Source organism: Heteronotia binoei, chromosome 10 (assembly GCF_032191835.1).
Source record: "Heteronotia binoei isolate CCM8104 ecotype False Entrance Well chromosome 10, APGP_CSIRO_Hbin_v1, whole genome shotgun sequence".
NCBI lineage: Eukaryota > Metazoa > Chordata > Lepidosauria > Squamata > Gekkonidae > Heteronotia > Heteronotia binoei.
In genome coordinates, this window is record NC_083232.1 from 89,118,150 (window position 1) to 89,227,662 (window position 109,513).

At 44.6% G+C, this 109,513-nt stretch overlaps 3 protein-coding genes and 2 non-coding genes across 5 annotated transcripts; 3 read left to right on the forward strand and 2 right to left on the reverse strand.

The window, feature by feature from the left end:
• Positions 1–645: 645 nt before the first annotated feature.
• Positions 646–23,263, reverse strand: PDIA4 (protein disulfide isomerase family A member 4). Its single transcript, XM_060247760.1, has 10 exons — positions 22,700–23,263; positions 16,613–16,775; positions 13,662–13,867; positions 10,318–10,456; positions 8,183–8,388; positions 7,294–7,452; positions 4,845–4,996; positions 3,284–3,440; positions 2,961–3,194; positions 646–1,295 (listed from the first exon to the last, which is right to left on the reverse strand). The coding sequence occupies exons 1-10, from the start codon at positions 22,794–22,796 to the stop codon at positions 880–882; spliced, it is 1,929 nt and encodes a 642-aa protein (XP_060103743.1). The 5' UTR covers positions 22,797–23,263; the 3' UTR covers positions 646–879.
• A 13,583-nt stretch (positions 23,264–36,846) lies between these two features.
• On the forward strand, positions 36,847–66,037 carry RAB12 (RAB12, member RAS oncogene family). Its single transcript, XM_060247761.1, has 6 exons — positions 36,847–37,090; positions 51,676–51,736; positions 57,119–57,257; positions 61,198–61,287; positions 62,015–62,119; positions 64,000–66,037. Exons 1-6 carry the CDS (start codon positions 36,862–36,864, stop codon positions 64,111–64,113), a joined length of 738 nt encoding a protein of 245 aa, XP_060103744.1. The 5' UTR covers positions 36,847–36,861; the 3' UTR covers positions 64,114–66,037.
• A 5,295-nt stretch (positions 66,038–71,332) lies between these two features.
• TRNAA-CGC (transfer RNA alanine (anticodon CGC)) lies at positions 71,333–71,404 on the forward strand. The gene has a single exon. It is a non-coding gene; the product is annotated as a tRNA-Ala (tRNA).
• Positions 71,405–81,049: 9,645 nt separating this feature from the next.
• On the reverse strand, positions 81,050–81,120 carry TRNAG-GCC (transfer RNA glycine (anticodon GCC)). The gene has a single exon. It is a non-coding gene; the product is annotated as a tRNA-Gly (tRNA).
• A 6,991-nt stretch (positions 81,121–88,111) lies between these two features.
• On the forward strand, positions 88,112–98,033 carry LOC132577971 (UPF0690 protein C1orf52 homolog). The gene is made up of 3 exons (XM_060247762.1): positions 88,112–88,483; positions 95,509–95,716; positions 97,345–98,033. The coding sequence occupies exons 1-3, from the start codon at positions 88,217–88,219 to the stop codon at positions 97,422–97,424; spliced, it is 555 nt and encodes a 184-aa protein (XP_060103745.1). The 5' UTR covers positions 88,112–88,216; the 3' UTR covers positions 97,425–98,033.
• Positions 98,034–109,513: the final 11,480 nt, after the last annotated feature.

A 109,513-nucleotide genomic window follows, 5' to 3' on the forward strand; every position in this document is an offset into this window, starting at 1 on the left:
ACACAACTGGTGCTTTAAACCAGGGGTCCCCAACCCCTGGGCCGTGGACTGGTACCGGTCCGTGGCCTGTTAGCAACTGGGCCATGAGTTGTATAATTATTTCATTATATATTACAAGGTAGTAGTAGTAGTAATAATAAGACATTGGATTAATATCCTGCCCTCCATTCCGAATCTCAGAGTGGCTCACAATCTCCTTTATCTTCCTCCCCCACAACAGACACCCTGTGAGGTAGGTGAGGCTGAGAGAGCTCTCACAGAAGCTGCCCTTTCAAGGACAGCTCTGCAAGAGCTATGGCTGACCCAAGGCCGTTCCAGCAGCTGTAAGTGGAGGAGTAGGAAATCAGACCTGGTTCTTCCAGATAAGAGACCACACTTCACCACCACACCAAAATAGTGCACAATTGTATCATCCCGAAACCATTCCCACCCCCCACCCCAGTCCGTGGAAAAACCATCTTCCACAAAACTGGTCCCTGGTGTCAAAAAGGTTGGGGACCACTGCTTTAAGCCAAGTCTAAGACAGGTGCTCCTCCCTTACAGGCAGAGACAATCCTTTTTGGCTAAGCTTGATCGGACAGATGTTTCAGACAGATCCTTAAAACTCTGTTTGGAGTAGGGAATAAAATATCACAAGAACCACGCTTCAGTTAGTCACAAAAAATAATGTATTTTTCTCATGAGATAAAGAACTGTTTAATGAAAAAAAAATCACATCAGAAAAGTTCAGTGTCCATATTTCTTGTGTAATAAAGTTTCCAACTGCATTGTTTTGTTATCCCCCCTGAACTCCCAGTGCTCCAGATGCTGAGCGGTTCCTGTGAATCTCTCTAACTTTGCATCAACTCCTCCCTTCCCATTGGACGATCTATGCGCCACTCAAAGTTCTTCTTTTGTTCTGCTCAGTTTGGTGGCATGTTCTTCTACAAATTTGCTCAAGTGTTCCAGATCTCTCTCTCCGCCTTCAAACTTAATTGGATTATTCTTATTGTTGCTGGGCGCAAAATAGAGGGTGGGGAATCCTTCGGCTTTGTAGCTGTCGTTGGCAATGTCGTTGGCGGTAGCATCCATCTTGGCAATGACCAGGTTCTTCTGATTCTTGTATTTTTTACCCAACTCTAGATAGATAGGCTCAAGTTTCTTGCAGTGCCCACACCAGGGGGCGTACAGTTCTATGAGGACATCAGAGTTAGGATCCAGTACTATGGAATCAAACGTTTTACCAACCACAATCTTCACGGGGCCCTTGTTATTTTTGGGTATTGGCTGGGATTTCACAATGGGTTTTAGTTTACCTAGGAGAGAAAAATGAAAGAACAGCTGTCATATAAGTTATTTGCTACAGTGGTACCCTTGAAAAATGGCAGTTCGACTAGCTCACTTACGACTGCACTAGTAACCGGAGATGCCCTCAAGAAGGGAAAAAAATCCCAACTCAGGTTTGATGAGAAGTTTTCCTAAGTGGCTGCACAGACGTGAGTCTCCCTGGCTACAGGGACTCTGCAAGAGCCTAGCCGCAGCTCATCTTCAGCGTGGTGACAACTATCGTCGCACCATTTTGTCAAAGCTGTCAAAATACTGTGTTGGGTCAGATACAATGCTTCTATGGCAGCGACAGTCCATGCACGAGCGGAAGTGCTACGATTTTTCCATTCTTGCCTACTTTCAATGGAAAGTACTATTCTTCCACATGTGCAAGTCATTTCCTTTAATACAATTTCAAAAGCTAATCCAATAAAGTCCTGTAAACCATCTGTTGTATAGTTTATTTATCCACAGGTAAAAACATATGAAGACTTCTACTGGATCAGACCAGTAGTCCATCTAGTCCAGCATCCTGTCTCACACAGTGGCCGACCAGTTCCTCAAGATGGCTAACAACAGAGCACAGAGGCCAAGACCTTGCCTAATGCTGTCCCCTGGCTCTGGGATTCAGAGGATTTGCGCCTGTGAAGGTGGAGGTTCACCTCAATCACCATAGCTGGTAGCCACTGACAGAATCTATCTAGTCCTCTTTTAAAGCTGGCTGCTTCTGTGGCCCGGGGAAGGCAATGGCAAACCAACCCGTAAAAATGTCGTCCAAGAAAACATTGTGATGTGACATCACTACCCCATGGGTTGGTAATGACTTGGTGCTTGCACAAGGGCCTATCTTTACCTTTATTCCCAGGGGCATCACTACATCATCTGGCAGCCAATTCCACATTTTAATCATTCTCTGTGTAAAGTAGTATTTCCTTTTGTCTGTCCTGAACCCAGGGCTTTTTCCATAACAGAAATGCCTTTGCACATTAGGCCACACACTCCTGATGTAGCCAATCCTCCAGGTTCTTACAGGGCTCTTAGAACTGGGCCTACTGTAAGCTCCAGGAGGATTGGCTACATCAGGGAGGTGTGGCCTAATATGCAAAGGAGTTCCTGCTACAGAAAAAGCCCTGCCTGAACCTACCACTCATCAATTACTTCAGATGCACTCAAGTTCTAATACTTTAGGAGAGGGAGAAAGATTTCTTTGTCAACTCTGTCCCTACCCATGCATAATTTTATAAACCTCTATCATGTCCCCTCTCGTCTAAACTGTCAGACTCTTCAGCCTTTCATAAGGATTGTGTTCCCCAAAAACACTATTTCTGCATTAAAAAATAAGAATGCTAAGCTTCAGCCACAGCATCTGCTCTGGTAAAACTGCACTTAAATACATTTTCCCTTTAGCTCATGCATTGCTAGATCCAACCCATTCTCATTAAGCATGCAAAGGACGGGACTGAATATTTAAGAAGAGATCCATTCTACATCTATTCATTTGAACACCTGAAGGCTCAGAGCTACTTTCTTGCAAATGTCTATCCAGTCTCTTAGTGAGTCCACCTGTCCTAAGGAAATGCAAGATGCAAAGAGAGCCACCCCACAGCTAAACTGGGAGGTCTCACACGTCAGTTCCAAACCCAGCCATCACACACCTTTCTTGAATGCCAAGACAAATTCTCGTAGCACATCTGAGTCAAACTCTTCTGGTTCCATGGCATATTTCTTGCCCCCTTCATCAAAGATGGCCGCATTGACATCTTCTCCGCTGTCAATCAGCCCCAGGTCCTTGATCTCAGTGGAATAGTCTTCTTCATCAGCAATGGCAAATGTATATTCTGGAAAGTCCTTCGCCACCTCCAAAACTTTGCTCCGCCAGTACTGAGTAGCTAGAAATCACCACAAAAGTTAAAGAGAAATTTCTAATGTTGCTGTGCCCTAGTTCTTGCAAAGCAGCCCTTTGTGAAGGCATACCTACCCACACGATAGTCAAAACCGAAGTCGACCATGTAATATACAACCACAAGAGGTTTCTTTCCATATCTCTTTGCGTCATTGGAACTCTTGCGATGACCAACCAGAGGCAACGCGTTTTTCACCACATGCTCTTTAACTGCAGCAGCATCGGTGGACTCCTGTTTACAGTTTCAAAAATAGGGTGCAATATTAGAAAGAGCCAACATTTATCTACTTACTCACTTGCTAACTACATTTTTTACCCTGCCCTCGCTCCCAAAAGCTCAGGGAGACAAAGTCCAACCTCCCCTTTTCCATTAGTCTCAGACTGTGTGACTAGCCCCTCAACCCAGCAAGCAGTGGGTATTCGCACCTGGGTCTCTCAGATCCTAGCCCATTGCACTAAACACAATATTTATGCAGATGTTAAAAATCCCACACAAAACTTTGAACCTAGGGATACACTTTTACCACCCAGACTCAGGAAATCTTAAAGAGTACAGAAACATTGAGGCTTATTCAGTGTTTCTTATTATGTAGGACACACTTCTGTCCATTTTTCACACAGTAGATATTATTTACTCATGACATAGGCACAAACAGTCAACGGTGATGGTGAGAAGATCTACTCCATGATGACTTCATGTATCCTTCCTTACTAAGGACATTACATTTCTTCTCCCAAGATGCTGACTGGAACTATTTCCCGATCTCCTCAACTTTCCTATTTTCCTCATTTCCTATTTTCTCCAATATACTATTTTCTGGCATGCCCTTCCCCAGACCCATCACAGCTCAGACTGTATCCTCCCCTTCACCTTGGTGTCCTTCAGACTTGGCCTTCTTCAATCTTGCCTAGTCGCTAAAGTGTCAGACTAGGATCTGAGAGACCCAGATGCTAATCCCTACTCTCCCATGAAAGTTCATTCAGTGACCTTGGGCCAGTCGCACACTCTCAGCAGTGTTCCCTCTAAGCTGAATTAGTGTGAGCTAGCTCACAGTTTTTTAGCCTCTGGCTCACACACTTTTCTCAGGAAAAAATGGCCTCAGAGCAAACTAATTCATGCAGTCATTCACCACTTTAACGCCAGTAGCTCACGAAGTAGAATTTTTGCTCACAAGACTTCAAAGCTTCGAAGGAATATTGACACACAGCCTAATCTACCTCACAGGTCTCTTTTGCGAGGATAAAACGGTGAAGAGGGACAACAAAGTAAGCTGTTCTGGGTTGTCACCGGGGAGAAAGGGGAAGTATAAATGAAGTGAGTATATAAACATGTAAGTCCAATAATTACCACAGTTTTGGCCTCGGTTTGCCCTTAAGGGGAAAAAACATTTCACAGTTTGTGGAACGGAGGGAACCGTTTCGGCCTTTACGAGCATTGTTTTACAGAGCTTGGCAAGCACAAAAGATGAATTCCATTGCCCTCTACAGCTAAGGGCCGGAGTCAAAGCCCAATATAAAGGGACTCCTATACTGAAGAGAATTAATCAGCTCAAAGGCAGTGCGCAGAGCACCTGAAGATCAGAACTAACAAATGTGACAGGGTCCACTTTATTCTTCCGCTGACATCGGTACTTACTTTAATGTCCAAGATATGCATTTTGGGCTCATATTTTGACTGAAATTTTTCGGGCTGCATCACCACCAGTTTCCCAGGATCCACTTTCAAGAAGTTTGAGATTTCACTGCTGAAGGTGTGACGGAACTTGAAATCTTCCCTTAGACTGTTAGCTTAGGAAAAGGAAATAAAAACCAAATCAGAAAAACAACAACAAGAAGCTGCTGAAGCATAAATGCCAACACAGTTGACCCAAACGGTTTACAAAGGATTGCCTTCCTTAAAACTGTAGCACAGTACAACACAAACTTTCTCAGACGACAAATAAAAATACAAGTTTTAAAAATACAAGAAGCTGCCTCTTAAAGTCTCATCATGCTGCTGGATAAGAACATAACAAAAGCCCTGCTGTAGTCCATCACCCTGTCTCATACCAGTGGTCCATTGTCCTGTCTTACACAATGGCCAACTAATTGCTACAGAGGACACAGAAGCCAAAGTCTGGCATAACACCGGGATTCAGAGGTTTACTGCCTCTGAACGTGGAGACTCCCACTAGCAGCCACTGGCAGACCTGTCCTCCACCAATCTGTGCTCACGACAGGATATTAAGGCATTCTCTGGTGTCTTAACGAAATGACTAATTAAAAGCATATGGCCTCTTACACCGACGAGGCTCCATCCAGCTTAACTGCTGAAAGACCTACTGTCGACAAAGCCCTTCAGATGGTTTCTTTAAAAAAAAAAATTAATCTAGCCACCATCAGTACTACAGTTAATTCTGCTAAATGGATGATACAATCTGCGCGGTAGAACTTGCTTCTTGTCTGTCCTGAACTTGGTGCCAGCCAGTTCCATTAGGAGATTCTCAAATTGCAGCATACTTCGGAAAGGTTAACCTTCATCCTCATTTCCCCTTGGTCATCTTTTGTGTTCTGTTTTTCTGACTGCTTTAGATTCACTGCATGGCTAAGGTGTCCCAACCTCTTGCTCATTTTAGTTGCTTTCCGGCACCCTTCCTAGTTCTTACATATTTTTCCCGAGGACCAGTCCCACTGTAGTCACTTTAAAATCTTTTAAGATTTTGCACTCTGGAAGAGACCCCTCCTGTCATCAGAAAACAGATCGATACTCCTGTTGGGGATTCGACTCCAGAACGCAGCCTGCAAGCATTCATTTTCCATTTCCCCCCAATACACCCTTCTCTGGCAGGTATGTGGATTCTCCCATCCATGGCAGAAACCAGCAGATAGCCAGTGGTCCCTCTACTCCCACCCCATGTGAAAAATTCAGGGAGAATAACCAGTAAACACTGAGGGCGGTGGCTCTACGATAACAGATGCTGGAGCAGATATGTCAGACTTTAAACCATAACTACTAGGTATCCATCAGCCAAAGTAAACTCTGCTCCTCTGTACATTCACAAGGACTTATATACCATTCTCATTACACAGCACCATACTCAGATAAGCAACCACAGTGTTGCTGTGGCCGAGGACCTGCCTACCTCAGGGACCGCCTCTCTCCATATGTTCCCCAGAGAGCACTGCGTTCCAGCTCACAAAATCTTTTGGAAATCCCTGGGCCCAAGGAGGCCAAACTTAAAACAACTAGGGAGCAGGCCTTCTCTATAAAAGCGCCCCAATGATGGAATCAGCTGCTGGAGAAGGCGCGGGCCCTACGGGATCTCAACCAGTTCCGTAGGGCCTGCGAAACTGCCCTCTTCTGAGAAGCCTTTAAGATGTAACCAGAATGAATATTACGCTGCCTGGATAAATAGAGACTGTAGCACCACTGTATTGTTTTAGCTTATTCTTAAAATTAATTTATATTTTGTATTTATATTGTTGATTGATTTTATCTGTTATTGTCATACCATGATACTGTATCATGCTCTGTAAGCTGCCCTGAGCCTGCCTCGGCGGGGAGGGTGGGGTATAAATAAAAACTTATTATATTATATAGTGTATCCATAGCAAGAATGACTCAAGAGATCTTCCGGCTAATACCCTCCTCCGCTCCTCTCTCACAATGATTTCCAGGTTTAGAATTCACGTCTAACACCACAGCTAGGTGCAGACTGCTGCACACTGCCTACAAATCAGGTTTAAACCAGGGGAGGGACGGTGGCTTAGTGGTAGAGCATCTGCTTGGGAAGCAGAAGGTCCCAGGTTCAATCCCTGGCATCTCCCAAAAAGGGTCCAGGCAAATAGGTGTGGAAAACCTCAGCTTGAGACCCTGGAGAGCCGCTGCCAGTCTGAGAAGGCAATACTGACTTTGATGGACCGAGGGTCTGATTCAGTATAAGGCAGCTTCATATGTTCATATATATGTTCAACCTGTTTAGTGCACAGGACAGAGCATCTTTGTGGCTCTCACCATGAACAAACTGGGCTGTTTGTGACATAAGGACGCAACCCAGGCGTCGGATGTTTTATAAAATGACTCCTCTAGCACAGAAAAGGCTTACCAGCATCTTGATACAGCTGGTAGGCTGGGTCCCGATCTCCTCTGAACACCCCGATGATGATGACGTCGTCTCCATCTTTCATAAATTCTTGCACCTGTTTGACAGCCTGGATCTGTTTCGAAGGGGGGCCAGCCTGCTCTATCATGTAATCCACAATTCCTTCATTCAACAGTGAAGAAAAAAAAAAAAAGAAACAAGGTGTTATTGCTTGGCTTTAAAACACAACCCATCAGCAACACTTTACTGCATAAAAATTCAATTAGCTGCCTAGATCAGGGGGAAGAGCCCTGTGGCACAGAAGAAGACGACGACAACGACATTGGATTTATATTCCGCCCTCCACTCAAGAGTCTCAGAGCAGCTCACAATCTCCTTTATCTTCCTCCCCCACAAAAGACACCCTGTGAGGTGGGTGGGACTGGAGAGGGCTCTCACAGCAGCTGCTCTTTCAAGGACAACTGCTACGCGAGCTATGGCTGACCCAAGGCCATTCCAGCAGCTGCAAGTGGAGGAGTGGGGAATCAAACCCGGTTCTCCCGGATAAGAGTCCGCACACTTCACCACTACACCAAACTGGCAGAGTGGTAAAGCTGCAGTACTGCAGTCCTAAGCTCTGCTCACAATCTGAGTTCGATCCTGGTGGAAGCTGGGTTCAGGCAGCCAGCTTGAGGTTGACTCAGCCTTCCATCCTTCCAAGGTCAGTAAAATGAGTACCCAGTTCGCTGGGGGGGAAAGTGTAGATGACTGGGGAAGGCAATGGCAAAGCACCCTGTAAAAAGTTGTGAAAACAACGTCACCCCAGAGTTGGATACGACTGGTGCTCACACAGGGGACTACCTTTACCTTTTGATGTGAGACCACCGGAGGAGACAATAACAACACAACATACCGTATTTTTCTCTTGGACCATTGTAGTCAAATGCTTTGCCCTTGCGGAAGATCTTGAGCGTTGGGTATCCAGACACATCGAATCTCTTGGCGAGATCTGTTTCAGCAGTAGCATCCACTTTGGCCAGGGAAATAGGGGGAATTCGTTTGCTGAGTTCTTTGGCCGCCTTCTCATATTCTGGAGCCAGCTGCTTACAGTGTCCACACCTATAGGAAAAGAAACCATTTCATGGGCAAAAGTTCTCAAGGAGCTCTTTCATTTAAAAAAAAAGAGAGAGAGAATGGAAAGAAATTTACTATAAATGAAAGAGAAAGGAACAAGAATGAGAAAACAATTTTGTGTTTCCTAACATTTTAACAGTATCAGTGTTGGAGATTTTTTCCCCCTTAGATTTACAAATGATAAAGTGGGGAGGGACGGTGGCTCAGTGGTAGAGCCTCTGCTTGGTAAGCAGAAGGTCCCAGGTTCAATCCCTGGCATCTCCAAAAAGGGTCTAGGAAAGTAGGTGTGAAAAACCTCAGCTTGAGACCCTGGGGAGCCATGAATGGGGCTGTGGCTCAGTGGTAGAGTATCTGCTTGGTAAGCAGAAGGTCCCAGGTTCAATCCCCAGCATCTCCAACTATAAAGGGTCCAGGCAGGTAGGCGTGAAAAACCTCAGCTTGAGACCTTGGAGAGCCATGAATGGGGCTATGGCTCAGTGGTAGAGCATCTGCTTGGTAAGCAGAAGGTCCCAGGTTCAATCCCCAGCATCTCCAATTAAAAGGGTCCAGGCAAATAGGCGTAAAAAACCTCAGCTTGAGACCCTGGAGAGCCGCTGCCAGTCTGAGTAGACAATACTGACTTTGATGGACCGAGGGTCTGATTCAGTATAAGGCAACTTCATATGTTCATATGTACTTTGGATTGGGTGAGATGAATTGCAACAGTTACCTCCATATACTGATTCAGATGCAAACACTTCAAATGCATTTTTTAAAAAGTGTCTTGGACAAGAATACTAAGCAGAGTTCCAACGGGATGTACATGTTCATACACAACAGTGGGGAACTGCGAACAACAGATCACCTTTACACTTTAAAATTCAGATTATAACAACGGCTTTTCACTAGAGAACATGATACAATTTCAAAATAATGGATGATACCTTGCAAAAGGCTGCTGCTTTCTTTTACTGAAGCATGCATGTGCAAAGATTGGCCCAAAGCCAATGGTTAGCTACTGATATGTGTACTACAAGCAAAAACAGCTGCAGTTTGTAACACCCCAAAGCTGCACACTGGAAATCACAGCTGTCAAAAAACAGGTGAATGCACTCTGACACAACCATACAGATTATCACTTCCCCTTTTCAGGAGATCAACTATTCTAAATAAAACTTTGTTGGTCTTAAAAGTGTGAATAGACTCGGACTTTGTTCAACAAGTCTGAAAGGAATCCAGCAGCATGCAGAACTTCTACAAACTGGCAAGAGCCAGTTTGGTGTGGTGGTTAAGTGTGTGGACTCTTTATCTGGAAGAACTGGGTTTGATTCCCCACTCCTCCACTTACAGCTGCTGGAATGGCCTTGGGTTAGCCATAGCTATCTCAGGAGTTGTCCTTGAAAGGGCAGCTGCTGTGAGAGCCCTCTCAGCCCCACCCACTTCACAGGGTGTCTGTTGTGGGGGAAGAAAATATAAGAGATTGTAAGCTGCTCCCTGATTCAGAGAGAAGGGTGGGGTATAAATTTGTGGTCATCGTCTTCTTCTCTGGTTCAACACAGAAGTCACAAGCAGACACCCAACCAGTGGAAGCAGTGGGACAAGCAACCAGGGTTTCCTCTTACCTTGCTGGTGGAACCAGCTGCCGGAGGAGGTGAGGGCCCTGCGGTACCTTGGCCAGTTCCGCAGGGCCTGTAAGACAGCCCTTTTCCAGCTGGCCTATAACTAACTGGCATTAGAAACTCTATAGAAGATTTCAGTGTAGCAGTCTGATTGATCGCCTGTTTTTATGTTCTACCATTTTACTGTTTTAACGGTGTAATTTGCTGTATTTTAAATCAAAAACCTATGTTAGTTTTTATGTGTTGTAAGCCGCCCTGAGCCACTTTGGTGGGAAGGGAGGGATATAAATTGAAATAAACTGAAACTGAAACTTACCATGGCGCATAGAATTCAACCAAGATAATGTCAGCCTCATTCACGGTTTCATCAAAGTTATCTTTTGTCAGCACCAAGGTGGCTTCGGGTGGAGGGGTCCAATCAGGCTGTGAAACCTCTTTCACTTTTGCTACAATTTCTTTTTTTTATTATTTAAAAAGAGAGAGAGAGAGAGACACAAGACATGGTGAACTGAAGACACAAAAGCCAGCTTTTGTATATTGCAAAGCTCCTTGGCGAAAGCACAGTGTGTCCCATCTCCGCCAAATCCCTTCGCTAGGGGGAACCAGTTCCCCCACCCCCCACGAGTCAGGGCAGGCTTTGTCCTGCTCACAGCAGCATCCCCGCATACGGCACTTCTCAATCCTATGTGCAAGACCCTGGCGACAAAACACTGGTGTGGGGAGAAATGAAGAGAATGGGCTTGAGGATATTAAAGGGTAGGGGCAACAAGTCCCTAGTCCTTGCTGTTGTTCAGTTGCACAGTCGAGTCTGACTGTTCACAACCCCATGGACCAAGTCACACCAGGCCCTCCTGTCTTCCACCATCCTCTGAAGTCTGCTCAAATTCATGTTAGTTACATCAGTAACGCTGTCCAGCCATCTCCTCTTTTGCCGCCCCCCTTCTTCTTTTGCCTTGTCTTTCCCAGCGTCAGGGTCTTAGTCCTTAGGAACGGTTTAAACCAGGTGTGTCAAACTCATTTGTTATGAGGGACGGATCTGACATAAATGGAACTTTGTGGGGCTGGGCCATGCGTGTCATAAAATGTAATGCCAGGCAGTGGAGATATAAACTTTATAAAGGGCACAGACAAACACGATTAAAGATTTTTTTAAAAAAAAATTAAAACAAAACATGCTTAAAACACCAGCACTCGTTAGTTTTAAAGGTGCTTCTCCCATGGGATCCAGGGAACAGGGCAACAGAAGCTCTGGCCCTTTCCTTCCTTCCCCAGGGGACCAAGAGGGGAAGGAGCCTCAGCCAATAGAAGGAAGAGAGGCTTGGCTCAGTAGCTCTGCTGTGCGATTGAGAGAGCCTGGCAAATCAAGCTCTCCCCCCCTCCACCCCAAGGGAGGAGCCTCAGCCAATGGAGAAAATAGACTTTGCTCTGTAGCTCATGTGCAATTGAGCAAGCCTGGCAAAGCAAGCTATGATGCAGAAGGATGAGAGTGGGAGAAGGAAGCAGATGATACTCAGTTGCTTGGGGGCCTGATTCGGCCTTTGGGCCACATGTTTGACACCCTCGGTTTAAATTTATCAGTGTAGAGCTGCCTTGTGTCTGTTTTTATTACATGTACGCATAGACGTTTCCCCCCATTGTGGGACCCCCAGTAATGTTCTCCTGACGTGCACACGGCATGATCTGTTGTCCTGCAACCTGTTGGTCTAAGAAGCTGATAGATGAGGCCTAAACCAGCAATATGCTGCCTTAAAGAATGCCCTTATTCCTAGCTGGGAGAGAAGACTACAGCTACAGGAGGGCGTGAAGGGGAAGCTTACTGCCATCAGTATTTCTGGTGAAAAACCCATTTTCTCACTTACTGTGCAATCCTAAGGAAGCTTTCCTGAGAGCGAACCCCGCTAAATAGACCTGAGAAGGATTCTAATTAGACTTTGCTTAGGATTGCTCTCTTAGTCTTGGACACCAGAAAATTCTTCAGTGAATTTCTTTGGATATGGAGATGTAGCACTGTGAGGAACTAATTTTAAAAGACCCTTTTTGTAAAATTGATTTTTGGTGCAAGACGTTTGGGTTTAAAGAACTTTTGGGACCCCACACATATCCTCTCAAGGCTTCTTTCAGGTTTCTAAAGGAGGAAGCTGAAGAACTTGGTGCTTTGTGGGGGGACAACAGTGGGAGGGCTTCTAGTGTCCTGGTCCCATGGATGGACCTCCTGATGGCTCCTGGTTTTTTAGCCAGTGTGTGACACAGATTGTTGGACTGGATGGGCCATTGGCCTGATCCAACAGGGCTTCTCTTATGTTCTTCTGTGACACAGAGTGCTGGACTGGATGGGCCATTGGCCTGATCCAACAGGGCTTCTCTTATGTTCTTCTGTGACACAGAGTGTTGGACTGGATGGGCCATTGGCCTGATCCAACATGGCTTCTCTTATGTTCTTATGTGACACAGTGTTGGACTGGATGGGCCATTGGCGTGATCCAACATGGCTTCTCTTATGTTCTTATGTGACACGGAGTATTGGACTGGATGGGCCACTGGCCTAATCCAACACGGCTTCTCTTATGTTCTTAACTCCTGAGACAGGTGCACCTTGTGTTTCTTAGTGTGTGTGTGGGGGGGGGGGAATATGGAAATTTCCCCTTTACATAATACACCCAGAAGGCTACCAAGTCACTCCTTGATACATTTCAAATTTATTTATACTTATACTTTACTTGATTTATATCCCGCCCTCCCTGCCGAAGCAGGCTCAGGGCGGCTCACAACATAAAACCGTAACAGACAATTAAAATGCACAACAATATGATAAAGTTAACGTTCGATAACTAAAACAATCAAAAACAATTTGGTGCTAGCATCCTTGATGTTATATAGCTTCAGTGGCAACAGTATCTCTTAAATTCTCCCTACAGTACAAAGGCTCAGCGTCAGTTAAGGTCCCGCAAGGTCCTCACTTCCTCTGGCAGTTGGTTCCACCAGTAGGGGGTTGCTATCAAGAAGGCTCTCTCTCTGGTGGTCTTTAGTTTGGCCTCCCCTGGCCCAGGGATTGCTAATAGGTTTTGGAATCCAGATCTATGTAGCCTCTGGGGAACGTGTGGGGAGAGACGGTCCCTATGGTACGCAGGTCCTAGGCCATATAGGGCTTTAAAGGTAATAACCAGCACCTTGTAGCGAATCCGGTATACTATTGGCAGCCAGTGCAGTTCCCGCAGCCCCGACTGTATGTGCTCCCACCTGGGAAGCCCCAATAGCAGCCTGGCTGCCGCGTTCTGCACTAGCTGCAGTTTCCAGATTCAAGACAGGGGCAGCCCCAAGCAGAGGGCATTTATTTAGACGTTATATATTCTTTTCTCCTAGATGAAACCAAAGTGGCTTACCTTATTCCCTCCCCTCAATCTATTTTATCCTACCACCACCCCTGTGAGGTAGGCTAGACTGCAGGAGCATGACAGCCCCAAGATCAGCCCAAAGTGCTTCCATGGAAGAGTGGGGCTTTCAACTTTAGGCCCTCCAACCCTACACGGACACTTACCGTCATGTGAAACAGCCCTTAGTCCTCCTTTTATTTCACAAGCCATGAATGGAGGAGGAAATGGTATATTGGAAACAGGTAACTAGCTATGCGTTGCAACCTACACTTGGCATGGTGCTATTTACCTGCTTCTGTCCTTGAGCCGTCATAATCCACTGGCTGCCCCTTCTTCAGAATTTTGATGGTTGGGTAGCCGCCAACATCAAAACGACTTGACACGGCGGAGGCTGCCGTGGCATCTATTTTGGCAACCGGGATAGGAGGATCATTTTCCCTCAGTGTTTTGGCGATCTTCTCATATTCTGGAGCAAACTGCTTGCAATGTCCACACCTGAAAAAGAAAAGGGGTGGGGGAGTGTAAGATTTTGAGCTCTCCTTCTCAATTTCTGTGGAAGGCTTGATGACCACCTGAGCACAGAAAGAGATTGTTTTATTTCTGTATCAAGCCTGGATGGATGTTATAGCCATAACTAATTCCGCTAACTTCACTTTCATAACTAACTGCACTAACTTTCACTTTCGAGCTGTGGTGCTGGAGAAGACTCTTGAGAGTCCCTTGGACTGCAAGAAGATCAAATAAGTCAGTCCTAAGGGAAATCAACCCAGACTGTTCCCTGGAAGGTCAGATGCTGAAGCTGAAGCTCAAATACTTTGGCCGTCATAGGAGAAGGGAGCACTCACTGGAGAAGATCCTGATGCTAGGAAAGACAGAAGGCAAAAGAAGAAGGGAACAGCAAAAGATGAGATGGCTGGACAGCGTTACTGATGTAACCAACATGAATCTGAGCAGACTTTGGAGGATGGTGGAAGACAGGAGGGCCTGGCATGACTTGGTCCACGGGGTTGCAGGGAGTCGGACTCGACTGTGCGACTGAACAACAAAAACTCCATTCTTATTGTATGACGTCACAGTAATTAAGTACGGCAACAAAACAAAACCTCAAGCTGACTACAGGGAGGAAGAGACAGGCTCTAAAACAGGGGTGTCAAACGTGCGACCCAGGGGCCAGATCAGGCTCCCAGGGGGTTCCTATCAGACCCGTGAGCAAGTCTGCTTTCTTCTCCCTCTCTCTTGCTTCCTTCTGAGTCACAGCATGCTTTGCCAGGCTTGCTCAGTTGCACAGGAGCTACAGAGGAAACATTTTTCCCATTGGCTGAGGCTCCTCCTTTGGGGAGGAAAAGGAGGAGGGAGAGCTTGCTTTGCCAGGCTCTCTCAATAGCACAGCAGAGCTACTGAGCCAAGCCTCTTTTCCTTCTACCGGCTGAGGCTCTGCCTCCTCCTCATCCCCTGGGAACAGGTTACTGGTGATGAGTTGCAATACACACTTACCCTTTCCAAGGTATTCCTAGAAGTCTCTGTCTCCTGGTTCAGTATTTCTGGCTGCGAGGGGGAGGGGCAGTGAAGTCACGCTTCCGTGAGTTACAGAAGCCTTGGCTTCCTTTGCCCAGTTCCCTCAATCACACGGGAGAGATCAGCCTAACAATGTCTCATTGATGTCAGATCCAGCCCTCATAACAAATGAGTTTGACACCCCTCGCCTAACCTATATCACAAGGATAAAAGTGAAGGTGAAAGTGGAGAGTAACGTGTTAGGTATGTGTACCTATTTAAGATTAGGTAGCAGAGATATAAACTTTATAAAGGACACAGACAATCATAATTAAAAAAATTTTTAAAACCCTTAAAATAAAACATGCTTAAAACATTAGCAATCGTTGGACTTAAGGGTGTTTTCTGTGTATCTCTCCTATGAGATCCAGGGAACTGGGCAAAGGAAGCTCTGGCTCTTTCCCTCCCCCCACAGAGGACCAGGAGGGGGAGGAGCTCAACCAATGGAGAAGATCGAGGTTTTGCTCTGTGGCTCCTGTGCAATTGAGAGAGGCTGGAAAAGTACGCTTTCCCTCCCCGCTTCCTCCCCAAAGGAGGAGCCTCAGCCAGTGGAGAAAATAGAGGCTTTGCTCTGTAGCTCCAGTGTGACTGAGCAAGCCTTGCAAAGCAAGCTGTGATGCAGAAGGAGGAAGCAGATAACAGCCAGTTGATCGGGGGTCTGATAGGAGCCCTCCAAGGGCCTGATTCAGCCCCTAGGCCACGTTTGACAGCCCTGGGTTAGGCTGAGAGAGCGTGACTGGACCCAGCTCATCCAGTGAGCTTCTATGGCACACAGGTGGTTATTCAAACCTGGGTCTCCTAGAACAACCGTCGCCAACCTTTTTAGAACCAGGGACCGGTTCTGTGGAAGACAATTTTTCCAGGGATGGGGGTGGGGCAGAGAGAAATGATTTTGGGATGATGCAACTGTGCACTTTATTTTTATTAGTTTGGCATGGTGGTTAAGTGTGGAGACTTATCTGGGAGAACTGGGTTTGATTTCCCACTCCTCCACTTGCAGCTGCTGTAATGGCCTTGGGTCAGCCATCGTTCTTGCAGAGTGGTCCTTGAAAGGGCAGCTTCTGGGAGAGCTCTCTCAGCCCCACCCACCTCACAGGGTGTCTGTTGTGGGAGAGGAAGGTAAAGGAGATTGTGAGCTGCTCTGAGACTCTGAAATTCAGAGTGGAGGGCAGGATATAGATCCAATGTCTTCTTGTTTTTATTATTACTACACTGTAATATATAATGAAATAATTATAATAATAATAATAAATTTATTTTTATATCCCGCCCTCCCCCGCCAAAGGCAGGCTCAGGGCAGCTAACACGACATGATTACAATAAGATACAATCATTACAACAAAACAATTAAATAGATAAAATTACATTCATAAATTAAGTTAAAATTGGAAAGACAGTTAAACCATTATAAATTATAGATTTCGGTGCAACTCATACAACTCACGGCCCGATTGCTAACAGGTCATGAACCAGGATCGGTCCATGGACCGGGGGTCGGGGACCCCTGTCCTACAATTTAGTCCGATGCTCTTAACCAGTATATCATGCTGGTTAAAATGCACAAAAAACAGCCATTAACGCTGTAGGCAAGAGGGTGAGAACATTTTATACCTGCGGACAGCATATACACGGCAGACAACCACCATACACTCTTGCTTTAAAAAATAATGCAAGTGCCAAGCTTACCAGGGGGCATAGAATTCTAAAAGCACCGTATCTTGGCCTTCAACAAACGTATCGAAGTTTGCATCGTTGAGCACTAGCACGCCATTTTCTTCTTTCACTTCTGAATCATCAACTTCATCTTCGTCGTCCTCATCCTCCACCTCCTCCTCTTCGGCAAGAGATTCTGATTTAATAGAGCAAAATAAATTATCATTGCAATGCATGCGTTCTCTATCAATACAGGCCCACTTCTCTAAGAATGAAAGGTACAGAATGCAACGCTTTGGTGCTCACAAATGGATTCCCAGAACACTGGAAATCTGTGTTGGTGCAACCACGGTAATTAATGAATGATGGCATCTAGGACAAGGGACGGATGCTAATGTGAGAAGGCAAAAATCTTACTGACAAGTCTGGTAGGAAAACCACTGTACACCAAGCAAGAGCACTGGTTCATCTAGCCTTGCACTGTTTAATCTGACTCTGTCCTCTAAGTTATTGGGCAGCCCGGCTACCAGAGACCTTTGATTCTGGAGATGTTGGAAATTGAACCCAGAACCTTATATGCCCATGAAGCACATGTTAAGCATAGAACTAAGGGCCCTTCCTCAAACTACAAGGAAAATTCTCAGCCGGGGCAGAAAAGTCATCATTGTTTCATTCATTTAAAAAGACGCATCTATTTATCCAATTTGGGGAAGGCAATGGCAAACCACCCTATTAAAAGTCTGCCATGAAAACGTTGTGATGCGACGTCACCCCAGAGTCGGAAACGACTGGCACTTGTACAGGAAACTACCTTGGCCTTTTCCTTTATCCAATTAATTTTTCCCAAGTACATTCAAATCCAGCTTTAAGCATCTGCCAAAATATCACACGCAGGAGAGAAAAAGCAGAAACTCCTGAGAATCCTTTGCAAGAAGTGGTTTCCAAAATTCTGGAAGGTAACTGGTTTTACCGCCCTCTCCGCAACAAAGATGTGGAAAGATCAGATTAAGGCCTTCCAGCCGAACAGAGAAAATGAGAATAGCTCAGGTTTCCCTTCCTTATTCCCTGGTGAGTTCAACTACCTCAGAAAACATTTTAGAACTGTCGTTCAAGTCTGTATGGGAAACAAAACTCCTTCATTTATCCGTGGCGACTGGCCAAGTCGCCAAGGCTCGCTCACACTTCCTTCATATCTCGGCTTCCTTCTTGCCCCATTTCAAACCTCAATTGTATTACTGATAATATAACATGCCCAAATCACACACAGCTCTTTGGACGACTCAGGCTGCGATCACACACACTAAACAATGCACTTTCAATCTACTTTCGGTGCACTTTCCAACTGAATCTTGCCAATTCACACAGTAAAATCCAGGTGGAAAGTGCATTATTTAGTGTGTGTGATGGCAGCCTCAATAAACTTTTGGCTGCTTGCTGTCTGCCTTTTCTCGCATTCAGAAGGGCTCCTTTTCTGCATGGGTAGTATAAGGAAATGGTTCAGAACAGGCCTCATTTTGGGCAGGAGCTCACAGGAGCCGAGTTCTGGAACCTCTACATTTTATTGTGCTCTTTCTTTCTCTCCCCCCACCTAAAATACGTGCTTCTGGGCTCCATTGTTGAAACCCCCTGTGAGAATGTTGCTGAACTCTTAAGATTTGACAAATGTTTTAATATTTCCCCCCACAAAAAATGGGAAAATAACCACAACATATAAAGCAGACAGATGGAAATCTTCATCACGCCACTGTGGCTGCATAGGAGAATGTAATTTAAAAAATATGATGGGAATAAGGTTTGATTATGACCATTCTAATTCAAGAAGCATTTTAAGGTAGATGCTGAGCTGATATAATTTAGTATACCTTCCGGTGATGTCGGGTGTGTGGCATATGCAAATGAGTTGTGCTAAGGAGCTCCGACAGCTGTTTTTCTACAAAATGACTCCTGGTTCAGAAAGACACTTTGTTAAAAGGACAGAGACTGTACACTATACTGCTGTGTACCGTCTATGTTGCAAGTATGCTTCTATGCATCGTTTAACACCGTTAACATTGTTTAAATCAAGGGTGTCAAACATGTGGCCCAGGGGCCGAATCAGACCCCCAGAGAGCTCCTATCAGGCCCCCAAGCAACTCACTATCATCTGCTTCCTTCTCCCTCTCTTGCTTCCTTCTGCATCACAGCTTACTTTGCCAGGCTTGCTCAATCGCACAGGAGCTACAGAGCAAAGCTTCGCCCTTGGGGAAGAAGTGGTGGAAGGAGAGCTAGCTTTGCGAGGCTCTCTCAATTGCACAGTAGAGCTACAGAGCCAAGCCTCTCTTCCTTCTGTTGTCTGAGACTCAACAAGCCAGTGAGATGGGTTAGGCTGAGTGGGTGTGTATGTCTGGGTCCTTTATAAAGTTTATATCTCCCTGACCTGGCATTACATTTTATAACATACGTGCCCCAGCCCGATGAGGTCAAGATCTGGCCCTCATGGCAAATGAGTTCAACACCCCTGGTTTAAATGATTATGCTTCATTTCAGCTGTGTATTCAGAGTTCTGCTTGTTTTTTAATTTTGGCAATCCAAACCCTACTGCGTGGTTTACTGGATGCCTTTGCTGTTGACTTATACTGTGAAGTCTGCTGAGAGTATCAGAGAAAAAGACACATTTATAAATAACAAATCTTTTTTAAAAAAGCTTGGCTCAGTGAGCCATGCAGATTTTGACAAGCCAAAAACTGTGCAGGTCTGTTCTAGTATGAAGCTGATGATAAACACTACGAACTGCAAAGGCCTTCTGGTGCATAGATGGCGCCTGAACAGCTGTGGGTGAGCAGTGGAAATTAACTGTGCAATAAAGGATGCTATTATTCAGTTGAAACGTCGGCTCATGTTCTTATTGGGTTAAATGTAAAATAAATTTCAAAAATCAATTGCCTTGGAAGCAAAGAAGCTTTTTTGAATTATCCCTCACCCTCCATGTTTCCACGTTAAGGGGTATATGCTGCTCTAAAAAATTACAAAGGTGATCTGACTCCCATGGTCACAAGGGAAAGAAATTTTACTTACAAAAGTAAAGGCACATCTAACATGACATATTCATGCAGGTACATTTAACTTAACGTGCACAGATTAACTTCACAAAAGTTTACTTGCTAGAGCTCGAAGCCCAGGTAAGAGCGAGAAGAGGAAGAGGTTCTATTACAAAATGAAACAGGAGGCAAGCAATGGCCAAAGAGGCTCAACAGCTAACCGATGAGAAGGTGAGACAACTGCCAAGTGTACTCAAGTGGGAGAATTCTCTTAACCATTTCCCTCCCAGATCTTCTTGCATGCAGAGTTACAATATCCAATAACTCTAGACCAGGAAACTAGTCAGTGACATATGTTTAGTGTGACACAGGGGTGGAATTCTAACAGGAGCTCCTTTGCATATTAGACCGCAACCCCTGATGCAGCCAATCCTCCAAGAGCTTACAAAAAGGGGTGTGTGGCATAATAGGCAAAGGAGCTCCTGCTAGAATTCCACCCCTGGTGTGACAGAAATATACTTATTTCTCCATCGTTGGCATGAAACCCAAACAGAACAGAGGTTTCATTGACCATTACCTAATGCGCTGGGATGGGGAGAAAGTTAAAAGTCCAGAGGCAACTGTTTTATTTTGTTACGATAGACTAATTCCTTTGCAATCATCATGGGAGACAGGTAAGCCAAGAAGGACATTTATTTGACTGCAGCCTTCTGTTGAGAGGTTTTAGCAGAGGTATGTTTTTCCAAACTGTTACGACAATTCATATGCAATTCCAGGTACTGGGCAAGGACAAATTAGCAAACCCAGAATAACATATCTTCTACCTTCAGTGGAACGCAACTGAATACTAGAAGAACCTCTGAATTATTTGATGGAAGAGTCATTCTTGTTTTTAAGAGCAGGTACAAGTAATTCTCAGTTTCATTTCTGGCTTTGAGCCCAACATGCGTTTGGGAGCTGAACTGATTATACGCTTTCGGCTGATTTAATTATGTGTGTTTAAAACCTGTACAGTTACAAAACTGTACACAGAATCTCCCAAGAGAACTCACTTGCGTCGCAGACCAAACAGCATGTATGCACACGCCAGCATAAACGTCCTTGGATAAATCCTGTGCACAGGATCTGTGCAAGATCACAATGCTGCTTTTAGACTTTGAAGAAGGCCCAGTGAACGACAATCAGAAAATTATACACAGACAGCAAAGGCCGGCCAAGCATTAGTTCTCCGGGCACAGGACAAGCAGGTAAAACAGGCGTGTCTCCACAATCCTATCCTCTACACATGTCATAAAATTAATTTCTTTCCAAAAATGACACAGATGGATTACGTATATTATGGTGGTCTGGCAGTACCCCCTGCAAAGTCCACTTATCCTCAGGTCCCAAACATATCAGATGATCAGAAAATCTAGCAATTGCTAAGATCTCGATGCATGGCAATTATTATTTCAGTGCATGTTTGGAGGAAAAGGAAATTAATGAAGCTGTGATGGCAATGTTTAGCCATCAGTAAACCAGTCAGTCTTTCAAATGCCCGCAAAAGACTAAGAACAGCTACCTGAGTAGACTTTATACTGTAATATTTCAAAGTGAGTCGCATTTCTGTTTTCCTCTTGAAGTTTTGGGTGTTACTTAAAGGCGTGGTGAAAATCAATGTCAAAGTAAAAAAAATAATTTACAGAATTACTATTTGGGGGGGTCACGCACATTGGGCCACAAAAGGCACTGAAACTATGTGTGTGTATATAAATGTTTCAGCACCTTGCCAAGCATAATCTTCAAGCCAACCTCTAAAATAATGCAACTGAGTCTTTAACACCTATTGGAAATGTGAAAGACACAAGACACTTGGCACTAAGTACTTTGGATCTCCACTAAAAAAAACAAACACCTGTGAGTGTTGTTTATTTGTGCATCCAGAAAATATCTGGAAAAATCAACATCATGAACATTTTTGCAAAAAGAGCTTTAATTCTCAGCCCTGAGGTCATACAATCAACACAACTGAGCTCAGAATTTTAGGCTGCTTCCAAAATAGAAGTTTATTGAAAAACTCACTGGTGGCACACAGGTACAAAGAAAGACCAGGTCCTTAGATAAAATGGCCATGCAAGGCCATTTTATCTAAGATCCTGGAGATCAATTATAAAAGCAGGATCAAACACCTCACCACGGCTTCCTCTCCAAGGTTATATAAACATTAGAATTACCTTGTCCTATCCTGACCAAAGATCCTCCAAAGACGGTGCTCTGTTTCCACTGTGGCTAGCAGGATGCCTTTGGTGGGCAGGGGTATACTGCCATTATCATGGAGGTTCCATCAGTTCTTACAAAACTCCTTTTACTTTTGATATAACTTCTGACAAAGGGCAGCCTTCGAAGTCCAGCAACACTTACAGTGCAACCGCTAGCAACATCAACAGGCCTTACTTCGGCATTTTACCCAAGATCTTGCAGACTGGAGGTAGGCCCAATATCCAACACCTCACCACCGATTCACGTTTCTCTACGCCGCCTTGCAAACTGTGAGCTCGAGGCGCCTTTGACTACTTGGCTGCGATCACACACCCTAAATAATGCACTTTCAAACCATTTTGAATTCACTTTCCAACTATGTTTTGACAGTTCACTCGGTAAAATACAGTTGGGAAAGTGCACCGAAAGTGGGTTGAAAATGCATTATTTAGCGTGTGTGATTGCAGTCCTTGGACGAAGAACACCCAACCACGCAAGGAGGGGCCTACGCGACCGAATAACGCCAACTGAAGGAGAGCAAGGAATTTATCCGCGTATGAAAAATTAATAAAACAAGGGTGCACAGACGCATGCAAAAAATGCTCTACGCACAGGATGTGCAGAGAACAGCCAGATCTAACCTGTCTGCAGCTAAACACCCTGATCTCTCTTTATTCTAGGAACTCCCATTCAAGATCCTCCAGTCTCCTTTATACGTTAAAGGAGGTGAACCACCCCCTCCTCCTTTTGCTTCCCCCTACTCGATCCCCAGCCTCCTCTCTTCCCTGATCTCCTCCCCCCCAAGACCAGGTCGGACCTGAACCTCTCTGCCTCCCACTGGGCATCGCTCCTCCGCCCCACTTACCTGCCCCTGGCTCCTCTTCTTGGCCCCTGGCGAGGAGGGCGATCTGGGCTAGGGCCAGAAGGAGGGTCAGCAGGCAGACTCGGCGCGCCTTCCCCATCTTCGCCTGGGCCTCCACGGCGGCGTCTCCCGGAGGGATCTCTTTTTCCCAGCAGGAGAGCCCTTTTCTCCGATTGGCTGGGGGAGGCAAAGGAACCACTGGCGCGTCCAGCCAATCAGCGGGGCCCGGGTGCAAATCCTGCTTCCTGGGAGCTGTCTTTAAGTTCTATGCAAAAAAAAAAAAATGCTAAAAAAACTTGCAAAAAAAATTTTATATATATATTTTAAAAATCCACAGCGTCTTTTTTTTTTTTTGCAATGCCGAGCAGCCGCGAGGGCGCTTGCGCGGATCAATTAACCAGCACACCTCCCACTCGCCCAGCTCCAAGGCATGCCCATGAAGGATTGTGCAAGCGAAGGGGTGTGCGCGCCCACCGTGCGCGGGGTTTTAAAAAACGCCGAGCTTGCTTCTGAGGTGCCCCTCTCTGATTGGCTCGCCCGCGCCCCGCCAATCAGGGCTTGCCACTCCGCGGCCCATGCAAACAAATCCCGGGAGGAGAAAAAAGGACAAAAGGGAGAGGGGGAGGGAAGAGAAGGTTGGGGGAGTCAGAGGGCAGGGCCAATCACGCCGAGAAGCCACATTGCGCTTTGGGATTGGGTGGGCGGCGATGAGGTCACGGGACAGGGGCGTGGTCTGGGGGGGAGTCACTTGGGTGGGAGCTGCTGACTTTATTCCACGTCGGTGCAAGGAGACTTAGGGGAAGTGAGCTGAGCAGGTCCGGGGGAGCTTATCCTAAAGGGAGGCATGCCCTGGCTCCATCTGAAAAAACTGCAGAACTTTCACAGTTATGAACCGAAACACAGGTCCTCTAAGGTCGTTGATGGCAGTGGACCTAAAAGTGTAACTTGGTTTAAAACTGGCCTGAAGCTGCAGAACGAAGTTGGAGTCCAGTGGCGCCTTTATGACCAGCAAACAAAGTTCATTAGATCCAAGTAGGCAGCCGTGTTGGTCTGAAGTAGTAGAACAAAACAGGCGTCGATTGCAACTTTAAGACCAACTTAGTTTTATTCAGAAGGTAAGCTTTCGTGTGCTCTCTAAGCACACTTCATCAGACGAGCAGAGTGAGCGGAGCCATACAGAGCTGGTAGGAAGTGGCCCAGAATGCAAAATGGTACAGATTTAAGAACCAATGACAGAGCCAGTTTGGCGTAGTTGTTAAGTGTGCAGACTCTTACCTGGGAGAACCGGGTTTGATTCCTCCACTTGCACCTGTTGGAATGGCCTTGGGTCAGCCATAGCTCTGGCAGAGGTTGTCCTTGAAAGGGCAGCTGCTATGAGAGCCCTCTCCAGCCCCACCCACCTCACAGGGTGTCTGTTGTGAGGGAGGAAGATAAAAGAGATTGTGAGCTGCTCTGAGACTCCTTGGAGTGGAGGGCAGGATATAAACCCAATATCTTTATCTACCTCACAGAGTGTCTGTTGTGGGGGAGGAAGGTAAAGGAGATTGTGAGCCGCTCTGAGACTCTTCGGAGTGGAGGGCGGGATATAAATCCAATATCTTCATCTATTTCACAGGGTGTTTGTTGTGGGGGAGGAAGGTAAAGGAGATTGTGAGCCGCTCTGAGACTCTTCGGAGTGGAGGGCGGGATATAAATCCAATATCTTCTTCTTGAAGTAAAATTATCTGGTAGGCAGTGATCTAGAATAGTAACATTAACAAATTGAGCAAACCTTTGATCTGAGTAGCATGAGCATGCGAAAGCAACAAAACAGTAATTTGTCAAAATGCGAGTGTCTGTCAATGACTCTGTTGCTATGATCCTGGGCCATTTCCTTCCTTTTGGCCCAGGTTCGTAGCAATAGAGTAATTGACAGACACTCACATTTTGACATACTACTGTTTTGTTGCTTTCGCATGCTCATGCTACTCAGATCAAAGGTTTGCTCAATTTGTTAATACTATTCTAAATCACTGCCTTCTAGATAATTTTACTTCACTGTCATTGGTTCTTAAATCTGTACCATTTTGCATTCTGGGCCGCTGCCTACCAGCTATGTATGGCTCTGCTCACTGTGCCGGATTCCTCGTCTGATGAAGTGTGCTTAGCACACGAAAGCTTACGTTCTGAATAAAACAAAGTTCAATTCAGGGTATAAGCTTTCACATGCATGTACACTTCTTGATTTTCAAAGTTTTATTAGGTTTCATAAAGGGAAAATTTGGGGTTGGGGAAGGGATGAAGGGAAATATACAAAAGGGGAAAGAGAGAAAGATTACATTTGTTTCTACTTTAAGAGAAAGAGAAAAAATCTACTTCCTTGTACCTGCAAGTATTCAGAGTTATTTTGGGGAGGGACAGTGGCTCAGTGGCAGAGCATCTGCTTGGTAAGCAGAAGGTCCCAAGTTCAATCCCCAGCATCTGCAACTAAAAAGGGTCCGGGCAAGTATGCATGAAAAATCTCAGTTTGAGACCCTGGAGAGCCACTGCCAGTCTGAGTAGACAATACTGACTTTGATGGACTGAGGGTCTGATTCAGTATAAAGCAGCTTCATATGTTCATAGACACTGCCCTTGAGCTCTATAGACATTCTGTGACCTTTTGATAGTTTTATATAATCCTACTGCTTTGTAGCCCCGTGGCGCAGAGTGGTAAAGCTGCAGTACTGCAGTGGGAGCCCTCTGCTCACGACCTGAGTTAGATCCCAGTGGGACCAGGTTCAGGTAGCTGGCTCAGGTTGACTCAGCCTTCCATTCTTCCGAGGTCGGTAAAATGAGGACCCAGCTTGCTGGGGGGAAAGTGTAGATGACTGGGGAAGGCAATGGCAAACCACCTCGTAAAAAAGTCTGCCGTGAAACATTGTGAAAGCAACGTCACCCCAGAGTCGAAAACGACTGGTGCTTGCACAGAGGACTACCTTTAACTTTTTACCACTTTGTAAAATATTTAATAACAAACTCTAAATCTCATATAGGTCAGATTGCAAAGGCAAATTCATACATCTTTAACTTCTAAAAAAAAAAGAAAGGAAGGAAGAGAGAAAAAAGTTCTGGTTTTCATCCTAGAGTTACATATAACATCTAAATATATATTATGATAACATTGTTATAAAAGTCTTTTATAATTAGTATTTTAACAATACAATTTCCATAAAAAAGAGTTAATCTGTATCTCCATATACTGTATCATTATAGTTATCCACAGTCTCAAAGTAATGATACCCTGCTATTAATATAGTTTTCCCTAACCAATAATATAATATTACAGATTTTGATACTTATTGATGGTGCCAATAAAAAGTCCAAGAAAATTTGAGCTGAAGCTTATACTTTGAATAAAACTTTGTTGGTCTTAAAGGTGCCACTGGATCCAACTTTGTTTTGTTTAAGACTGCTTTTATCATAGTTTTTTTTAAAAAAAAGAAAAACTCTGTTACTGAAGACTGGACATGGCAAATAAAAGAAACAGGAGCCTTGTGGTGCCTTAAAGAATGACCAGATTTTAGTCCACTTCTAGAGTGGGGTGGCCAAACTTACTTAATATAAGAGTCACATAAAATAAACATCAGATGTTTGAGAGCTGCAAGGCAGGAAGGAGAGAGAGGGAGGTGGAAAGAAAACAACTTGGAGAAGTTATTTAAAGTGACAAATGCCTTCTCCAAGCCAGTCAACGGTAGTGTTGCCAACCCCCAGGTGGGGGCAGGGGATCCCCCGGTTTTGAGGCCCTCCTCCTGCTTCAGGGTCGTCAGAAAGCGGGGGGAGGGAAGGGAAATGTCTGCTGGGAACCCCATTAAACCCTATGGAGATTTATTCCCATAGAGAATAATGGAGAATTGATCCACGGGTATCTGGGGCTCTGGGAGAGCTGTTTTTTGAGGTAGAGGCACCAGATTTTCAGTATAGCATCTAGTGCCTCTCCCCAAAGTACCCTCCAAGTTTCAAAAAGATTGGACCAGGGCGTCCAATTCTATGAGCCCCCAAAGAAGGTGCCCCTATCTTTCATGATTTCCTATGGAAGGAAGGCATTTCAAAGGTGCGCGGTCCCTTTCAATGTGATGGCCAGAACTCCCTTTGGAGTTCAATTATGCTTGTCTCAACCTTGCTCCTGGCTCCACCTCCGAAGTCTCCTGGCTCAACCCCCAAAGTCCCCAGATATTTCTTGAATTGGACTTGCCAACCCTAGTCAATGGTGTGGTGGAGGCTTCGGGAGCCACACAATATGTGTGAAAGAGCCACATATGGTTCCCAAGCCACAGTTTGGCCATCTTTGACCTACAGTAAGATAAAAATCTCAGGTCTTTGCTGCGTCTTAGTGGAACGCAGGGGCACAGACACTTTAATTTCCTGGGGGGGGGGGGGGGGGGTAAAGTACTGAACTTGTCCCAGACCTATACTTAGAAGTCTGTATGAAATATATTTTGATAAAAATATGTTTCCAAAAACCGCCTGCCGTCAATAATTCATCATCAGGTTTATTTTTCCACTCTGAATCTCAAAAGAAAGAGGACTGTGAGATGAGGAGACAGATGTTATGGATTCTTTTACTGAGACAATCACAGCAAATACCTCATTTGTGTACGGCTGGCACAAGGTCACATACTGAGCTTCGTGGTTAAGTGGGAATCTGGTATCCCAATCTTAGACTAGCACTCTTAACAATTACACTCCTCGCATTCTGGATATGCAATTATGAATCTCCCCATGAATTTTACAATCTAGATTAGATGCCGGATTCTCATATAAACTAACCTGAAAATAGAGAAAGAGGGTCAAGGACCAGAAAATCACTGAATTTTCCAAATCTGGGGAATCTGCTTTAGGTCTCCCCATCACCACGTACAGATGCACAGAGACAAACAGAAATGTCCAAATGCAGAAATATTTCCATCACCTCCATTTCCTTCTCTCTAAAGCAGGTTCCAGAATCCCAAAATCAACTAAACTTCCACCGTTTGGGCTGCACATCTCTTCTCCCCCCTTCCCCCCAACTTCCAATATTTGGGCAACAGTAGGGGTCATTTTGTAGAAAAATAGGGGGTAGAGCTCATCCAGAGATTGTCCTGCAGCTGCACCTATTCAATGGACAAGGAGGCGGAACTCTCAGAAGAGGAGGTGGAACGCTCAGAAGGAGGAGGTGGAACGCTCAGAAAGGTTCAGCAGGCTGTGCTCCTGTGAGCACCCACTGAATCTGAGGCCTGAGCAACAGTGCTTTTCAGTATCCCCAGAGACACTGGGCTAAATATAACAAGGAGATGGACGTATTTCTTTATTTAAAGGATGGCCAAAGTAGTCAAATAACTTTGCCGTCTTTGGGGGACCCGTGTGTGTAAAGTGCTGTTGAAGCGCAGTTGAGCTGACTTATGGCAATGCCAATGGTCAACTGGTGGGGAGTGAGGGGGGCGGGTGTTAAAGCAAGAAATGTTCAGAGGGGGTTTGCCATGGCCTGCCCCTGCGTCGAACACAGGGTTTCCAATCCCCAGGAAATCCTCTGGTAAGGAGGCCTTTCCCCCACTTCAGGGTTGTCAGAAAGCAGGGCAGGGGAAGGGAAATGTCTGATGGGCACTCCATTATTTTCTATGGAGACCGATTCTCATAGGGAATAATGGAGAATTGATCCACGGGTATCTGGGGCTCAGGGGCTGTTTTTTGAGGTAGACACACCAAATTTGCAGCATAGCATCCAGTACCTCTCTCTAGAATACCCTCCAAGTTTCAAAAGGATTGGACTAGGGGATCCAATTCTATGAGCCCTCAAAGAAGGTGCCTCTATCCATTATTTCTAATGGAGAGAAGGCATTTAAAAGGTGTGCAGTCCCTTTCAGTGTAATGGCCTTGGGAGTTCAATTATGCTTGTCACAACCTTGTTCTTGGCTCCACCCCCAAAGTCTCCTGGCTCCACCCCCAAAGTCCTCAGATATTTTTCAAATTGGACTTGGCAACCCTAATCGCACATGGTATTCTTTGGAGACCTCCCATCCAAATACTAGCCTTGGCCAACCCTACTTAGCTTCCGGATCTGACAATATTGGACTAATTTGAGCTATCCTGGTCCGGGATCAAAGGAATGAGCGTCAAGTGACTTGGGGAAAGTATTAATAACAATGAGAGGCACGAGGTTGGGTTAAAGCATTCTTGCTAGAACTAGGACAAGATATTCTTAAGAGCAACAATAGTCTTTTAAATAATTGTGCCGGATTTAGCCATCCTTATTGCAAAACAAAGTTTTAGTTCAGTAGCACATTTTAGGCCAGGGGTGGCCAAACTGTGGCTCAGGAGCCACATGTGGCTCTTTTGCACATATTGTGTGGCTCTTGAAGCCCCCCCCCATCATTTATTTATTACATTAAGCTTATATCCCGCCCTCTCCGCAAGCGGACTCAGGGCGGCTCACAACATTACATTACTACCATTAAAACCAATAAAACATAATTACATATTTAAATTATTTAAAATCATTTCATGGTGCTGTATTAACACAGTACAATATAGGCGGTTCTGGAAATTCGGTGGTGACCACCAGTACTCTACTTGGTGCTCTATATGATGTCCAGTAGCAGCTCTCTCTCAGATAGATATCGAAGGCCTGTCGAAACAATTCGGTCTTACAGGCCCTGCTGAGAAGGCATTGGCTTGGAGAAGGCATTTCTTCACCAAATTATTTTAAGCTGTTTAATGCTTTGAATGTAAATGTTTTTATTGTAAGCTATGTGTTGTGAGCCACCCTGAGCCTGCTTCGGCGGGGAGGGTGGAATATAAATCCAATAAATAAATAGATGTGTCTCTTTAAATCACTTTGCCAAGGCAAGCCAGCTGGCAGGTTGGAGAATGCATTTAAAGTTGCTTTTTTCCCTCCCTCTTCCCTCCCCATCTATTTCCTCCCTCCCTCTCTCCTTCCCTCATGGCTCTCAAACATCTAATGTTCATGTCTTGTGGCTCTCGAACATCTGATGTTTATTCTATGTGGCTCTTACGGTAAGCAAGTTTGGCCACCCCTGTTTTAGACCAACAAAGTTTAATTCTGGGTATAAGCTTTCAGGTGTGTGCACACTTCTTCAGATACATTGAAATAGAATTAGCAGCAAAAGCAAATGCTCCTCGGATAGCTTTTTCCTTTTTTTAGGGACACAGACAAAGGAAAGGTGACATTCTCCAGGATCTGAGATTATATGAGGAAATAGTGATGTGTTCAAAGAAAAGTCTTTCTCAACATTTACTGTATAATCCCGGAACTGTAAAGTGTAAAACACCAAATATCACTGTAAAAAGGGGTTTTAAACTGACACAATCCTTTTAAAAGAAGTGTTAAACAGTTAATTGTTCTCAACTAGCATTAAGATTAGAATTGTCTAAAAATACCAGCATGATGGGATTTAACCATTTTTAATAATAGCAAAGCTGTCAAGTTTTGTGCAGTTCTCATTAACTCAACCTCTTTGATATAAGTCATATTAGGCTTTATTAAAAGAGTAGCAGATTCACAGGCAAGATGAATTTTGTTAGAACTGGCCTTCACAGGTCATGCTATACCTTTATACCTTACTATAACCATTATCTACGTGAGCATTAAAGTGCTAAAATTTGGGCATGAAAGAATGAGGTGCCAGTACAATTTAAAAACATACTTTTCTCTCCCCCCCCCCACTAGTTTAAGCTGCTTTCCACAGAAATTAAACTTAACAGACTCTGGCTGAACAAATAACAGATGACCAGGGGTGATCAGACTGTGGCTCAGGAACCACTAGTGTTCCCTCTAAGTTGCGTGTGATCTGATTCACATTTTTTTAGCCTCTGGCTCACACCTGGGGCTCTTACCTCAGGAAGGATGGCCCCACATCAAAGTAATTTATGTAGTCAACAAATTGCTCGCTCACAGCTTTAATGCCAGTAGCTCATGAAGCAGAACGTTTACTCCACACTTAGGAGAATTGCCCACCACTCCCGTCTTGGAGAAGGCATTTATCTCTTTAAATCATTTATCCAAGCCAAGCCAGCCAGCAGCCTGGAGAAGGCATTTAAAGTTGCTTTCTTTCCACCTCCCACCCATCTATTTTCCTTCCTTTCCTCAAACATTTGATGTTCATGTCTTGCAGTTCTCAAACATCTGACGTTTATTCTATGTGGCTCTTACGTTAAACAAGTTTGGCCACTTCTGACAGATGACCTTCACAGCTCTTGCAAGGAATGTAACATAACTCACAGACAAACCTTATTGCAGCCAAGGCAGAAAATACTTATAACATTGTTACAAAGACATGAGAATACAGATGGTGCATAAGCAGAAAGCGGTGCAAAAGTCTTATATGAAATAGCTGTCAGTCTGCATAGCACATGGCAAGAACCAGTTCTTGACAGCTGTTTCATCTTGTGATATGGTCTGGAAGGCTATTTCAAAAATATTCAGAATTCATTTAATAAAACCTGAGTCTCCTGATAACACAGAAGTCCCAGACTGTAATTAATGTCAAGACTTGTGTTTGCAAAATAGCTGAAGGTACAGACAAATCCATTAACCAATGTTTATAGTATCCCTGTTTCAAGGCAAGATTACAACCAGGAAATAGTTTGAGGGGATAACTAACGTCATTGGTCTGCAGTAGAACTGGATTCATGTCTAGTAGCACCCTAGAGACCAACAAGATTTTGGGGATTATAAACTTTTTGAAAGTATAATCTTTGTATCTGACAAAGGGAGTTCTGACTCTTGAAAGCTCTTACCTGGAAATTTTTGTTGATCTTTATGCTGACAGGGCCGGATCAATGGGGGGGGGGGCAGAGGGGGGGTGCTTGCCCTGGGGACTGATGGAGGGGGGGGGGGGCGCCAAATTGGGTATGGAGTTCATTGTATTCTATGGGACCATAAGACAGAATGGCCGATAAGGGGGTGCCATTTTTAAATTTTGCCCCCTCTCAAAAACCACGTAGATCCGGTCCTGGCTACTGGACTCAACTCCAATCGGCAAATAAAGGGCAATGTTTAGTTTGCATTAAAATTGCTTGAGCTGGCTCGCAAAGTGCGTCAAAATCCTCGTAAAATTAAACCGTGGAAGTCCCCTGAAGGTTTTTATTTTCTTTGCCCATATCCCATTCTGTAGCTAAGCTCCCTCTAGTGGCCACATCTGGCAGTTCTTGCATTTCTCACATCAATATTAATGAGCCTGGGGGCACCTTTAAGACCGACCAAGTTTAATTCTTTGATGGTCTTGAGGGCACCGCTGGACTAAAGCTTTGTTCTAATGTAAAGCTCTTATTAGCATCTCGCCCTCCAGACCCGAGGCCACAATCCACATTTCTTAAGCAGTCACACTGAAGTTAGCAGAGCTACATCTAAGTATGCAAGTGCAGAAAAATGTCTATTACGCTTTTATTAGGATTAGCCAACCAAAATATCACAAAACAGCGTGCAACGGAGTTCTCCAGAATGAGGGTAGCCAAACTCCAGGTAGCGGCTGGAGATCTTCCACTATTACAGCTGAGATGGAGATCAGATCACTAGGAGAAAATGGTCGCTTTGGAAGGTGGACTGTATGGCATTATACTCCATTGAAGATATTGGATTTGATATTGGATTTATATCCTGCCCCATACTCTGAATCTTGGAGTCTCAGAGCAGCTTACAATCTCCTTTACCTTCCTCCCCTCCACAACAGACACCCTGTGAGGTGGGTGGGGCTGGAGAGGGCTCTCACAGCAGCTGCCCTTTCAAGGACAACCTTTGCCAGAGCGATGGCTGACCCAAGGCCATTCCAGCAGCTGCAAGTGGAGGAGTGGGGAATCAAACCCGGTTCTCCCAGATAAGAGTCCACACACTTAACTACTACACCAAACTGGCTCCCCTCCCCTCCCCAAACCTTGCCCTCCTCAGCCTCCACCCTCAAAATCTCCTGTGTTGAAACTTAAGCCTTTTTAAAAAAAAGACACAAGCTCATATTTATGCTGGCTCAATTTCAATATTGTATTTCACCGTATTTCTGTGGACTCTTGAAGGCTTGATTTGTATCTGCCTTGTGAGAGCTTTGGTTGTTAGATTCTGTATCTTGCTGATTGGCTTGGCATTTGAAATATTCAGAAGTTCTCATTCTGTTCTTTCATAGTTGCAGACATTTGGGCAGTTCCTGTCTTTGTCAACATCATATGTTTGTTTGTCACAAAAACAGCACCTGCTTATTCGACAACATATTTACAAATCTAATCCAGACTTCCTCTCTTCCAGGCCAGTTCTCTGGGTTTGCATGAGAAATTCCATGGAGGAAGAAGCTGGCATAGAGCTGCCAACCTCCAGGGGGCTGCTGGAGAGATCTCCCACTATTACAACTGATCTCCAAGTGACAAGAGATCTGGAAAAAAAAAAGAGGCAGCTTTGGAAGTTGGACTCTATAGCATTATACCCCAAACCCTGCCTTGAGTCTTTTGGAGTTTAGTGCCATTATGAAATCTTACTGGAGACTTTCCGTCCCATTTGTCCATTGGGAACTCTATGTGCAGTCTTTGGACGCACTGAAAAAAGAATCTTGTGGGGTTTGCAGCTTTTTGCAACTTATCGATGCATCAGAAACACTTTGATATTTTTTTCTGAGCTTTTGCCTTTGGTTGATTCAAAGCAGAAATAATCCAGTCGACCTCCTGTTCATTGGGACTCCTTTGATGGAACTGTGAAACTTCTGGGGAATTGTTATTGCTATTTAGTCTTCTATTGGACATATTTGTATGATTTTTTTCTCAATACATTCTTAGTTATTGGGTCACTATAACTTTTGGTTGTGCTGTCTTTAGCCTCCAGGTGAAGCCTGGACATCCTGGAATTACAACTGACCTCCAGGCATCGGGAATCAGTTCCCCTGGAGAAAATGGCTGCTTTGGAGGGTGAACTCTATGACATGATGCCCTGCTGAGACACTGCTCCTCCCCAGACTCTGTCCTCTGCAGGCTCCAACCCCCCAAACCTCCAGGAATTTCCCAAGTCAGAAATGGCAACCCCATGGTCTGAGGGCCCTGGAGGGTGCTCTCTGCAAAGGCGCATTATGTGCTACCTCCGACCCCACTGGTCTGTCAGGCTTGGTGTCTCTGGGTTTTAACAGGTCATAGGTTGAAGCCCTGAGGTGCCTTGGAAAGCCACTAGCCTGACAACCTTATTTTATTTATTAATTGAAAAACACACCCGGCCTTTTCTGGTGGCTCAGGGCACCTTACAACGATACACAGGATTACCACTTGCCCTCTTTTTAAAGGATGCGTTCTCTTTTTTTGGCGTCTGTGCTCTTTGGGGCTCTTTAAAAAACCCCCCAAATTGATGAAAATGTCCTCTTTTGGAGTTGGAAAGCTGGCATCATTCTTAGTAGCAGTGATCCCAGCTTCAATAGTAAGGGGTATTTAAAATGAGATCTGTCATCATGAACTCTTCTTTGAAGTAGTCCGTCGGGAAATATCTCCTCTTGTTTTTGCTTTTCAGCTTTTGTTGTTGTTCGGTCACACGGTCAAGTCCGACTCTTTGCGACTTCATGGACCAAGTCACGCCAGGCCCGCCTGTCTTCCACCATCTTCTGAAGTCTGCTCAAATTTGTGTTAGTTACATCAGTAACACTGTCCAGCCATCTCATCTTTTGCTGTCCCCTTCTTCTGTTGCTTTCTGTCTTTCCCAGAATCAGGATCTTTTCCAATGAGTACTCCCTTCTCATTGGGTGGCCAAAGTATTTGAGTTTCAGCTTCAGCATCTGACCTTCCAGGGAACAGTCAGGGTTGATTTCCCTTAGGACTGACTGATTTGATCTTCTTGCAGTCCAAGGGACTCTCAAGAGTCTTCTCCAGCACCATAGCTTGAAAGCATCTATTCTTCTGCGCTCGGCCTTCCTTTTCAGCATAAGGTAACCCTAAATTATTAAAACATTCCCGCCTTTGGCTCCCGTCTTTCCTCATGGCTCAAGGCAGCTTACAATAATACATAGGGTACCATGACCAGTGTTCCCTCTAAGCTGTGTGAGCTAGCTCACAGTTTTTTAGCCTCCAGCTCACACATTTTTGTCTTAGCTGAGGAAAGATGACCCCAGAGCACACTAATTTATGCGGCAGCTCACAACTTTAACGCCAGTAGCTTTCAAAGAAGAGTTTTTGCTCACAACACTCTGCAGCTTAGAGGGAACATTGGTTACCAGATGTCCTCCTCCTTTTTTTTTGTAGTGTCTGTGCTCTTTAAAAATGTCCTCTTTGGGGAGTTGGAAGGTTAGCAAATTCCTAGTTAGTAATAGCTATCCCAGCTTCAGTAGTAGGGGGCATATAAAATGAGATTTGTGTCATCGCGATCCCTTGTTTGAAGTAGTTGGTTGGGAAATGTCTCCTTTTTTCCCCCCCTTTTCGAACGACTGTAACCCTAACCAATGTTCCCTCTAAGCTGCAGAGTCTTATGAGCAAAAATTCTACATTGTGGGGTACTGGTATTAAAGTTGTGAGCTACTGCCTTTAAAGCTGTGAGCTGCTGCATAAATTATTGTGCTCAGTGGGGCCATTCTTCCTGAGCTAAGACAAAAAGGTGTGAGCTGGAGGCTAAAAATCTGTGTGCTAGAGCACGCTAACTCAGCTTAGAGGGAACCCCTACTTTGTGGGGTACTGGCATTAAAGTTGTGAGTTACTGCATCAATTATTGTGCTCTGGGGCCAAACTTCCTGAGCTAAGACAAAAAGGTGTGAGCTGGAGGCTAAAAATCTGTGAGCTAGTGCACACTAATTCAGCTTAGAGGGAACCCCTACTTTGTGGGGTACTGGTATAAAAGCTGTGAGCTACTGCATAAATTATTGTGCTCTGGGGCCATCCTTCCTGAGCTAAGACAAAAAGGTGTGAGCTGGAGGCTAAAAATTTGTGAGCTAGCGCACGCTAACTAAGCTTAGAGGGAACCCCTACTTTGTGGGGTGCTGGTATTAGAGTTGTGAGCTACTGGCATTAAAGCTGTGAGCTACTGCATCAATTAATATGCTCTGGGGCCATCTTTCCTGAGCTAAGACAAAAAGGTGTGAGCTGGAGGCTAAAAAAATGTGATCTAGCGCACACTAACTCAGCATAGAAGGAACCCCACTTTGTGGGGTACTGGTATTAAAGCTGTGAGCTACTGCATCAATCATTGTGCTCTGGGGCCATCTTTCCTGAGCTAAGACAAAAAGGTGTGAGCTGGAGGCTAAAAAAATGTGATCTAGCGCACACTAACTCAGCTTAGAAGGAACCCCACTTTGTGGGGTACTGGTATTAAAGCTGTGAGGTACTGCATAAATTAATGTGCTCTGGGGCCATCCTTCCTGAGCTAAGGCAAAAAGGTGCGAGCTGGAGGCTAAAAATCCGTGAGCTAGCACACACTTACTCAGCTTAGAGGGAACCCCTACATTGTGGGGTACTGGCATTAAAGTTGTGAGTCACTGCCTCAATTATTGTGCTCTGGGGCCATCCTTCCTGAGCTAAGACAAAAAGGTGCGAGCTGGAGGCTAAAAATCTGTGAGCTAGCTCACACTAACTCAGCTTAGAGGGAACCCCTACTCTGTGAGGTGCTGGTATTAGAGTTGTGAGCTACTGGCATTAAAGCTGTGAGCTACTGCATCAGTTAATGTGCTCTGGGGCCATCCTTCCTGAGCTAAGGCAAAAAGTTGCGAGCTGGAGGCTAAAAATCCGTGAGCTAGCGCACGCTAACTCAGCTTAGAGGGAACACTGACCCTAACTTACGAGACCATTTCCATCCCGCCTTTCCTCGCGGCTCAAGGCGGCTGACAGTAACACAGCAACCCCCCCCCCCCCCCCGCGTCCTTCGCTTACTTTTCTGTCACCTCACGCTGAGGTGACGCCGCCCCTTTTCGGCCCCTGCCAAGGCCAGGCCTCAGGCTGAGGTGACGGAAAAGCGAGCGTAGGCCCGGCCGTCGCCCTTTTCCCGCCTTTCGCGGCTCGGCCGAGTCCTCCCACGGCTTAGAGGGCGCTGCGGGGCCCCGGGCGGCGGCCTGGCTCTGGCCCTGCCTCTCGCTCGTCATCCGGACGGGCGCCCGCTTCCCTTCTCGCTCAGGCCGGCGGGGCCAGCGGCGGAGGGAGAGGCAGGCGCGGGCTGGGGCCGGGCCCTGGGCGAGGTGGCGGGCAGGGGGGCACGCGAGCCGCCGCATGTGTGGATGGAGCCGGGCTCCGGGTTGCAGCGGCGGGGGCTCGGCGGTGGGCTGGGCTCGGCCGGGGGCTCCCCGGGTCTCTCGGGGCCTCAGGGCCGCCGGAGGAAGCAGCCGCCGCGGCCGGCCGACTTCAAGCTGCAGGTGATCATCATCGGCTCGCGGGGCGTCGGCAAGACCAGCCTCATGGAGCGCTTCACCGACGACACTTTCTGCGAGGCCTGCAAGTCCACCGTAGGTAGGGCAGCGTCTTCCTCCGCCTCGGGATCACCCGCGGCCCGTCGGAGAGCTCCTGCCCCCGAAATCCCCCCGGAGTGTAACTTGGGAGTTGCTAAACCTAACTTGGGACTAGTGTTCCCTCTAAGCCGGGGGTGTCAGACATGCGGGCCAGGGGCCGAATCGGGCCCTCAGAGGGCTCCCATCGGACCCCTGAGCAACGGGCTGTCATCTGCCTCCTTCTCCCTCTCTCTTGCTTCCTTCTGCATAACAGCTTGCTGTGCCGGGCTTGCTCAATTGCACAGGAGCTACAGAGCAAAACCTCTGTTTTCTCCATTGACTGAGGCTCCTCACTTTGGGAAGGAATAGAGGAGGAATAGCTTGCTTTGCCGGGCTTGCTCAATTGCACAGGAGCTACAGGGCAAAACCTCTGTTTTCTCTATTGACTGAGGCTCATCACTTGGGGAGGAATAGCTTGCTGTGCCGGGCTTGCTCAATTGCACAGGAGCTACAGAGCAAAACCTCTGTTTTCTCCATTGACTGAGGCTCCCCACTTGGGGAGGAATAGAGGAGGAATAGCTTGCTTTGCCAGGCTTGCTCAATTGCACAGGAGCTACAGAGCAAAACCTCTGTTTTCTCCATTGACTGAGGCTCCCCACTTGGGGAGGAATAGAGGAGGAATAGCTTGCTTTGCCGGGCTTGCTCAATTGCACAGGAGCTACAGAGCAAAACCTCTGTTTTCTCCATTGACTGAGGTTCCTCACTTTGGGAAGGAATAGAGGAGGAATAGCTTGCTTTGCCGGGCTTGCTCAGTTGCACAGGAGCTACAGAGCAAAACCTCTGTTTTCTCCATTGACTGAGGTTCCTCACTTTAGGGAGGAATAGAGGAGGAATAGCTTGCTTTGCCAGGCTTGCTCAATTGCACAGGAGCTACAGAGCAAAACCTCTGTTTTCTCCATTGACTGAGGTTGCTCACTTTGGGAAGGAATAGAGGAGGAATAGCTTGCTTTGCCAGGCTTGCTCAATTGCACAGGAGCTACAGAGCAAAACCTCTGTTTTCTCCATTGACTGAGGCTCCTCACTTGGGGAGGAATAGAGGAGGAATAGCTTGCTTTGCCAGGCTTGCTCAATTGCACAGGAGCTACAAAGCAAAACCTCTGTTTTCTCCATCGACTGAGGCTCCTCACTTGGGGAGGAATAGAGGAGGAATAGCTTGCGTTGCCAGGCTCTTTCAATTGCACAGCAGAGCTACTGAGCCAAGCCTCTCTTCCTTCTATTGGCTGAGGCACCTTCCCCTCCTAGTCCCCTGGGGAAGGAAGGAAAGAGCCAGGGCTTCCTTTGCCCAGTTCCTTGGATCCCATGAGAGAAATACAAAGAAAGCATCTTTAAGACCAATGAGTATTAACATTTTAAGCATGTTTTAAGCTTTTAAAGATATATATATATATATATATTTGTATTTGAGCTCTTTATAAAATGTAGATCTCTGGTACTTAATCTTATGGACATATAAAGCTGCCTTATACTGAATCAGACCCTTGGTCCATCAAAGTCAGTATTGTCTACTCAGACTGGCAGTTGCTCTCCAGGGTCTCAAGCTGAGGGTTTTCACACCTATTTGCCTGGGTCCTTTTTTTGGAGATGCCAGGGATTGAACCTGGGACCTTCCGCTTCCCAAGCAGATGCTCTACCACTGAGCCACCGTCCCTCCCCCAAAGAGGTTCACACATGGCCCAGCCTGACATGGCCCTGCCCAAGAAGGTCTCATTTATGCCAGATCCAGCCCTCATAACAAATGAGTTCGACACCCCTGCTCTAAGCTGTGGAGTCTTGTGAGCAAAAATTCTACTTTGTGAGCTGCTAGCATTAAAGTTGTCACTTGTTGCATCAATGAGTGTGCTCTGGGGTCATCCTTCCCGAGCGAAGACAAAAAGGTGTGAGCTGAAGGCGAAAAAAAACCTTGTAAGCTAGCTCACACTAACTCAGCTTAGAGGGAACATTGCTTAGGAGCTCTTAACTACCTTGGTTGGAAAACATTGTTTGTCTGTGGTTGCAAAAGTGCAGATAACTGAGGCAGGGCCATAGCTAGGATTTCATGTTTGGTGGGGCCAAACAGCAGGATTTGTTGTTTGGGGGTGCTACCCAGTTTGGTTGCCCCGGGCTCGGCACTGTAAGCTGTCTTGAGTTTCACAAGCTAACCCCCGTTTCTCCTGGGCAGTCACAGCAGCTCTGCTCCCCCACCCCTTTCTTATGTGCCCCTCTGAGAGAGACAGAGACCTCTTGATTTCCCCCCCTCCACTCTGTACACTGTGTTAGGGAAGGGGAGAGAAAAAAAAGTGAAAAGACCAGCAGCGATGCTATGACTTGTTCAGAGTGATGGTGAGCAAAGGGGACAGACTGGGGAACCTCCAATGGAGGGACCATACAGTTGAAAGGGGAGTTTGAAATGATGGACCTGCCCCCCCCCCCCACTCCTACTGTGGCTATTGGCTAGTAACTGAACAGTCTTTCATTTCAGATAAGCTTTCACAAGTGAGAGATTCCCCACTACCAGATACCTTGAGCGTACAACCCTTGGGCCTGATTTTATTGACAGGATGGGCCTGATTTTATTGGCAGGGTGGGTATCGCAACCTGGGGAGAGTGAAAAACAAGACGCAGTGGGATGACTCATCATTGGAGTGGAGCAGGTGTGACACACCTGTCTAGCTGCCGCCCTGCCCAGACTTTCTGTCCAGCTTTTTCCAAAGGCTGGGCCAGTGAGCTCAAGTTGGCTATGTCTTCTGCATTTATCTTCACGGTTTTTGCAAAAGGTGTGCCAGTGATCTCAGGTTGGTGCACGAGGCTTTGCCTTTTTCATTTATCTTCACCATGACCCTGTGTGGTATGTTAGGCAGAGAGAGAGGAAGAGTGTGAATGGCCCAAATAACCTGCATGACAGAACTAGGATTTGAACCTGGGCAGGGCGGGCCCTTGACTGTCTGGCACCCTAAGAAAGCTAACTTTTGGCACCCCCCCCCCCGCACTGATAATGTCACCGAGTCACATGGGGGTGCCCAGTTTGGTGCCCCCAGAAGGCTGGCGCCCTAGGCAATCACCTAATTTGCCTAATGGTCTCCCAGATATTTGTTAAAGATTGTAACCCTCATGACCCAATCTGACACTCAGTTCCCCCCAGTACAATAAATTGAGAAGTGTAAAGCTACAACTCAGGTGAAACATCTTTTTTTATTCCTTACTGATTACTCTTCTGTTAAAGAGAGGAATATTTATTTCTCTTCTTTACTGGAAGGGTGTCCAAACTCCATATTACACTTGTAGGCAAGTGTACACCCATGTTGACATGAGCAGATAATCTGGTTTTGCCGTTTCACAATTGCAGTCGGTTTTTTGCATAGTTGGTGGATGGTTCCAAATCATCTCTTCATTTTATTTTGTGCTCAGAGCTACAGTTGGCATTGGGGGTAAACTGGTGAAAACAAAACTGGAACTCAGCGGCACTTTAAAAGTGAACAGTTTATTCCAGCATAAATGTTGGTGAAAGCTCAAAGTGGGTAGCCATGTTAGTTTGTCCGTAGCAGTAGAAAAAAGCGAGAGTCCAGTAGCACCTTAAAAGACTGAGGAGCTACTCTTCCTCTTTTCTACGGTGAGAGCTCAGGTGCACAAAGCGCACTTCCATTAGGAAGATGTGTTTAAAGCTGCAAGCAGCTGAAAAGCAGGATTGTACAAAGAGTGCCCCGTTTAATGTAAGATCTGGTCTAAAGAGTTATCAAACCCATTCAGTCGGAGAGGATTGTTCATTTCCATTGATTTATACCCCTTCCCTCCTGCGAACAGCTCCCAGATTGCTCCCCGATGGGGAAAGTGGGGTTAACATAGAATCGGATCTAATCAAGGAAAGCGCAAGGTGAAACATGAGGAGATCCACTTGGAAAAGTACAGAGACTGTGTAGAGGTATGGCTGAAGTAATTTTGTCAAGGGTGAATGATCCTGGGATACAGGCTCCTGTAATAACAGAGCGAGAGATCCTAAATCTTTGTTCACCCTTGTGTGGTGGCCGTGGGAATAATATTGAGAATTATTACAGTGGCCAGCCGCTCTTCCTGTGTCAGCTTGTTTGCTGAGGCACTCCAAGCATCCGTGGGCTGCAGAGTACGTATTTGGCCGGGTTTTTCTGGGGTACACGCTTAGTTCATGGTATTGACCAACTTTGTTCATCCTTGCCACTGCTGTATGAACAAGGAATGAAGAAGAAGAAGATGATGATATTGGATTTATATCCTGCCCTCCACTCCAAAGAGTCTCAGAGCGGCTCACAATCTCCTTTACCTTCCTCCCCCACAACAGACATCCTGTGAGGTGGGTGGGGCCGGAGAGGGCTCTCACAGCAGCTGCCCTTTCAAGGACAACCTCTGCCAGAGCTATGGCTGACCCAAGGCCATTCCAGCAGGTGCAAGTGGAGGAGTGGGGAATCAAAACCGGTTCTCCCAGATAAGAGTCCGCACACTTAACCACTACACCAAACTGGCTCTCCACACCAAACTGTATCCCAGAACATGCCCCCTATGTGCTGTGTATTGCCAGAGATGACCTAGTAGTAGTTTTGCGGTTACGGAGTTCTTCAGGAAACCCTTGATAAGATTTGAACATCACCGTCCTAAAGTATCATTTGGACTGTAAATAAGCACTCTTATGTTTTAAGATGCCATGGCACTTTTTAATTGTATCTTTCTGATTTTATTATAAGCGTTTGTGGACAAATGAAGATGTTTGATTTCTCTGGTTAGACATAATGTTGCATTTCCCATAATGTTAGAAAAATGTTTGTGGAATATAAAATGCCTGTGTAGGCTTGAGTGAGTGAGACTTCCATGGCAGAATTTGAACCTGGGTCTCCGGGACCTTGTTCTGAAGGCTAACCGTTATGGCCAAACTGATTATCTTATTATATCGTGTTCATCAGACGATCAAGCATACAGCTTAGTGGTTAATGGGGTTTTTGTGTGCAATAATAAACTGCTTCATTGCTTATAATAGTATCTTACTAGCCATCATATGTGTGCTAATTTTAGAAACTGGAAGCAGGGATTGCAGAAGTGAGTACATACTGACCGGTTATCACAAAGCTGGATCTGGGATTCTGGTTTTTGACTTCTTTACATACTTAGAATTTCTAATTCAGCTCTGAAAAGTTAACTGCTCTTTAAACTGAAACAGGAGGAATGCCCAAAACAAAATCTTACTTTGTTTTGGCTACGATGAAGTATGAATATCTTTGGATACTAAAATCTGGTGGCTGGAGCTGTGAACAGGCAAGACAGATCTTTCTGTAAGCCTGAAAAGTGGCCTACCTTTTCAGAAAAATGTGAAATCTAAAACAATATATAGGGCAGTTTAAGAAATCTGAAAATTATAAAAGGAGCCACCTGTAGCTTTAAGCAACAGATTCCCTCAGTGGCTGTTGCTAGGCAACCACAGTATTTCAGGCTCAGATTTTTCTGAGTAAAAAGGCAGAAGAGGGGACAGGACCTTTTCCAGGCCTATTTTGTCTTTTGAGGGAGAATTCATTGGGGTTAGGCCTGGCTAAAGTTTCCAGCTCCAGATTGGAACGTTTCACTTCACACCTGAAGGTTGCCAACTCTTGGCCTGGAAGCAAGTGGGTGACTTAATACCACCTGACTTGCATGAATCAACTAGGCCTAGCTGTCTGCAGCCACCCTATGAAAGCCAGACCGCTTTCCCACTCACCTTACACCGCTCTCACGTTCCTCTTCTCAGCGGGGCTTCCTTCTGATTTCACACTATCTGCCCCGAGGCTGCAGCTAGTGTTGGCTTTTTTCGCACTGCAAACAGAAACCTCTAAAAACCAGTTTCTCTTTGTGGCACAGAAAAGCCAACACTAGCTGCAGCCCCGGGGGCAGATAGTGTGAAATTGGAAGGAAGCCACGCTGAGAAGAGGAACATGAGAACGGCGTGAGGTGAGTGGGAAATCGGTCCCAGTGTGTTGTAGCAGTTACAGCTTCAGGGGAGAGTCTGGGAGACCCAGGTTCTAATTCCTGTCTTGCTGTGGAAGATGACTGCGTGATTTTGTACCAGTCTCACACTTCCAGTTTAGCATACCTCACAAGGTTGTTGTGTGGATAAAAAGCAGACGAGACTAATTTAAACTGCTTTCGTCCCCACTGTGGAGAAAAAGGGGGTATGAATGAAGTAAATAAAGAATAAATATAGCTGAAGATGGGAGGTAGATAAAAGGTAGGTTGGTGAATGGCTGAGAAGGCGAGAATGAGGCAGGAAAGAAGAGGTTATGGGGGTTGTGTGGGGGAGGGAAAGAAGAAATGGTGTGGGGAGGGGATACAGGAAAAATTGAGGTGCCACCACAGAAGTCCCTGAGAGTTCCTACCATGAAAGCGGGCCTAGACCAGTGACTGGCACCACATAACTTGGGGCAGTTTTTCTAAGTAGAAGCTGCTGGGAGAGGGGGAAGCTTAAGACAGAAGAGCTGTTGGGTAGGAAGGAGATGGGGTTGCCAACTCTAGGTTAGGACATTCCTAGAGATTTGTAGGGTGGAGTCTGGGGAGGGAAGGGACCTCAGAGTGGTATAATGACATAGACTCCACCATCCAAAGCAGTCATTTCCTCCAGGGGAACTTGGGTTGCCAGCTTCTGGGGGCGGGGGTGCTGGAGAGCACACAGAATTGCAGGTGCTCTCCAAATTAAACAGACCAGTTCCCCTGGATAAAATGCTGTTTTGCAGGCTGGATTCTGCTGCATCCCCACATTTCTCCCAAGGCTCTTCCTCCAGATCTCCAGGAATTTCCCAACCTGGTGATGACATCCCTAATAGATGACATCCCTAATAGAGGAACTGATCTCTAGTTGGGAGATCAGTTGTGATTCTAGGATACTGATAAGTCCTGCCCGGAGGCTGGCAACCCTAGGAGGAGATAAGGAAGCAGGAAAAGGGGAGAGGCTATGGGGCTTTCAGGAAAGGGAAACAGTGGGGGAAGGGGAAATAAGGTGCCTTCTGCAAGCCTTTGGGGGTTCCCACTTGTAGACTCCTAAAGCAGAAAAAGCCAAACATAACTTCCCTTTCCTCTTCCCAGATGGTCCATATGAGAGACATTGTTATTTATTGTGGTCTACCTGATAACCTCTGTACTGTAAGACTTTCAGATTCATGTATGTGGCAGCTGGATAATATGGAAGTGCCTCTGTCACACTCAGGGGTGGAATTCTAGCAGGAGCTCCTTTGCATATTTGGCCACACGCCCCTGATGTAGCCAATCGTCCAAGAGCTTACAAAAAAGAGCCTTGTAAGCTCTTGGAGGATTGGCTACATCAGGGGTGTGTGGCCTAATATGCAAAGGAGCTCCTGCTAGAATTCCACTCCTGGTCACACTGATGTTTTCCATTGCAGATGCTGCTGTGTTCGTTGCTTCTTCTTGTAAGCTACTTTCACATGATGGAAAAGCAGCATATAAATTCTTTAACTAAACAGAGATGCACTGATAGATAGAGTAATGACTCTTGAGTCTTTTGAAAATCACCTATTATTTTCTAATTGCGCAATGAAGGTGCCGCAAGAAACAAGCCACCCACATTTCCTTGAGTGCAAAAATTACAGGATAAGCTCCTGTAGTTTCCACAATGAGGAAAAGGAGGGAACTATAAAGCACTTCTTTACAAGCGGGGATTACCGCTTCTATCTATAACATTTTTATGCTGCTTTCCCACAATGTTGAAAACAGGTGAATAAACTAAGAAAAAGAAAGTTTAATTAAAAATAAAGCAGAATAAAACCGACAGAACAGTAAACTGAAACAATCAGTTTAGCTCATTCAAATAAATAAACAAGATTAAGCATACTCATGTTGAAATAAAAGATTTCGAAACATATGAAAAAAGAACATTTCCTAGCTTTTACAGGCAAAACACTTCAAAGACTAGAGGTCACAGCAATAAGAGTCCTAATTTTGTTTTTGTTAAGTAAGCTAACAAGAAGTTTGGAGTGAGATTGGTGAGCCTGAGAGACAGATGCTTGCCCAAGGCAGTGAGCTAATAGCTGAGAGAGGATCTTAACCTCTTTCCCTTTTCAGTCAAACTCTCCACCCAGGGCATCATAGCAAGTGTTTGCCAGTTTGCATTTGGAATCTTAAGCTGCATAGAGACAGATAGTGAAACGTGCTAGTGATACAGAGAGGAAACAAGCTGGTTAATCTCAGTTTATTTAAAGGCCCCTTGTGTGTGGATTGGCACTGTGGGGAGAAGAAGCTGGCACATGACTGAACTGTGAATAAATGGCAGCTCATGTGTGAGATAATAAAATGAAAAAAGAGCTAATGGGTGGAGCGAGATATCATAAACAGATGGTTGTTTGGGAAGGGGAGTGGAGTTCAGGTGTCATTCTGCAAACAGCTAAAAACGATACCAGAAGTGGCAAAAAGACAGTTCTGGTTTTGTCTTAAGTTTGAAGCTCTACCTTGGTTTGAGAAAACAGAACAAAGGGCTGCATTGCATGTGAAGGTCATGAAGTGTTTTTCAGCAGTATGGAAAATAAACCTATAAGACCTATAGGTTTTCATTTGTAAGCTTTTGTGGTCTAAGGCAGCGGTCCGCAACCTTTTTGCCGCCAAGGACCGGTTTTGTGGAAGACAGTTTTTCCACAGACTGGGGGAGGGGGTGTGTGAAGGTTTTGGGATGATGCAATTGTACACTTTATTTCTATTATTACACTGTAATATATAATGAAATAATTATACAGTTCACGGCCCGGTTGCTAACTGGCCGCAGGCCATTACTGGTCAAGTCAAGTTTAATACGGTCAGAGACCCATTCAGAAAGAAAATAAATAACAAGTGACATTAGAAAAAAACAAGGTATACAATTGAGCTCAGTACAATATAAAACATACATAAAAATTCAGTTTCAATTTCTAGTTATAAAACAAGGTAAATTAAAATATTTCATAAACATTTAAATGGTTTTTTAATCAGTTAGGTGTTTACGGAGTCTTATGGCTTGTACAGCAAACCATTACTGGTCTGTGGCCCGGGGGCTGGGGTCCCCTGGTCTATGGAAGTAGTTGTAAGCATCTAGGGCAGGGGTGGCCAAACTGAGGCTCAGGAGCCACATGTGGCTCTTTCACACATACTGTGTGGCTCTTGAAGCCCCCACCACCCATCAGCCAGCTTGGAGAAGGCATTTGTCTGTTTCTTTAAAACACTTCTCCAAGCCAGCTAGCAGTTTGGAGAATGCATTTAAAGTTAAAGTTGCTTTCTCTCGCTCACCCATCTTCCTTCCTTCCTTCCTTCCTTCCTTCCTTGTGGCTCTCAAACACCTGAGGTTCATGTCTTGCGGCTCTCAAACATCTGACATGTATTCTCCACGGCTCTTAAGTTAAGCAAGTTTGGCCACCTGTGATCTATGGTCACATTGGTGTGATGGTTTTCGTACAAATGTATTTCTAGAAGTAACTGAACCCTGTGGATAGCGAGTTATTTTCAATAGCTGTTGTGTTTTTATTTATTAAAACATTTTACACCCTGCCTTTCCTTATCGTTCAAGGCAACTTACGATAATAGTTAAAATATTTTCAGTTTAAAAACCCTGGTACAACCTTGCCGGGAGAATGTGGTAATTTTACAGTCCACCGCAACATGCTGGAATTTAGGATAATACATGAATAAGAAACTTGTATTCAGTTCAAAAGTGCCAATAAACAGCTGAGACTTGACCAGATTCTGGTGCCAAGTAAACTTTTTATTCCTCATTTCAGAGGGAGGTATTCCCCTCCACAGTCACTTAGTTCAGATCATAATAGCTAATGAAATAACGTTTGGTAAAATTTTACTTTTTATAAGGCTTGATGTGTAATCTAGGTTCTAATATTTAAACTTTATTTGGACAACACAGATGTAATGTCAGAAAGATCTGTGTCAGGGCTTTGACAGTTTTACTTTTTAATGATTTTCACACCTATAATCACCCCTTGAAAAGTTGCTGCGTAACTGACATTTAACAGCAGTGTTATGGCCATGTGCTTTCATCGATTTAATCATCACTTATTAATTCACTAAACCTTTGGCTGGCTAATGGTTGGGGGCCAGTCTCAATTGATCTCCCGAGTGAAGGGCAGACTTGATTTTTGAATGCTATTTTGGTATTACTCCAAGAGGAAGGGGAATGAAAGAAAAACATTAAAGATTACATTGCATTCTAACAGCTAATAATAGATATTCTTTTAACGTTTTGGTTTCCTTTACATTTTCAAAACAAAGATGCAAATCTATTCAGATTCATTGATATGTAAAATATTTGCTATACGGACATTCACCCCCCCAATTCATACCATTTAAAAATACCTTATTAATATCCACTGAATATTGAAAATTAATCTCATCACCTCTTTAAAAGATCAATTACAAATCAGTGATGTTCATAGCTTATATAGGAGCATTTCATTGTACCTGGAAGCCTTTCTTGTGCCCATTCTGGCCTGGACAGGATCCTCTCTCCGTGTCTGCGGCAGTGCTTCCAAGACTGTTGGTTTACACTGACCTCTAGGGCACTTGATTTTAAAAGCCTTTCATAATCTGGAATCCACTTATCTGAAGGACCATCCCTTCTGGTACAAAGCTGTGAGCCAGCTATAACAGCACTTACCTACTATCCTCCCAGATAGGAGAGTTGAGGTCCTTCACAGAATATCCTTCAGATACGAGCTTTCTTATAATAATAATAATAAATTTTATTTCTACCCCGCCCTCCCCGCAAAGCGGCTCAGGGCGGCTAACAGTAAGTAATATATTAACATAAATAGTAAAACATTAGATTAGCAATTAAAATTACACATATAAAAACCCGTTAATTCAGTTAAAATACTTAATTTTACATTACATTATATATATATCTGGCAGTAATAGCTGTTCTGGCGCTGATTCTGCCAGTTTAAATGGTGTTAGAGATGGCGGTTCTTCGTTCATTGCAACTCAGCAGTCCGTATCATTATAGGCGTGTCTAAAAAGGGCAGTCTTGCAGGCCCTGCGGAACTGGTCGAGGTTCCGCAGGGCCCGCACCTCCTCCGGGAGCTGGTTCCACAGTGCAGGTGCCGCAACTGAAAAGGCTCGTACTCTGGTGCTTTGGAGTTTGGCCTCTCTCGGCTCTTAGCTCTGATTCTGTTCCTCTGGAATGGACTTTCTGAAGAGGCAATATTCAGAAGATACTGCAGAATACCTGTCTCTCTGAGAAAGCTTTTTTTGCTGACTGGATGAGGCTCACATCTGTGTTGGGGTGGGTGGGTGCCAGCTCCATGCAACCGGGCGTCATGTGATCTGTACATCCTATAATGCCCTTGACCCATGCATGGGAGGAAGCTTTCAATGCTTCTATGCAACTGGTGTTCCTCCTGGCTTCAGTGGGACCTTCTCTGCTGTCACTGTTGTGTCACCTGGAATGGGGATGGGTGGGGAGTGTTACATCCTGGCCAAGTGAGGAATGGACTTCAGAGAGATATTAGACCTTGAGGCCTTTCAGACCTACTTGAGAAGTCACAACCACTGAGGGTAAGGTCCTCAGCTGCCAGTTGCAGTCCCCCTGTCCTGGGGAGGAGGGGCAGCTTTTCAAACTGAGTCCATGGGCTTAGCTCACCCAGCACTTCAGCAAGCGTTGCTAGGAGCCCCACATGCCTCGTGGGAAAAGGGCTCCTTCTGCAAGACATCGGGGTCTCCTAGTAACATCAGCTTAGGTGCTGCAGCTACTAGAGCGAGTGCTTTGGCTGCCGTTGAGGGGAATTGGTGCCTCTCAGCTTACAGGAGCAGGGAAGACATTATGGTTGCAAACCAGAGTGTCGTGGCATGCCTCCATGGGTTGCATGTGGCCTGGATGTTCATGTGTTGGTTGGATGGACCAGTTCTTGACTTGGCTACGTATCTACGTAATGGTTCTCTCTCTGCCTTTTCAGCCTTGTGGTTTTGCATTGTGAAATATAATTCTTAAAATTCAGGCTTGGACATAACACCTTGCCCTTTCATTAATTCACCTAAGCATCCCATTCCTTCTCCTCCCACATTGTTTCCTTCAGTATAACACAGGTGAGGAGCAGCTGTTACTCATGTACCATGGTGCTGGACCCTGCTTCTCTGCCTGGCTCTTTCCTTTGGGGGGGATAGGAAGAGGGAGGGTACTCCCTTTGAAACGGAGCGTGCAGGGGACCATCCCGGAGGCAGCATATTCCTCCTTGGCACTTCCAGCTCTAAGAAGAAGTCTGGCATATGCAGTCTTTAAAGGGTAGATAGCTATAGGTATTATATGTAGAGGTTTCTCTCACCTTTTCAGAAGAGGCAGAAGCAGCCCAAAGCATTGCTTTGCAAATAACAGGGCAGGGGTAGCCAAACTTTGGTTTGGGAGCCACATGTGGCTCTTGCACACATATTGTGTGGCTCTCTAACCCCCCACTGCGCCGTCACTCAGCTTGGAGAAGGCATTTCTCTCTTTAAAACACTTCTCCCAGCCAAGCCAGCTGGCGGCTTGGAGAATGCATTTAAAGTGAAAATTGCTTTCTTTCCACCTCCACTTCCTTCCTTCCTTCCTTCCTTCCTTCCTTCCTTCCTTCCTTCCTTCCTTCCTTCCTTCCTTCCTTCCTTCCTTCCTTCCTTCCTTCCTTCCTTCCTTCCTTCCTTCCTTCCTTCCCTCCTTCCTTCCCTCCTTCCCTCCCTGATGTCCATGTCTTGCAGCTCTCAAACATCTTATGTTTATTCTACATGGCTCTTATGCTAAACATGTTTGGCCACCCCGGACAGGGCATCTAATCTGTTCACAACACGTTTACCAAAGTACATCAGTACCTTGGAACTCTCCTTGATTTCAAGAGTGGTTTGTTGCATAGGTAAGCGATTTTGTAAGCACGTGCAGGTGTTCAGGATGTCAGAACTGGGAACTTCAAAAGAAACGCATCACTTTGTTTCAAAAGTTAATCCGTTTATTCGAGAACTCTGTCCATGAAAGAAGCAGGTTGACTCTGATGGCTTCCAAGGCCATCGGTACATTCTTATACACTGGTAACATAAAACAATAAATCCTTTCTCACACTCAAGGAGACAGTTGTCTGTTCCCAGGCCCCTTATCTCCCATCAAGGAGGAAGAACTCCCGCTGTCTTTCTCTGGTCTGCCAGCTTCAAAGGATACATGCAGATGTTTACCAGGGGTTATCAGTCACCCTTCAATGGTTAGTAGGTATTTGAAATGCAGAATTGCAGGGTTAGTAGAGTTCGCAACATGGAGTCAGTTGGGCTAACAGAATATACTCTTGCTAAGCACTAAAGTAAAAGTTACAAGTTCTGACACAGGAGGCATGCTTGGAGGCAAAATTCTCTGCTTTCTTTTATATGCCACTGTATTGTCTGTGGGTGTGATGTGTTCTTACGTTGCCAACTGGCGGTGTTTTCTGTCAGTCGGGCTGACTTTCAGATATTCCCGAGCAGTAAATGGAAAGTAATGCTGCATGTTACTCCATGGAAGGCTAAAGGCTGTTTCCACTTATACTCTATATCAGTTATATTTGTATGAGAACTATTAACATGTTTAATATTTTGTGGCGCTTTAAATGTTCAGAAAATGTTAATTATAATGGAAGCATTTTGATATATATATGCTTCGAAAGAAGCTGCGCTCCACAGAAGCCATTGTAGCATCTTCCTCAAGATGATTATAGGTTGCCACTAACTAACCACAGTTGAACAAAATGCTTGAAGTATCTGGGGACCCATAGCTTGACTTCTCTGAGTTTGCCTTTTATTCCCACTTCAGAGAACACTGTTGCAAATGGAGGTTAGAATGAGCAGGGTTGTCTTTAAAAAATAAAGTGTGATAGTTCTTATCAAATCTCTGAAGGCACAAAGTGTTTGACTTCTGTCAATCGCTTAATTTTTTTAAAAATTTTTATACTTATTCAAAACATTTCTCATGACAGTGCTGGATGAATCTAATGTAGTATAGACAAAAGGTGGGACATTTGCTTTGAATGCAGAGAGGTTCAGTCCCTGGCATCTTCAGCTTTAAAAATCAGGTAGGGCCTGAGACTGGGGACATGATTTTGGAATAGGCAATACTCAGACCAATAGTTTGACTCGATGTAAAGCAGTTTCAGGTGTACACATTTTAATAAGTACTTTATGATGGCTCAAACATGTTCCCTCTAAGCTGCAACGTCTTGTGAGCAAAAATTCTACTTTGTGAGCTACTGGCATGAAAGTTGTGAGCTACTGCATAAATTAGTGTGCTCTGGGGTCATTCTTCCTGAGCTAAGACAAAAAGGTGTGAGCTGGAGGCTAAAAATCTGTGAGCTAGCTCACACTAACTCAGCTTACAAGGAACACTGGTCGTGGGATATCTGAGGAAGTGTGTGCGCACACAAAAGCTCATACAGTGAATAACATTTGCTGGACTTAAAGCTGCCACTGGACTCCTAGTACGTCTTCAGACCGACATGACTACCCAGATGAGTCCCTCCTGTTTACGTTGTTGCATATGAACAGGTCAAGAAAATTAAATCATGCCCCTGCTTCTTTGACTTCTTATCACTCCCCTTTTGTTTATTGTATTTATAGGTGTTGATTTTAAAATCAAAACTGTAGAGCTAAGAGGAAAGAAAATTAGATTACAGATCTGGTAAGTGAAAAATGCTACCAACAGATTTTTAAAAATACATTTTGTGGTGTTCTAGCATGATTTCAATATGTTTGTCTAATCTTTGTAATTGTTATAAACTGATTTAGCTCATACCCATGTGCTGTTTCCCTTCCCTCATGCATCTCTAGAAATAGGAAACTAATTTTTAGGTAGATGGCTATATGGGAATTGGCCAGCCAAGTAATGTGGTTTCTGTATTGCAATGACTTCAAAGCTCTAGCAGCACCACTGAAAAGTACTTTTCTCCCTTAAAAGACAGAAGTTTGGATTGCTTCTGAACACAGGTACAGATAGCAATAAAATATTTTTCTAGCATGATGGTAATAAAGCAATGTATGTAGGCCAATCTGACTATTAGCTGTCTATACAGTGAATGACTGCTTTCACACACCACATTTTAGCACATTTTAAAATCAGTATGTAACTGTAAAGGCAAAAGGTGTTAAAGTTTGGAAAAGGCCCTGGCATTTGGTCACCTAGATGCTTAAATATTTAATGCTGACACCCATAAAAATAACGACAGCACAGAAATTTGTACTGCTTTATATGCTGTTAATAGTAGTGGAAAAGTAACACCTACATGAAAACAGGACCACATATTGCTTTATGGACAATAATAGTTCATAAATCATTTTTGAGAATCTGATCTTGCCGTAGCAGTGCAAATTATACTATAAAAACGTGCACAGAAGTTTGATGCCAGTTGCTGTTGCGAGAGCTCCAAAACGGCTGTTTTAACATAATTCTAACTCTTTATTGGCTGTACTGCAGCGCATTAATATAGTGTTTCATGCATAATGGGCATTAGAGCTAACTGCTAGACATGCTTAACTGCCTTTACTGTAAAGAACAGAGTTCAGTGTTGGCTTGAACGAAGCCACTGGAGTGCTCTGATTAAACTTAACTTTTGCATAGATGCTGTGAATTCAGTTTACTAACTCCTCTTGGCAGGTCACCATCAACTCTGTTTGTCGCACCATGTGTTTGTCTTGCTTCCATCTGAGTTAATTGCTGTTGCATCTTTCGTATCATCCGTTACCTAATACTTGAAAGTTACTGGCATGACTTCATTCCTCATCTGTGTCCCCATCTGGAATCCTGTGGCCACAGGGGTTGGTACTTGAGCCAGAGTGATGGTTAGCCAGGGCGTACTGAAGCTGATATGAGGTAATGTAGATTTTTCAATGTGCCAATGTCTTTGGATGTAAAATGATTGTTGTGATGTGTTGAAACCTAATGGTCACAAAACCCAGTATTTTAAAAAAGACAATCATGAGTTGCTGGTCAGCGAAGTCACCCCCAATTAATTTAGGTGAATGTTCAATGCATGAAACTTGGCTCACTAAGGCCTTTCTTGAAACTGTTTTTTTTGTTCTTCATAATGGTACCCAGGGCATTTTTGTAGAAAAAGCCCAGCAGGAACTCATTTGGATATTAGACCCACCCCCTCTGATATCACCATTGTTTCACACAGGGCTTTTTTTTTGTGTAGAAAAAGCCTAGCAGGAGTTTATTTTCATATTAGGCCACGCCCCCTGACACCAAGCCAGCCGGAACTGCATTCCTGCTCAAAAAAAAGCCCTGTAGAATTTTCAAACTTGAATGTTCATTTGTTGATGTAACGACTCTGATATACTCTGGTATGCGAGGGCAGCCCTGTTCATCTCAGTGGAGAAAACAGAGTGATGTATAGATGTGGTTCTTCTCTCTCTGTTGGAATGAATGGGCCAGCCCTTGTGGCGGAGATTTCCAGGTGTGCAGCTGGACTCAGCCATATAAAAATACAAACATGAAATGATCTGTTCAAGATCATCCCATATATTTTTTTGTAATTTACACTACTATAAATTATAGTGTACTGTTGTTAGCTAGTGAACAAACATTGCTGATGTTTTTCTCCTAAAGTTTATTTAAAATATTTTATCTATTTCATTTCAGTACAAAGTAAATCATCACAGTCGGGTGGAATTCTAGCAGGAGCCTCTTTGAATATTAGGCCACACACCCCTGATGTAGCCAATCCTCCAAGAGCTTACAAGGCTCTTCTTTGTAAGCTCTTGGAGGATTGGCTACACTGGGGGGTGGCCTAATATGCAAAGGAACTCCTGCTATAATCCCACCCCTTGTCACAGTCATCTCCTCTCCATGCCCCCCAGGAATGATCGAACTGTTTCGAATCTGTCAGTATCCCATAGATTTTCTAAGAGCTAATTTCAGCTATTGTGATCATGCAGAAGTTGTACAGGAATCCATGCTGACTGTTTGGCAAAAGCTGCTGCTTACATCCTAGTTTCTACAGAAACAAACCTGGTTAACTTCCATTTTGAAAATTTCCAAGCTGTTTCAGTTTGGCAGTACCCAGGGAATCCTTAGGAAAGGCAAATGTATTTTTTTTTTCTCAGAAGCAACTGACCAAACTAATTGCCCTGTCAAAATATGATACCATTGGTATTTTCACATACAGACAATATTTGCCTAGGAAACTGTGCAGATTGCATGTGATAATCAAACTATTACACACAGATTTTGTTTTGCCTCATTTACAGCAGAAAGGATTGCCTTTGAAGCAGCCTCGTATTTTTAGTTACTTTATTGCACGGTGTTCCGTTTCCTCCTTCCCGCCTCTGTTGTTACCTTGTGCTTGTCATGGAGTCTGGAGTTCCAGTGTTTGTGTTTGCATTCCAAGCATGCCTACGTATTTTAAGTCTCCAGAAAAGTTGCTGGATTCGAGACATTCATTTCCCATTTAACTTCTTCAGGGTCTATCTAGCTTTGTGTATTCATCGAGCACAGCCGTGGATGAGCTTTATGCTTGAAATTTTAGTGTTGGTCTGCACGTTTCCTGTTCTCATTAGAAGAACTTGAGTGGAGTGTTGTGTAGCTCATTCTTGCAATGTTTTGTCAAGCACATGTGCAAAAAAAAAAGTTAACGATTACTGAGTGTTGAAGAAAGCCCTTTTAAAACAGTTTATACAAATCCAAATTAAAGATGAAATAAAAATATTCTTGTCCAGAACATATAGTGGATAGCAGGGGTAGAATTCTAACAGGAGCTCCTTTGCATATTAGGCCACACATCCCTGATGAAACCAGTCCTCCAAGAGCTTACAAAAAAGAGCCTTGGAAGCTGTTGGAGGATTGGCTACAACAGGGGTGTGTGGCCTAATATGCAAAGGAGCTCCCAGCAGGTAGAATATTTAATGTGAGAGTCTCTTTGCATACTGTAAGAATGACCGTTAGCCATAGACAAGATTTTATAGGGAACTGAAAAGCATAAAATATTTCCCAGTGATCTTATTTTTTTTGTCTTGTTGGGCATGTACTTTGTTTTTGAATCTCAAACCTTTAAAACCAAACCACCACCACCAACAACAAAAGACATCATGTTTCAGTAAAGGAATAGTCAGTTATTCTGTCTAGAAATGGAATGCCAAAACTGTTTGTCGCAGCTGAGCCAAAATATGAGGGTGGTGGCAATTTGGCAAAACTCTCTCTCATTCCCCCTCTCCCCACACATACTTCTTAGCTCCGCCCACACTCTCAGTCACCAGCCAACCACCTCACTTGCTCATTCCCCCTCTTTCACCCTCCTTTTTCTACTGCAACTTACCAACAATTAAAGGAACACACATGTATAAATTTAAATCATTGCATGCGTACTTGGCAATTTTTAAATCCTGGGCAGTGTTTTGAACTTTCTTAACATTTAGAAGTTGGACCTGGGCTTAAAGGTTACCTGTTGTCACTGCCTTTATAAATGCAGAGGTCTCTAGATATAGGGCAGGGAAAAGGAAGGCAAGGACGTGAAATCTGGCAACATTTTTAAAGTAGTGAAGGATCAGGCATTGTGCTACAATTGAGTACTGTCCTTAAAGGATAATGTTGGGCTGGATGTAAATGTCCATTTCACTTATTGGCAAGGCACTTGGCCTGGCAGAGGAGGGTGTGTTTTTGCCGTTCTCCTTCCCTCGTGGAGCCCCATGTCAAATTGGCACTGGGCCTGAGTCCCTTGGATGGCATTTGCAGTGGAAATCTAGTAACCAAAGATGAACTCTCATTTTCCACATGCATGATGATTTGCATTCAGGAAGTTCTTGTGTAAGAGTTATTGATAGCTTGTATCAAGGCTTTTTTTTTTTTTAAAGAAAAAGCCCAGCAGGGGTTTGCCTGTTAGGCCACACCCCTTGACACCAAGCTAGGTAGAACTGCATTTCTGTGCGTACCTTCTAAAAAACAGCCCTGGCTTGTATGTTGTAGAGATGTTAGCAGAAAATACAAAGATTTGTGGAGTCTTTGCAGCAACCCCCCCCCTCCCCCTTTTCTGGAAGAATTTAGGCTAGAGTTGTGAATCCAGAGCCTTCCTCTGTGCATAGTGTGGCTAGGCAAAAATTACTGTTGCTTGGGTATTCTGTAGGGTACCTTTTGCAGGAATATAAAATTTCTGAAGCTCTTCTCTCCTAGCAGCTTAGTATTAAAAAAAAAAAAAGATGTCTGTTCTTAAATGTGTTCACATGGGGGCCCCTGGGTCCTAATCCAGACCATATTTGCTTGGAGAAGCCAATAAGACTTCATTACATTTAGGACTCAGTATTAAGGCTTGCACAAATTGGCACATGGAAGGAGTGTCTGAAGGTGTCTGTTTTAACGCTGTTAGCAACTCAAACTGGTCTGGCAAAGTCCTGCTTGTAATCTTGTGTCATCAGAGCAAGTAAAAAACGGAAGTAATACCCACTGGCTGCCTTACCCGGACTGGAACCTCTTGTTCTGAGTTGTTCGTTTTGAGTACTTATATCCCACTTTCCTGCTGCTTATGCAGTACAGCAAAGCACCTAAGCAGCAAGATTTATCTTATAGCATCGTGTGTGCATGGCTTGTAACGCAAAGCCTCATTGTATTATGACAGTTTTATTTTGTTAGGTGTGATTTGATTAGCAGGTTCACATTAATTATAGAAGTGGGACACGCAGAGGCCTCTTGACAGTCACACATATTGTTCTTCTTCCAGTATTCTCTCCTGTCTTGATCCAAACAGTGGGTTTTCCTTTTGAGTAGAAATAATAAATGTCTGTGTCCCTGAATGACAAGCTGACACTTGAATAAAATTGCTAAAAATGTATGCAGTGGAAAGGGAAACTGCCATTTTTTTGTGCGCCTAGACCTTTTTATGCTTTACATTCCACTCCATGATTTCATCTACTTGCTTTGGGCAATACACCATGCAAAATTGGTACATGGGCTAGTTAACTATGGAAATAATACTCATTTATTATGGGCTTTCTTCCTGTAGAAATGTGTGATGCTTTGTAAACTGGGGTGGGGCGGGGGGGAATACTTGTACCAACATGTGCTGCTTCTTCTTAGGGACACCGCAGGTCAGGAAAGATTCAACAGCATTACCTCAGCTTATTACAGAAGTGCCAAGGGAATTATATTGGTGTACGATATCACAAAGAAGGAGACGTTCGATGATTTGCCGAAGTGGATGAAAATGATTGATAAGGTAAGTTTTGCTTTCTCTGTAAATCGGTGGCATTGATTTTGATACATGTCCCGAGTATAATGGCAGATTGCATTGCGGCAGCTGAGCCCTGGAGGCCGAGATGTGGCCTTCTCTGCAGGCGCTGAAGGCTCAGTGAGATGTGACTCATTCCCTGGGCATTGTTGTGTGTGTAAAGTGTTGCCAAGTCATAGCAGACGAATGGCAGTTCCACAGGGTTTTCAAGGCAAGAGATGTTTAGAGGAGATTTGCCATTGCCTGCCTCTGTCTAGTGACCTTGGACTTCCTTTTTTGGTTGCCCTGGTCAGTTACTGACCAGGACGAATATTGCCTAGTGTCAGGGCTTTTTTTGTAGCAGGAACTCCTTTGCATATTAGGCCACACACCCCTGATGTAGCCAATCCTTCAAGAGCTTACAGGGCTCGTCTTACAGGACCTACTGTAAGCTCTTGGAGGATTGGCTACATCAGGGGTGTGTGGCCTAATATGCAAAGGAGTTCCTGCTACAAAAACCCTGCGTAGCGTCAAGCTTCGATGGGGTTGGACTAGCTTTAGTTACGCAGGTCGGGGCCCAGGTATCGTGTGTGTAAAGTGCTGTTAAGTTGTGGCTGCTTTATGGCGACCCCAGTGAGGCAAGTGAGAAGTGGAGATGGTTTGCCATTGCCATCCTCTGCAGAGTCTTCCTTGGTGGTCTCCCTTTCAAGTGCTAACTAGGAGTGTCCCTGCTTAGTTTCCAAGATCAGGCTAGATTGGACGATCCAGGTCAGGGCCGAGGTATCATTATGAGTGCTGAAATCACGTAGTCCTTCTTTTATGCAGGTAAAACTCAGGAGATTTCAGTCATGCTGTCTACTACTACTTATGTTTTGCTGTTGTCTTCCCAGTCACAGATGTTAGATAAGTTGTCCGTATGGAATGTTAATCATGACTGAGAGGAAGGGGTGGTTTCTTTTTCCCCTGGTCTGTTTTCTTTTTTTAAAAAGTTTTGTCTGCTGAGATGCATGACCAGGTGTCTACTTAGTCTGCATGGGCTCCACTCCTGTGAAAGGCTTACTGGGTGAGGGCGTTTCCCTCCACACCCATTTAAGGAGGGAATATATTTTTGCCTGCTTGATGTTCCAGCGATAACAACATTTCACACTCCCAGCCCCACCTGCAGTTGAAAGCAAGTCACACAGCCACATCCCACAACTGCACTCATGCTTCTAGATGGCTGTTTCACTGGTGGAGAAATTCCCCCTTCTCTTCTGTGGGAACAGCAAGACGAAGACTCTCTCCTTGCCCCCGCCCAACCTACAAAGATTGTGAAAGTGCAGAGACGCAGGTGGGCATGCAGACTGTTGCCGCGAGCTGGAGTCCCAGCGGTAGAATGATTTCCACCTTCTTTTCTGTGAGAGAAAGGAGAGCGAGATACGGTGAGAACATTCAAAGATCTCTGCCCACCGAGCCTTAGGACTTTTATGGCTTTATGGTCAACAGCAGAACTCTGAAAATAAACTTGCTGAAAAACTGACCAAGGTACAGTTAGAAGAGTGCAGCACCTTTGGCTGAAGGCTATTAATGGGACAAGGAAGGGGGTGTCCTCTCTGCTTCTGTAATCGCACGGGTGTTCTCTGAGAAATGAAAGGCTTCCTGGAGGGCTCACCTTCTGTTTCCAGTTGCCATTCTGCACTGCCTTCAGTCTTGTCTCAATTCTGATTCTGAAGTCAAGGACACCTTGCACCCTGCCGAGAGCTCTCGGTTATGGGCCCTCCTGCGTGCTCCAAGCAAGCCTATTAGTAGGCAGTGTCCTCATATCATTCGTAATTCCAGATTGTCTTTCTCCCTGCTGGTTGCAGAGAAGATGGGGGCAGTCTCCATTAAGCCTTTGTCTAGCTGCTCTCACAGGAAGGGGACACGGGAAATAAATCTCTCCACTAGTAAAACTTCAGCCTGCAGCTGCATCCTGTATACCTGTGTGTCACCGTCACTGTGCGGGTATGTATGTCATACCTAAACCAGCCTGTTGCAAGCTAGACTGGCGTTGTGAAATCTCTTCCATTTGAACAGCAGCCTGCAGAAACCATGTGTGTGGCCGTGCTTTAGCAGGAACCCTAAACGTAGGTGCGGTGGTGATATCCAGGCTTCTGTTTTCCTGCTCTCATGGGGAGCAGCAGCGAAACTTATCCCGCAGCTGTTGTGTCAATTAATGGAACATACTATGTTTCATGGGGGTTGGGAGGGGGAGGAGAAGTTGGTGGATTGGTTGCCAGCAAAATTCCTGGGATGTGAGATGGGATGTTGTCCCCTTGTGCTACATAATGTAAATAGGTTGACTGGAAATAATGTAATGAGGGGGACTGAAAGATTGCATCAATGGATGCTCTGGGCTACAGTCAGCATGATTAGGCGGCGAGAATGCATGAGACGCATGGGAAACGGGAAACTGCACATCTACACAGGACTGCAAAAGAGCACATGCTGTCTCAGCCACGAATGCAGGACACACATGGTCATTTTGTGTACATGGAGGCAAGGACTTTTTTTCCCTGAGGGAACAGAGTTCCAGAACCTCTTTGTGGAAATAAAATTCTCAAAAAAAATGTTTAAAGGTCTATGAGGGGCATCCGTGTGTTTCTCCATTTCTCACTTGAGAGTGCCAGCACCTCTTTTTCCAGAAAAAAAAAATGCCCTAACAGAGGCAGCCATGTTATCTTTTTGAACCCTGTTACCTCTAATGTAGCTATCTAGATTAAAGCGCTTTAGTTCGGTGTAACACCACACGCACAAACATTCTGCACTGGCAGGTTTCAGCTCACAAGAGCTCTGGCTGCTCACCTGTATGCTTCTCTCTCTTTTTTTCATAGTAGCTTCTTCAAAACGTCCTCTGTTTGCCATTTTGCCATGTCGTGTGCAGTTGGCATGCCGACTTGGCATTGCTGTCTCCAGTGTGCAGTCTGGATGCCTGGCTATACAAATAGGGGTGTATATTAAGCAGTTTTTTTAAGCATCACTGTCACACTTGTTATAAAGAGATGCGTGAACCAGCAGATCTCTCAAATGAAAGCAAGCTTTGGTCCTCAGCCCATGGGTTGTGGACTTCCACCTGCTAGGTCAGGAGCTCTAGGGGGGTATTTTCTGCCACCTTTTAGAATACCTAGAGCAGGGGTGTCAAGCATGCAGCCCGGGGGCTGACTCAGGCCCTTGGAGGGCTATCAGGCCCCCAAGCAACTAGCTGTCGTCTGCTTCCTTCTCCCTCTCTCTAGCTTCCTTCTGCATCACAGCTTGCCATGCCAGGCTTGCTCAATCACACAAAAGCTAGGGAGCAAAGCCTCTATTTTCCCCATTGACTGAGGTTCCTCCCTAGGGGAGGAGGGAGAACTTGCTTTGCCAGGCTCTCTCAATCACAGAGCTACTGAGCCAAGCCTCTCTTCCTTCTATTGGCTGAGGCTCCTCCCGCTCCTCATCCTCTGGAGACGGGAAAGAGCCAGAGCTTCATTTACCAAGTTCCAAGGATCCCATGGGAGAAATAAAAAGAAAGCACCTTTAAGATCAACGAGCGCTAATGTTTTAAGCATGTTTTAACATTTTTTTAAAAAAATCTTTGTGTTTGTCTTTGTCCTTTATAAAATTTATGTCTCTGCTACCTAATCTTAAATAGGTGCGCACACGGCCCGGCCCGACAAGGTCTCATTTATGTCAGATTTGGCCCTAATAACAAATGAGTTCAACACCTGTGACCTAGAGGGTCGGGAGGACCCCTGCCCTGCCTGTATGCAGGTAGCTGAGAGGAACACCAGGATAGCAAAGCAGAGGGGGCGGGGTTTCCTGCTGCTCAGCTTATGTTTATTGTGGACAAAGCGGGGGGGAAGTTCATGTTGACCAAGCTGAAGTTTTAGAGGCTAGCATTCTAAGCGTATGATTTGGACCATTTTGCTTTTCTTTTCCCGGCCCTCCACCCCAGTATGCCTCGGAAGACGCAGAGCTACTACTGGTTGGGAATAAATTAGATTGTGAAGTGGACAGAGAGATCAGTCGGCAACAGGGAGAAAAAGTAAGTGTAGGTAAAACCAAGTTAATATTCATTGATTTGGGGAGGTTGTGCCTCATGGGAGCACAAGGAATGCAGAAACGAAATGTAATTTATATTAATATATTAATTTTGATCTTAATTTGAAATTAGTTAATTTTTCATTCCTTAGAAGTGCATTAGTTTTATGTTCTACATTTGAACATATGAAGCTGCCTTATACTGAATCAGACACTTGGTCCATCAAAGTCAGTATTGTCTTCTCAGACTGGCAGCGGCTCTCCAGCTAAGGTTTTTCACACCTATTTGCCTGGACCCTTTTTTGGAGATGCCGGGGATTGAACCTGGGACCTTCTGCTTCCCAAGCAGATGCTCTACCACTGAGCCACAGCCCCATTCATGGCTCTCCAGGGTCTCAAGCTGAGGTTTTTCACACCTATTTGCCTGGACTCTTTTTAGTTGGAGATGCCAGGGATTGAACCTGGCACCTTCTGCTTCCCAAGCAGATGCTCTACCACTGAGCCACCGTCCCTCCCCCAAACCAGATATGTTTCAGTGTTTTATGATGTGACATTTTTGAAATGGCATCTATTTTTAGTCACCTGTTAATCTACTCCAAAATGGGTAAGGCATGTAACCCACTGATGATCCATATTTTTACATGGAACTAAAAATCACAGACCAAATGAGATTCCATTAATTTAGAACAAAAAGTCATTGGTGGGGTTTTTTTTTTGTCTTTTCCTGTCAGTTTGCACAGCAGATAACTGGGATGCGATTTTGTGAAGCTAGTGCCAAGGACAACTTCAACGTGGATGAAATATTTCTGAAGCTGGTTGATGACATCCTAAAAAAGGTAAAATGCCTTGATACTACAAGCTGACGAGATTTTAAGTGTGACTCTACGTGATGGGATAGTCAACAACTCTACGTTGAGTTAGCGTGAGCCAGCGCACAGATTTTTAGCCTCCAGCTCGCACATTTTTGTCTTAACTCAGGGAGGATGACCCCAGAGCACACTGATTTATGCTGTAGATCACAACTTTAACGGCAGTAGCTCACAAAGTAGAATTTTTGCTCACAGGACTCTGCAGCTTAGAGGGAACATTGGTCAACAGACAACTTTCTGATGACTGCCATTTGTGCGCAGGGATGCAGGAAAGGAGACGGTGCTTCAGGTATGCAGGTCCCTGGTTATGAAGGGCTTTAAAAGCCATAACCAGAACCATGAATTGAACTTGAAAATAGACTGGCAATAAATGCAAGGAAGCAAGAGAGGGGGAAGGAAGCAGATGACAGTGAGTTGCTCGTGGGCCTGACAGGAGCCCTGTGGGGGCTTGATTCGGCCCCCGGGCCTCAAGTTTGACACCCCGGCTCTAGAATGTCAGCCTTCCTGATCCTCGTGACTTGCGCCTTGTATGGATTCAGCTTCAGTTTGTTCTACCTTAGTGGAGGAAAGTGCTGTCAAGTCACAGTCGATTTACGGCAACCCCACAGGGTTTTCAAGGCAAGAGACATTCAGAGGTGGGTCTGCCATTGCCTGCCTCCACGTCATGACTCTGGTATCCCTTGGAGGTCTCCCATCCAAATACTAGCCAGGGTTGACCCTACTTAGCTTCCAAGATCTGATGAGATCGGGCTAGCCTGGGCTATACAGGGTTTGTTCTGCCTTAGCTTTATATAAGCCCATAGAACCATAGGCACAATCCAGAGAAAGGTGTATCTGCTTCAGTCCTGTTGGTATTGGTTATTGATGGAGTGGTGTCACACTTCTTTTGCAGTGTTTTATGTTCCTGTGTGCTAAGTATGGGAGGTGGAACTTCGCACTTTGACTGCTCTTCTGGGATGTAGATTTAAACCAGCTTATAAAAACAGCTTTACATGCCATTGTTTTTAGCGTATTTTATTGCAGGAGTGGCCAAACTGTGGCTCTTTCACACACATTATGTGGCTCTCAAAGCCCCCATCAACCCTGTTGGCTGGCTTGGAGAATGTATTTAAAGTTGCTTTCTTTTCTCATCTCCCTCCCTCCCTTCTCTCAAACTTCTGATGTCCATACCTTGTGGCTCTCAAACATCTGACATTTATTCTGTGTTTCTCTTACGTTAAGCAAGTTTGGCCACCCCAGAGTCAGTTTGGTGTAGTGCTTAAGTGTGTGGACTCTTATCTGGGAGAACTGGATTTGATTCCCCACTACTCCACTTGCAGCTGGAATGGCCTTGGGTCAGCCATAGCTATCGCAGGAGTTGTCCTTGAAAGGACAGCTGCTGTGAGAGCCGTCTCAGCCCCACCCACCTCACAGGGTGTCTGTCGTGGGGGGAGAAGATGGAGGAGATTGTAAGCCACTCTGAGTCTCTGATTCAGAGAAGAATAATTGCAGATTTATTTCCCGCCCTTCTCTCTGAATCAGAGTCTCAGAGCGGCTTACAATCTCCTTTATCTTCTCCCCCCACAACAGACACCCTGTGAGGTGGGTGGGGCTGAGAGGGCTCTCACAGCAGCTGCCTTTTCAAGGACAACTCTTACAAGAGCTATGGCTAACCCAAGGCCATTCCAGCAGGTGCAAGTGGAGGAGTGGGGAATCAAACCCGGTTTTCCCAGATAAGAGCCTGTGCACTTAACCACTACACCAAACAGAGAGAAGGGCGGGGTGTAAATCTGCAGTATTCTTCTTCTTACATAGTTTTTCATTCTAGTGGCTATTACTTACAAGAGCTTTCTTTTTTCTATTTCAAGATGCCTTTGGATGTTATACGGAACGAATTGTCCAACAGTATCCTGTCCCTACAACCAGAGCCAGAAATCCCACCAGAACTGCCTCCTCCGAGACCTCACGTCCGTTGTTGCTAACTTGCTGCTTCCTCCAGAGTGGAAGTGCGGAAGAGGTGGGGGGGAGGGGGAGCACCTGTCCTCCCATGCACTACAATCACGTGGCAGTTCCTTTGTCGCACTTTGATCCAGAATCAGAGCTACACACTAATTTGTAAATATGCAAATATGCAAAACCTGGGGTAGGATTTAGCTGTGAGTGGTTCAGTACAGCTAGTCCCACGCGCGGTTTCTTTCACTCCTCTTTCCCGGCGCTATAAATATTGTACATTTGGCTGGGGAAAATACAGCGCTCCCAAACCTAGGATGTAAGAAATTAAATGCATACTTTACTTATTCTGAACTTTAAATGTTGTAATAGTCCTTGATATCAACAGAATCTCTTCTAGTATAATGGTGCTTTGCTAGCTTTTTTTAAAACAAAGGTTTTTTAAAATTAGACATTTATAAAGCTTTCTTAAGCAGCATTGTTTCCCCTTCTTCGATTGACCAAGAATTGTAACTGTTGCATCTTAAAACGATTGAGAGTGGGATTCACCAAGTTCTGGCGCTGTGCAGCATCCATGCAGTGGCGCTTACTCATCTGGCTCTGTGCAGGCCTCTCCGAAATGCCTGGGGGTTGTGCGGCAGCAGAATTTGTTGGACTAGGTTTTTTCGAACCTACAGATGAGGAGTTGCTCAATTTTCTTATTTATTATGTATTTTTAATTTAATTTTCTTTCTGTACTAAGGCACTGCTCTCAGCGCAGTTTTTAATGGATGAATTGGCAACTGTCCCAATTGGTTTCCTCCTTAAGTATAAATTGTGTAGTAATTGGACTGTAAAAAAACAAAGATATATTTGAAAGATATAAAAGAAATCGCTGTTGTCCTAGACAAATTATTTTCATTTTTAGAATATGACTTTTCCTTGGGTTAAGGGATATATATGTGTATCTATCAATATAAATAGGGGAGAGGAGCTTGTTAAAATATACTTTTGTCCATTGCATTTATTCCCATCTAATATGCTGTGCTAAAGGCTCTTTTCTTTGTGTCTGAATGAACTTGTGAACAATTTTTTTTTTGGTATATCTTTTATTAAAACTGCACTGTATAGTTTAGCTGTGGTTAAGCCAGTAGTTACAGATTTGAATAACTTGATATGTCCTCAGTGTTGTTGTGGTATGGAAAAGCATTGTCGTTCTAAACTAATGACGTGCCAATAAAATTTTGTATTTATGAATGACAATGGAGCAGCATCTCATTAGAATGCCAAACATCAAATATTGGCCAAAAAGGTAAAGTGTAGTCTGGGAAGACAAACATTTTGAATTCGCTCTCTAATTTGTAAAAGCAGGATCAATGGATAGACTGTAGCAAAGAGATTAACACCTCAAAGATCATAGAATAGATCCACTGGCTTTGAAATCTTAAAATGTTTTTTTTTTATTATTATTTCTAGTGCCTGATTCCTTAATCTGCTAAGGCAGTCTTCTCTTAGTGACATGTTCCACTGACTTCCTGAGAATTTATCTTTAGGTTCTTGGGTAGAATTAAGAATGTTAAATAATTGTTTGCTGTTCAAGTAAATGAAAGTTCCTACTGATTTTGGTATTGTGGTAGGAGATACCTCTTTGGGTCATTCAGTTTCAACCAATAAAGGACGCACCATTCAAATTTATTCCTATTTCCACTACCACAACGTGCCTATACAAGTGTCGTTCTTCACACAGACATTGTGTGGCTTACTTTAGTGTTGACTAGACAAGGTTTGCCATTTTTGTAGCATTTGTAGTAAAGCTGTGGGCAATAACAGAGGAAAGGAACTTGCAAACGATACATTTAAACTTGACAAACGTTTAGGCAACTTTCTGTATTTAAAAACCTGTGTTTTTGCCTTCTGTTCTTGAATAAAAATATGTAAGAAAACTCGGCCTAAATAAATGTTATATCTTACAAGGAACTGTTTACTCTTGTGTATCCAATAAGATGTGTATTGTTCTGTTGTAGAATTTAGCCAACTCAGAAGATCCAAGGGAAGGACCAGTTTTCATGTGAAGCAGAATCTTGTGCACCTCGGCCTGCAACATCCATTTTTGTTAATGGTTTTAATATATTCAGGGCTTTTTTGATAGAAAAGGCCCAACAGGAACTCATTTGCATATTAGGCCACACCCCCTGGCAGCACCATTGTTTCTCACAGCTTCCCCCCCCCCCCCAAATGAATACACTGTTCTCAATATTTGAGAAATGTTGCCAGGTCTCCAACCACCTTAATAGTATATTTCTAAGTCCAAATTGGGGTCATAGATAATATCAGTGTTTCCCATTTGCAGGGTCGTGACCCGGTACCGGGCCACGGAAGCCTCACTACCGGGTCACAAGAAAAGCCAAAGCTAGCCCTGCCCCCAGCAAAGCTAGCCCCACCCCATCTCTGTTGTGCAGAGAGAAGCTGGGCTGCCTCTCCTTCCTTTTCCCCCGCTCCCAGTGTTTGAGAGAAAAGCTAGCATCCATTGGCACTTTAGACCCATGAAGTGTTCTTCAATGTGTGAACTTTCATGTGCCTTGCAGTATGTTCTTTTGGGGAGATTTCCCCGGGAGGCCTGGGTGGCAAAGAAGTGTGTGTGTTTTTTTCAGCCGAGAGGGGTGCGGAGTGGGCATTCCAGTAGCTATTTTTTTTTTTTTACCAAATGACCCCTGGACAGAATTTTTGCTGGCTGGGGTCATCTGATGGTGATGAAGGTTTTTTTTTTTCTTTGCCCCCCCCTTCTTTCTTTCCTTGCAAGTGATGCCTGTATTCTTGGTGCTGGGAGGGGGGGAAGCAACAGTGGAAGGGCTTCTACTGTCCTGGCCCCACTGGTGGACATTCTGGTGCTTTTTGGGCATTTTATGAGGGAATTTTGGACTGGATAGTCCATTGGACTGATCCAACATGGCTCCTGGATTATATGATTGTTTATTTGCAAAACGGAGCAAGAGACAGGGCATTTCTCTAAAAATAAAAAGAAAATCCCAGGTTTCAAAAATTGCTTCAAGGTCATCATTCAGTATTAGACAACAAAAAGCAAGAACCACAAAAGAAATGAGGAAGTTCTTAAGTCTAAAGTTTGGAACTTCTTTGGAGTAGGGGTAAGTCTGTAGCACATGAAAATAATATTGTTTCAAATAATCCTGTGTGTTTCGCCTTCATTTCCCTCTTGAGAGTTCTGGCACCTCTTTTTCCAGAGAGAAAGTCCTGGGGCAGAGCATCTGCTGGTCAAAGGAAGAGGATCGAACGTCCCACTGGGCTAGAATGAGCCCCTTATGAGAAACGACACCGGTTTTGTACTGAGAACAAACCTTCGCTGTTAACTACTGAAGCAACCAGAATATGCTTGGCATACCTTGATCTGAAGTGCAGCATGATAGAGAGGAAAGTTCTGTTTAATGCTTGGGGGATGGGGAGGATCATTAAAAATAAATATTTTGCCCAGCACTGGATTTTTCAAAAATACTTTTTTGTAGCTGTATCATCTGTGGCAGATGGGATTACAAATGGTACTGTAGCATGGTTGGCACATAACTTGGGGAGGGCGGGGAATCCTTATTTTTAACCCCTTGAAACTGATTAATATGCTCTTTTCTTACTTTCAACATTGTGGACTGATGCCGATCAATCGCACCGGGATTGCCTGCTGCCATCTGTTACGAGCGGCAATATTTCATTTGCGTTCTTTACAAACAAATGCAAAACATTGCTGAGTAATGCAGAGTACGAATTCTACGTACAACATCTATGTACAGAGTAAGAATTCAATGTACAAGAGTAAGGCAGAGTAAGAATTCTGTGTACAATATCAAGGCTAGAACGGTTGAGGTGACAGCCGATTCACGGCTGAAAGACGGTGGCTTAACTGAGAAGTTCAGAGAGAAGGCAGCGAGGTATAGCCTGGTCTCATCAGACCGCAGAAGCCAAGCGGGGTCAGCCCTGGTTAGTACGTGGATGGAAGAATTCCAAATAAAACTGCAACGGCACACAACCGCTGCTTGCCACTTGCCTTGAAAGCCCCTTGCACGATGGCACAAATACACACAAAACTGAAAAGTTCAAATCAGTGAGATTCACTTCCAACAATGCGTATAGGAGGAAGGTGAAATTCATGAGCTGCACATTAACACGCACCCTTTGAATTAAACTGGAATTAAACTATTCAAAAGGTCATTCAGTGCTAACATATGCAAAGGACATCTAGGTCCACATTAAGAAGAAGAAGAATTGTAGATTTATACCCCACCCTTCTCTCTGAATCAGAGACTCAGAGCGGCTTACAATCTCCTCCTCCCACAACAGACACCCCGTGAGGTGGGCAGGGCTGAGAGGACTCTCACAGCAGCTGCCCTTTCAAGGACAACTCCTACGAGAGCTATGGCTGACCCAAGGCCATTCCGGCAACTGCAAGTGGAGGAGTGGGGAATCAAACCCGGTTCTCTCAGATAAGAGTCCACACACTTAACCACTACACCAAACCAGGGCTGGCTCTGCTTAGTTTCCAAGACCTGACAACATCAGACAAGCCTGGGCTATTGGGAGGGGAATGAAAAAGCTACCTGGATTTAATACACAGAATCCGTCACTGGATGGTCGTGTCAGGGGCCACAGACACTTCCAAGCGCAAGAAGAGCCTGTCAGATTCAGTACTGCCCCAGCACTTCCAGTAAACTCAGCCTTTAGATGGCCCTGTAGGGAGATGAATTTAGGGTTGCCAGCCTTCAGGTAGTGGATGGAGATCTCCCACCATTACAACTGATATCCAGGAGATAGAGATCAGTTCACCTGGAGAAAACAGCCACCTTGGAAGAAGAAGACCGTAGATTTATACCCTGCCCTTCTCTCTGAATCTCAGAGCAGTTTACAATCTCCTTTATCTTCTTCCCCCACAACAGCTACCTTGTGAGGTAGGTGAGGCTGAGAGACCTCTCACAGAAGTTGCCTGTAAAGAATTGGTCGGGGTCAGCTTGGGAGGGTGACCACTCAGAATTTGCTCTTAGTGCTTAAATCCTACAAATGAAAACACACTAGAGGTCTCCGTTAATTGTACTGGGACGTGGTCAGACTCCCCCTGCTCGAGATGTGAGCTCCTTCCTTTTCGGCTGTCAGATTAAATGGGAGTGAGTGCCATTGTGGCGGCCACAAGTATAGCCACCTTCAAGAGGGGTTTAGATAAAAATATGGAGCACAGGTCCATCAGTGGCTATTAGCCGCAGTGTATGTGTGTATATAACATTTTTTGCCACTGTGTGACACAGAGTGTTGGACTTGATGGGCCGTTGGCCTGATCCAACATGGCTTCTCTTATGTTCTTATTGCTAGAATTAAAGGCCAGTTAGCAGGAGTCCCTTTTCCAGAATGTTGGTGCTTTTGTCACATGGAGAATATAGGTACCTGAGCTCACCTGCCGTGCAATCCTAGGCAGAGTTACTCCAGTCTAAGTCAATGTCTCCCCCCCCCCCCCTCCGGCTGTACAGTTGTGCAGATGGAGCCGTACCACGGTGGCTGAGAAAGCATTGCGTATTGAGAAGAAAGCTGTTAAAGAACAACACTGTTTTGCAAATAGGTACTTGTCAGCAATATGAGCCCCGTGGCACAGAGTGGTAAAGCTGCAGAACTGCAGTCCAAAGCTCTGCTCATGACCTGAGTCCAATCCCGGCAGAAGCTGAGTTCAGGTAGCCGGCTCGAGGTTGAATCAGCCTTCCATCCTTCTGAGGTCGGTAAAATGAGTACCCAGCTTGCTGGGGGGAAAGTGTAGATGACTGGGGTAGGCAATGGCAAACCACCCGTAAAAAGTCTGCCGTGAAATGTTGTGGAAGCAACGTCACCCCAGAGTCGGAAACGACTGGTGCTTGCACAGGGGACTTTTTTTTTTAACTTGTCAGCAATACTCCTTCTAAGCTGTAGAATCTTATGAGCAAAAACTCTGCTTTGTGAGCTACTGGCATTAAGAAGAAGAATTACAGATTTATACCCTGCCCTTCTCTCTGAATCAGAGACTCAGAGCGGCTTACAGTCTCCTATATCTTCTCCCCCCACAACAGACAGCCTGTGAGGTGGGTGGGGCTGAGAGAACTCTCCCAGAAGCTGCCCTTTCAAGGATTGCTCTGCAAGAGCTATGGCTAACCCAAGGCCATTCCAGCAGGCGCAAGTGGAGGAGTGGGGAATCAAACCCGGTTCTCCCAGATAAGAGTCCGCACAACCACTACACCAAACTGGCTCTCTTAAGTTTGAGCTGTATAAATTTCTTTGCTCTTGGGCCATCCTTCCCTAGCTAACAGAAAACGTGTGAACTGGAGGCTAAAAAACGGTGAGCTAGCTCACAATAACTCAGCTTAGAGGGAACACTGCTTGTCAGACTGCACTACTATTCACTGGAGAATACGGTCAACAAAACAGCTGAGGTATAACTATCCTTGCAGAGGCTGCAGGATAAGCTGGATAGTGAAAGAAGAGCATTGGAAGTAAACCTGGAGTCTCGAACCATGTTAATTTCAGCACAGGAAATGAAAGGAAAGGTCCCCTGTGCAAGCACCAGTTGTTTCCGACTCTGGGGTGACGTTGCTTTCACAACGTTTTTACGGGGTTTGTTTGCCATTGCCTTCCCCAGTCATCTACCCTTCCCCCCCAGCAAGCTGGGATCTCATTTTACCGACCTCGGAAGGATGGAAGGCTGAGTCAACCTCGAGCCGGCTACCTCTAAACATATAGTAAAAACACTGCAAAGGAGTTCTTGGTATTAAAAAAAGCCCTGCTTCTCTGTAGTTTCTTTCTGGCAAAGCTCAAAAGTATTTCTTGGGGCTGCAGCAAACAGAAACGTAGCTATTGCTCCCCTCCATTAAATCCCTGTCCTCCCCCCCTCTTTTTCTAGCAGTTCTTTTTGTCCTCTCTACAGAGATGACAGTCTGTTTCCTAAAAAGCTGCTACAACAGAAAATGCCTCTAAAGCTTTCTGTATGAAGAACTGAGGGGGTTAACCCTCCGGAGAGCCTATCAGACTGTCAGATGAGGAAAGTAGGAGGAGCTTGGCAGAATGTAATTCTACCGCGAAGGAATGTTCATGCAGCATCCTTTCGCCTTTGTCTTGTAACAGGGTTTTTGCACCGGAATATCCTGACTTGTTTTCTTGCAGTTTTGCATGGAAACAGGGAGGTGAAGCGACAATTCTTAAGGGTCGAAGGTTTTTTCTGAGTGGACTGCATAGACTTCACCCAGCAAGCCCTGGCGGTTGGGGGATGTAGCTCAGTGGTAGAGCGCGCGCTTCGCATGTGTGAGGTCCCGGGTTCAATCCCCGGCATCTCCAGTGTTTTTACTATATGTATGTTTCTTCACAATGCTGTGTCCTTTGGCACATACAAAGCAACGGTATTTTTGCTTGCTTGTTTTCAAGCAGATGTACAAGATGTGAGCTTTTGGCTTACACAGCACTGCAAATGCATGCTCTCCTCTGGTTTTCTTCCTCCTTTTAGGCATAATTGTTAGCATGTGATTTTTCTAAGAACAGCACTTTGGCTGTCAAAGGAAATTATGAATTTTTTAAAACACTGTCAATCGCATTAGCCAGGATTCAAACTCCAGCCTCCCGCATGGCAAGTGAGAATTCTACCACTGAACCACCAACGCACATACACTGGGATAAGTTTCAGAGTTCTCTTATGGAAAAAGTTGTCCCTAGCTAGATTTCTTCTTTCCAGGTTTGTTAAATGACACATCTCTGCATTCTTGAAGGTGAGAATCAACAGCCTATCAGACTGTCAAGATGAGGAAGGGAGGAGGGACTTTGCAAAACGTAATTCTAAATTACATTTTATTTATAAATCCAAGTTCTACATCCATCTCTCTTAAAAGCAAGGCTTTTCTTTCTGGAAAAAGAGGTGCCGGAATTCTCAAGAGGGAAATGAAGGAGAAACGCGTGGGTGCCCCTCATGAACTTCAAAACATTTCTTTGAAAATTTTGTTTCCACAAAGAGATTCTGGAACTCCAGAGGACTGCATCCCCCCCACAAACTCTGCTTAAAAGGATCTGGGAGATCCAGATTTAAACCCCCATATTGCCAGGTATAAATGAAGCCAATAAATAGGAGTTGAGCTGAGGCAGAAGTGAGCGAGACCTCCTGGATTCCCCGCCCCCACCCCCAAGGGGAGGCTGCCTGTGAAGTGGCGGTTCCTCCTTCGTTGGCGACAAGAGCTTACAAGGCTCTTTTTTGTAAACTCTTGGAGGACTGGCTACATCAGGGGGGTGCGGCCTAATATGCAAAGGAGCTCCTGCTAGAATTCCACCCCTGGTTGGTGGGGAGTTTCTGCCCACTTCACTGCTACTCCAGATAGTCCCATGAGTTCTGATAGATTTAAACTTGTTTCAAGCTACTTGCATTTGCCAGATGAGGGTGAAGGATGGGAGGCAATCACTTTGGCTTATGTGTCCTTAAGAGTTCAAATGTTCACTTATTTTTTTTGTTGGCTCCACTTATGCCTTCCTTTTCTCCCCCATTGGACTGAAGATGGCATACGACATTCTCTCTTTCTTCGTTTTACCTTCACAGCAGCCTTGTGGAGCAGGCTTGTGGAGGTGGTGCATGACTGGCCCCAGGTCACTCAATGAGCTTCCATGGTGGGGGGCGTGAATTCGAACGTGTGTCTCCACGATCCAAGTCCAACACTTTAACCATGACACCACTATTGTTCATTTATACCCCAGGTTTTCCTCAATGGGAAGCTGAAAGATGAAGATGACCGCAGATGTATGCCTGCCCTTCTCTCTGAATTAGAGTCTCAGACTGGCTTACAATCTCCTGGGAGAATGTATTTAAAGTTACTTTCTTTCCACCGCTCTCTCCCCCATCTGATGTGTTTTGCGGCTCTCAAAACATCTGACATTTATTCTGTGTGGCTCTTACATTAAGCAAGTTTGACCACCCCTGGTCTACACAGTAGAAAGCCAAGCAAGTCACACAGGACCCCTTCCCTGGGAGTGGTTCCATCTTCCCTGGCTCTCCCTCCACCCTTGTGCTGCTTAGTGCTGGCTCCAGTGGGGCAGTGCAAAGAGGAGAACAAGAAGATATTGGATTTATATCCCACCCTCCACTCCGAATCTCAGAGTGGCTCACAATCTCCTTTATCTTCCTCCCCCACAACACACACCCTGTGAGGTGGGTGGGGCTGAGAGGGCTCTCACAGCAGCTGCCCTTTCAAGGACAACCTCTGCCAGAACTATGGGTGACCCAAGACTCAAATCAAACTCAACTGACTATCAGCTTCCCCTGACAACTTTTAACTGCCCGTTTCCTTCCCAAAACCTCTAATATAAAACCCAGTTCCCGCCCAGGAACTGGTTTTCCCTCCTGCAGCCTTTCTTGGAGTCCAGCCTGAAAGACTTCCTGTCTCTCTAGGAAGCCTCCTCAGAAGTGCTGTTTCCAGACAGGAGGGGAGGGGGAAGGAGAAATAGACTAGGCCAAAGCCTTGCCTAGAGTTTAATAGACTCCTAGCCAACTCCCAGACAAGCACAGGCCTAAAATGGCGTTTTCCCACATAGATCATTTAAATTCAAGGGACATCATGATTTCTTGATTCATGAATGGGAAAGAAGATTCAATCTGTAATTTGATGTCAGTGGAACAAAAATAGGAAAAATTTCAAACTTGGAATAGTTTATAGAAAAAAACCTGAATATTTATTTATTAAAGGCTTCGTATTCAATACGATAGAGATTTGAGAGGATTGATGAGATAAAAAACAGTTTCATCAGTGAAAAGACTTATTTTGTGTGTTTTATTGGCCACTGTGAAAACTTCAATTTTGGGATCATTTCGAACTAAATAAGTAAAGGGTTGTAAAGAAAGTGCAAATAAAAGAGGGTATAAGGGACATCTTTGCCGTGTACCTCTATTCAGTTCCAACTCATTAGATTGAAAAAAATTAATACTGATTTGAGTAGATGGGTTACTGTATAAGGCTTGGATATAATTTAAGAAACAAGGTCCAAATTTCATATAGCTCAATAAAGTATTTAAATATGCAGCTTTCACCTTATCAAAAGCCTTTTCGCTATTTAATGAAAGAATTAAGGACGGGATTTGAGAAGATTTACTTATGTGAATTAAATTAAGAGATTTCTGAATGTTGTCCGTGATCATATGTCCTGGCATAAAGCCCACCTGATCAGGGTGTACATAATTTGTAATAATCTTTTTCAGTCTTTCAGCCAATAACGAGGAAAAAATCTTAAAGTCATGTTAAGGATTGATATGGGTCTGTATGAAGCAGGATTCAGTTTGTCTTTCCCAGGTTTTGGGATCACAGTCATTCTAGATTCTTTCCAGCTATCCGGAATTACACTAGAATCCAAAACCGAATTACATGTTTTCAACAAAGGAGTTAAGATAAGTGGCTTAAACTTCTTATAAAATTCCACAGTGAAGCCATCTCTTCCTGTGGCTTTGTTATTTTTAAGTTTGGACAAAACAGCATTAATTTCCAATGGAGAAAAAGGTTCATCTAAAAATTTGGCATGGTCCTCAGTGAGAAACGAGTAAAAATGAATAGAGTAGAAAATCTCGGATATGTTGCGGATTAGGGTTAGAAGATTCAAGTCAGCCTTTTTAAAGTGGGTCTCTTGTAGGATTAGTATATCTGGACATTGTTTGTCAACTGAGTTACATAATATTTTAGATTTAATTTTGTCATTTAGGCTATCCATTAGCAATATTGGATTTCAAAGTGTGAACAATGCTGTAAACCTTAACCCTTATGGTTTTCAGGGTTCTATTTAAGAAAAGAATTGAAGCTAAAAACCAAATATATCTATTGACATGCAACCAAAGTAGTTGTACGTTCTCATATTGATAGGCAGGTGACACCAGTGCTATAAACCTCAATCTTAAGGTAAGTAAGGTAAGGTAAGGTAAGTTTTATTCTTATGTCCCGCCCTCCCCCGCCAAAGGCGGGCTCAGGGCGGCTCACAGACATGGCGTGCCATGATTTAGTTAAAATACAAAATAAACAATGATTTAAAATACAGTTCAATTACATAAATTAATTAACATAGATAAAACAGGTGCTATAACTACTATCAATCACAATTATACATACTGTCATACAATCATTACTGTCAGTTACAGTTATGCATAAGATGGTTAAGGCTACAAACAATTTAGTCAAGTATAAGTAATGAAAAAGCCAACCAGGAAGTGATGTAAGATAGTTCTCTCATGACATCTGGATTGCAATGCCAGACTGTAGCTGCTTTGACAATGTTGGAAGTAAGGTTAATATATTCAGACATAACAACCTGCTAAAAACAAATAAATAAAATTTAACAAACATGGTCACACAACTTGACACAACTCTGAAAGCTTGCCCTACAAAGTAAGGCTTAAGCTGGCAAGAAACACTCAGTTCCTTGCCCAGACACCAAGTAACAAAAAACGGAGAAATTGTCCCATCCCCTCCCCCTATAATGTAATGTTCGCTAATAATAGGAACCTAACCCTTCTCCTGCCCTGTAAAAAGAAATTATAAAAGGTTAAACAGTGCTTCTATATCACACCATTTTACAAAAATACTGAACATAAGAACATAAGAGAAGCCATGTTGGATCAGGCCAATGGCCCATCAAGTCCAACACTCTGTGTCACACAGTGGCAAAAAATTTTATATACACACATACACTGTGGCTAATAGCCACTGATGGACCTGTGCTCCATATTTTTATCTAAACCCCTCTTGAAGGTGGCTATACTTGTGGCCGCCACCACCTCCTGTGGCAGTGAATTCCACATGTTAATCACCCTTTGGGTGAAGAAGTACTTCCTTTTATCCGTTTTAACCTGTCTGCTCAGCAATTTAATCGAATGCCCACGAGTTCTTGTATTGTGAGAAAGGGAGAAAAGTACTTCTTTCTCTACTTTCTCCATCCCATGCATTATCTTGTAAACCTCTATACTGCATTCAGAAGAGTTATTATGTCACCTTAAGAGGTGTCTAAACAATCTTCTCTCATTTGTTGGTAAGGCTTTTGTTGGTGATGCTTTTGATGTTGAGCTTTCTGGGGAAGGCGAGTGCTCAAATTCAATCTGGAGTGCTGAGAGTAGGACATATCCTGAATCCAAGTCAGATGCCACATGTCTTTTGCCTTGATAAATTACTGTAACGTCAGTTCGTGAAGACCAGCGAAATCTGTACTTGTTGTCCAGTAGCTTCCTGAGAATGGGTTTCATTTCATGTCTGTTGAAGTGTCTCTGGAGAAAGATCTAATAATACCAATATTTTATTCAGGTAGGTCAGACCCTTCTCAGACCTTGAGAGTTAAGAATTGCATCTCATGTTCTTTGGTCTAGAATGTCCGCTAATACAGCCCTTGAGAATTTCCCTGTGGGTTTAGGAGGGGGCCAAGTCTGATTACAAAGTCTATAATTGGGGCAATACCTTCTTCCAGCATTAAGGCTTTGGCTAGCCTTGAAAGATTTTTAATTTTGTATCCCCCTCCACTTGCTCTGGGAGCCCTCTCAATTTAATATTTTTCTCTCTGTTTATTTTCTAAGAGCATGATTTTATTTTTTGCCCACCTTTCAGAGGCTTGCAGGCTCCTTATTTCTTCTTCCATGGCCCGGGTGGATTACATTGCTGAGTCTGCAGTCTTGGCCACCTCTGTTAGTGCTTCTGATAATACAGTTGGGCATTTGATATAGGAATAGAGGATTTTATCCTAAACTTATCTCTTGAAGATAGTGCATCTAAGGCATCAGGTGCACTTCTGTTTTTCTTCGACGTTCCCTTATTCTTTTTCTCCTTGTTTTGTAGTTAACATTTGGCAAGGTGCCTTTTGCTTGTTTCTCAAGCTCATCAAAATCTTCTCTAATTTTCCTTAAAAAAACCAGAAGTGAACTGTACAAACTTGCACAAGAACTCAATAACAGGTCTGATTTCTGAAGGGCTTTGCTGACCTTGTGAAAATGACCTAGCACATGGGGCCAAAAATGCAGCATAAACACATATTCTAGTTCTTCCATTTTCTGCAAAAGATTGATAGTTTGAAGCCTGGTCTCCCCCTTCCCATTAACGTTAGAGTACAAATGACTGAGGGCATCAGTGATAGCACTATTACTTTCCAAAACAGCTTCTGTGGCTTTTGCGTGTGTGTCCCACCCAGTGTCTGACAAATATTTAGGCACTTTAGACTGAGGTGGCAAAAATGATTTTAGAACTGCCCATCTCTTTGTGGAGGATGAAAAGAAAGTATAAATTTCATTGATAAAGCCAAAACAGTTCACTTGCATCAATGCAGCAATCCACAGATGAATGGCCCACCAGATTTAAAGAGTGACCTGCGCATAGAATAAATCTTGCAAATTGGTTTTTTCCAATGATTTTTTGCTGCATACCGTTGTACTTACCAGTCATGTTGGCAGCGTTGTCATAAGACCGTCCGCGGCATTTTCTAAAGTAAAATTCCAGCTCAGTAGTGAATTAATTGAACACTAAATCAGCCATGTTTTCTCCTGAGTGGTCTTTTAGCTCAAGGAAAGTTAAAAATCTCTCAGTTGGCAAACCATCTTCAGGTGATACATAGCTGATAATTAAAATCAACTGATCAGTATGTGAAATGTCAAGTGGAATCTACTGAAAAGCTGAAATATCCAGCCTTTCTCACATCAGCCAGAATTGCATCCTTAACTTTTTTTTTTGCCATGAGTTGAGTCATTTCCTCACATATAGTTTTTGACAAATAAGAGGGATTGCCTGATCCAGAATGTCCACACCGATTGATATGAGCAAATTTTGCCACTAGTTCTAAAAGACCAAGATAATTGCCATTTGGAGATCCAATGTGTTCATTGTCTACTCTGAATGGTAAGCCTCGTTCTACAAGAGTGCATATTACAATAATTCTCTCCATGACATGCCGCCAGTACTGCTGTTCCGCTTTTATTTGTTCCTCTAGCTTGGAAGTTAATGTTTGCCCTCGCTTCCTTGTTAGGTAGGCCAACATGGCATTCCTATGCTTCTCTGAGTTTTCATGAGTTTGGATAAGATGGGGGATTTGCCAGTCATCAAACCCTTCAGTAGCTAAAGCTGTGGAAGAAGATGCAAGGTTTGGAAAGAATTTACAAACAAAGCAATAAATCCTGTTTTTTGAGGGAGAATATACAAGCCACTCTCGGCTATATGTTTTCCCATTTGCTTTTGTTGAATAAAAAAGAGCTTTTGTGCAAAACCTGGACTGCTTTTTGTACACTTGCTTGGAAATTGAAAATAGTCCACAATGAATGATGCAGAACTTGAGAGGGACCCCTCTCTACCCAATAGGATACTTCCTCATGAGATAATTCTGACGACAAGCCAACATCTGTTAAAGTAGATCTATGTTTGGCATTAACTTGATCTGCATCTGGAACATCTTGGACTTGGCCTATCTTACCAGGTGTGAATGGCAAAATCTGACTATTTACATTATTTTCTTGTAGCTCTTTAGCCTCCCCCCTTCCAGTAAGTGACTCTTGAATTAGTTCTATATTTTCAGTTTGAGTCAGCATCATGGCTGCTTCCTCATTATCAGCATGCTGTTCCACATCCTGCTTCACTGTTTCTCTTTCAGGGAGGTTTTTGTCTGGTTGCATGCTAGTAGTTGGCTCAGGCTGGATAACTTAATTGCTGCTCTTGTTGCTTCAATGAGTGGTTGATGCATGAAAGCAGTGATTGGTCTTAACTTCATTACCATAGCATTTTCAAGTCTCTGTCTCTTGCGCTTGCTAGCACCACTTTCAAATCTTTTACTCATGCTCAGATGAGAATCTAAAAATAAAAAGTAAAATTAATCTTCAACTGGATAAACACACAGATCAGAGGTCCATCAGTGGCTATTGGCACAAAGATGGTTGCTGCTGAAGAGTTACAGAATTCAGTTTTCCACTGCGGCGAAACGGGCACCCACCCTCAGCCTTGAGGGACTGTCTGAGTACCTGCTTCGCCTTCCCACCTCCTTGGTGGGCTTCTGTCACTCTTCAGTAGCTGCCACCACTCAGTGACTTCCCTATGCCTTTCTTGAGGGGCAGTGAGACCCCTCTGGCTGACTCCTGGGGTTTGGAGATGAAAACCCCTAACTTTGGCTTTCTCCTGGAGAGTTGACACCTGCCCATTGTTGTGCCTTTTCCCTCCCAGGACCCTTCTTAAGGCATTGGTAGTTGGCAGAGCAGGGGAGGTTCCATGGTCAGAGCACCAGACTGGGGTTTTAAACAAAGAACAAAGATTTTATTGACTATTTACAAGTAACAGGATTTTAAACACAAAAGGGCATTTTAAATCAAACTGTAGTGTATCGGCAGCCATATGTGCCATGCGCAGAGGCGACTGGGCGATCCCAGGCGCCTCCAGCGCAGGGCGCGAAATCCCCGCCAATCACCAGCTGTGGCGGGAAGTTTAACTGGTCAGGATTGGCCTGACCTGTCCAGTAGGCTGTACCGGGGATTGTACATAAGCGGGACCCGGCCCGCCTGTTCCCTCTCTTGCAACGTGCTCCTAATAAAGAATGTTGCCCTACTTGCGTCTCCCGATCGAGTACGTTACACAAACACAGAAAGGAAAACACCACCGGGCACAAATAAAATAAGACAAAACGCAATTCCTCTATCCTTGAACCGATCCCTATACTTATTTTCCCTCAGGATGAGGTTCAGTTACCAACCTTGCAGCCTGGCCTCCTGTCTTCTACAGGTAGTTCTGGATCCCTCCCCACCGCTGCCGTCCGAGGGGAAGAGGAGAGGGGAGACTGAGGTGCCTCCTCTCCCCTCCTACCACAGGGCAGAGTGCAAACTGTCCAGAAGCTGACAGGCTTGGGTGTGTGCAGGGGTGGAATTCTAGCAAGAACTCCTTTGCATATTAGGACACCCCCCTCCCCAATGTAGCCAGTCCTCCAAGAGTTTACAAGGCTGTTGAAAGCTCTTGGAGAATTGGCTACATCAGGGGTGTGTGGCCTAATATGCAAAGGCGCTCCTGCTAGAATTCCTCCCCTCCATTGGCGCCCGAGGCAAGAACCCCCCTCTGCCCCCCCTAGATCCGGCCCTGAGCCTGTCAGATTGCCAGACACCAGAGAGGGGCTTTGCAGAACATAATTCTTCGGTAAAGGAATGTTCGCACAGCATCCCTTTGTCTTTCGTTGGAACCTGCTTTTTGTACCTAATGTCCTAGCTTGTTCTCTTGCCTTTTGGGGTGGAAACAGGAACGAGTGCAGCGATTCTTAAGGGTTAATTAAAAGTTTTCTTGCGAGGAATGTATATCCTTCATTGAGCAGCTGCTGGAAGCCGGGGAGGGGATTAGCTGATTGGTGGCAGAGCATGCATTTCCCCTGTGTGAGGATCTCCAGGGTTTTCGCTATCCGTACGTTCCTTCATGCTTCAAAATGCTGTGTCTTTCGGCAGATGCAAAACAGCTTTATAAGATCAATGGTTTCCTAGGCTGTGGGAATTGTTTGTTCTGAATAAAATTGCACGGAATTCTTTTGATTTTTCAATTGAGCAATATGACCATCGTGTGATAGCTGTCTGGTTTCCTCTGGTAAAGTATTTAATTGAATAGGACATTGTACCTAACGATTCATTCTACAAAAAACTGATCTATTTTTGATCTGTATTTAATTTTTGTTTTGTCCTTGTTTACTGTGATTTTCATATGTCAGATCTGAGGTATGCTCAATTGTTGACACTTTGTAATTATTTTATGTAAAGGATAAATAAACTTTATTATTGTGGAAAACAAAACAACTTTACTTTTGCCTGTTTGCTTAAAGCAGATTTGTAAATGTATAAGCTTTTTGCTTACATTGCTGCAAAATGTATGCTTGCCTTTGGCTTTCTTCCTCTTGTTAGACATAACTTCTGGGATGTGATTTTTTTATAAGAACAGCACTTGGCTGTCGCAGGGAATTATGAATTGCAGTGCAAAAAAATAAGTCAGTTGCATTGGCCGGGAATCGAACCCGGGCCTCCCGCGTGGCAGGCGAGAATTCTACCACTGAACCACCAATGCACATACACTGAGATGTGTTTCCAGAGTTGTTTTATGGGGAATGTGGTTCCTAGCTATATTTATTTCCAAGTCTGTTAAAGGATGCATTTCTGTATTCTTGATGATGAAAGTCAACTTTGGAGACTTTATAAATCTAAGTTCTACATCTCCCCCACGCCCTCCTTAAGAGTATCTGGGAGACCCAGATTTAAATCTGCACACTGCCTTAGAAGCTTGCTGGGTGACCTCGGGCTGGGTACGCGCACTGAGCCTAATCTACCTCACAGGGTTCCAGGTAGTCCTGATGGATTTAAATTCCTTTCAAGCTAGTCTGCCTTTGCAAGGTGCTTCATCACTCTGAGCAAAAGGTGCAAAAGCAGTTGACTTCCAAGCGGCAAAAGACCCTCGATAGCACACAGTCTGGAACCAGAGGGCAGTTCTGGGAAAGAACAGTGCAGAAGATCTTAGGCAGGGACTTCAGCAAGTCAAATATGTACAGCAGCAGCCCTTCAGGCAGTTCTAATATTCAGTGTTTGTTGAGTACTGGGGTCGGTGCAGTAAGAGACCAGAGTCGGGAAGTGATTTCAGCAAGCTTTTCTTCAGGAACACACACTCTCTGCACACTGTTCAAACTTCCCGCTCTCTTTTTATACAGTTCTTGCCCCCTTCTGATTGGTCTTTAACTATTTACACGGATTGGCTATTTACAGGGCCCTAAGGGCCTATCAGGGGACAGTATGAGCCTGGATGTTGATAGGCTGCGTATGTTTCAATCCTTCCCCTGATTGGGCACGCTTAGGACTTCTGTGAAACCCTGATGCGGTGCTCAAGCTCTGGCTAGTTCGGCTTCCCTCCAAAGGTAACAGTTCTCCCATTTGAGCCCAGGACACAACAGTGTTTATTTTAAAAATATTTTACACAAAATAATTAGCTTACAAAATACTGGCAGAAAATATATCCCAAAACAAAGTTAGAACTCCCCCCTGCCCCAGATCTTTCAGATTCAACTTGGCTGTTGGACCTTTTCTAATATGCCACTTTTCTCAAGAGAACTTTCCGTCATCTCAGGTGTTACTTGTTCACTGTTTCGATGGATGTGCATTTTCCCATCTTGCCACTATGCAGTGTTCAGCGATGGTTACGAAAGCGAAAATCTTTTCCAAATCTAACTCTTCTACCGTTTTCTCTTCCGTGTTAACTTCATACTATTTCTTTTGGATCTAGATGATAGGAAGTTTCTGCCTTTTTTTCGAATCCTCAATAAAGATGGAACAGCCCCTCCTAATGGCTAGACAGCTTCAAAAAATATAAATCCAATCAGTTTTGTTACTCCTGAACCTTTAACATATACTTAATACATAGGAATAAATAATTGAAAAGTGGTAAATGCTTAAAACAGCAACACTCTTACAGTATTTCCTTACAGTATCTCCTTGATGCCCACCCTCCTGTTTCCACCACCCGTTATGCATTAGCACTGGGATAATATACAGGGATATAATGCACAGCCTCTATTATCTAGCAATAATAGTAATGACCAGTTGCTCATAGGCCAGACAAGACCCCTGGTTGGGCCACTTCTGACCCATGGGCCATATGTTTGGCACCCCTGCTCTAAGGCAGGGGTCCCCGGGCCGCGGACCGGTCCCAGTCCGTGGCCTGTTTCCAAGTGGGCCGCGTAGCCGCCCGTCCTCGCCCCCCCCACAGCCTTGCCGTCCCCCGTTTATACCACTTTAAGGCTGGGGAAAGTGCCATGAAGCGCTTTCCAGGCTGATCTCCCCCATCCCCTGCTGATCAGCTGATCCAATCAGCGGGGGAAACCGTGGCAGCAGCGATTAGCAACCGCTGAAACAGCCGCACTGCCGTGGTTTTCCCAGCCGATTGGATCAGCCGATCGGTGGGGGAGGAGGTCGATCTGGAAGGCGTTTCACCTTCTCTGGCCTTAAATTGGTAAAAACGGGGCTGTGAGGCTGCGCGGGGGCGGGCGGCAAGGCTGTGGGGAGTGGGGCAGAGGAGAAAGGAGGAAAGGGGGGGGAGGCGCTGCGGGGGAGGGGCAGCTGCTGGCTCTGGGGCTGCAGTGGGCCGGCCATCCCTGGGACCGGTCCCTGGGACAAAAAAGGTTGGGGGCCTCTGCTCTAAAGCCTTTATCAGTAATGCTAACAATTTTGCTGTTTGGTGTAAGTTAATGGATGGCTTATCTGAAGTGGTTAACGTTAATGATGCTTTGTCTTTCTTTGCTATCCTAGTGTTGGCTGTTATCGCCACATCTCCATCCCAGACCTAAATTAAAGCATGTTGCGCTTTAAACTGCTGTGGATGGCAAACAAGGGCACCTTCTTTTGTACAGCTTGCCAGTGGATGAACAATACAATGACAAGTTTTCCTTTCTGTAAAAAACAACAAACTACTATGAAAAGCATTTTTTCAAGAAATTAAGCCAAACATGCAACAACTACTGCACCACCATCCAAACCAACTACACAGAAGACACGTAACTAATGTGGGACGCTAGAAACGAATGCTTTAACTATTTGCAAATATTTTCATGAGTACCCCCCCACCGCACACACACACACACATATCAGACTTTACTGGAGCTCCATATGTTCTTTAAGGCAGCTCATGTCCTGCACCAACTGACTAATTTGTCACATTATGTGTTGCGCTGTGAGTGAAGAGAAAGTAAACTGGTTATTTTCTCAGGTCAGAAACCTCAATTATACTCTAAAATCTAACATGACACTGATCTCAAGAACATTTAGAAACTGTGTAGCCAGACCAGAGAACATCTCTAGTTGTTCCCAGGCAAATGCTGGGCCCCCATGCCCAGTGCTCCAGCTCCACCCAATTACAAACCTTGTCATTTGGTACTGTGCTTGTGGCTGATTGCATCACACTGCAGAGACCACCCATGCAGTCAATGTAGAGCAATCGTGGTGGGCTGAAATTGTCACAACCAGGGAAGGAGTCATGGTATAGTAAACAACCCAAAGACGACACAAATGCACCTGTGCTATAATGAATTAAATTACCTCAATGTAAATACTGCATTATTTTCATTGGTATAATAAAGATTTACATATGACATTGTCATTAATCTCTGCTTATAACAATATAAGAGAAACACACATATTTTCATTCAAATTCTCTATCCGATCACAGTTTCATGCGTTTCAAGTAACAAAGTGGAAGGGTTTACACGTATTAGTTATCAACGCAATAAAGCACACAATTATATCTTTTAAAGTACGTTTAACTGTTTAGATGTCCTGAAGTCCACTGAAGACAGATGAGACACCAGAATTTAGTTCTTAGTTTTGAATACTGTCTTCTACTGATGGACTGTTATAACAGAATGTCATAATGACAATTATAGATAATAAAAGTGATAATTATTTCTTATATTGCAGCTTTAATAATACAGTACAGAAGACTGAACTGTATTAGAATTAACATCACACAATCACACAATTAACATCACACAATTATTTCAATGGACGCCAAATGAAGAGTAGTATTCAATTAATAATATTATAATATTAGTAATTATTTCCTCAGTTTTGTTTTCAATCTCATTCTGTAAATAAAGACTATCAAACTCTGCAGATCAGTGTCCATTTAATCTCTCTCAAATTGTAAAATGATGGCAACACGGAGGGGGCAATAGAATTGAATACCCCTTGTCTGTATCACAATCTGAACCCTTTCCCGAACGATTAACATAAATTTAGAATGTGAAACTCCACAAGGTGGCAGTCTTGGCTTTGATTTCCCCTTCCATTTTCGTATCCTTTGATGTGGATTATAGCAAAGTCAAGTCACAATTTAAGTTCTGTAAATAGTACTCATGTGAGCTGGAAACTTCAGTAACTGGTATTCTTCCTTGGGGGATTCATGGGCCTCTCTGCAATTATTCCCTAAACCAAGTATTTTAAAAAGAGAGAGAATTAATGCCTCCTGCTGTAGTAATGTGCGTGAGATCGAGAGGTGGTGGTGGGAGGCATACCTTAATGTTTTGGGATTGAACTGCAATCTGCTGGGGCCATTTTACAGAGTAATTGTTAAGGCAATCCTAACTATATTTACCCAAAAAGCAAGTCCCGCTTTTTTCAATAGGGCTTACTCCCCTGTATAAGTGCCTAAGATTGCAGCCTGTGCATGTGTGGAAAGGAAACAAGATGGTGAGTGCTCTCTCTCCTCCATCCTTAGGCATTGATCTGGATCATGAAGATAATTTAGTTAGCTGAGGTCTCTTGCTGAATGATAAAAATACCAAAATGTACTCCTGGCTGAAGAGCCCCAGGTTCTAACTGAGCGATTGGAAGGACTGTCAGCATTCTAAGTCTCCGGAAACGTTTTTATGTGGACTTGTCGGGAAAACAGGGTATGCGTATGGATGTCACAATCCACCGTGAAATGATATGAGAGAAAATTGCCCCCCCTTTACATATAATATTTTTTATTTCCAAACAAAATACACGCAACACATCTACAAAATAACTAATTGAAGCAAGACTGACTAAAGCAAAATCAATACATCCAATCTGAAATAATGGATCTAGAACGTCAGATTAGAAAATACAAGTCAGTTGTAAACAAAATCCCAATGCTTCTTTGGCAATTTGCAGTCTTTTGATTTGCTAGAAGTAACATTGAAAAAAAGGAAACAATTTTCCCTCAAAGTTTGACTTATACGATGGATTATCTGCCAATAGAATTTGAGACCCTGTTTTGTCAGATATCAGATTGTCCCAAGTCTTAAGGAACAATTTCCTAACAGTTGAGATCTAGCCTTGGGATCTTTGGCGATAAGGTGGAAGCGGAGGAGCTGACACCCCAGCCCATCCGGACCATTTGTTTATTCTTTTTCTTTTGTTGCATGGAGCCCCTTGCATGGTTTCACGTGATGCCCTCTCCTCCTCTCTTGATGCCCTCATCTCCTCAATGAACTCCATATGCTCCACTCTTCCAGCATTCAACATTGCTTTGCTCTTATGTGTGGTATGTTGATGCTCCCCAACCTTCTGTAGAGCTGATACACACTGCTTTCTGGCCCTAATTAGAGCCAGGTGTGACTCTGGAGACAGCGCCGCCATTATGGCCCATCGTGGTATACCTATGAGACGAAGAGGTAGGATTAGTCAGAGCATGGCGATTCTTTTGTCAGCCTCCGTGGGTCCTGCCCTGAGAGAGGAGGAGAATGCTGACTCCAGGGCACGATTTCTTGCCTTTGCTTCTGCGCTTCCTCAGACTGCAGCCAGGACGTTGGTCTTAGCCCCCCACAGCCACCCTGTGCTTCATCTTTCTCCATGTACCTGAGAGGACTTCCCCCCTAGCAGGCAGGATGCAATGAGCTTCAACCCCCAACCACCTCCCTCGTCCTCCGGCAATCCCCAAGAGGCTTTCATTTTGGGAGGATGGCGTCCCGTGCCCATTTCAGGGAGCCGTAAGCAAGGCTGGGTCTGCTCCAGTGTTTTCTCCACAGCGGCATGCAGGGTTGCGTTGTTGAGGAGCAACATCGTCATTTAGGGTGGAGGGTACCAGTTAGGGCTGGGAGGCCTCTGGAATAGAAGCTGATGTGAAAACAGCACTGGCCCCTTTGGGCCTGTAACAGACTGGAAGGTTGTTGGTGGGCCAGGGGGATGGGGAGTCTGGGGGCTGAGCCAAGGGCTGGAAACCCGGACGTATCTCATGGTATTACTCGGTTAAATGCACACGGCAACGGTTGACGTGCACCTTCCCACACAGCCCTTCTTTTTATGTTCTTAGGAGCACACTCACAGTTTGGGTCTCTCTGCGTGGCCTTCTTTGAAGCACCTCCCTCAGCTTGCCTGGTTGCTATTGCTCTTGTGGCCCCTTTGGAAGAAAGACATTTCATGTACCACTTGGCAGGGCAGAGTATTACTTAGAGCGATTCAAGGCAGCCGTCTGCAGCAGGCTAGAGGGACAGAGTGGATGGGGAAAGAATGCTGTCCTCTCGTCTTTTAAAAAAAAATAAATAAACAAAACTCTTATTGATAAAAACAAAACAAAAACACACATCATTAAAAATAGATCAAGCTAAAATATACAGGATTTTTTAGTTAAAATGTTTTCTTTAGCGAGATAAGTTATTACAGGAAACATAAACGGCGGGAGAAGTCTGAGAAGATGAATAAACCAGTTTAGTTAAAACAAAGTAGTCCCATATTTTGGTCTCCCAGTGCTGCAGAGACGGAGGATGTTTGTTCTTTCGCTTCCAAGCAAGTTCCGCTTTTGCAACTGATAACAAAATTGATATAATGTCCTTTTTCCTATTCTCGACAGCTGAGCCATTCCAGCAACCTAATAATATTCACCACCGGGTCAGCAGGTAAGTTAATGTCTAACATTTGATTCATCACCAGGATAACATTGCCAGAATTGCAAAATATAAGGACAACACCACCAGACAAACCACATTGTTTAAGACAAACCACATTGTTTAAGCTACAACCCGCAGCGGCGGGAGCAGCGCACCAACCCCAACCTGCAGCGGCGGGAGCAGCGTGGAGCCTTGTCCCCCCCCCCCACTTGGAAGCCCCCCCCACTCTGCGCTGCCGGCCCGGGCACAGGCAGCAGCCGCCGCCGCTGCCATTGCTGCCTCTGCGGCCCAAGCTACAACCCGCAGCGGCGGGAGCAGCGCCCAGGTTGTTTCATGCCCGTTTCAGCCTGTTCTGGGGTGTTCCAGAGGCATTTTGGCCCAGAACGGGGTAATCAAGATGTTGGAATTCACCTTTTTCTTTTCTAGAATATTGTTCTCCAGTTTGTGTGACGCACCCATGTTTTTTTGTGACAGTCTACGTTGTTTTATGCCTGTTCCGTTCGGCCCATTCCGGCTTTTACCCTTTCCCAAATAAAACATCGCTCTTTTTTAACGTTTCCCAAGAGACCTGTTCGTTTTTGCTGCAGCAACCTTGCAAAGTTATTCCTCTGGCCCCTCTTAGCAGAATGCTGAAAGGCTGCTTTCGGCAGCGCAGATGGCCACAGGCCACCGCCTTGTCTTGTGGACAGTCCATGGCTTCATTCGCAGCCGGAACCTTCCGCTTCGCATCTCGTGGCTTCCGGGGACGATTGTCTCACTTACACCAGCCCCACCATGGCAGGGGCGGAAGGCAAGGACCCTTTGGGCTTCTTCGCTGCTTACGGCAGCAATAACAGTTCGAGCGGCAGCTCTGACTCCGAAAACGAGGAGGTCTCAGGCTCCCAGCGGGAGTCCGCCCCAAAGCAAAAGATTGCTGAAGGGAAGCCGCGCTTGCCCGGGCCCGACGAGCTCTTCAGCAGCGTCAACCGGCCGGCCTTTCTCTATAACCCGCTGCATAAGGAAATCGACTGGGAGAGTCGGGTCGTGCGAGCGCCCGAGGAGGTTGGTGCTTAGTGGGGACCTGGTGTCTATGTCAAGGTGGGGGAGGCTTTTGTCTAGGGTTGCCAATCCCCAGGTGGGGGCAGGGGATCCCCTGGTTTGGAGGCCCTCCCCCCGCTTCAGGGTCATTAGAAAGCGGGGGGGGGGGAGGAGGGGAGGGAAATGTCTGCTGGGAACTCTGTTACTCCCTATGGAGATTTATTCCCATAGAAAATCATGGAGAATTGATCCACGGGTACCTGGGGCTCTGGGGGGGCTGTTTTGGGGGGTAGAAGCACCAAATTTTCAGTATAGCATCTAGTGCATCTCCACAAAATACCCTCCAAGTTTCAAAAAGATTGGACCAGGGGGTCCAATTCTATGAGCCCCAAAAGAAGGTGCCCCTATCCTTCATGATTTCCTATGGAAGGAATTGAAAAGGTGTGCCGTCCCTTTAAATGTGATGGCCAGAACTCCCTTTGGAGTTCAATTATGCTTGTCACATCCTTAATCTTTGCTCCACCCCTATTGTCTCCTGGCTCCACCCCCAAAGTCTCCTGTCTCCACCCCCAAAGTCCCCAGATATTTCTTGAATTGGACTTGGCAACCCTACTTTTGTCACTGAACAGTCTCTGGGAAAACAACTCAAAAAGCTTCTCCTTTAGGGGTGGGGTGGGGACGCAGACTAGGATATTAAAAGGACCCTCGCTGGGAAGGCTTCCTTCTCCAGCCACGCCCCCATCCTTCTTGACGTGGTGTGTTTAGAGAGTGGACAGAGAGGAGGGCCAGCACCTCGGGGCTCTTAGCCCCTCGCCTCAACAAGTTCTTACCGGCAGAGCATAGCTGAGCACCACCCTGATCCCTCTTGCAGTTGCAGGCCTTACTTTGGGGAGGAAGCGGCTGTGGAGGGAAAGCCGGCCCTTCCACGGCAGCGTCCCACTCGGATCTTTCTTGGTAAAGTATATCCTCATTTTCCTCTGGCCCCAAAACTTAGCGCTGAGGGAAACATTAGGGTGGCATAATAGCAAACACAGTGCACTTTTAGCTTTCCTTGGCTTTTACTTCATTTTTGTTTGACTTGTAAATATCAAGGAAGGTGGAGCTTCTCTTGGCAAGGGGCTCTATCAACATGATTAATTTAACGCTCTGTAACTGTTAGCCTTTGTTGGTTCAAATATCCATTTTTACTGGAATGAAACAGGATTTTAACAGCACCTTAAAAGACTAGAAAAACTTACTTGAACATAGGTTTTTGAACGTCAGAGCTTCTTTGGGGTGTATTTATCCAAAGCAACTAAATCTGTACTCAAGAGTTCAAGAAATGGGTTGGGGAGAGAAGCTACAAGGGGTGGCCAGAGTAAAACAGGAGTCAGAGTAATCGGTTTATTCCAAGTGGGTGAGGTCTACTCTCAATTATTGATAAATATGTAGAGTAGGATCAACAATAAACTATAACAAAAATTTAATCAATATCAACTGGCCAGCCATTCTCTACTGTAAGAGATAGATACCCAAGGAGGTTAGGAGAAAGGGGGACAGAGCTGTCATGGTCCAGAGATCTCCAGGAAGGAACTCGGAAGCCTCTTCCTTTGCCAGTGAGCAGGACACAATGGGAGAACAAAAGCAGCCATGAAAAAGAGTTCTTCCTGCTATCATGTCCCCCTCAACAGCCAAGGAGTTACGTTGGAAAGAGAAGGGGTGCTGCTTTGCTTGCCTCTGTGACTGCACTGAGCCCAGACCACCCCTGGCTGAAGCCGGGCAATGTCATGTTTCTCCTTACCTCCTGCACCGCATCCTGGCTGGCATAGTGAATCTGGGCACCTCCAACAGGATGCCCCCACTTATGAGGGGAGCCTCTATGCAATGTCTTGACGCTTTGGTGCACAGCCAGTGTGACTTCTGGGTCTCTCCCCTTTAAACCAGAGCAAATGAAAATCTTTCTTTGCTGTGGCATAAAGAGGAAAGTATAGGGTGGCTGAAGGCACAACATCCATGTGGAAGCTGGAATGGGCAGCTGCCCCCCTCTTTAGTCTTTTAGCAGGATTTTTCTTTTTAATGGGTAGTGTTTCTTTTACTGTGGATTAGCCGTGAAGGAAACTTGTCTTCCTGATTGTTGTATTGGTGTTTCTGTGCTGACATGATGGTGGGGTGCATGATGGAATCATGGACAGTAGCAGGTGCATGGGGTTGTGTGTACTTTGCTTGCTTCCACTGCTACTATATGCTGTTTTCCCTTTAGAAGTGATCTGAGAGTGTTTACAAGCAGGGGATGCGTAAAGGGAGCAGAGAAAACTGTAGAGTGAAATATATTGGTAACAGTGTTGACTGTATTCTATGTCAGTGGTCCCCAACCTTTTTGGCACCAGGGACCAGTTTTGTGGAAGGCAATCTTTCCACAGACCCGGGGGGGGGGGGGGGTGTGATGGTTTAGTGATGATACAACTATGCACTTTATTTTGTGTGGTGCTTAAGTGCGCAGACTCTTATCTGGGAGGAGTGGATTTGCGTCCCCACTCCTTCACTTGCAGCTGCTGGAGTGGCCTTGGGTTAGCCATAGCTCTCACAGAGCTGTCCTCAAAAGGGCAGCTTCTGTCAGAACTCTCTCAGTCACACCTACCTCACAGGGTGTCTGTTGTGGGGGAGGAAGATAAAGGAGATTGTGACCACTCTGAGATTCGGAATGGAGGGCAGGATATACATCCAATGTCATCTTATTATTATTATTATTATTACTACATTGTAATATATAATTAAATAATTACACAACATGGCCCGGTTGCTAACAGGGCACGGACTGATAATGGTCCACGACCCAGAGGTTCGGGACCCCTGCTCTATTTTACTTCTTTATATACCTTTGTCAGTTCTAGACAGTGTGGAACAGCCAATATGGAGACAACCAATAGGTATCTTCACACCTTGGACCTTCCTTCTCATATTAAGATATGTATATGTTGAATGCAAAAGTGGCTTGGTTTTTCAGAGAGTAGTCTTTACCTCATTTACCAATCCAGGGTGTTATATTTCCTGCTCATCCATAATATGAAGATGCCGGGAACAAAAGCTTTCTGGTTTTGTATCCCGTACATAATTGCTTAGCCTTTTGAACCTAATGGCTTGAGGGTTTTTTTGTTCTCTATGGATGATAACTGGTAGTGGATTTCATAGTGCTTCTCCAGCCCCACTTTGACACTGTTCTTCACAACCTCACTGGCTTTATCTGGGTTCTTTTGCAAGTATTAGACTTCCATTTAAGCAGTGAGGCAAGAGTAAGTATAAATTGTAATGGGAACGAGAGAATATGGATTGAATATTATATTTTTTAAGTAGTCTGTTTTTTTTTTTTACTTTACTCATCACCTGTTAAAAAAGAGTGGTTTTTGAAGTAATAAAATCAGTTTTCCGCAAACTGTGACTCTTGTTTGGAGACAAGTGTTCCAAAATGAGAATACAAACTGGATGAGAGATCTTTGCATTCATCTTATTGCTGTTATGCGAACTATGTTATACATATGTAATATACATGGAATTTTTATTATTTGAAAAAGTGGTATTACGTATGTCTGCCAAGGCATTTTCTTCTACTATTTGAAGGCAGTCCCTAAATTTCACCTTAAAAAGAGTCAGTCCCCTTTCCTTTAATACTTCCCAATGGCTATTTAGAAACTCAATGAATTCCTGTAGCGGTGACTGGTTATTATTTATTTATTTACGTCATATTTATATCTCACCCATTCTGTACAGACTCAAGGCAGCTAACAGCATAAAATAGAAGAAGAAGATATTGGATTTATATCCTGTCCTCCACTCCGAAGAGTCTCAGAGCGGCTCACAATCTCCTTTACCTTCCTCCCCCACAACAGACACCCTGTGAAGTGGGTGGGGCTGGAGAGGGCTCTCACAGCAGCTGCCCTTTCAAGGACAACTCCAGCCAGAGCTATGGCTGACCCAAGGCCATGCTAGCAGGTGCAAGTGGAGGAGTGGGGAATCAAACCCGGTTCTCCCAGATAAGAGTCCGCACACTTAACCACTACACCAAACTGGCTCTCCAACAAATAGACAGTAAACAAAAACAATATTAAAACAATAAAACAGATAAATGACAATGGTGCTGCTTCAGGCGGATCATGTAATATTTTCTTTCTTGCACACAACGATCCTAGACAGTTAGTAATAAAAGCACTATGGATCCAGATGTGGTGGCAGCCCTCTCCCACTCGATGTTATATGCCATCCGAAACAGTTCAGTCTTGCAGGCCCCGCGGTACTGCGATGAAGCTCACAGGGCCCTGATGGCTTCTGGAAAGGTGTTCCAAAGTATCGGGGCCGCAACTGAGAAGGCTCTTGCTCTGGTGGAGTTGAGCCTAGCCTCCTTTGGCCCAGGGACAGCCAGAAGATTTTGAGAGCTTGATTGCACCGTTCTCTAGGGAACAATTGGGGCAAGGCAGTCCCGCAGATATGTAAGTCCTAGGCCATATAGGGCTTTGAAGGTTAATACCAGGACCTTGAAACGGATTCAGTACGCAACAGGCAGCCAGTGCAGTGCTCTCTCAGCACAGGCTGAAAGTGCTCCTGATGGGGAAGTCCCATTAGTAGCTTGGCTGCAGCATTCTGCACCAGCTGCAGCTTTCGAATCTGAGTCAAGGGCAGCCCCATGTAGAGAGCGTTACAGTAATCGATTCTTGAGGTGACCGAGGCGTGGATCAGCATTGCTAAGTTGCTGTGCTCAAGGTAGGGGACCGACTGCCGTGTTCGCCGAAGGTGAAAAAAAGCAGCTCTGGCAGTGGCTGCTACTTGGGCCTCCATGGTTAAGGAGGACTGCAGGAGCACTCCCAAGCTCTTAACCCTCAACACTGGCGTCAGTGGTGCCCCATCGAAGGCTGGTAGAGGAATCACCCTTCCCCGGGCTGCTGCGACTTAGAGAACCTCCAAATTCGTTGGATTCAGCGAAGTATTACCATACTCCAGGAATTACTGCTATTGAGAATTCAAGTCCCATCTGTAAACACATACCTTTTTGATAGGCAAGCATAGCCATTTCATCCATATCACTCAGACATGTCCACAACTAACTTGGCAAAGGAAACCACTGTGGGAAGGCCACATCCTCTCATAGAGGGGTTCAAGTCCCAGAAGGCTAAACCATTGCCTTGTGAAGTAGGGATTTTTGCACAGGACAACAGCTACAAGAAAACATATAATAGCACATGCACAGAAGGTATGAACATATGAAGCTGCCTTATAGTGAATCAGACCTCTCTTGGTCCATCAAAGGTCAGTATTGTCTTCTCAGACTGGCAGCGGCTCTCCAGGGTCTCAAGCTGAGGTTTTTCACACCTATTTGCCTGGACCCTTTTTTGGAGATGCCGGGGATTGAACCTGGGACCTTCTGCTTCCCAAGCAGATGCTCTACCACTGAGCCACCGTCCCTCCCCAGTAGCTCACCGTTGTCTCCCCAGTAGCTCACTGAGAGAAAATACTCTCATGCAAGAAACAGGAAGAAGAGGGATTCTAATTCCACTAAGGGGAAAGCTCACCTGTGGACCAGTAGTAAGCTGATGAAACAGTAGAATCTGATATACCAGCTGTGATCAGATAATCATCCAGCCACACATCCCTTGCCAGACCACAACTGTGCAGACAGCTCTAATAAAGTGAGCTTTGACTCACAAAAGCTTAGAGCTGGGAAAATTCTGTTGGTCTTTAAGCTGCTCTTGGACTCCATTTTTGTTTTACATCAACAGGCTAACACGGCTATCCACTTGAATGGAGGACCTTTTCAAGAAGTCTCATGCAGAAGGTAGCTGACGTTGATAATGAACAGGGGTTTAATACAAGTCCCCCTTAACCAAACTCCATTCAATCAAAATACGCTACAGGGAAATAATGCACCCAGTTACAGATCAGGAATGGAGTTCTGGATGCAAGTCAGCTTAATGAAATCACCATCTCTCTTTGTCTAACAATACTCCTGTGCTTTAGAAAGTTGCACTGACAGTAGAACAAAAGGGACAGCAGCACTGGCTTCACTGCTATCCAACACTGAATGTTTGGATGGCAGCAGCAGTGGTTGGAGTGTCTGGTAGTTACCTAGAAATGTGGTGATGCTCCCTGTTTCTATGACTTTTATGTGGGTTTAGACCCTTATGACATAAATATAAAATTGTGATGATGCTCTGTCTGAATATCATGGGGAGAGAGAAGCTCCTTTCTGTGGATGTACTCCATGTGGGAGGCACCACTAATAACTCCTGAGGGAGGAAAGTATTTGGGGTACATATGGTATGGGACTCTTCTGCAGAAAGTTTGAGGTGAGAGGGTCTTCCTCCCCCCCTTTTTACCTGTGTTGAATGCATTGTCCTTCAATCTCCAGTTGAAGACGTGGAGGATCCAGATCCATGTTTTGTGTTCTGAAGTGAAAGTTTCCATCACCAAAGTCTTGTGTGTGTGCTTAGCCCATACATGAGGCCAGACAGTGGTGCAAGAGCTGACTTCTGAGATATGGGTTTCTAGGTTGGGATATTACAACATGTTTGGCTTCTCTGTGTTTAGCAGCAGGCTTCATCAGTATTTCTTCATCAATAACTATGGAAAGTCAGCATGATAGGGGTTGAAGATCCTTCTTTGACACGGGAGTTTTGATACTGATGTCAGAGTTTTTGTCAGAATAATGTTATGTAAGAATGGGAATTGAGATGAGAGAGGTCTTCGGATGCCCACTAAGTCCTGCTTCTCCCTAAGATGTCCCCAGCACAGCCTATTTCTGCCCCTTTGCTAATACAGCGTTGGGGGTGTTATCACCATGTTACTGAATTAAAGGGTTGCCAACCTAGTGCAGAGGCTGGCTTTAGGGTTGCGTTCTAAAGAATCCTGGTGATGAAGACACGCAGCTTCATCATTCTTGTCCTATATGTGGATTATATTTTCAGATCTGAGAGCAATTCCTGTTCCTAAGTGCATCCAAGCCTTTACAATATATTTTAAGACTCATCTCTCCCTGTTGGTTGTCTGGCAGTGCAGTATTTTAACTGTTGTATTCCCTTCAACAGCCTCCCAAGGAATTCAAGGCATGGAGTACAAATGCTGTGCCACCCCCTGAGACTTACAGCGTTAAAGAAACAAAGCCCCCGCCACCGCCTGAGCTTGATATGGCAATAAAGTGGTCTAATATGTATGAGGATAATGGTGATGATGCTCCTCGGCACACAAATAAAGTCAGTCTCTTACCAGACAAAGAACAAGAGACTTTTCAATCAGGTAATGCTATTCAGTTTTGTAGACAGGAAAAATAGTAACTTCCCTGAGTTTTGTTTATATGAATTCATGTAATGTGAGTTGTGTTTTCCTTTGCAGATTTGTATTTCCCACTTTCATCTTTCTTTCCTTGGATGTTTATTTGTGTTGTAGATTTTGGAATCCAGTGATGTTAAGAGCTAGTAATACATTACATAGCTCCTACACCAGCTTGGTGTAGTGGTTAAGTGTGCGGACTCTTATCTGGGAGAACCAGGTTTGATTCCCCACTCCTCCACTTGCACCTGCTGGAATGGCCTCGGGTCAGCCATAGCTCTGGCAGAGGTTGTCCTTGAAAGGGCAGCTGCTGTGAGAGCCCTCTCCAGCCCCACCCACCTCACAGGGTGTCTGTTGTGGGGGAGGAAAGTAAAGGAGATTGTGAGCCGCTCTGAGACTCTGGAGTGGAGGGCGGGATATAAATCCAATATCATCATCATCATCATCATCATCATCATCATCATCATCATCATCATCATCATCTTCTCCTTCTCCTTCTCCTTCTCCTTCTCCTTCTCCTTCTCCTTCTCCTTAGACCACTTAGCGAACATTAAACAGTCAGTGTGCCTTATTTTTATCTAATCCACTTTTACACCTTAGAACACTTTTAATGTTATGGAGCATGCAGAAAGAGGAACTTCAAGGCACTTCTGTTTCCTGTTCTCTGTGTCATGTTCAACAGAGCCTTTGCATTTCTTCGCCTCTTTTACCCAATACAGAGGATCACAGACAGGATTTGCCAATTAAGAACTCCCCCCTGATTAATTTGTGAAGCCTATATCAGCACAAGGTCTGAGATTCTTGCTAGCCACAGATATGTGATAGCTCAAGCATTCTGATCCTTGTCTTCATGCAAACGGACCTTAAATTATAATTTGAAATTTTCACTTATCTTCAGATAAAGATCAGCAAGAGAAACTGTGCCACACTTAAGAGAATCCATCCTCTTTGTCTTAGATCAAAATTCCTGACCTTTTTGAATCCATGGGCAGCTTTGGAATTCTGACACAGAGTGGTGCGGGCAACCCACAAAGTGGCTGCCAAAAGAGGCGGAGCCTAAAATGTTAAGGAGTGAGGTTATAATTCTCATGTTAAACTTTCCAACATTTCAGGCAGAAGCTCTGTTTGACCGGAAGATTCTTGTACTGTGGTGGCAGCTGCCGCCAAAGCAGTGTTTTAAAAAATCTAAACAGCAGATCAGAAGCCCTACTTGGCAAAATCCATGTCACCCTGCTCAGTGTTAAAAAACATTTGGTGGGTGCCACATTGGTCTTAGATGCTTGTATTGAGGATGTGTACTTAAGCTGGTTCAACAGTCAGTAATTCACTTACAGTTCAGTCCTAAACATGTATATTCTGTATCAATGGGGCTTACTCAATAGTAAGTATGCTTAGGCTTGCAGCCTTGGGAAATGAATTTAATACAAATTTTGATAGTCGTAGTTCTTATTCTTCACTAATGGGGCTCATTTCACTTTGAAACTCTTCCACCATATAAATCACAGTTGAATCTGCCATAATTGCATCTGTTGCTTTTGAAATCTTTGGCAGATATCTACTTCTTTTCACTTACAAACAGTGTCTTTTATTTGAAGATGATGAAAAAGATGAACCTGCTTCAATTAAGAAACGCAAGCTGGACCCTGAAGAGCAGACAAAGAAGAAGAAGCGATGAACTGAACAAAGTTTATTTGACTTTGCAAACTGTTTTTATTGAACACGTAAGAAGACATCTGTTGGACTTTACTACTGGCACAAGAAAATAAAAATACCGTAGTATCACCATATGGCACACAGCATATTTTGAGATTCTGTAACTTCTGTGAAATTTTTATCATCCAGAGTTTATCAGTTAGCATTGTTCGAGTTTTTGTACTTACAAATCCAATATGTTTCAGCTACAGATGTTTTGATTAAAACAAAACTTCTTAGAATATTGTGATATGTATTAGTGTTCAAGCAGGCTATGAAAATTCACAGTATTCTGTTCAGCCACAAAGTTGGTAAATGTGTAAGTGTTTATTGAACTTCTATTGTGGTTAAAGATTTTTTAAAAAGAAGTAACTTTTGGGGGAGGGAGAAAAAGTTTTAACCATGTATTGCAGTAATAATAATGGTAGTTTGACATGTAAAGAATGTACATAGATCACAAAAATAAAATTATTTAAAAGGTTATCTGGTAATATTACCTATTCAGATACATTCACATGTTTGATTGGGGTTTTGTTGTAGTGTATTTGCACTGTTTGTAACATACTTCTAGTAAAATGAAGTATTTAAGGTTCCTCTGGACTCTGGTTTTGTTGTGCTACTTATTGAGCTTTGTCAGGCTAAAATAAAATAGTTTTTGGTGGTGGTGGTGACTTGCTTCCTTGGTATTCTTTTTGCAGAACAGGGGAAGTAGAACAGATTATGTGAAATAAATCATAGTTAAATTATACCTTCTCCAGATTAGAAAAGTTATTGGTACTGTAGCAAATAGAAAATATGGTGCCTTGTGTTGATTCTGAGGTATGGTTCATTCGAGTTTTTAAAAATATGTTCTTGAAAGCAGTTGATAGAACAGATGAAATGTGGGGTTGACTGTATAACCTATAGCTGGACTTTGTTGTGGATAGCTTTGTACAGTTCCTAACTACTGTGCAGTTTGGTGTAGTGGTTAAGTGTGCGGACTCTTATCTGGGAGAACCGGGTTTGATTCCCCACTCCTCCATTTGCACCTGCTAGCATGGCCTTGGGTCAGCCATAGCTCTGACAGAGGTTGTCCTTGAAAGGGCAGCTGCTGTGAGAGCCCTCTCCAGCCCCACCCACCTCACAGGGTGTCTGTTGTGGGGGAGGGAGATAAAGGAGATGGTGAGCTGCTCTGAGACTCTTCGGAGTGGAGGGTGGGATATAAATCCAATATCTTCATCTACCTCACAGGGTGTCTGTTGTGGGGGAGGAAGGTAAAGGAGATTGTGAGCCACTCTGAGACTCTTCGGAGTGGAGGGCGGGATATAAATCCAATATCTTCTTCTTCTTCTTGCAGATAGGGTTAGTTTTAAACAGAAAGCAAATTCTTCCCTTAGTGAGGCAATGGTTCTCATAAAGGAGGAAATTACTGTATCAGTCTTTTCATTAGTTTTGAGCTTGTCCTAATGCCAAGTGAAATTGGTACTCTCATGGCATTTCAGTAGTTTAAAGCCTGCTCTCGAGTAGCAATTCTCTGTCAGCTGTAGCAAACTTGTTTGTCAGAATGAATGCTCAAGTCATTCTCACTTCTGGGGTTGGTAAAGATGACTTAGTAGAAAATACTGATTTGTGTAGAATGTACTTTTTTTTAACTTAAAATGGAACATATAAAATAGTCCAATTCGACAACTGACTTGGGAGAGTCACTTTATGCAGAAATGCTAACGGCTTGTGGACAGCATGTTTGTGACAGATGTTCTGCTGGAGAGTCTGTGTTCCCAGAGAACAATAGGTGCTGTAAATAACCTGGATCTTTGTGTTCTTTCATTCATCTATGGTCTGCTTGGAAAACAAACTTCTACCCACCCAGACATAAAAAATAAGCCAAAACGTATCCTTAGGATATAAGTGTTGAGCAGCTTGCATGCATATTGAAATGTCACTCCTTATGAAATACAATGATGTAAATTGCAGCCCAAGCCACCAAATTAATAGGATAAATGAATGTGGCAAGGCATTATTTGAAATAGATCGTTCTAGAGTTGGAGAAAGTGGAATACTTTATTTTGTTTGCCTGGATATCCCACTAGAGGGTGCTAAGTTAATGTTTTTCAATTTCGGTTGAACTTCCAGTACTGAAGGAATAAGTTTTGGCTGCGGGGTGCGGGGGGGGGGGATCTCCTTTCTCTCAGCTAGTTCCTATGAAAAGGCACACCCACTGCCTGGGTACTTGCTTCAGCAGACCTAGAGTTTTTGTCAAATAGTCTTTACTAAGTTCCATTTGGTTTGTTCTTGTTACTTGTTTGAAATGGTTTCTGTGTGTATTAAATGGCTGTATTTGTATTAAGTTCCCCAAGAAACTTGTTGAGGTAGCCCTGTTATTCTTAGGTTACTGTAGCTTAGGGAGATTGAAGGCCACTTTAGTGTGCAGGCAATTTAAGTTTTGTTTCCATTAAGAGGAAGTAGGGATAGTGAGGGGAATGTTAGAGATCTTATCACAAGAAGCAATTTTTAACCATTGAAGCTGCTCTGATACATCCATGTTTATTGAAATTTCCTGCCTCCTCTGACTTCCCAGCCATGCATTCACTTGACACAGTTCTGTGGTTTCCTCATCTAGAAAAATTTGGAGAAATTACAGCGTGCTCTGTGAAGAAATGTACGTGAAATTGCCTTTGGTGCTTCTTAATGGGCAAGAGTTAACAGAAGTGGTATACTGGTGGCCAAACAGAAATCTCTTAGCAGATATCCCTCAAACTAGCTGTGTTTCTAAACAAAAGTAATAAAAGCCAACCCTCATAAACAGGAGTTGAAGGCCAAAATGCATAAGCTTTCATGGATAAGGGGATACATGAAAGAATAACTGCTTCCGAAGAAGCAGGCGGTAATTCATGAAAATTTTGTTCTGCTTTAAGTTGCTGCAAGACTTATGTTTAGTTCTGCTATAACAGCATAGTTATCCCTCTGCATCAACCCATAGCAGAGCTAGGGTAGGCAACAGTGTATAGGCTTCCTAACCCCCCCGCCCTGGCGCGGGACCCCTGAGTTTGCAGCCTCCTCCCCTGCTCTCCAAAAATTCGGAAGCAGGGGGTGGGGGGGAGAACATGTGTGGAGGCATCATGTAGTTGTAGAGCTCCTGATCCGTTTGTAAAATGTGTGCCTTTAAGGCTGCGCAGGAAACAGGAAGGGCATCATTGGAATGGGTCAGTAATAGTTTCCATGGAGAACAGTCCCTCCCTTTCTTTTGCTTTCGTTTTCACAGCAAGTAGAGTTCTGCAGGAAGAAGATCTAGTAAGTATTTGTGTGTGTGAGAGAGGGAGGGGGCAGGGGATTCCCTGGTTTGGAGGGAAATGTCTACTGGGCACTCTATTATTCCCTATGGAGAACGATTCCCATAGGGAATAATGGGAAATTGATCCGCGGGTATTGGGGGCTCTGGCGGGGCTATTTTTTGAGGTAGAGGCACCAAATTTTTAGTATAGCATCTAGTGCCTCTCCCCAAAATACCCCCCAAGTTTCAAAACGATTGGAGCAGAGGGTCCAATTCTATGAGCCCCAAAAGATGGTGCCCCTATCCTCAATTATTTCCTATGGAAGAAAGGCATTTAAAAAGGTGTGCTGTCCCTTTAAATGTGATGGCCAGAACTCCCTTGGAGTTCAATTATGCTTGTCACACCCTTGTTCCTGGCTCCACCCCCAATGTCTCCTGGCTCCACCCCCCAAAGTCTCCTGGCTCCGCCCCCAAAGTCCCCAGATTTTTCTTTAATTGGACTTGGACTTGGCAACCCTAACTTTTCTCCACCCTAGGGATTCCCCAACCCACTCCTAGTGTTCCAAGAGGTTGGGGGAACTATGTGGCACAGAGGGACTCAAGATTATAACAAACAAAATATTTATTTTCATTATATAACTATTTACAGGCATTTCAAAAAGTGAACAGAAGAAACAAATCATAGGAAAAAATGCTCCTTCTCTCCCTGTTCTAATACTTGCCCTGGTTGGATGTCATGCAGCGCAGCCACTTCACTTAGATTGTTAAAAGCCTAACCATACCTTCCTGAGTCTGTCTGAACTCCAAGACTGAATTCAACTGACTGTCTGTCCACTTTAACTAACTGCTTCCCACCCAAAATCTCCTATATAAATTGCAGTTCCCACCCAAGAACTGGTATTTACCCTCCTGCAGCCTTCTGGGAGACTGGCCGGAAGGACTTCCTGTCTCTCTAGGAGGCTGCCCCCAGAATTGCTGGTTGCAGATAGGAGGGGAGGAGAGAGGGGGAAGAGACTAGGCCGAAGTCTGACTCCAGTTTGACAGACTCCTCCAGCCAACTCCCAGACAAACACAGGCCCAAAATGGTGTTTCTCCATAGAACCGTATTGAGAAAATCTTAGAATTAAAGCCACTTGATACCCAAATATATTAGCCCAAGTTTCTTGTCCTCTTGTCTTGGACCACACTTACTGCCTGGTTCTCTCTCCATGGCCATATTCTGCTGCATTACTCCAACTGTGACCCCTGGTAACAAGCAGAAGTCATTAGTCAGAACAAGGGGTGGGTACACCTGTTCTCCTTCTCTGAAAGGGCGAACACACCCTCCCCTTCCACGAGAGGTTCACCTGGCGTTCCAGCCAGATGCACGCAGTACCATGAACAAGATTCAGGGACAAACATTGGTTGGTCAAAGCAGGAGAAAATGGAAATTCTCTTTCTTACCTGCCTCTAGTAGAATCTCAATCTGTGTTGGGTCGCTGTCTGACATGGCTGAATCCCCTTGATTGGCAGCAACGTCCCCCGCAAAATCTGCAAGGTGGATCAGAAGAGAGAGGTGTGACTGCAGTTGAGGGATGTGGTTGGAACCACATGTGTGGATGGGTTTCGTGTTGCATCCTGCAGCTGTGTGTGGCGAACGAATAGGAAAACATAACAGATGCCCCATTACTCAAAAGCAAAAGCACACCTTGAAGATGGGGATTGTGCTGTTTGAGTCCAGTCTCCACCCACCACTACATCCGGAGGACACCTCAGGATGCATCTTTGCCCAAACTAGATGAAAATCTGCAGTGGGTCTTACCTTGTCCTGGAATGGCCAGCTGTAATACCAGGGGCATTCCCTGGGATTGTGGAGACCGGAGCAGTGGGTTGACCCACTGCAAGTTGTCATATTGGCCCATCAGCCCCATTACACAGGCTGCCATCATACCAAGCAGCTTGCAAGTGAGGTAACCCACCCGTAGTGCTGCTGCTCGCCATGGGTGCCACCTCACCTCCTAACTTGGGATCTGGTTCCATTGAGAAAAGCAGAATCGATTCCTCCGGGGAGGGGGGAGTGATTGAGTCATCCTCTGAGGAACTTTTGAGTGGTTCTGCTGTCTGTGTTCAGTGTGACTCTTGGGCTACACATCCGCATCACCATGAAGAATCTGATCGAGCTCTTCATAATAGGGACACGTCACTCTACTGTGACCAGTTTTACGATTTTGGGCCACCACACACTTATGCTTCAACCACAGGGACTTTGTCTTCGTCCTGCACTCCTGAGTCGTTCTCTTGTGCCCCCTGGGCAAGAAGGCCCTTGGCGATCTCATAAAGATCGGTATTGCAGCATGACTGCCTAAGAGCTGACTGAACTTTGTTGTCACCCCATAGTGAGAACAAGGCCAGGATCTCCTCCCAACCAACGCCTAGACAAGCCCCAAACCCTAGAAATCTCTCTTTCCACCCCATTCCATTGCGACCATTGAGAGAGGCGGGGAGTGTGGGGGAGAGATCCATGGAGCAGTTATGGCCACTGACTGGCTTGCCCACATAGGGGCTATTTTCCGGGAGCATGGACTAAACAATGACTTTGCAACTCTCTTAATTTCAACCAAAATAAATCTAAAAAAAGTTTGCAGTGGATTGGAATGCTTCTCTTGCCCCGCCTTTCGCCGATTATGCAGTTATGTGTGTATCGCTAAGATTTTTTTTTAAATGGTGCTGAGCGAAGGTTGATGGGAACACAAGTTGCAACAGCTTGATAATGCTAGAGTGATCAGATGGGGAAAATCCATTTGTGGCCCGTCATCAAATGTTTAGGACCAGATTTTATGCGCCGTCAAATCCTGAACGGAGTTGGGGCAAGAGGGGTTGCCCACAACTTACCAACCATTCCCAGTTGTTGCTGTCTGGATGTGTACTTAAAATCCAACAGGCATCCATCCCTATGTCGGACATAAACACACGTCTGACTGTGGCCTATATGTATCTAATAGTGCATGAACTGCTGATTCAGTGAGATAAGGGAAATATAGATATGTTGTATGAGGCAAGCTTCACCTCACTATATTATATTACAATTGGCCCACCTCCTAAATTCAATATGGAAACTTATTTTAACATTTTTTTTCATATCCTTTTTTAAATTAAACCTTTAAAAACGATATACAGCAAGTGCAGTCAAATATTCACAGAATACTTAACCCTTTAAATCCCCCTCCCTTCAGACAAAAACCCATAACGGGGTGGCCAGACTTGCTTAACGTAAGAGCCACATAGAATAAATGTCAGATGTTTGAGAGCCACAAGACGTGAACGTCAGATGTTTGAGAGCCACGAGGAAGGAAGGAAAATAGACGGGGGAGAGAGGGAGAGGTGGAAAGAAAACAATTTTTACTTCAAATGCATTCTTCAAGTTGCTGGCTGGCTTGGAGAAAGAAATGCCTTCTCCAATTCGGCCAATGGGGTGGGGGCGGGGGCTTTGAGAGCCTAACAATATGTGTGAAAGCGCCTCATGTGGCTCCCGAGCCTCAGTTTGGCCACCCCTAACCTATAATAATACATGTATATCGTTATCCTAGGATCAGATTCAGATAGGCAAATTTCAAGAGGTAGACACAACAACAAGACAATATGATCAAAATTAGAAGTTGCATCATAAACTCCCTACCCAGAGAATATACACTGACAGACTTCAAAAGATCTCTGTTTAACTTCCCAGAAAAAGAAAGGGGAAGGGGAAAACCTAAACAAAACATATACGATAAAGCCATAATGCAATAATAAAGGAGTGTCACAGCTTTTAGAAAAATATCAGATTATGATAAACATTTGTTTTTTGGCAAAATGTCAAGGTCAGAGAGGTATGTAACACTAGGAAACCATAGCTTCACGAAGCCTTCCTGGGATTTGGGTGAGTGTGCTGGAGAATTGGAAGAGGATATTTTCCCAAGTATAAAATAGTCCCAGAGATGGATTCATTGTATTCACACATACCTCAGAGAAAATTGATCAGTCTCTAAATAAATTATAATCTCTTGTTGCACTTCACAGAATATGTTGTGACAAGTCCAATATTTACCAAACAGAGACCAAATGTCTACAAATTCTGAAGCTGATCAAGATTGTCGTATCCACATATATGTTGTAATCCTATTCATAGTCTGCACGTACCAGATGGTATTTAACCATTGCCTCAATAATGGAATAGGCTGTTGTTCCCAGTTCTGAGGTAAAGTCATGCTGGTTGCAATAACTAACTGTTGGATGAGATTCTTGTAATGTTTTCCCATTCTAGCTGGAAAGTTACCTAAAAGATAAATCCTTGGTGTCAAATCAGAAACATAACTCAAAATAATGTCTATTCTTTAAAAAAAACTATATTCTAGAACTTTTGTACCACTGTGCAAGACACAATAGTTCTGGCATTACTTGTGATTTGACTGGAATGTTAGCTAATGTCCCTGGCATCAAATGCCATCAATTGAGCATTTTCAGACAATTTTCTGTAATGCCTATATTAAGCAATACTTTTGCTATATGCTGGAGCACTCTTTCCCATTTATTTAATGGGATCATTTGCCCTAAGTCCACTTTCGATCTACTTTTAAAGTCCCATCTTACTTTATAGTTCTTTTGAAGGCATAAACACGCCTTTGTTAATAGGAATCTTGACTGCCCTTGACCAATTGAAATTGGTCTAAAGCAGGGGTGACAAATTCATTTGTTATGAGGGCCGGATCTGACATAAATGAGTCCTTGTTGGGCTGAGCCATGTCGAACTGGACCATGTGTGCTCCTATTTAAGATTAGGTTGCGGAGATATAAACGTTATAAAGGACACAGACAAACACAAAGGGGTTTTTAACTTAAAATAAAACATGCTTAAAACATTAGCACTTGCTGATCTTAAAGGTGCTTTCTTTTTATCTCTCCCATGGGATCCAGGGAACTGGACAAAGGAAGCTCTAGCTCTTTCCTTCCTTCCCTCCCCGGGGGCAAGGAAGGGGAGGAGCTTCAGCCAATAGAAGAGAGAGAGGCTTGGCTCAGTAGCTCTGCTGTGTGATTGAGAGCCTGGCAAAGCAAGCTGTGATGCAGAAGGAAGCAAGAGAGAGGGAGAAGAAAGCAGATGACAGCCAGTTGCTTGGGAGCCTGATAGGAGCCCTTTGAGGGCCTGATTAGGCCCCCGGGCCACATGTTTGACACCCCCGGTCTAAAGAAAGCTAGTGTAGTGATTAAGAGTGGCAGACTCTAATCTGGAGAACTGGGTTTGATTTGTCACTCCTCCACCTGAAACCTGATGGATGACCTTGGGCTAGTCATAGTTCCCTCAGGATTCTCTCAGCCCCACTTCAAAAGGTGCCTGTCGTGGGGAGAGGAAAGGATAATTCCAATATTTAAGCCACTTTGAGACTCCTTAGGGTAGAGAAAAGTGGTGTATGAAAACTAGTTTTCCTTCTGAGAGCCAGTTTGGTGTTGTGGTTAAGTGTGCAAACTCTTATCTGGAAGAATTGTGTTTGATTCCCCACTCCTTCACATGCGCCTGCTGGAGTTGCCTTGGGTCAGTCATAACTCTGCTCACAGATTACCGGTATCTGTTGTGGGGTGGAGAAGGGAAAGGAGATTGTAAGCCTTCTGAGACTCCTCCAGGTAGTGAATGGCAGTGTATAAATCCTCCTTCTTCTCCTTCTCCTCCTTCCTTCTTTTCATATTCTTAAAATGAATTGAATCCCATGCCTCAGCTGATGAAAATACAGAAATAAAGGGATTTTAACAAGTGCATGGAGTTCCTTGCCAATAACAGACTTCCATTTCTTCCCTAAAGTAACAAGCCATTTGGCAGCCTTTCCTCCTAATGCAGCATTCTGCTACCGTTATGCTAAGTAGATCTTCTTACTTCCTTATCCAAATAAAACTTGTGGTCCCCCCAACCCAGCCCTGTTTGCCTCTGATCGCTTGATAGATCCACGGTTGGTAATCTGAGACCAGGTCTGTGGTTGTGTGTTCGTGTCTTATGATAAATTGAGCAGATCTGTGCCTAGGATTGTCAGCCTTCGGGTGGTGGCTGAGGATCTCCCCATATTACAGGTGATCTCCAGGCAACAGATGTGAGTTCACCTGGAGAAAATAGCTGATTTGGAAGGTGGCTTCATGGCATTATACACTGTTGAGGTCCCTCCCCTTCAGAAACCCTCCCCTTCTCAGGCGCTACCCTTAAAATACGCAAGTATTTCCTAACCTGGGACTGGCAACCTTATTTGTGTCTCTTAGTAAGACTCCTATCCGGCAGGCGGAAGCAGTGCTGCGTGGAGGGGGGCGGTTGTGCACCTACACAACCGCCCCCCTCCATGCAGCACTGCTTCCGCCTGCACAGGTGTGCCGTGTCTGCTTTCTGAGAGCAGGGACAATTGGGAGGGTTTGTTGAATAACTGAAGCCATCTCTCTTTTTCGGACATGCACCTGACTTGGTCACGATCAGGGGTTGCTTTGTAGAAAAATATGTGGCGGAGCTCATTAGCATAACTCATTAGCATATGCTGCTTCCCCTCAGCCAAAAGCAACCTGATGCAAGAAAGAAGGGCCCTGGGCAAGCGAGGCCTGCTGGGCTGGCTAGAGATCCAGCCAGCCCAAGCAGGCCTCACTTGCCTGGGGCTCTCGTCCCCCCCATCAAAAGGTCAGCAAGCCACCCGCCACCCAAAATCACATAAGGAGTGGCGAAAGGGTGGTGTGGGCTTCTCCACAGGTTAATGAGGGCTGCTGGGGGTGTGGCAAAGCTCCTGGTGGCTGGCTGGCTGCCTGCTCTCCTAATCCAGGGATTGTTATGCAGCTGCACCTCCTACTCAATGGACGATGTAGATGGGGAGGAGGAGGGAGAACCGTCAGAAAGGTTCAGGAGCTGCACTCCTGTGAGCTCCTGCTGAATCTGAGGCCTGGTTGTGCTGACAAGTGGTCAAGGCAGCTTGTTTGGAAAACAGCATATTAAAAGGGGAAATTCTGAACTGAAGCGATATATTGTATCAAGGCAAAGATAGGCAGCAAGCCTCACGCTATCACTTAGGACTGGTAAGGAGAGGTCAGCGATGTAACTGAGCTCCCATCTGGAGTTTCTTCATAACGTTTAACACCTCAGGTGAAGTTTCTGGGCCAGGGGAATTCTGGGTAATGTGTAATGTGAAAGAGGCAGCCCGTTTTGCAGAGAACTATGTAAGTTTTAGGCCTCCTGAGTAGTCTGTGCTAGAGTAGGCCCTATTGCAGATGATGTAACTGTGCTTAAGATCCAGAGTGGTTTGGGGGTTAGCATGTCGGATTGAGATTTGGGACCACTCACATTTGGATCCCCACCCTGCCATAGACACCCACTGGGTGGCCTCAAACCGGCCACACATTCTCAGCCTAACTTCCTTCACAAGATGGTTGTTGGGGTAAAATCTGGCTCTCCATTGGGGAGATTGGGAGTCTCATATTCAGCAGTATCAATATAAGTAAACAGGTCTCATATTCAGCAGGAGCTCACAGGAGCGCAGCTTCTGAACCTTTCTGAGGGTTCCCCCTCTTCCTTCCCACCTACCTTGTCCATCGAATAGTAGATGCAGCTGTGTAAGAATCCTTGGATTAGGAGAGCAGGCAGCCAGCCAGCCACCAGGGGCTTTGCCACACCCCCAGCAGCCTTCATTAACCCCTGGAGAAGCCCACACTACCCTTTTCCCACTTCTTATGTGATTTGGGCAGCAGGTGGCTTGCTGGCCTTTTGACTGGGGCGGGGTGGCCCAGGAGAGCCCCAGGCAAGCGAGGCCTGCTTGGGCTGGCTGGATCTCTAGCCAGCCCAAGCAGGTCTTGCTTGCCCAGGGCTCTCCTTTCTTGCATCGGGTTGCTTTTGGCTGGGGGTGGCGGCATACACTAATGAGATGCTAATGAGCTCCACCTATTTTTCTACAAAACGACCTCTGTGAGTAAATCAAATAAATTATGAGGGTGCATGTATTTATAACCTGCCTTTCTCTTGGGACAAAATGGAAGGTGGCTTCACTGCAGCAAGAAGTGGCAGCAGCTACAAGCATAGAGAGCTTCAAGAGGGGATTGGATAAATATATGGAGCAGATGTCCACTGGTGGCTATTAGAAACAAGATATAGGTAGAACACTATATCTAGGGCAGTGATGCTCTGTATTCTTGGTGCTTGGGGGGTATCAGTGGGAGGGCTTCTGGAGTTCTGGCCCCACTGGTGGACCTCCTGATGACACCTGGAGTTTTGGCCACTGTGTGACCACAGAATGTTGGACTGGATGGGCCACTGGCCTTATCCAACATGGCTTCTCTTATGTTCATATGTTCATCCAACAATATAATTGAAACCATCTCACAGGAACCTTAAAAACACAGTGTGTTGAAAATAGATCAACAACATCTATAAAACAGTTTGCAGCCCTCTCAGGAAGAATTTTGGTTTGCAGCTAAAAAAGCCCTGCAGAACAATTCAGGTTGATGTCATTTTTGGAAAATCTGTCAAGTCATGTTGCCAAAGGAATGTGTCTGTTTGACTGTACAGCTGAGAAATGTAATTGTATATTAAATGGAGATTATTTTTTCCTCCATCACTCAAAAGTGATGGATCCTTTGGGCCAGTGATACAGTTCCTGAAAGTTAGAATTCAGTTGGATGGGGAGGGGGGGATAATATTGCAGCTGGAAATAGGTTTCCCATTGAAACAAAGGGAAATGGAAACCTAAACAAGAAAATCAATGTGTATAATAACTACAATAGAGGGTTTTTAAAAAAGGAAATTAACACTTAAATGGAATAAATTATTCACATCCTTGCCAAGGAGTGACCCAAATTCC

Coding starts and splice junctions, on each gene's coding strand:
- PDIA4 (XM_060247760.1), bottom strand. CDS start 22,796: ATGGGGAAGGCGCGCCGAGTCTGCCTGCTGACCCTCCTTCTGGCCCTA. Junction 13,868..16,612: donor TTAGAATTCTATGCCCCCTG/GTAAGCTTGGCA, acceptor TTTCTTTTTCAG/GTGTGGACATTGCAAGCAGT. Junction 4,997..7,293: donor CCAGCTGTATCAAGATGCTG/GTAAGCCTTTTC, acceptor CCTTTTCCTAAG/CTAACAGTCTAAGGGAAGAT.
- RAB12 (XM_060247761.1), top strand. CDS start 36,862: ATGGAGCCGGGCTCCGGGTTGCAGCGGCGGGGGCTCGGCGGTGGGCTG. Junction 37,091..51,675: donor GGCCTGCAAGTCCACCGTAG/GTAGGGCAGCGT, acceptor TTGTATTTATAG/GTGTTGATTTTAAAATCAAA. Junction 51,737..57,118: donor AAAATTAGATTACAGATCTG/GTAAGTGAAAAA, acceptor GCTTCTTCTTAG/GGACACCGCAGGTCAGGAAA.
- LOC132577971 (XM_060247762.1), top strand. CDS start 88,217: ATGGCAGGGGCGGAAGGCAAGGACCCTTTGGGCTTCTTCGCTGCTTAC. Junction 88,484..95,508: donor TCGTGCGAGCGCCCGAGGAG/GTTGGTGCTTAG, acceptor TCCCTTCAACAG/CCTCCCAAGGAATTCAAGGC. Junction 95,717..97,344: donor ACAAGAGACTTTTCAATCAG/GTAATGCTATTC, acceptor TTTTATTTGAAG/ATGATGAAAAAGATGAACCT.